Genomic DNA, 144179 nt, shown 5'->3' on the forward strand with positions numbered 1-144179 from the left:
TGGATGCTGCATCCCTACTAAAACACTGCAAAAATCAGGGGGATAAAAGGTTTCGTAAAGGTTTTTCTCTCCCTACCTTTGTTACTGCTTCTCCTTCTCTTTCCTAACACCTACACACACTTTCACACATACAAAGATGTTAAAGTTTTATCAAGCACGCACATAAAATGAGATCCATTTCTGCAGGTGCAGTGAAATACAGTATTGAGGGTCATGGCAAAAGACAGAAGCAAAGCAAACTGAAGCTCTTTTCAATAACATGCAAGGTTATGTGGAACATACTGGCATTTACAACTTACAGAAATAGCAAAATAACACTCAACTTCATAAACTGACTACAAAGCATTTGATTGTATTTACATCTTTTACAAGAGAGATCTATTTTGTCTTTTGACATTTACCACCAAAATATTTGCATTTCCTCCCATGACAGTGAATTCAAATCCCTGTGTAAATACATTTGGATTTTCTCCAGTAATATTCATTGCAATCAAATGTAAGAAATTATTGTCATAATAGTACAGGAAAAGAGATGGAAATTCAAGAGAGGTAAAAAGGAGAATTCACACAATATGTGCTCTGGTGCGCACACCAAACAACTGTTCAGGTGTTCCTGGTCTTTCACACTTCAGGTCAGAAAACCTTTGCAGTATAGCTGAAATAACATATTCACCTTGGCCTGGGTAGGGGTAGAATAGGTCTTATATTTCTCAACAGTGAGCTCTCTGCTTGAAGAAGACATTGACTGTCTGCAGAGGGAGGCCTTTCCACTCCTGCTTGCCTGAACACTGAAAGAGACAGTGGGCTGGTGGTTACCAATGGATCAATGACGTGCCCTGTCAGGAAATTATGCTTCAATTGGTGCAGGATACTCTGTCTTGCTGTTCTGCTCTCACTGCAGAGGCTACCTAGCCACAGGTCAGTCTCCAGAGTGACCTTTGGATAGGGCGAATCGGGGCGACCACCCTGGGCCCCATGCTTTGGGAGGCCCTGCGCTTCGATAAAATCGGGACTGTCCTGTTATTTAGCCCTTTGTCCTGACCAACGTACGATGGAGATGCCACCTGTCCCAATATTCAGGTGAGGAGGCGGGTGGGGAGAGGAGGCGAACGAGGATGCGAGTGGCAGGTGGGAGTGGGTGAGGAGGCAGGCAGGTGCCCCGGACAGCCGGTGAGGAAACTAGCAGGAAGGCAAGTGGCGAGCAGGCGGGTGAGGAGGCGAGTGGCCGGCGGGCAGACACCAAGGAGGCGAGAGGCAGTTGGGTGGGTGCGCGCATCAGGCGAGGAGACTAGTAAGAAGGCTGATTTGTCCTGGGCTCCGCGCCTGCTAGGGACAGTCCCGTCCAGAGTCACTGCTGCCTATACACATTGTCAAACTTAGCTGACGGGACCCAAACAGCCTCCCTGTCAGCCAGGGTCTGAGGTGGCCTTCAATTCCTGGAGGCCCAGATGATGCCCACGCCATATGGACACCCTTTATTTTTCAATACATAAAAGCTACTCAGAAACTGACAATCTAACTGCAAACAGTAATACCCCCCAAAAGGCAGAAGAAAAGAGAAAATGATAGGGGAAGCATCAAGGACCCTGTGTGTAATCAGTCCAAACTTGCTGCACTTTTGGTGGTTAGAAGGAACTGATAGAGAGTTGGGGCTGTCCCCCCATTAATGCCCTCAGAAACCTGCACAAGGGAGGGGAGTGAGTAGGAGCGAGTGAGCTGCTCCGCTTTCTAGAAGAATCCAGGTGCAGATGCCTTTATCCCACATGTGGGACTACGCAGAGTTGACACTCTTCAAGTAACCCACTTTTTCTTCCCTTTAGAAGGAGGCTGTGCAGCCCATCTGAGTGCAGTGCACTTGAGGATGAATGTAAAACAGTCCAGGGACTCCCAGCCTGTGCCGCATACAGCCACCTAACACCTCAAAGGGACAGGCCACTGTGATCTTATTGCCCCATCCTCTGTTCCTTCCACTGGCTCACAGTCTGCTTCTGGGGTCAGTACAAGGCTTTAGTCCTGATCGTTAGCTAATTTAAAGCAAGATTTATCGTTCTTAGATCTTTTTGTGTGAATTTAGTGCTTGTAAAAGGTGGTCAATTAACGGATCTGAAGAAAGAAGCCCTCAGATTACCCACAGAACAGGTCCACTGTGAGCAGCAACAGTGTAAATTTCCCAGCACTGTGCTTCAGCCCTGACCTGACCTAAAGAAACCAGCTGTAGAACTGAGAAGCTAGATCAGTCTCCATACGTGTTGGTGTGATTCAGTCATTACCAGCCTGAGACATTATCAAGTGGCATTAGATCCTATTAGATGAAAGGTGCTAGAGAAGTGCAAAGAATTATTATTATTGGTGAAAGGTTCTGTATTTCACTGTGATTCACCAGAGTCATTCACTCCCTCTTGTTGTTCTTAGTTTGAAGTACAGTTTTTGGAAAGTCTATCATACAAACGCATCTAGTATACAAAATGCTCTATACCCCCTCTCATGGAAGGGCTCATACAAAATATAAGGCATTATATATATGTTGATCTTCCATAGACTTTCAGATGTCTTCTGAGCTTAATCTAGATTCAGCATAGGGAACATCAGCTGTATAGGGTCAACGAGCATTCTCAATTTCCTTGCATCTATAGCAGCCTGTAACACTGACCTTATAAGAAAGTGAAACCAGCATTATGAAGTATTTGTGTTCCAAATTATTGGAAGCCTTTAATCTACCAGAGACTTATATCCTCCGCTTGCAGGTATATGAATCTAGGGTTACTTTCCCAGTTCTAATTTGCATGGTTGTTAGCCCCTTGCCAGAAGCTCCAGAGGGAAAAGAGCTCTTTACTCCTTCTATTGATGAAAAGGGAAAAGTGTTGCTCTAAGAGATTCATTTACATAGTCTATTTACTCATGATTCCTCTAGTAACACTTTGGGACTCACATAGCTATCAATGAGCTTGGATTTTGGGGAGTAGTGGGCTCTCAGAGAGAGGAAAGAGCTCATTTTCAAGCAGCTAGAACTCTGCTCAAGGATCCTTTCCAGTGACAGAGATGATGCAGAAGATATCAGCAGAGCAAAGTGGGCTTTGGTGAGTCCTTGCCTAACTGCAACTTTAATAACGCTGAATCACTAATTGGGCCCAGCCTGTGGCACCTCCCAGGGAGCAGGCATGTTGTTCTCTTGGGACTAGAGACAGTTCTGCAAAGAGACACTCGGACTATTGCTGCTTGCTGATCCATACTGTGAGTAGAGTTTGGTGGATGGGTGAGGCATGTAGCCAAGAGGCCATTACCTGTGGGATATCTCACTAGTGGGTGGAAAGGGAGTTAGATGGGCTGTTGCCAAAGCTATTGAAAGGAGATGGGGTGGGTACTTTACTCTTTATTTGCTTCTATATTCTGTTGCTGTGCTTCCCCAAGCTTATGACTGCATTCCCTTTCTCCTAATACAGATTGCCTTGTTTTTACACTATTTCGGAGTGCTTGAGAGTAGGGTGGTTCTGCCTAGTGCCAGCTGCCCACAGAGGGTATGTTTAATTTTCCAAGGTTTCTGGGTGGGAGCTCAAGCTGGTTAAGGGACCCTAGAAATATTAAATCTGGCCCTTTTTGTTGCTGCTAACACCTGACAGAAGGGTTACGTGATCATAGGTTCAAGACAGTATTGGAGTACATAATGATCAGGCTTATTGATAAATATGTGGCCCTGGCATAGGTAGTCAATAACCTACTAAGACTAGTGCCCTATCCCACCAATCACTGGGGTTTATGGAAAATCTAAGATGGAGTGTTTACAGGCTTTATGTGCTTCATTTGTTCCATAGGTCTGGTGAGGACCGTGAAGAAGATTTTTACACAGATCCCTGCATTAGCTGCACAACAAGAATTGCAAGGAAAAACATTTGTAAAAGTCATAAAATCAAGTAAATCTGGGAGGTGCCTCCCTGTGACTCTCTGGCCTTGAGCTCCTGGCTACCAGTTTAATTTACACTACTGGTGGGCACTCACATATTTGTCCCTTGCTACGAGTTATAGCTTCTCTGGCTGTTTCTGCTTGTTCTTTCTTCCCACTCGTTTCATCCGCCAGCATGAACAGCTAGTTAAGTGGGGAGGAGGGAAATGGACAGGAGGGAAAGATAAAGAGGAGCTGTGTCTACACTGCAGTCAGAGGTGTGAGGTGTGACTGCAGCATGGATAGGCATACCTGCCCTAGCTTTCATCTAAACAGCAGTAAAGATGTGGCAGCACCACCTTCAGCAGAGACTCGCACTGCATGGACGTACCCAGGGTCTCCAGAGTGCCTGTACAGTCTACACTGAAGCCCGTGTTGCCATCGCTTCAGAGCTTTCGTTAGCCATGCTGGAGAGATCAAAGCTAGTGTGGTTACGCCAACATATGCTGCCGAAACATCTCTGTTTGCAGGTGGTGTTAGTGGACTCTCAGGTACCACTGCTAAAAGTTCAGGTGGGTGGGAACAAGACAGTTTGGGGGACCCTCCTTATTCCTTGCTTGTCCTTATGTTCAGATAGAGGCACTAGTTGCCGGCCAATGCAAAGTATTGCTTTGGAGCTCTATTTTGCCACCATTCCTGGCACTAAGTAATACTTACATAAGTAGTCCCATTAACTGCAGCGAGAAGCCTTACCTGAGTAAGTACCATTCAAAGGAAGAAGTGAAGCAGGCCCATAGGATTTAGTCAGTGCTTCAGACTAGCCACACTTTAGCCCATTAGCTGCCAGCCCCTTTTAGGTCAACACATTTCTTCAGAGGTTTCTTCCCATGCTAACAGCTCTGGGCTAGGTTCCCATTATTTAGCAAGGGGACTCCCATGTGAATGCTGCTGCTGCTTTTCTCTCACAACCTTGCTCAAGAGGAATATCTAGTAGAGTCCTCTTTGCAGTGGAGTAACATTTAACAAAGCATCACCCCCAACCTCCACATGGGTGCAGTGGCTAGCTTCTCACTAGCATAAGAGGGAGCACTAGGCTCACCAGGTAGTTTAAGCATTGTACTGATAAGCAAAGATGCAGCAAGCAGAGAAGAAATATGTTAATCACAATGAGATTGCGGCTTTAACAGCAGCTGCTGATGACATGCAGCAGCTGCATTGGGTCTGTAATCAGTTCAAGCTATACTTTAGATGTTTAAGTGCCTTTTGGGTTGTTTTTTTTTAGCAGTCAGAGAATTATGCACATAGCCCCAGTTACTGTGCATTATAGCTGTGCACCATCCTGAAGAAGTTTCCTTTTGCAAATCCCCTACTGCCTGCTAAAGCCCTAAAACAAGCAGTGTGGCTTAATCCCTAACAAGATAAGATTCTTCTAAATCCTAAAAGATAATTTGTTTGAAGCTTAATTTTAGTTTGCCATTACACACAGGGCCTTATCTTAACACAAAGTTGTCAGCAAAATTAAATGAGCCGATTCAGACAGGAAACGAATGAGTAGCAAGTGCCCAGTGAAATGCAGTGCTTAACAGTACCCCTTAGAAAACCTCAGGGCAGATTCACCTGGTGCTGACCAACCTGCAACCACAGGGAGCACTATGTTCATGGAGATCCTGACCACCAGTGATGGGTAGATGGTTATTGCTCATGCTGTCTTGCCGTGTGGTGCAGAGTACAAGCTGCTTCTGAGAGTTCAGTGAGAATATTCACCAGCCCCCTGGGAATCGAGACATCTTTCCTTGATTAGGGCCCTGGCTGGAGCACACTGCAAGTTCCTTATGTCCTTCCGTTCAACAGGAAACCTCCCTCCGCAGTTCCCCAACTCCCTTCCAGAAACACTTGCAGCAGTTCTGGGCATGTTTCCTGCTCTCCTTCAGACCCATGGGAGTGAACCCTTCACCCCTAACTGGCATGACCTAGGCCTCTTGGGCAGGCACGGTAGAGGAGGTGATACATTTGAAGTACTGAGTCTCATTTAAACTGAGGGCCCTTTACACCAGTCTGGAAGAGTGGTGAAAAGGGTCTTACTGTAAATGAGAATCAGGCCCTGACTCTTGTGTCATGCAGGGGCTCAATCACGTATCTTCATCCGAAGGGCCTATTTTGGTTGGTCTGGTCCTGGGAAATGCTTGTTAAATGAGGATCAGTACATTGTGTGATTGTTTTGGGCCAAATGGAATGAAAATGCCAATATAAATTGACCAGGCCCACAGGCTTCATAACAAACTGCTTCATACACTCAGTTTGTCTTCAGTCTTGCAGAGTCTTGAATTTGTGAAATTTAAGATATTCCTAAGATAAACGGCTGCAAAAGTCACACTTACTAACTGCAAAAACTATAGAATAGACTCCCAAATGTAGAAAGGGACAGAAATAAGTAATAGTGACTAACATTAGGGGTGGCCTTAGGTAAGTTGCAAAAAGTACAATTCTGTTAATTACTGTCTTTAAATCTGGTTCTTTCTGCCAGTGTCTCTTTTACACTCATAGGACCCTCTGAGCTCCCTCTGGTGGTTACATGAATAATTGAATATTCTTCTGCACCAAAACTGTGAAACCCAGGTAAATAGCTAGTTAACTTTGGCATAGAAAACAGGATTTCAATGGTGGTGTGGATGTGAGCTCAGTAAAAGTGCCCACAGAGTCCAGTAGTTAAGGTACTCGATGGGGATGCCAGAGACCTGATTTCAATTCCCTAATCTGTCCCATACTTCTTGTGTGACCTTGGGCAAGTCCCTTGGGCAGGAGCAAGGATATCCACAAAGTTCCTTAGGTGCCTAAACTCAGCTTTAAGTGTCTAAGTCCCCGACTGTGATCTACAAAACTCCCACCAAGCACTGTAGACACCTAAACTCCCTTGGCACCTAAGTTTTTCAAAGTAAAAATTCCCTAGATGCCTAAGCTTTTGCCTCATAGAGCCAAACATAATGAGAAATCCAGGTTGTCCACATCGTAAAAAAATATTTATGATGCCTTTTCACACCCCAGTTTACATGAAGGGCACAAAGCAAACAGGAACAGTGGCCGCTTGCAGATCTGAAAGCCAATGCACAATATCAGTGAAAAAACATTAAGTTCTGTATGCCATGAAGAGCAGAACAAGTAAGCTGAGGGTCTGTCTACACTTGGCACTGGAGTTGTGATTGGCTCACAGAGACATACTTGCACTAGCTCTAATCGAGCTACCATGCTAAAAATAGATGGTAGCTGCGGCAGTGAGAATGGTGAGATGGGCTAGCTGCCCCGGGTACGTGCCTGTGGTTTTGGATGGGTATTCTCAGGGTGGCTACAATACCTGCTGCTCATGCTGCTGCAACTACACTCTATTATTAGTACACTTGCTCCATGACAGCTGGCATGAGTCTGTTTCCTAGAGCTGGGAAACACACCGCAGCTCCAAGTGCAGGCATAACCTCCTTGTTTGTTTTTAGAGTGAACTAAACAATGCTAATGGTATGAAGAAAGAAGTGCATGTTCTGAAATGTATGTTTCCTCAGGGCACCTTCATCAGTGTTAATCAGACTGTAGAAACAGTAGAATACATTATTATTGTGTGTAAGTGCTGACAATGCATTTGGTGCTGCCCAAGCTGCAGGATGAAGACAGTTCCTGCACCAAAGAAATTAGGCCCAGATCCTCAAATACCTCTGAGGCTCGGGGTTTTACAATCTAAGTTCCTAACCCTAGCTTCAAGCCAATGTAAATTTTGCCACGGAGTTGAATGGAAGCAAACTCAAGCCCTAAAAGCCTACAGTTTTGATTGGCAAGCAATTTGATTGGCAGTTGGCAACGGGCTTTGTTGCAAGGACAGGTTCCTGGGTTAGTGGTTCTGTTGCCTTGCAACAAAGCCCGTTGCCAACTATGCCCACATATCTATTCAGGGGACACCATCACAGGACCTAATAACATCAGCCACACTATCAGAGGCTCGTTCACCTGCACATCTACCAATGTGATATATGCCATCATGTGCCAGCAATGCCCCTCTGCCATGTACATTGGGCAAACTGGACAGTCTCTACATAAAAGAATAAATGGACACAAATCAGATGTCAAGAATTGTAACATTCATAAACCAGTCGGAGAACACTTCAATCTCTCTGGTCACTCGATTTCTGATCTCAAAGTGACTATCCTTCAACAAAAAAACTTCGAAAACAGAATCCAACGAGAGACTGCTGAATTGGAATTAATTTGCAAATTGGATACAATTAACTTAGGCTTGAATAGAGACTGGGAATGGTTGATTCATTATAAAAAGTAACCTATTTCCCCTTGTTTATTCCCCCCCCCCCCCCCCCCCCCGTTCCTCAGACGTTCTTGTTAAACCCTGGATTTGTGCTGGAAATGGCCCACCTTGATTATCATACACATTGCAAGGAGAGTGATCACTTTAGATAAGCTATTACCAACAGGAGAGTGGGTTTGGGCGGGGGGGGGGGGAGAAAACCTGGATTTGTGCTGGAAATGGCCCACCTTGATTATCATACACATTGTAAGGAGAGTGATCATTTTAGATAAGCTATTACCAGCAGGAGAGTGGGGTGAGGGAAGAGAAAACCTTTTGTAGTGATAAACATCCATTTTTTCATGGTCTGTGTGTATAAAAACATTTTCTGTATTTTCCACAGTATGCATCCGATGAAGTGAGCTGTAGCTCACGAAAGCTTATGCTCAAATAAATTGGTTAGTCTCTAAGGTGCCACAAGTACTCCTTTTCTTTTTGCGAATACAGACTAACACGGCTGTTACTCTGAAACCTCTCTTGTAACTGTGAATCATGTGGTTATCTAGACTAGTACGTGCACTCCTAGATGGAGCCAAGTCAATATTTTCAACTATAAGTTTCAAAATATTTTAAAAACAGATATCAAAACTGCTATTGGCATCCATTTGTTATCAGTTGGAAGCTTCCCATAGGCCTCATGGTAAAAATAACCTTGAGGGGAGATTTGAAAGAGGCCAGGGCAGTAGCTTTACAGACTGGTTTGGGGACGGTGTCCCATGCATGATGGGTGGCATCAAAGTAAGAATGAAGGTGTTTTTGGGATAAATGGGGGAAGAGAAGCTGACAACATTAGCAGAGTGAAAGAGGCAGAGGTGACATGACAAAGTATGAGCATGGAGAGGTAGGGAGGGGTTAAGTTGAGAAGGACCTTGAAGGTGAGGTTAGGAGACTTGTAAATGATGTGATGGAGGGACTTATAATGGGGACTGACACAGATTGACAGGTCAGAACGATAAAGTGTGGACCTGAGTGAGGCACAGTGGATCAACACAACATACGTGAGGCAGTGGATATATTTGGGTTTCTTTGACTTGTGAAAATCCTTGCAGTTTGCACAACAGGATCATTGTAGTCCTTGTCCATCTGAGATCCAGTGGTGCTTGTTATTGAAAGATGTCCAGTTATTAACTGCAGAACATTTCATTTGGAGTCCCATCCTGTGCCCATGAAAACCAATGGCAAATTTCCAATTAACCTGTATGGGAGAAGGATTGGGCTCTATGGAGTATATGGTGTCCATATAGTTAACAACAAATATGTTGTACAAATTTGAGGTTCCTTATTGTAAATAGTTTCTCCAATTAAAAATTACGTTTTATTCCAAATCTCAGTATTCCATATACAGAAGCCAAGTATCATAACACTTAGTTGTTTACGTACATTTATTGATGTATCATCTACTTTCAAGTAGCTAAAAAACCTTTGCTTCCAATTTTACAATACCTGTTTTACATTTAGTATTCACAAATTCAATATTGCATCTTGGCAATTAATAAAGAGACAGTAATTGTTTCTAAACCTTTCCTATTGTTAATCATCCACGTTTTCAAAAATGGAATTGCTGGTCATATCCAAATGAAATTTCTGCATTTGGTCCCAGATATTGTGAATCAATCTGATTCCCCAGTACTGTGAATCAAAATCAGTATCACAATCCATTTTGGGAATCAGTTTGTGGGAGGGTAGTCCCACAACAGTGATAAAAGGTGAGCCTAGGTGTGAGACAATTAGGGGATTTTGATAAATTGGCCATGCATTTTTGGATATTAATTGGCTGTAATACACTCTGTAGGTAATTAAATACTGCAGTTGGGCATATCTATAACCAGCTGAGAAGTCATGTAGTATATACAGAACTGTTCTCCAGTGGTCTTCTGAAATTTCTGGGACTCTCTATTTCATGCCTGTGCAGGGTCACTAGTTTATTATCATATAATGGGTTTCAAAAAAACAAATAAGAGGACAGATTCTACCACACTTCTGCTCATTTAATATTATGTTACTCTAAAAGTGATCCCAACTTACTTCTTAACCGGGACTACCTGCAGAGTTAGGCACCAGTCAGTGTTAATAAGGGTGTGGGCTCAAATTATTGTATACATGTTGAGCGGGGTGAGTAACAGGATAAATTTTAAATCAGTTATGTGTGCTGTATGCCCTTCTCAACCTTGTTGTTTGGGCCATTCTGGGGAAAGTCCTACAATTCCAAATATACTTCGTAAAATGAAGTAAGTTGCTTTAAGAAGGCACTGTTAAAATTGTGGCGCATAAAAACTGATTTAATTTAAACAGTTGGTCCCATATTGAAGTTTTTTCCTTCAGCATTCTTTCCACATATTTGTTTTGGTTTTTTTTGCCAAATGATCTATTTTGACTTTAAAATATGTAAAAAAATAGCACATGTTCAACTTGCTGTGAAAGAATCACAGTAAACAAATCAGCGCATGCACGCTATCTCTTAGCATGAGTTATCTTGCTGTAAAGTATAACAGCATGTTGTGTATCTCCTTAGAAAACAAATATTTTCAGTGACAGTCTGGGTAGGTTTGCAAACCATTTACAATCTACAAACAAATAAAATACCTTTCGTTCTAGCAAACAGATGCCTTTGTAGACAGCAAGCAGAGTGAGGTGTCTGGGTAACGCAGATGTGGGTGGGTTGTATCTGTAGGGAACCCATGTCACAAAGAGTGCCCTTGTACGCTTGTCCTGAACTAGAACTTCTTTTACAGTGTTGCTAAGTCTCATGATTTCTATCATGAGTCTTAGGATAGGTGGTATTTTTTCTTAAAGCCCCAGCTCCTGGAGTCAAGCAATTTTATTAGAATCTCAGCTTTAAAAGAAAAAAATAATAATTTCTAGCCTTCATGGCAGCAGACAAACCTTTGCCATGAGTGAAAGCTAAATTCTCAGAAACCAGAAGGCAAATCAAAAGAGCCCAAGCTATTCTTTAAAATCTCATGATTTTAGAACGTTTGTGGTTGGTAATACTGCTTTCATATAGAGTAGTTTTATTATCCTTATTTCTGATATTCCTGACACTTTGACATATCACTGTACAGTATTTTTTATGTTTTCAGTGTTTGAGTATTTTTCTCTGTACAGTGTTGTAATTTATTTTTGTGCATTTTCTCTACCAGTTCACTTAGAAATGTTTTTCAGGTTCATAATTAAATAATATAAAATTTATCTGGGAATGATTCCAGCATTTTATTAGAAGTGCTAATCACTGGACTTCTGCCCCCTCACAAAAGAGCCTGATTGGCAGGACGATATACCAATGAATGGCCTAGAATCAGTCATGTTGTTTCTTCCCTGTAAGAATTGTACTTGGGGAAGTTTATATTTTAAATGGAGATGCACCTGAATCAAAAACCTTGATCCAAACATCCCCAGACTTTGAGGGCCAGGATTGTATGAAATTTTCACCCAAATCCAGATCCAGATCCCCATTTTGCAAATGGACTCTATCTTTAAAATGGTCTTACTCAAAACCCTAGTCTGAACACCCCACATATCACTGAGTATGACATCTACATCTGAGTCCAAATTTTGTTGCTTGAGCCCATTTCTGGTTTTAAGGGAGTCTATTTTTATTCCCTATTTATTTACTATTATTTGACACAGTATGTATTGGATTCATTTATGAGTAAGCCCTGAGGGTTGAAATCCATGGTTTATTATAGAGGTGGAACCACTTTAATTTTTATTTATGGTTAGTTTCTATTTAGTGCCTCCTTCTCCCTGGAGAATTCATCCTTGGTGAAACTCCACTGTCTTAAAAGAAGTTACTCTAAAGATGAATTTAGCTCCTTCTCTAAAAGCTTGTCCTGACAGGAGAGAAACGCTTCAGTTGTAATAGGAATGTAAAAAGGTTATTGTCTATGAGAGGGAATTGTTTACCGTTGGTCAAATGCTTTCCTATGGATTGCTATATCTTCTGGTTTTTCTTATATGTGTTACCAATCACTTGTCCTACATCGTTTGCCGATATTGAATCATAAAAATACAGGGCTGGACAGGACCTTGAGAAGTCACCAAATCCAACCCCCTGTGCTGAGGCAGGACAAAGTAAACCTAGACCGTCCCTGTCAGGTATTTGCCTAATTTGTTCTTAAAAACCTCCAGTGAGAGGGATTCCACAACTTGTCTTATAAGCTTATTCCAGTACTTAATTATCCTTATAGTTAGAAAGCTTTTCCTAATATCTAACCTAAATCTCTCTTGCTGAAGATTAAGCCAATTACTTCTTGCTCTACTGTCAGTGGACATGGAGAATAACTGATAAACAACCTCTTTATAACATCCCTTAATATATTTGCAGACCGATCAGGTCCTCAGTCACTCTTCGTTTCTCAAGACTAAACATGTCCAGTTTTTTTAACCTTTCCTCATAAGTCATGTTTTCTAAACCTTTTATAGTTTTAAAAGCGCTCTTCTGGATTCTATTTGTCCACATCTTTATTACTATATTTAGAACTGGACACAACACTCCATCTGAGGCTTTACCGGTGCTGAGCTGTATAACAATTACCTCCCGAGTCTTAGATATGATATTCCTGTTAATATATCCCAGAATATTAGCCTTTTTCGCAACTGTGTCACGTTGTTGGCTCATATTCAATTTATGATCCGCTATAACCCCCAGATCTTTTTCTGCAATACTGCTGCTTACCCAGTTATTCCCCATTTTGTGTTTGTGCGTTTGATTTTTCCTTCATATATGTTGTACTTCGTATGTGTCTTTACTGAATTTCATCTTGTTGATTTAAGATCAATTCTCCAGTTTATCAGTCCATTTGAATTCTAATCCTGTCCTCCAAAGTGCTGGCAACTCCTTCCAGCTTGATGTCATCTGCATATTTTATAAGCATAGCCCCCACTCCATTATCCAAGTCTTCAATGAAAATATTAAATAGTACCAGATCCGGGAGAGACTACAGGACTTGTTAGATGAACTGCCTTGAATAATTATTGTAAAGTTCAATAAAAAATACAGTGTATAAAAGTTGACTTTTAAGATAAGAATTTCAATATGGAATCTATATATTATCACCAACCCTGGGATCTCTCAAAAATCATATTTGTTTAAAACTCCTGCCATTTTATATAGACATAAGATTACGTGTGGTTTTTGTTTGTTTGTCTGTTTGTTTATTTTTGTTGCTTGTTGCTGTTGGGTTTTTTGTTTTTTCCCTGCCTTCTGATTTTTAAAACTTTAAAAGATGGGTGGAGCCTTGGACCTCCATTTTGTGTGTGCGCATAATTTCAGGTTGAAAATTCAACCTTAAAATGCACCCACAGAAAAGGAGGCTTCTCCTCAGTTGGTCAGAATGGGACTCCACTTACCATCTCCTAACCTATTGCCAAGAGGATCACTTTTGCTATCCCTAGTTGTTCCCCTCCCCTGCTAATGTCCAGCTTTGAACTTGCAGTAGAGGAAAGCAAAGTTGATTAACTGGCTGAACGTAAATTGGCATTATCCATCACAGATATTGGTCCCCACACTGGCGTAGTACGAGGTTGTAATGAAGGCTACAGACGTGCCATTGACAAATCTGAAAATACAAAAGAGGGAAGTCTGTCTGGTCTAGAGATCTTTAATTGTGAATTAGTCCCACTGGGGAGCCCAGAGCTGGAAAGCAGCTCAAAGACAGACAAACAAAATAAAGTCAAATAGTAAAAGAGTCAGTGTGAAGCCAAAGGGAAGACAGAAGCCAAGAATAAATCTTCAAAAAAAAACATAGAGGCAGAGAGAGAGAGTAAAGGAAATGGGCCAGTTCAGAGTCAAAGAAAAAAAGGGTAAACCAAAAGTTAAGAGAGTTAAGCACAACAGATTAATGCAGAGCCAGTTGAATATAAGGCAGAATAGTCCTTCCAGCAGGCTCAGATGTTCAAGTCAACCACTGTACCTTGTCCTCAATTCAGGTTTACGTTTTGACTTTGTTTGGCCTTTTCAATATTAACAATGCTCATGAAGTTAAAAGAGGGAGATGTGCTGAAAGGCACTAAAAGGATGCTTATTGTAGGTCTCACAAATGACACCTGGGTAATGTTTCTTGAGTCTCCTCTGGGTTATCACTAAAAAACTCTAACCTCTGTAGTAACCACGCGTATTCCTGCCTACACCACAACATGACAGTACCCTCATAAAAGCTGTATAATAGAGCGTGGAATCCTAGCTCCATTGAAATCAATAGCAAAGTTCCCATCAACTTCAACAGAGCCAGGATTTCACCTTAAGCATATATTAAAAAACAGAACTTAAATATTGAACTTATTCAATATGAACAACTTTACGATTTGAAAACCATGAGTCATATCTAAAAAGTTGGCAGCCAGTTTATCTTCCACATTCACTAATGTAAGTAGGTGTGGGAGTGACTCACCCAGAGTTACTGGGAAGACTGCCCATGATTTGTGTAAAATTTGTTTAATTCTGTGAAAAAGCAGTGTTCTGTATTATGCATGGGAATGAAGGTTTCACAGAGATTACCACAAAACAGGAATCTTCAAACAAGACTTCCAGTCAGGAGGTTCTCTCCTCCAGCCAGAGCATTGTCTCCTCCTCCTCTGTTGGTGTGTACAGCACTTCACAGACAAGTACAAAGACAAACCAGATCTCTGCTCTGAATGTCTTACACCCTAAGTAGATTGATAACATAATGGAAGCTGAATACAGCTATATTCAGAAACAGTTGAAGGAGATCATCCTCAAGTCATGGACAAACACAAACTCTGCTACTCACTCCACATGTCTCTTGGTCTGCTTCTTCTTTTTACAGTTGCTTTCTCGCCTAGTACTCTTCAAAAATAGCCTTTAAGAAATCAAATGTCTTTTTATTCTTCTCACAAATATCCTCCTAACTTTTTAGAGGGACTCTTATCACACTACAATTTATGTTTTAGAGTTGGCATACTCAAATCCTCACTGATTTTGAGAATAGTCTTAAATCACACATTATAAAGTCTTATCCTCCGGCATTCTGATTGCTTTGGATTTACAGTCTCAGTTAAAGTCACATCTATGAAGGAAGATGACATGAGCAAGCACCTTGCTTCTCCCTATGCTTTTAAGCCCCCAAATTGATTTGGTATCTTAAGTTATTGCTATAGTTTATACTGAGTCCGCTAAATCAGTTCATTGAATTTTAGCGGCAGCTATATAAAATCCCATATAGTGAAATTATTTGACCATACTGAGGATGGCTAAGCCCTGATCCATCAATGCCACTAACTGCCAGCAATAAAGGAATCCTCCATCCCACTCATCACAGTGAATTTTTTCAACTATTATTGAACATCTGGAATCCACTCTCCTAGGTTTCTAATTTTTTTTTCTTTGGGTAGCACATCAATAATATTCATATGAATCACGCTTGACTGGTGAGTGACTTCAATAGCTGTCAGAAAGAGACATTGGGAGGATCCAAGGAAATACAGACTTGTAAGTCTGACTTTAATAGTCAGATAGATAATGGAAACATTTATAAAAGACAAGATTACAATTCAGTTAGAGATGTGATTTAGTAAGGGGCAGCCTGCATGGATCTGCAGGAAAGGAAAATCGTGTATGACAAAACATACTAGGGTTATTTCAGTGCATTACTGAATTGAGAATGATGAAATTGTTGACATAATTCATCCAGATTTCAGGAAAGTATTTGTTACTGACTGCACAGGCGATTGGTTTGCAAGGTCAGGAAGTAGAGTACAGTGGACAACTTTTGAAATGGAATACAAATTGGTTTGGGCACAAGAAACAGATGGTGTCCAGTAAAATGAAACAATTCAGGGTGCAGAAAGGTTGAGACATGCATGAATACGAATGCTGAATACCACAATTCAGGTCCAAAAGTATTTGTTCCACGAGGAATGTGGAAATGGGTAGAACTTCATGACTTTGGAATGAAATGATTTGCAAAGCTCTTTAGGGTGACTGATTGAGAACTACCATTGAAATGCAAATCATTGTAGAGAAATCCATGCAGTAAAAGTATGATTAAATTTCTCCATGGCATAGAAAAAAGCCTAAAATTCACAGGTGATTAACCACTTCTATCTGCCTTTTAACACCATCTGTGCACCCTGTTAAATAACAAATTGAAATAAATACATTTTAATTGTGTGTCGGAATCATCCCATCCATTGAAGTTGGAGAAACTTACACTTTATCATTACTGGATCCATTAGCTGTGAGGAATCTGGGGGTCAGAGGGCGTAGGAGAGCCATCCCATGGTTACACGAGGAAGCACCTCAACCAGCTCTTTTGGCTTTTCTCCTCTCCGTGTTTCTTTTCTTTCCACTTGGAAGCTGAGAGCAACAGGATAATGGAAGGATTCTCGAAGGTGGAATTTCTTCACCCAACGTCACAGCCTTTGGGTATTCTGCACACACGGCTACATGCCATGGGCTATCTTGCCCAACCTTGAGAACATTATGGGCCTTGTTAGGAAGATTATTAAGACCACTAACTGAATCGTATGTGTATTAAGTTTGCCATAGGTCAAAGGATAAATGCTAAGAGTTAGATTACTAAAGGTATTAGAAATTCCAATGGCAGTTAGGGACCTATGTTAGGGGCTTTTGAAAATCCCACTAGGCACCTATCTGAATCTTCAGGCATGCAAAGACCTTTGAAAGGTTGACCTTAAGGGCCACATCCTCCAGTGGTGTAAACCAAATAGCTCCATTGATTTAATACTATCTAGTAGCACTGTCAAGTGATTAAAAAAATCGACCGTGATTAATTGCGCGATTAATCGCACTGTTAAACAATAATACTGTAGTGCAGTCTCTTTATCATGAAAGTTGACATGCATCCATGCTGATAACGGGTTCTGCTCGATAACAATCCAAAGCAGTGCAGATCAACACATGTTCATTCTTATCATCTGAATCAGATGCCAGCAGCAGAAGATTGATTTTCTTTGTTTTTGGTTTGGGTTCTGTTGTTCCACTTTGGAGTGTTGCTCTTTTAAGACTTCTGAAAGCATGCTCCACACCCAGTCCTGATCAGATTTTGGAAGGCACTTAAGTTTCTTAAACCTTGGGTCGAGTGCTGTAGCTATCTTTGGAAATCTCACATTGGTATCTTCTCTGTGTTTTATAAAATCTGCAGTGAAAATGAACACATGCTGGGTTATCATACAATCTGCTATCACATGAAATATATGGCAGAATGTGGGTAAAACAGAGCAGGTGACATAGTATTCTCCCCCAAGGAGTTCAGTCACAAATTTAATTAATGCATTATTTTTTTAACGAGCATCATCAGCATGGAAGCATGTCCTCTGGAATGAAGGGCATGAAGCATGAAGGGGCATACGAATGTTTAGCTTTTCTGGCAAGTATATACCTTGCAATGCCAGCTACAAACGTGCCATGCAAATGCCTGTTCTTACTTTCTGCTCACATTGTAAATAAGAAGAGGGCAGCACTACCTCCTGTAAATGTAAACAAACTTGTTTGTCTTAGTGATTGGCTGAACAAGAAGTAGGACTGAGTGGACTTGCAGGCTCTGAAGTTTTACACTGTTTTGTTTTTGAGAGCAGTTATGTAACAAAAAAAATCTACATTTGTAAGTTACACTTTCACTACAAAGAAATTGCACTATAAGGTGTTTGTGTATGTAGTGCTTGTATGAGGTGAATTCAAAAATACTATTTCTTCTATAATGACAGGTTTCAGAGTAGCAGCCGTGTTAGTCTGTCTTCGCAAAAAGAAAAGGAGTCATAGTGGCACCTTAGAGACTAACCAATTTATTTGATCATAAGCTTTTGTGAGCTAGCTGTAGCTCACGAAAGCTTATGCTCAAATAAATTGGTTAGTCTCTAAGGTGCCACTAGTACTCCTTTTCTTTTTACTATTTCTTCTGTTTATCATTTTTACAGTGTAAATAATATACATTTTGATTTCAATTACAACATAGAATACAATATATATGAAAATGTAGAAAAACATCCAAAATATTTAATTAATTTCAATTGGTATTGTATTGTTTAACAGAGCGATTAAAACTGTGATTAATCACTATTCGTTTTTTTAATCACAATTAATTTTTTTAGTTAATTGCATGAGTTAACTGCGATTAATTGACAGCCCTATTATCTAGCCTCTCTCCAGCCATGAATTTGTATAGCTCTGTAAAGCAAAGTTACTTGAAATTAACCGGTGCTGAAAAAGCTTGGAACAAAACTCACAAGCAGATTAATAACATATCCGTTTGTATTACCCAATGGGTACAGCTACACAGCGAGTCTCAGAGCCTGGGTTCACTAGCGTGGGCTTCCATTATGGGGTGCTAAAAATAGTTGTGCAGATCTTGTGGCTTGGAATGGAGCTTGGGCTCTGAAGCCTCGGGAGAGAGGTAAGCTGGCCAGGTTGGCTCTTCTCTCTCTCTCTCCTGTGGCTGGTGGTTGTGTGAAGAGACTAGCTTCTCCCCCTTCCCAACGTAGTTTTGGAGAGAGCTAGCTGTGGGATGAAAGCTCCTGTGAAGCTGGGAGCTTCTGGTCCACTGGGTTCCTCTTGTTGAGAAACAAAATGAAGTTCTTTCTCCTACTCTGCAGAGAATAATTATGGGGCTTCATCTCCATCTGCTGCTAGAACCCCGCTCCCTTACCTCCCCACAAACAATGCGTGTGTGGGGGGTGGGGAGGAGGGGAAAGATGCATGTATTGGTCTGTCCTGACCATGTGCAGGCGATCCTGAGTGTGGGTTGGGGGTCCAACCATGTCAAACTCATAGCCAAGTAACACCTCCTCTTCTCTGCCCCAGCCTCCATTGCTGTGTGGGCCTCATATATAGAGGTCACATAGTAAGTTTCTCGTTCCCAGCTGCTGACTCTATGCTGTCTGTGAGAGCTGCTTCTCTCAACCCCTATAAATTAACTTATTCTACTAGGAACTGACCCCTAGACTGCTGTCCATTGTGTTCTCTAGCTTGTTCTTCTCCTGTTCTTCTTTATATTCTATTAAAGCTTACAAGGTGCTAGGCATTGTTTCCACATACAAGATGTCACGGTCCCCACCCCAAAGAGCTTAGTCCCTAGTATAGTCATAGCAGCTGAATGGAAAACCTAATATGTCTCAGAGATGATCAAACAGCTTTCAGAATCCGGAGTACCCCATCAATGAAAAATGAATGTAGCCTCAGAAAAGATATTCATACATCGTATCTGCTGACAATACCTAGTTAACCTTGACAAATTACATTGTATCATAAAGTAGACTGAATGCCCCAATTTTTCTCCTGACAAAACTATTTCCTGTGTATTTAGGGTTTTTATAGTACTGATTAGAGTCTAAATGCAGTACACCTTTCCTTAGTACCCCTTTCAATTGTGCCTGTCTGAGCCGCTAGACAAAATACTTTCTCTAATAAGTAATTGCATTTTTTAACTGCATCAATAAAAATATTATTGGGGGAAAATAATGCAGCGGGAGGACACTGAGAAACTGGCAAACTGTCTTGACAAGAGGAGTCTGATGCTTCTGGGAAAACAGCATTCATTTTTTCAGAACTCTAAATTAAATTATAATGGCATTTTCTTAAAACAAGCACAGGCAAACTATTGAGCCTGTGCTCTATTCTGTACTGAAATGTTCTGATTCTTATTACATCATCTTTATTCGTAGGGTCACAAGAGAAAGAGTCGGTGGGGTCAGCTGTACATACAATAGCATTCCAATAATGTGTCCAATGGTTCAAATCCCACCCAATTTGGAAGTGAATGAAAGCTGCTTAATGGCCCATGTGAAATGGACTGATTGTCTCAGTCCAGGTTCTAGTGGAAAGGTATCACCATCACATTTGGCACTGCCTTCCTTGCTAGCAGTCTCAGTGAAGAGGCCTAGAAACTGCCTCGATATAATGGATGAACTATCCTCTCCACGTAGCTGATACTGCTGCTGCTTGTCGTACTATACCTTTTTTTTTACAGCTAAAAGGGGAATTTCACTTTCCCAACCTGTTAATCTGGCACCTTTCACAAACACAAAAACCCACTTTAAAAAAAATCATCTTAACTTTTGTCACTAGATTCTAAAGAGGATCCAGTTTATGCAGAAAAATATAATGAAAAGCCATTCAAGGTCATGCCTGCTGACAGCAAACCTGGATTCTAACATTTTCTGATTCCTACACGAGAGGTAGTCTTTCTAGGTGGTCAAAAAATAGAAAAGTGTTTTCAAAAGGTGCTAAGATCCTAACTGGTTTTTAGGTGTGAGCTTGATTCACAAAGCAAAATAAAGGGATTTTAAAAGATTTCATATACACTGAGAAAATGCATACATTTGGGGAGATAAAGTAGTGGCAAATGTACTTTGGAAGAAAAGCTCCCAGGGGTAAGACTCTCATGGACTTGACTCAGGACCTTCCATAATCAGAACTGTTGGGACTTTGAAATTGGGACCATTATGTCTAATAGAACTTGAGTTCAAATCCACTGCTCTGGAAGAACTCTTGAATCACCTTGTCTCTTGTATTTTGGAATCTGTTTATGTTGCTGTGTTTAGATAAATGCAGCTATTTGAACTGTCAGAGTACTTGTCAGAGAATACGGGTAAAAGTTTCAAAGGCACCAGTCACTCAGGAGCCCAAATCCCATTTTCAAATGGGACTTAGGGTACTAAGTGTCTAAGTCTCTTTTGAAAATGGGACTTGGGCTCCTAAGTCACTTCGGTGCTTTTGAAAAATTTATTCTAAGTGTTCTTATATATAAAATATTACACACAAAAAGACTACATTAAAATAACTTTCCTAAGGCTGCAAACTCAAACATTCATAAGTGAGGAAATGCCAGAAGCAAGGCTGCCTGTACATATTTAATTTTGGGCCCCTTGGCACTATGTTATGATACAGTTTTTAATTACATGACCACATTCTTTTTTTTCCCACATACAATCTCTCCCTTTTCCCACACCCAGTCTCTGTCTCCTTGCCTAGCCAGTCTCAGTTTCCCCCTCTCAGCTCCTCATCCAATATGTCTCTACCTCCTCACTACCCCGATCCTGCTGGTCCCCAGTCTCCCTCCTTGGGCTCCTTATCCAATCTGGCTCACCCTTCACCTTACCTCCCACCCTTGTTCTTGTCTTGTCTTTTCCCATCCCATCCCAGTTCTCCAGCCACGTCCCAGCTCCTTGTCAGAGCTGCCTCCCTTCCCTCTGGCCCTGTTCCCCCACACTGGTTCATAGTCCAGGCCTTTTTGCACCCTTTCCAGCCATGCCTGACACATTAACCCAACTCCCATCCTACCTTTCCCCATGCCTCCCAGTCACAGTGTTTCTATCCACCTCCAATCCCAGTCTTATCTGACTCCTTGCCCCAGTCTACTCCTTTCCCTCTCTCCCAATAGCCATTTTGGGCTATTGTCCCCTCTGTATTCGAATCAGATGGCTTCCTCCTCCATTTTGCATGGGCTCAACAGAAGGGACATAGAGTCACTAGAGTGACTAGAGTGACAGGCTCCCTGCTATCAGTTTTGGTGTATCTGATTCTAAGGGTACAGCCAGTATCCAAATGAGTATAATATATTAAAAGTCCAAAATCACAGAGGAGTAAAAAGGAAACACCATCACTTCAAAACTCTCCAGTGTTTGTCTAAGAAGTGTCTTTCATGGACATGACTGATTGGGCATGAAAGGATTCAAAATAAATGAATAGCAGCTAAACTGCTTCTGATCTCAGTTCATATTGTCTTGCTGACAGACCATGCATGTGAACTAGAGGAGTTGACAGATAATAGTGGAACCAGCATTGAACCTGAGAAAATTGAAGAGGCACAGCAGGAATATAAATGGACAAAAAACAGCCTCAAACTAGATACCAGAGACAAGAAGGCACAACAGAAGTAGAGTGGATACTAGGGGAGAGGGCAAATGTTAAAATTAATAATATTGCCACAAATGTGGAGTGCCTCCAACAGAATGGGTGCACAAGGTTGCAGGATGTATTTATGTATGAGCAGTCTAACAGAAGTATAAAATGAGACTATTGCTGATATAAATTACCACAGGTCCTAAATGCCTGTGCTATCCATAATAGGTGATATCTTCATTCAGAGGTACTTAAACCTTGATTAAATAGTTGGAACATCTGTAGAGAGCAGGATCAAATTATTCTTCTGGGGACAACCATTACATACTTTCATTAAGCTTCAATGACTTATCCTGCCAGAATGTATCCTGTGTTTGTCTTTTTACCATATATGTCTTCAAAGCAGAAGATTGAAGTGATGATCATGTTAGTGCAGTAGATAAACAATGAACACAACAAAAATAAATAACAAAGTTGTAGACGATCCCATTTACTGGCCTAGCTATAAATAAAACAAACAGGCAAGCTTTCTAGAATGACGCTGACTGACTGACAGGAGACTGATTTCTGAAAGCTAAGTTCTAAAACTGTGGGCTAAATCATCAGCTGGTGTAAATTGGTGTAGTTTCACTGAAGTCAATGGAGCTATGCCTATTTACACTAGCTGTGGATCTGGCCCTGTGTTTTTAGTTAGTCCAGTAAAAAGGATTACCTAGGGAACTAAGAGGCTCAGGGATTGGTAATGGTATTGCACTGGTGATCAACACATACATGGAGGATAAATTGATAAAGAGATCATGTGAAAAGCAAGATACCCCAGGAGAAGATTTGAGAAACAGAGTCAGAAATGTGAGACTAGACAGAGTGGTAAACAGGGGTGGAAAAGGGGTAGACAGTGAGGTGGCAAAGTTTGCAGATGATACTAAACTGCTCAAGATAGTAAAGACCAAAGCAGACTGTGAAGAACTTCAAAAAGATCTCACAAAACTAAGTGACTGGGCAACAAAATGGCAAATGAAATTTAATGTGGATAAATGTAAAGTAATGCACATTGGAAAAAATAACCCCAACTATACATACAATATAATGGGGGCTAATTTAGCTACAACTGATCAGGAAAGAGATCTCGGAGTCATCGTGGCAAGTTCTCTGAAGACGTCCACGCAGCGTGCAGCGGCAGTCAATAAAGCAAACACGATGTTAGGAATCATTTAAAAAGGGATAGAGAATAAGACAGAGAATATCTTGTTGCCCTTATATAAATCCATGGTACACCCAAATCTTGAATACTGCGTACAGATGTGGTTTCCTCATCTCAAAAAAGATATACTGGTATTAGAAAAAGTTCAGAGAAGGGAAACTAAAATGATTAGGGGTTTGGAACGGGTCCCATATGAGGAGAGATTAAAGAGGCTAGGACTTTTCAGCTTGGAAAAGAGGAGACTAAGAGGGGATATGATAGAGGTATATAAAATCATGAGTGATGTGGAGAAACTGAATAAGGAAAAGTTATTTACTTGTTCCCATGATATAAGAACTAGGGGCCACCAAATGAAATTAATGGGCAGCAGGTTTAAAACAAATAAAAGGAAGTACTTCTTCACACAGCTCACAGTCAACCTGTGGAACTCCCTGCCTGAGGAGGTTGTGAAGGCTAGGACTGTAACAGGGTTTAAAAGAGAACTGGATAAATTCATGGAGGTTAAGTCCATTAATGGTTATTAGCCAAGATGGGTAAGGAATGGTGTCCCTAGCCTCTGTTTGTCAGAGGGTGGAGATGGATGGCAGGAGAGAAATCACTTGATCATTACCTATTAGGTTCACTCCCTCTGGGGCACCTGGCATTGGCCACTGTCTGTAAACAGGATACTGATACCAGTCAGGATACTGATACCAGTTTTTGGGGAACCAGGGTGCAGTATCTAGCCTGTCTGACTCATGAAAGACACCCCACCACCACCAGTCTCTTCTTGAACCAAAACCGATCAGAGAAAAGGCTTGCAGAAAGCAGTGAAGGGTGTTGGGAGACACACCTAGACCCCTCCTGACAAGGGTGACAAGATTAAGACATCTCCATTAGCATACAGAATGGAGAACAGAGAACCGCACTGAACTCTGGGATCAGAAAAGCAGGGATGCACTGCATCATGGGAATCTCTGCTCCAGATGGTAATGAACCTATGCCTGTACACACCCAGCTCAGCAATTATCAGACCAATTCTAGTAATAAATCCTTGATTGATATCCAAAATACTGAAGCAGCCTAGTTGCATTGTGAGCTCCCTGGAAGAAAACACTACCAATAGCCGAGAGCGATCAGCTCCTATTGTCTAGCCCAGGGGTCGGCAACCTCTTAGAAGTGGTGTGCCGAGTCTTCATTTATTCACTTTAATTTAAGGTTTTGCATGCAAGTAATACATGTTAACGTTTTTTAGAAGGTCTCTCTCTATAAGTCTATATATCATATAACTAAACTATTGTCGTATGTAAAGTAAACAAGGTTTTCAAAATGTTTAAGAAGCTTCATTTAAAATTAAATTAAAATGCTGATCTTACGCCGCTGGCCCGCTCAGCCCGCTGCCAGCCCGGGGATCCATTCACCTAGGCCAGCAGCAGGTTGAGCAGGGCCTGCGGCCGGGACCCCACGCTGACAGCCGGCTGAGAGAGGCCGGCAGCCGGGGCCCCAGACCAGCAGTGGGCTGAATGGCTCAGCCCGCTGCCACTCAGCCCGCTGCCAGTCTGGGGTTCCATCTGCCGACTCCTGCCAGCCAGGTTCCCGGCTGCCAGCCCCGCCCAGCCCACTGCCGGTCTGGGATCTCAGCCCTGGCCACATAGAGTAGGTACCTACCTTCTCCCTGGTTCTAGCCCATTCTCTTCCTCTCTCTCTGCACTGAGCTGAGGGTGGGAGTGCACTGAGCACAGGGCTGGGGGTGAAGGAGCAGGCTGGGGGTTGGGTTGTAGGGTCTGGCCAGGAGCTAGAATGAGGGAGGGGGCTCAGGGTTGGGGCAGGAGGTTTGGGTGTGGAACCCCAAAGATCGCTTACCTGGGCAGCTCCCATTTGGTGCGAGGGTGCAGGTGGGAATGTGTGGGGGGGGGGGTGCAGGAGCTCCCGTTTGGTGCTCAGGGTGGGGGTGGGAATGTGGGGGTGCAAGAGTCAGGCATGGGGCATGGGGGGCTGGGTATGTGTGGGGTTGCAGGGGTCACGGCAGGAGGCTGGGGTGTGTGGGGCGTGCAGGGGTCAGGGCAGAGGGCTGGGGGTGTGGGCTAGGGCTGTGGAGGTGCTCCCAGCCCCCTGCCCAGAGCAGCTCACGGCAGGAGGCTGCAGGGGATATGCCCTGATTCCACCCCACCTCCCCAAGGCCCCGTCCCCACCTCTTCTCTGCCTCCTCCCGGAGCAGCGAGTGCCCTGCAGCTCCGCTTCTCCCCCTCCCTCGCAAGGGCCATCAGCTGATCGGCGACAGGGAGGGAGAGGGGGAGGGGCAGGAACCCAGCACGCTGGGGGGAGAGGCGGGGGAGGGGGGAGCTTGCCTGCCCTGCAGCAGCAGCCGGCAGGACTAAGCTTCTTCACCCTGCCCCTGCGGGGGGAGGGGCGGGGCAGAGAAGAGCAGGCCGGGTCGGGCAGGATTTTTAATGGCATGCTGCTGCCTGCCGGGGTCCCTGACGCTGGCCCCGCTCAGCCCTCTGCCGGTGTGTGTTCAGCAGCAGGCTGAGCGGGGCCGGCGGCTGGGACCTGGCAGGCAGCAGCGTGCCATTAAAAATCAGCTCACGTGCCATCTTTGGCACACGTGCCATAAGTTGCCGACCCCTGGTCTAGCCTAAAGAAAACCCTTGAGTCATCAGTTTACCAATAAACAAATCTACTGTTCTCCCTTGAACCATTGTATTTTCTCTACAAAAATCCTTACTCACCCTCCAGTCAATGTTCTGATGCTTAGATCCAAACTATGCATCAGTTCCACTGGGCATCCATCTTCTCCTGATTGATCCTGCTGGGGACTCTGCCTGTCTCCAGCACTCAGCACCCTGAGCTACCACCATCACCTGGGAACCCCGACCCGTTCAAGCCTCATGGAGTGGGTGAGATCCCCCACTTTCTCTCTCTGTTTTCCTTTCTACCTTAGGTATTAACCTTTAATGTATGTTATGTTGGTTTAGCCTTCCTTGTGTAGTTATCACTATTATTCAATAAATAACTTTTATGGTTAAGCTGGTTGCTTCTCTCTCTCTCTTTCTGAACTTTACTCTTTTGTGTTTTTAGCTTCCCCCATTTACTCTGCAGCAACACTTCTTTTACCTAAGCTAAAGAGCCCTGTGGTGCCCAAAAATACTGTGGGGTTTGCTCATCAAGTGAGTTACTGCCAGTACAGTTGTGACGTGAAAGTGGGATAGGGATGTGTTAAACCTGGGGCACATAAGGGGAGGGGCAGCTGAAAGTGCTGCTCAGCCCAGCCTATTCAGACCAGGGGCACAAAAGGGTGACAACTTGAAGGTGCTGCTTAACCCAGCCCATTGAGTACAGGGATATATGAGGGGATCAGCTTGAGAGTGCTGACTGACCTGGTCCACTCAGACTTGCCCTGTTACTGTGCGTGTGTGCGTGTGCGTGTGTTCATCTAGTTCTAGGGCTGGAGAAACCCAGTCCTGGGGAACCTAGGTACTGCAGGATAGCTCCAATGGGAGGGGACTTGCAGAAGGAAGGAGTAGAGCTCCATATGAACACAGAAGTGACACAAGCAGTATATTAATAGAATTACAGAACCCCTCCTCCCCCAGAGGAGTAACCCTAATAAATGAGCATACCCCAAGGTAACAGGCACATCTGGTAACATGGACCTTTGGTCTGACCCCGTATGGCCATTCTTATGTAGAGTTTGGAGTTACACAGACAGTTGCAAGTTATCTGCAGAGAGGTGAGAAAAAACCCCAGAAACAGACAAGATTGTCTGGAAAGAGTATGAAAGAAGAGACTGAGGTCAGAACCCTGAAGGACATCAATAGAGAGGGGAGACAAGGAGTCTAGAGACAAGAAGACCGGATTGAAGTTGGAGAGGGAGGTAGGGCTATGAATTTTTTTTCCAGATTACGAGTTACAAGAGTAGGTTATTGGTGAAGTGATGGTGAAGGCACAGTAACTGAGGTAGGAGAACCAGGAGAGCTCACCTGTTAGAGAACAGGAAGGCTGGTTTTGTGGCTAAAGCAGTGGGCTGGGACTCAGGAGATCAGCATTTAATTCCCAGGATCCAGGGGAGAGTGGTTAAAGCTAAAGAGGAAAGGGATGAGAAAAAGTGAGAGAAGGCAAGAAGGAGAAGGAAGCAGGAGGAGATGAGGTTCAAGAGTTAGAAGAAGATTGCAGGAGGATATTAAAGAGTGAGAAGAGGTTGGAGAGGGGGTAGGAGGGATATCTTCATCTCTGTGACTGTCAAGATGACTCCTATCCCCATCGTTAAAAAGCGCTACAAAAAGGAAGTGAATATACACAGTGCTGGGCTATTTGTTTATTTCATTCTCTCTCAGGGAGCTTACACGGGTTCGTATTCGAGTAACTAAATATTTCATGGTTGCAAAACAACAACAACCCCCTTGCCCCAACTATTTTTCACGATACCTTTCAGATTGCCAAGGCCACAACTTTGGGCCACAGTGTGTAACAAAGACTTAAAATGAGTGACAAAAAAAAAAAATCATTCAGGAAACTTAAAATACTGTGGGATTCACTATTGCCAATCGCAAGCGATCAAAAATCATGAGTCAGGCCCTAAAAATAACAAGTGACTTTAAATCTTAGGTTTTAAAAAGTAAACTTTGTGGCCTTGTTATTTGCCTTTTTGTTTCTGAGCCTTTACAGTGCACTCATGTCACATTTCAGGCTCTCTCTCTGCAACCATGAGGACTAGAAACTCACTTATTTTTTCAAATGAAAGTTGAGATTCTGACATAATCACATATCTCCAGAAGATGGGTCTTTAAAAAACACACCATAGATACAAGATTTGTGATAAAATCACAAGAGCTGGCAATATAGTCCCCAAGGCTGATTCTGCGTCACCTTGCTTACCCGTCCCTGCCAGTTGCTCTCTGTGTGATTGAACTTCATGGCTTCAGTAGCCAGGATGCAGGATGCTGATGGTTACAACTTGAAACCTGCTGCTGGAGTAAAAGGAGGCAGAGAAGCAGAGTCCAGCAGGTTCATATCCAAGATCATTATTACTATGTATTCATCTGTATAACTTTAAACAGACAAATAACACGAGTCCATGCCCTACGGAGCTTACAATTTAAGAGCCAGATTCTGAGAGATTGGAGTCTGTTCTCTAGTCTTCCTGCCCCCGTATGTTGCTCCTCCAGCATACGTGGGAGGGGAACACTCACTGCACTATGGGTTCTGTGAGTGACATAAAGCAGCCAAAATTACCTAATGGCGCTGCCTCGTATACCCTGGTGTAGGAGATCGAGAGGCAGTGGCTGGACCACTCTGCACTGTGACTAGTCATAGCTGCGAGGAGTCTGTTGCTTTAATTTACAATGGCAGTTGAATTGGCCCGTCCAGTCTGAGGGGTCAGGCAAAGGTTGTACACCAGTTTAAGCTAAGGTGTGAATTTAAAATAGTATATTGTTATTACTTCCATGTGGACACATTTAAGCCAATATAAGAAAGTGCCTTTTCCCCACCTTATATGAGAAGAAGTATGGGCTGGTGGTTATGGCTTTTGCTTAAACTGCGGGAGACACAAGTATCAAGGGGTAGCTGTGTTAGTCTGTATCCACAAAAACAACAAGGAGTCTGGTGGCACCTTAAAGACTAACAGATTTATTTGGGTAAAACACCACTTCTTCAGATGCCTGGCATGCATCTGAAGAAGTGGGTGTTTTACCCACGAAAGCTTATGCCCAAATAAATCTGTTAAGTCTTTAAGGTGCCACCAGACTCCTTGCTGTTTTTGTGGGAGACACAGGTTCAATTCCCTGCTCTGCCACAAAATTCCTGCATAACCTTGGGCAAGTCACTTAGCCTCTGTGTACCTCAGCTCCCTGTCTGTAAAATGGGACTAATACTTCCTTACAGCAGGGCACTGCGAGGCTAAATACCTTAAAGATCTTGGAGAGGTGGAGAGCTACTGCTGAGAAGAAGTTGTTTGCTGCAGTTTAGCTTATGTCGCTCTGCTCCGGGTTTCAGCTAAACTGGAGCAGCCCAAGGCTCTTCTGGCGGGGCAAGAGCGTGCCGGTGCGGGGCAAGAGCGTGCCGGTGCGGGGCCAGCCGCAGGGCTGCGGCGGGTAACACTCGCCCCTGCTGGGGGCGCCGCCGTTGGAGTCCGCGCCCCCTGGTGCCTGCCGGCCTGGCTGGCGAGGGCGGGGCTCCTGGGCCGGGGGCAGAGAGCGGGGTCCCGCTGGCGGGTCACGTCCCTCGTTGCACCAGGCTCCAACGCCCGCTCGGGCCGGGCCGCAGCGGGGGCAGCGCCACCCACCCCGGCCTGGGCAGGAGGGGCGGGGCCGGGCGCTGGTAGGGGGCGGGGCAGGCCGGGCCGGAGGGGTGAGGCTAGTCAGGCGGCGCCCGGGGGCGGAGCGGGGCGGACCACGCCGGAGGGGGCGGGGCTGGGCAGGCTCGTACCGGGATGCAGGGGGCGGGGTAGCCTCGGACCAGGATGCCGGAGGCGACACCGCCCTGGCAGGTGGTGGGGGGCCTCCGCCCCCTGCGCAGGCGGCTCCGCTGAGCCCACGTAGCGCTGGCGCTGCCCGGCCCTGAGGCGGTGCCGGGGCGCTCCACTTGCCGCGCAGCCATGAGCTTCAATCGCACGGAGAGCGACTGGCAGGGGCTGGTGGGCGAGGTGAGGCGGCCTCGGCGGGGGGCCGGGCCGGGGGAGCGGCCGAGGCTCCAGCGGGGCGGCGTGGCGCGGGGGCCCAGAGGGGGCGGCTGCCGGCGCCTGGCCTCAGCGCTGTGCTCCGCGGGTGCGGGGTCCTGGCCAGCGCTGGGGCAGGCCGGGGAGCCCGCCCGGGAGCGCTACAGGGGGCAGAGCCCGGAGCTCGGAGTAGGCCTGGACGTGGGCCGGCGATGCTGGCTCCCGCCCCCGGTGAGCCGAATGGTTCCGGCTGCCCCCTCTGCTGGGCTGTTCCCGCGCCGAGCCGGTTGCTCGTGAACAGCCTGGAGCGCCGCAGGCGGAGGCAGCGCCGCAGGTGCTGCAGTAACAGCGGGTGGAGCGGAGCCTGGGTGTTCCTGCTCCTAATGGAGGGCTGTGACAGCCCGACAGCCCCTGGACCGCTGATCCTTGGCCCTTGGTCTGCACCTTCCTTCCCAAAGCACTTCAGAGCTAGAAACACAGTCCGGTGCGGACCCAAAACACTGCAGTGACCTTGTGTGAGCTGTCGGGCTTGGAGCCCCTCCTGGAGAATAAGGAATGTGTGCCTTTCAATGATACGTCTTTTAAAAGTTTGTGACGACTTGGTCTGTGATGACTTCTCAAGGTGGGCGCTCTACAGGCACGGGAAGGAAAGCTCCATAATGTTTAAGTCCTTTGGCTGGCTTGTGGATGTTCCTTGCCCCCTCACTCTTCATGTATAATTGTTAGGCATCCTTCAGAAATTTTATACAATGTGAAACTTCATGGTGCATTGCTATCTGGTGTGTATCACATCGGATGCTGTAGAAATTAAATATTGGCACCAGATAGCACAGTTGTAAATGACATTGTCACAAGTTGCTTTGGGCCCAAACTTTAAATTTGTTTTTGCTTGCATGAACCAACTTCCTGATTACCACCAGAAGGCAGTTCTTACTTAGGTACTGATCCTGCAGTTGCCAGTGCAAGAGTCACAGGGGGTTCACCTGTGCACAGATCGAATTGCAGCATTGCGGCCCTAGGCCTTAAATTGTTTTAAGCTTTTAGATAGTGTCAACAGAAAACAAAGGTTGAGAGCGGACTGCACTTGAACATAAGTATGCTGTGGTAGCCAATAGTATGTATACACAGCTTTGTTCATGTTTGAGACAAAATAGACTTCAGCTTTTGTTCTAATCTTATTGCAAATGCAAGGCTTTAGACATCTACTTTAGAAGAATTGGGCACTTAAGCTATGCAAAACAATATGGTAGACAAAGATTTGGGCCTGTAACCTCAATAGGTAGAAGTAACAATTCAATATTAAATTGGAAATATTATTTCTGTTTTACATGCCTTATACAAACCTCTGAACTATCTACACTTAAAAATATATATATAGTAACAGACTGTTAACAATTGGTAACACATGCACAAACCCAAAGTAGCAGGCAACCACGTAAAGAGACATCAACTTGAAATTTATTTAGTTTCCAGCAATTGAGTTAAAATCAGTATCTGGTAGTATACTGCCACTGTACCATGCCCACAACCTTTGCTGTTTTACAAGTACATTTTCCTGTTTACAAAAACGAAAAACTCTTGTCTCTCCTGCTGCTGTTTGAAAGTTCCCAAACTTACAATATGATTCATGTGGGTGAACCCACTGATTTCATTGGGGCTGTGCATGCATAACAATTGGTAACACATTGCAAGATTGTGGCATAGGGCCCTAATCTTGCAAACAATACTCCAGCACAGAGCCATGAAACTGTGACAACTTCCAGTGACATCAGTGGGAATTTGTGTGAGCATGGGGATCTCTGCTAATTCAGCTACTTCCAGGATTGGGGTCTAACTGTCAACACACACAATGCTGTATCAAATACACAATAAGCTGAAAGACTGAAATATGCATTTTCTCTATTCTTCTGGTTTTTACACAATATGAAATGTTAGGACAGAATTTTTCTCATCAGTCTTGAGGGAACATGGGGGATGGGGAAAGAAAAGGGTTTTTTAAATTATGGTGGAGGGAAATGTCCCCGGTCTTCTTAAAAACACTCATGACTTTATTTTGTTCATCAGACTTCCAAAATATTTTAGCCTACAGACTCCAAGTCTGGGCTCTGATCCTGAAATTAAACCCGTGTGGATGAGCCCTTGTGCCCCTGCAGAGCCTCATTGATCATACCAAGCTTAGGCTATGGTTAGGGCCCTACCAAATTCACTGCTGTGAAAAATGCATCATGGACCATGATATCTGGTCTTTTGTATATTTTTAACCTATACTATTCGGATTTCATAGGAGAAGCCAGCGTTTCTCAAACTCAGGGTTTGAGACTCCCAAAAGGGAGTCATGCTGGGGGGAGGCAGGCACAAGGTGATTGTAGAGGAGTCATGGTACTGCCACCCTTACTTCTGCACTGCCTTCAGAGCTGGGCACCTAGAGAGTGGCAGCTGCTGGCAAGGGCCCAGCTCTGCAGGCAGCAGCACAAAGTAAGGGTGGCACTGCCATGCCATGCCATCCTTACTTCTGCATTGCTGCTGGCAGTGGCGCTGCCTTCAGACTTGGAAGATCAAGATTCAGTTTGCATTTCTATCACAGATTTCCTGTGAACTTAGGCAAGTCGCCTTGTGTTCACAAAAGTTGCTCTGGTTTAACTAAAACGAGTTTTAAAAATCAGTTTAGTTAAATCAGTGCAAAACCATGTGCGTACTGTCGTAAATTGATGTAAACTTGGCTTATATTAGGTCAAATTGCAAAGGATGAATATAAACAAATAACCATTATGTAGGGACAAAATTAGAAAAGCCAAGGCACAAAATGAGAATAAAATAGCTAGAGACATAAAGGGTAACAAGGAAACCTACAAATACATTAGAAACAAGAGGAAGACCAAGCACAGGGTAGGGCCACTACTCAGTCGGGGGGAACAATAACAGAAAATGTGAAAACGGCAGAAATGTTAAATTGTTTTTTGTTTGTTTCAGTTTTCACCAAAAAGGTTAGTGGGTTAGTAGCAATAGGAAGGCTAACATAGTGAATGCCACTGAAAATGAGGTAGGATCAGAGGCTAAAATAGGGAAAGAACAAATTAAAAATTACTTAGACAAGTTAGATATCTTCAGGTCACCAGGTTCTGATGAAATACATCCTAGAATACTCAAGGAGCTGACTGACGAGATATCTGAGCCATTAGCAATTATCTTTGAAAAGTAATAGAAGAGATTCCAGAGGACTGGAAAAGGGCAAATATAGTTCCAATAAAAAGGGGAATAAGGACAACCCAGGGAATTATGGACGAGTCAGCTCGGAAAGATAATGGAGCAAATAATTAAGCAATCAGTTTGCGAACACCTAGAAGATAATAAAGTGATAAGTAACAGTCAGCTTTCTTTGACAGGGTAGCAAGTCTGGTGGATGGTGGGGAAGCAATATACAGTGTGTAGTATATCTTGACTTTAGTAAGGCTTTTGATACTGTCTTGCATGACCACTCATAAATAAACTACAGAAATACAATCTAGATGGAACTACTATAAGGAGGGTGCATAACTGGTTCAAAAACTGTTCCCAGAGAGTAGTTATCAGTGGTTCACAGTCAAGCTGCAAGGGCATAATGAGTGGGGTCCCACAAGGATCAGTTCTGGGTCCAGTTCTGTTCAATTTCTTCATGAATTATTTAAATAATGGCATAGAGAATAGACTTATAAAGTTTGCGGATGATACCAAGCTGGGCGGGGTTTCAAGTTCTTTGCAGGATAGGATTAAAATTCAAAATGATCTGGAGAAATGCTCTGAAGTAAATAGGATGAAATTCAATGAGGACAAATGCAAAGTACTCCACTTGGGAAGGAACAATCAGTTGCATACATACAAAATGGAAAATGACTGCCTAGGAAGGAGTACTGCAGAAAGGAGTCTGGGGGTCATTGTGGATCACAAGCTAAATATGAGTGAACTATGTAGCACAAAAAAAGCAAACATCATTCTCGGATGTATTAGCAGGAGTGTTGTAAGCAAAATACGAGAAGTAATTCTTCTGCTCTACTCTGCACTGATTAGACCTAACTGGAGTATTGTGTCCATTTCTAAGTGCCACATTTCAGGAAAGATGTGGACAAATTGGAGAAAGTCCAGAGAAGAGCAGCAAAAATGATTAAAGGTCTAGAAAACATGGCTTATAAGGGAAGATTGAAGAAATTGTGTTTCTTTAGTCTGGAGAAGAGAAGACTGAGAGGGGACATAAGTTTTCAAGTACATAAAATGTTACGAGGAGAAGGGAGAAAAATTATTTTCCTTAACCTCTGAGGATGGGACAAGAAGCAATGGGCTTAGATTGCACCAAGGGTGGTTTAGGTTGGACGTTAGGAAAAACTTCCTTACTGTCAGGTTGGTTATCGTACTGGCTCCCACGTTTCTTGGGCAGTACAGACAGATGGATACTGGGGAAGCAAGAGGGGTGAAAGAGGTGAATACTGTATCTCTGCCCACTGTGGTCAAGAACGGGAAAAAGGTATCCAGTGGGTACCACAAGAAATGTTGAAGGCTGAACACGGGTAATAAGATCTGACGCAAAGACGTAAATCCCTTAAGGGCTTGTCTACATTACAAAATATGGTCTTTGAACATGACTTTGAAAAATGAAATCAAATTACATGATGCTGACCTCTACTTAAGTCAGTGTAGACCAGGACAAATAGTTCAGCGATTCAAGTAACTGTGACTAAATTCTGATCCACGGTGAGCCTGTTGTCTATAGGATCTCTGCCTCATGTACTTTATCAGCTGGGAATTGTATAGGGAAGCAAGCAGGGACTGCAGGAAGAAGAAGGATTGTCTAATGGGTACAGCAATTGACTGAAACCCAGAAGAACTGTTTTTTATCTTTGGCTTTGTCACAGACTTCGGATGTGATGCTGGGAAAGTCATTTAAACCAGAATTGTAACAGGTGGCAACTAATTGTGTTCCTCATTTCCTCAGACCTAACTAGACACCTAAAGCCTAATTTTCAGGTGTGCTGAGCACTCAACATTGCAACTGAAGTCAGTGGGAGAAGCCAGTGCTGACCTGTGAAAAGTCAGCCCCATGGCAACTTGAAGGTTACTCCATTATTAAGACACCCAAAGTCAATGGATATTTTTGGAAATTTTGGCATTAATCTTTCAGTCCCTCAGTTTACCATTTCTGCAATACCTCATAGGGGCGAGGGCGTTGTCAAGATAAAGGCTTTAATATTTGAGGGCGTGAAACATTAGTGATTCGGACTTCTTGTCCAAAAGATTTGAGTGTATAGTTTCAGCTCTCAAGAACGGAAATAGCAATGGAAGAAGATAAGTTTCAACATCTTTGTATAGTACCATTGAGTTCCTACCAAAATTTAGGGGTTGCACTGATTCCAGAATGTTGAGAATACATAGAATGCAGTCCACAGTGATTCATAAGCAGAGGTTAGAGATGTTTTCATTACTCTTGCTCTCAGCCAGTTGGTGATTTGATGTGGAAATAATGGCAAGAAGGGAAATACGAAGCTATAAGCCAATCATTTATACAAGTGTAATATAGACAAATTTCTAAACTATTTTGTGATATGAACTTGTCATGCATTATTGTAAATTCTAAGACCTTGACAGTGTCCCAGCTTCATTGGATTATTAGACCATGTCTGCATAGTAGCTGATGAGATCTAACCAGATTTGTCACTAAAAATAGCTGTGGACAAATAGTAAGTGTTTGGGGTAGAGAGGGTCACCTTGGCACAATTCCACTCTCCTGTAATATCAGTCTCTTACTCGGCTTCACTAAAGAAGTTACCAGGTTGTAAAGCATTTCAGGCAATAAATAGTTTGTCATATATATATTCCTTTTAATTATTATGATCTGCCTGGTAGCAATTATCATTTGCTTTATTGCAGATAACAGTTAATTGGTAGATAAGAGTCACTAGGCAAATAAGGAAAGCTGTACATTTCAGCTTTTTAGATTGAAGGGACGCAAGCAGGTTCATGGGTAACTTCTTGTTTTGTTGTTTTTAAGCTGACATTGAAAAGGAAGCTTTCTTGGATTTTAAAATTTAATATAACCATGCAGAAAAGATTTTTATTTTTTTATTTTTTGGTGTGGTATAAATACTTCACTGTACCTAGAATACATTACAGAATTCATTTTGTTCATATCTCGCTGATTGTGTGGCCTACTGTACGTAACCTTTTTTCTTCCACTTGAGAAAAGGAAACCTCTGGCATTCATGTAAACAGAAGCAGCTATTGGATATTTTTTCTAAAGACCTACGCTTAAAAATCTCTTTGCTTTGCTTTTTCCATTTCTTGCTTTGTTCAAACCAGAATATTCAAGTCTGTGTTGTTTTCTGTTTTAATTGGCACCATACTGGTTCTGCTGGTCTCATTTGTTCAGATATGCAGTTTTCAACAGGGCCCCATTATTTCCTTAAATACCTTCCTCTCTTGTTATTCAGTTGGTCTCATTCACTTTATGGCCATTATTCCTTTTTTAATTGGTAAAAAGCATATGCATTGCATAGTGTCTCGCTTGCCTACTTTGAATTGTCTTGATATAATTTATTATTACGTGAAAAACAAATAGATTAGAATTGGGAACATAGTTCTGGAGAATCATAGTTTTGGAGAATCATCAAGCTTAGGAGAATAGGCTATTACTGTAGTTTTTTTTTTCTTTTGACGTAAGTCCACAGAAGCAAACTCCATATTATTTTTTTAAATCCATTTAGAAGGTAAAAATGCCTACATAGAAATATCAAGCCACCTTCTTATGTATGGCTCTTCATCAGTATATAATTCACTAAGTCAGAGCACAATTGACTCAATGTGCGGAGGACATTGTGATCCCTTTTCATTTGGACCCTGAACACAGTTGTCACCATCTGTTCATGGTTCAGTCACTGTCAGCCTAATTGATAAGGGAAAATTACCTTCTCCCCATAAAAGGTGACATGTTCTTTCATGCTCTGAATGTACTTCTAATGGAGGCCTGACATGGATGGCAGGATCTATTTTTGTTTAGCATTTGATCTATATTTACTGGTTGAAAGCCTGCATTTGTACTGCAGTATAGTTACAGGCTACCATGTAGCTCTTGTAACTAACAAATCTTCATTCGTAATTCCATTTTATGGTCTGAAGGCCTGAATCTTAAGACTGGCTCTACCCAGCCAGTAATAGTGGTGCTTGGAGGTAGTTGCTCATTGTGAACATCTTCTGATATGAGGTGCTCAATTGCTGCTCCCCTCTCATTATACACATTGCCTAATCAGTTCTATGATCCCCATCAGGCTGACTGCATGTGCCAGTCCCCTTGTTCCTGGTCAATAAATGAGTATGGGGACTTGTTTTTACAAGGAATTTTGTGTTTACTTTCACTTTTATATGTATTAATTAACCTGTCCAATTGCCATTTCTGGTAGCGAGTAATTATTTGGGGAAGGAATCTGTGGGGCTTACGTATATGAGAACGTCTGAATAAAGGAAAGGGAGCTCTTCAAAGAAGAATCCTTCATAAAGGAAAAAGTTTGAAATTCAAGTGATTTATCAGCAAAACTGTTGGAGGCAGACTTTTATAGATATCTATAAAGGGCCTGTCAAAGTTAATTCTCAGGTCTCATAGTTAGTATTGTTTTAATCCCTTCTATTTATCTTTTTCCTTTATTAGGAATAGGTTAGAAATGTTTTCATACATATGGTATATTAGGATGGTTTTCTGTTCCAACAGCTTTATTCACCTGAAGTCATAACGCTTGGCTTGTGATTTTACTTCCAAGTAGCAATTCATAATCTTGTACAGAAATCTCTTACTTTTGGTTGGTCTTAAAGTGGGGAGAGAAAGAAACTAGAAATGGATGAACAGAATTGTTCATTGAAGTTTAGAATTGTTTACGCTGTCAGTAGAGTAACTGACAGCATTACATTTTAGATTCTGGGTGGCTTTTTTGGTTTTTACCATGGATTTGCAACTTTCAAGGTGTCAGGACACAAGTACAGAGATATAGTTGCCTTCGTGAGGCATATGCCAAGGCATCATAATCCAGAACATTTATGTCAGTGTTTCAATTTCTTTGCTGCCAGGAATAAATTTAATCCAAGGTGGAAGTGTCCTCTCCAGGAGCTCAAATCCTTCTTGGAATTGCTTTTCATTTCCCTTTTGGTTTTGCAACTAAGCATTTGCCATTTTTGGAAGACATTAGCTGTACTACTGTATCAAACACTCCCCCAACCTTTTCCTTACTCATTTTAAATTGAAGTTAAGTAAGTCAATTCCAGGCAAGTAGTATATATGAGTAATGATTTTTGTCCTGAAGAACTACACTGACTTGAACAGTATGGAAGTGCTGATGCTGTTGCTTTGTATAAGAGCCCATAATGACAAAATATTCTTGTCAGAGTATATAATGAAACTATAAATTGTTTTCATGAATGCTATGATGTTTGGTCTCTTACAGGGCAAATTCAAAATGTATTTAGTACCACATCTCATATATGTGAATAACATCAAGTTGTACAGTATGTACAGTAGAAATATAGCACTTCTTCACAGACACTCTCTCGTGTGCGGTGAGAAAATCTGACTGCACGTTGTAAAAACTGAAGCAAGTTGTATAAACACTTTTTTGAGAATTAAAATTCAGATATGGCAGAAATATATGCATATATCATGCTTAATACATACATAATTTCTCCCACTTTCTCTCTCAAAATCAAGGGCTCAAGGGAAAGTGGCGGCGTGGGGTAGACTAGTAGATAACTTTAATGGCCTGTTCACCAGTGCTAGGAGCTTGGGTAGTAACAAACAAGAGGACTTGGAATTGCTCATTTATGAACATAAATTTGATCTAGCTAGTGTTACAGAAACCTGGTTTGATGAGTCCCATGATAGGAATATTAAAATCAATTGCTAAAATCTATTTAGGAAAGATCGAGTGGGGGATAGGGGAGGGGGAGTGGCACTCTGCCAAAAATGGCATTACCTGTTTCTAAGTCCCTGATAACTCAAAAGAAAATGATCCTGCATGCTTACAGATGCAAACAGATCAAGCATAAGATGGGGTATTACTTGGTGTCTGCTACAGATGTCCAAATCACATTAGGGAACAGAATGACCAGCTCCTTATGCATGTATCTATTGTGTGTAGGGGGGAAAAAAGCTGTGTGATTATGGAGGACTTCAATTTACATGATACATGCTTGAGGTCTCATAGTGCCGGTACTAAAACATGCTTGGAATTTCTAAATATTATGGATGACAATTTCCTAACTCAAAAAGTGTTGCAACCGATGCCGGGGAATTCTATATTAGACCTAGACTTGACAGATAGAGGAACTGATTACAGAACTAAAAATTAATGGTAATTTAGGTAATTATGATTGGGAATTGTTTAGGAACATTTTACTAGATGCTCAAAAAGCCACAATCAAGGTTAAGCTGTGGAATTCTCTGGCTGCTTCTATGGATGGTGTCTAGGGGGAAAATGGCCAGGAAACTCTGTGACTTGAAACTGTTGGAATAATTTGGCCCTAAGAGTTGATTTTAGGATTCTCTTGTACAGCAAATACTTTCCCAGTGATTCTAATATATTAAAGTCTTCAGTTTTAACCTAGAAAGATACAAACGTACACCTCTAAACCCTTACAGATAAATTGCTTTTAAAATATTTTCTTAATGCAAACTTAGTCTTCTCAGTTCAGCACAGTCTTGTGAATTAACGCTTTGTCCAATTACTTTCCCTTTTCTCTCTTGCAGTATCTGGTATGTAAAAGAAAGCTAGAAAGTAAAAAGGAAGCATTGCTGATACTTTCCAAGGAACTGGACACATGTCAACAGGAAAGAGACCAGTACAAGCTTATGGCCAATCAGCTGCGGGAACGTCACCAGTCACTGAAAAAGAAATACCGGGAGCTGATTGTATGTTACCTTATGAACATTGTAGTGATTTGGGCAAGAATGAACCTGAATTTAAAAAGTGTTTTCCTTTTATGAGTGCAGTGTGTGCTGTAAAAATTAATTGTTTGCTATACTACTTCCAGATGGTATGATCCCGATTCCACCATTATTTATTTGTTAAGCGCTGATGTAGTTGGCGCTATAAAAGTGTGCTTGGCAGGGTTCGATTTAAATCGACAGATGTTTGTAAATGTTTCAGCTGCTGCTCTGAATCCGATTAAGGTAACGGTCGCTGTAAGTTCAGCCTCCCCTCTGCACCTTGTGCCTGCAGAGATTGGTGTCGCTGGCCCTGTGGCAGCACAGAGCCCTCTGCAGCCCTGCTGTCAAAGGAGTGGGTGGAGCTGTGACAATGGGCCGGTAACACTGGACCTCTGCAGATGCAAGGTGTGAGGAAGACACTGGTCCTGGCCAGTGGAGCAGAGACCTCTGGCCAGACCTGTAAGGAGAAGGACAAGCCTCTGGCCATGGGAGAAGCCACCTCACTGCTGAATGGCTCTTGCCCAGGGACAGAGCCATTCAGCGTGGGGTGCTCTCCCTCCTCCTCCACACTGAGTGGTGAGTTGACCTCCTGGCAGCCTTGGCCGGGGATCTGTGCTCTGCCAAGCCAGGACTGCAGCCTCCTCCGCACCTTGCACCTGCTGTCTTGAGCCCCTCGACAGCATAGAGCGCATCCTGCAGCTCTGCAGTCAGTACATTAACCCCCCTGCAGCCTTGCTGTCAGTGCTGCCCTAACCTGCGCCCCTTAATTTTCTTCAATTAACTATTTTTATTTTTACAGTTGCAGGAAATTAATTAATGGAAAAAAATAAAAATTAAATTCTGCCAAGACTGTGTATAAGGCACAAACAAAGACCGTTCCAATCCCAAGGAGGTTAATCTAAAAGTCAGGCAACCATTTAAAAACTGACTGCAGTGTTATGCCATGGTAACGTCATGCACTGTTATGGAGAACAATGCAACACAAATGTATGATATGCTGTTTTTAGCAATGTAAATAAATCTTAACTCTCCAGTTCCAAGAATCTTCTGAAGTTAACATGAAGTGTCTTTAATCAAACTGCAACTTTTTGAAAACTATTGGTTCAGATACATTCTGGTGTTTTAAAGTCTTAGAGCTGCAAAGCTTATATGGTTACCAATTTTAGAAATAAGCTGCCAATAAAATGTATCTCTTTGTTTTTAGGATGGGGATCCCTGTCTTCCTCCTGAAAAAAGGAAACAGGTAGGCTTTTTCTGTTTTTAGTTGGCATCATACATAAACTATTTTGTGAGAATTCAAACTCTTAAAACTATATTGATGTCAATAAAAAAAATCTGATATTCAAGTGGACATTCCAGTTCACATTGGAAGACCATGAAGTCTTCAGTGACTCGTGCTTTCTTTTAAACATGCTAACTCCTGAAATATCTGAGCTATCATTAATAGAGCAAATGGTTATGCCTATCATTTTACCTAAACTGAAATCAACAAGGGTAATGAGAGTTGAGATTGACCTCTTCATTTGTATTTCTTGTATTGTATCCTAAAACAAGTGAACAATTAGGGGCATCATGGTGTCAAAGGGGGCTTAGAAATCTGTTGCATGTATACCAGTTACTTACACCGTGTTTAGGTGCTCTTTCCAGTTGCATGGTCTCCTGGTTTTGGGGGGGTTTCAGTGTGGAGCTATATTAATTACTTATACTTATTTTAGGCCAGAGGTTCAGCGACCGTGCTCAACAGAGTACTTGTTGCTCTGCAAAGAGCTGGCAGTTGCACGAGGATGGATCTTGGTTTCTACTGAGAAATATAAGAAATGAGAGGGTGTGATGAAATGAAGAACAGAAATAACCATTGTAACTTCTCAAAACGGGCAAAACATCTGTTGCACTAATGCCAGGCAAAAATATATGAATATTTTCCTGTTTTTGAATGGAGGGGCTAGCTTTTTTTTTTTTTTTTTTTGCCACTGGGGTAGTATTTGAGCACAGATAGGAGGGAAGGTGGTGGTCTGGGTGAGCCCAAAGGAAAGGTGTCCATGAAACAGTCTCTCTAAGATGTAGCCCACATTATTGAGAATTTGAGTCTCCTCATTTTAGTCAGTCGTCAGTCTCTCCTGGTGCCTAACATTCATATTAACAGCTTTTTCTTCTCAGTATCTAATTTAGCATTTAAAAACCTAAATTCATATTCCCTTTAAACTCCAGAGAGGTGAAATCCCAATCCATATCCCCAAATGTTCAAAAATTACCTCAGGCCTCAAAAAATCATGAGTTTTAAAAATAACAAATTATGGGTTCCTTTTTGTTTTGAGTCTCTGGGCTTCACTCAGGTCACATTTTCTATTTTTTTTCTGAAATCTAGAGAGCTTAAAACTTCCTTTTAAAAATTTAAATTTTAAAATGTTAACTCAGAAGTTCATAGAACCACTTGACTCCAGGAGCTGCCATTTTAGGAAAAAACACCAAATATGGTGAGACTTGTGATGAACTCATAAGTTTCGGCAACACTGCCTAATACTTTCCTTCAAAATATTCTACAGAAAAGTCAGAAGAATGCTGAAAATAGTGTAGGTAGAAAGGTTAGAAAACAGCGCTTAGAAGGAAGTACACTTGAAGGGCTGAAGATTTACATGTACTGTAAATACTGCCTGTGTGCACTGGAGTGAAATTAAAACCACATGTCAACTTTTATTCCGAGTTTACTGGCTCTATTGTGCTCGTGACACCTGTGGAGCTGCCATTCCACATATGCATGTCAGCGGTGTGGAAGGGCCATCCGTCCATGTTTACCTACTCCTTTAACTTCAGAGTAGAGGGCAGAGAGGGGAACTGGCTCCTCTGTCTCAAATCTGGTTGGCCAGAGGACTGGGTCAGAATCCCACTCCTGCCTTCCCATTATCAGGCTGCTTCCCACTGGAGGAGGAAAGTGCTACTCCGCAAATGGAGCTTAGCTCTCTCTCACTGGGGATGGGATTGGTTGGCTATAGGCTACTTGGGTGGCAGAGGGGCGTTGCTGGGATAAGGCTGGCTTTGGGCAGCAAACAGCTGCTGCTGTTGGGAATAGGTCTAAACACAGCCTGCACCCAGGGCTCGGATATTGGCCCACAGAGCAGGCTAAGGCACTCCCATAGCCAGGCTGGAGGAGTAGATGAAACCCAGCTGAGGAAGCCCTGACAAGCATGGAGACCACTGGGCTGGACATTACAATATAGCAGCATCCAAGATTCACAACTTGGAGCTCACACCACACCCAAACGTGAGTGATAAGTGCAGGGGACAGGAGATGCCCTCTTTTGGGACTAAGGGACACTGACTATTGAACCACTTGGAGGAGAGGAAGGTGATCAGGAAACAGCCAACATGGATTCACCAAGGGCAAGTCATGCCTGACCAACCTGATTCCCTTCTAAGTTGAGACAAGTAGGGGGAGAGATAGCTCAGTGGTTTGAGCATTGGCCTGCTAACCCCAGGGCTGTGAATTCAATCCTTGAGGGGGCCATTTAGGGATCTGGGGCAAAAATAAAGGACGGTACTTGGTCCTGCTGTAAAGGCAGGGGACTGGACTCAATGGCCTTTCAAGGTCCCTTCCAGTTCTGAGAGATAGGTATATCTTCATATTAAAGACTAAACTGGCTTTGTGGATATGGGGAAAGCGGTGGGTGTGATATACCTTGACTTTAGCAAAGTTTTTGATACAGTCTCCCACAGTATTTTTGCCAGCAAGTTAAAGTAGTATGGATTGGATGAGTGGACTATAAAGTGGATAGAAAGCCGGCTAGATCATTGGGCTCAACAGGTAGTGATCAATGGCTCAATGTCTAGTTGGCAGCCGGTATCAAGCGGATTTCCTCAGTGGTCGGTCCTGGGGCTGGTTTTGTTCAACATGTTCATTAATGATCTGGATGATGGGATGGATTGCACCCTCAATAATTTTGTGGATGACACTAAGCTGGGGGGAGAGATAGGGGCCAGAGTGACCTAGACAGATTGGAGGATTGGACCAAAAAATCTGATGAGGTTCAACAAGGACAAGTGCAGAGACCTTAGGATGGAAGAGTCCCATGCACTGCTACAGGCAGGGGACCGACTGGCTAAGTGGCAGTTCTGCAGAAAAGGACCTGGGGATTACAGTGGACGAGAAGCTGGGTATGGGTCAACAGTGTGCCCTTGTTGCCAAGAAGGCTAACAGCATACTGGGCCGCTTTAGTGGGAGCATTGCCAGCAGATCGAGGGAAGTGATTATTCCCCTCTATTTGCCACTGGTGAGGCCACATCTGTCCCCACTACAGAAAGGATGTGGACGAATTGGAGAGAGTTCAGCGGAGGGCAATGAAATAGGTTAGGGGGTGGGGCACATAACTTAAAAGGAGAGGCTGAGGAAACTGGGCTTATTTTGTGTGCAGAAGAGAATAGTAAGGGGGCATTTGATAGCAGCCTTCAACTACCTGAAGTAGGGTTCCAAAGAGGGATGGAACTGTTCTCAGTGGTGACAGATGGCAGAACAAGGAGTAATGGTCTCAAGTTGCAGTGGGGGAGGTCTAAGTTGGATATCAGAAAAAACTATTTTACTAGGAGGGTGGTGAAGCACTGGAATGGGTTCCCTAGGGAGGTGGTAGAATCTCCATTCTTAGAGATTTTTAAGGCCTGTCTTGACAAAGCCCTGGCTGGGATGATTTAGTTCGGGTTGGACCTGCTTTGAGCGGGGGGTTGGACTAGATGACCTCCTGAGGTCTCTTCCAACCTTAATCTGTGATTTAATGATTCTAAACTGCTTGCATGTCCCCTTCACCTGTCAGAATCCAGTTTAAAGGCTAACTCCATTCAGTTACCCTTGGTGGCTGTTTTTGTCTGTCAAAAATTAGTCAAAAAGCTGAGCAGTGTGACTACAGCCCCTTGTCATCAGATTTGTGCAGGGAGTACTGTTAACCTTTCGCTAAAGTGCTAAGAGCCATGAGTGAAAATCCTGAAAGATAACATCTTCAGAAAAGTTTGAGTAGCAGCCGTGTTAGTCTGTATTCGCAAAAAGAAAAGGAGTACTTGTGGCACCTTAGAGACTAACAAATTTATTTGAGCGTAAGCTTTCGTGAGCTACAGCTCACTTCATCGGTTGCATCCGATGAAGTGAGCTGTAGCTCACAAAAGCTTATGCTCAAATAAATTTGTTAGTCTCTAAGGTGCCACAAGTACTCTTATCTTCAGAAAAGCAGCATTTGGAGGTAAGCAATCATCACTTATCTACCACATGGATGTTGTAAAGATTGATTAATGTGATTTCCCTTTTGTTAAGGGGGGTCTGAAGATGAAAAGCACTACTCATGTGCCAAGTACTAGTAATAAAATGTGACCTGTCAGCTTTGTTGTGGTTTGTGGGTGAGTGACTCCCTGACTGCGAAGAGGCAGATGGAAAACTGCAAGATTTTGTCCTTGTAATGCTTCAGAGAACAGTATTCTTGTATATTTCAAACTGCATCTGCTCAGAAGAATCCTACCTGCAGAGTGGAGGTACCCTGGTTTCTACATATCTTTAGTCTTATAGAAACAGGGCATTCTGTGTGTTGTGAACATGTAGGTCGAAAACTAGGATTTTTAGCAATGTTGTAAGCCTTGTTCTATAGGGTGACAGTGTTTTTGTTTTCCTCATAATGTAGTTTAAAAAGAAAAGGTGCCCTTAAAAGTTGAATCTAACAGTCATTATGGTACCCATTTTCATAATGTTGGGATCTTTTCAGGCCCAACCCCTCATGCTCCCTGTGCTCCTCTCCTTTCTCAGTTTCTTACTTTTCTGGAATAGAGAATCCTTGCCAATGGATAAACTTTAATATCCTTGAAAAACACCCCAGTGTTCATTAATCATAACACTCTCAAAAGGCTACAAAGATTTTGTTTTTCTGTTTTACCTTCTGCTTGAGGCAAAGGTATTCATCTCAGATTCTGAAAGCAACTGAAATGACTCCCATAAAACATCACATGAGAAGATTTTCTTGTTGGGCAATATGGAGGCCTTTATTTAAGCAGAAAATATTCCTGTTTGGCTAGATCTGACAAATATTTGACGCACTAGCAGCATGTGTTCGGGATGTGAGGACAAAAACGCCCTTAATGAACACTCTCACTGAGCAGTGCTTCTAGAAACTTGGTTATAAAAGCTACTTGCAATCTTAAGGTCCTCTGTTATTGGTGAAGGAGTGGGAGTGAGCACTGGGAACAAGTGACATCTTAAAGGAGGCTACAGTTGTTACCTACTTGTGCTCTTGTTCTGCAGCCCTTCCCAACTGGGACAGATCTGGGTAACTGTTAATAGGTGTTCTGCTACAGAGGACCAGAGCTGACATGCAAAGGATTTCTTGGTTGACACACAAAAACCCACAATGGTTCTATATCTGTAGTTTCTAAATTGATAAACCTAAATACAGCTCCTTGATGGTGTATTTATTTCTATAAAGAGCTTTGCATGGGGGAAAAAATCCATGCTTCATATTTTTTTAATCAGCCCTGTATTTACAAAAACACATATCCCACATTTCTGAATTCCAGTCTTGAAAGTTATTAGGGGTAAGTAAAAGTGAGTAAGTCTTAACAAAACATTATCAGGCCCTGGGTGATGTATTTCTGTGCTAGCATCCCTGTGACTGATCTCAGAGAGCCTGGATCCTCCTCCAGGGGTTCTGTATTTATTTATTTTATTAGGTCATCACTGCGGAGGTCTTTTTTCTGTCCAAGGGAATGTGTGACTTGTAGACGGTGCATTTTGTTTGCTACATCCAGGTCACCATAGCTTCAAAACGATTTTGGGGGAAGACCGATGGTAGGAGGTTTAAGTTTAGTTTCTAATAAGATTGTAGTGCTAACAGAGGTCATCAAATTTTGTAGCTTGCAGTGAACAGGGGCCCTTGCTAAGCAAAAGCAAATTTCTGTGTTAACGCACCCATCAACATCATATGAAAGCCTGGGAGGACAAATTGCAGTTAAACTTGCTATCAGTCACAGCCCTAAAGTGTACCTGATGTTTCAAGAGACTTTTATCCTGTTCTCCCTTGTTGGAGGTGTGGGTGTGAGAAATGGGAATATTCTAAGACATTAAGATAAAGATGAACTATTTTTACACATTTGTATCTAAATATTTAAAGGAATATTTTTTCCAGATGTTTACCTTCCATTCCCCCACCACCTCTTTAAAAAAAAACACTCTTTTCCGGCAGTATCTCTGATACTGAGGAGGATTTTTTGAGTGCCATATAAGAGTTATGTGCCAGAAAATTGAGATATGTTAAAGGGGTGTTCCTATCCATTTTTAGACAGTAGTGTGAAGGAGCATAACACTTATTCATATGGCTAGACTTGAGAAACTGTTAAAGGAGTCTTATACAAGGACAGTGGATGGTTCCAGAATGTATTTGAATAAGGATTTTTTTTCTTATCTCTTGATTACTGGTTCAAATACTGTTCATGTCAGTAATAAATTTAAATGAATGAAAATCATTATTCCCTGGCAGCCATTCACTCGCCAGTATCTCATTAGCTGGAGGTTTTTTTAGCGGTGACTTCAGTTGGTTAAGTTAACTTAAAATAAAGCCCTTATTCACCCTCACGCTCCTCCTCCTGCCCCAAAAAAGTTTTGAGTACTTAACTAGAAATGAGCAGTGTTTCTCAACAACTGGGCCGTGGACTGGCCCCAGTCCCTGAGATCTCCTTGATGCAGTTTAGGAAGGCAGCATCAGGTTGACGAAACACTGTTATAGAGCATCTGAGGCTCCAAAATTCTTTCCCCTTGTATGTTTAACTGAGAGCCTTGATGATGTCTTGCCAAAACCTTCGGAATCTGGGACAATTCAAAATGCGTGTAGTGCAGAACCTCTAAGCTGGGGGAATGAATTCTCCAGCAATTACTCATTGGTGGTGTGGCTTATTTGTTTCAGTTTAACAGAAGTAAAATAGAAGCGTTGCAGTAAGGGGCAAGTCTGTGCTTAGCTTATTGAGATGCTCTTAGCATGTTAAAGAGTGCTGTTTTATTTTGGCGTCTAAATCCTTTGTTTAAAATTTCTCCCAAAATCTCAGTTGTGTATATAAAGATTTATTACATTGTCGTGAATCATTCATCTGACTAAGCAGTAAAATGCAGCAGAGATTGCAATCCTAGAAAAATGTTTTAGTAGGAAATAAATGGGTGTGATCATACACCCGTTAGTCAGTGGAGCTGGATTTGGCTCGGAGCTAGTACAACTCCAGTGTCATAGATGTCAACACTGATTAGTGACATTCAGTTCTTCTAAGGGGTTCAAATTACGTATGGTATTGGAGTGTGCAGATGTCTTCACGTTCATAACAGAAATGAATTTCACAAATGGAAATATTTCTAAGAGACTTATACAAATAGCATTCCTCTTAAGTAACTCAATCTCTCATTTATCTCGTCTTTATTGAAATTCAGTCACTTTTTGCAACATTTGCATCAGAGCATTGCAAGTCAATTGATTCTAGAAGAACTTCAGCCTCAGCTACTTTGGTTTAGACGAAAAAGTCCTGAAAACGACCTGAAATATTTTTAATGCCCCTTAGACAGTAATCTCTGAACCACTGACAGAATGCATCTTGAAGCTGCTTGATCCATTCAGTATATTGATGACTCATTTGTTAGCATGCAGAAAAAAATCATTCTACTGAAGAAGACCTTGAAAAAGAGTTGTTGGCTGAAAGGTTGCTGTCTGAAAACTAAGATCAGAAACTAGTTAATTCTTGCCCTAAAGTTGGATAGTTATGTTGTTTAGGAAATATGTAACCTCTGAAACAGACAGATCTGAGCCATTCCCAGTTTTCAGCCATATCAGCAGCTAAAAATAGGGCTGTAGATTAATCGCAGTTAACTTATGTGATTAACTCAAAAAAATTAATTGCGATTAATCGCAGTTTTCATCACACTTAATAGAATACCGATTGAAATGTATTAAATATTTTTGGATGTTTTTCTATATTTTCAAATATATTCATTTCAATTACAACACAGAATACGAAGTGTACACTCTTCACTTTATATTATTTTTTATTACAAATATTTGCACTGTAAAAATTATAAAAGAAATAGTATTTTTGAATTCACTTCATACAAGTACTGTAGTATAATCTCTTTATTGTGAAAGTGCAGTTTACAAATGTAGGGTTTTTTGTTACATAACTGCACTCAAAAACAAAACAATGTAAATAGAGCCAACAAGTCCTCTCAGTCTTACTTCTTGTTCAGCCAATTGCTAAGACAAGTTCGTTTACATTTACGAGAGATAATGCTGCCCTCTTCTTATTTACAATGTCATCTGAAAGCGAAAACAGGTGTTCACATAGCACTTTTGTAGCCAGCATTGCAAAGTATTTATTTGCCAGATATACTAAAAATTCGTATGTCCCTTCATGCTTCTGCTACCATTCCAGAGGACATGCTTCCATGTTGATGATACTTGTTAACAAAATAACGTGTGTGTTAAATTTATGACTGAACTCCTTGGGGGAGAATTGCATGTCTCCTGCTCTGTTTTACTTGCATTCTGCCATATATTTCATGTTTTAGCAATCTCGGATGATGACCCAGCACATGTTGTTCGTTTCAAGAACACTTTCATTGCAGATCTGACAAAACACAAAGAAGGTACCAATGTGACATTTTAAAGGTAGTTACAGCACTCGACCCAAGGTTTAAGAATCTGAAGTGCCTTCCAAAATGTGAGAGGGAGCATGCTTTCAGAAGTCTTAAAAAAGCAACACTCAAATGTGGAAACTTCAGAACCCAAACCAACAACAAAGAAAATCAGCCTTCTGCTGGTGGCATCTGACTCAAATGATGAAAATGAACATGTGTAGGTTTGTACTGCTTTGGATCGTGATCGAGCAGAACCTGTCATTAGCATGGACACGTCCTCTGGAATGGTGGTTGAAGCATGAAGGGACATATGAATTTTTAGCACAGTCTGGCACGTAAATATCTTGCGATGCCAGCTACAACAGTGCCATGCGAATGCCTGTTCTCATTTTCAGGTGACATTGTAAATAAGAAGCAGGCAACATTATCTCCCATAAATGTAAACAAACTCGTTTGAGCAATTGACTGAACAAGAAACAGGAGTGAGTAGACTTGTAGGCTCTAAAGTTTTACGTTTTATTTTTGAATGCAGGTTTTTTTTGTACATAATTCTACATTTGTAAATTCAATTTTCACGATAAAGAGATTGCCCTACAGTACTTGTATTAGGTGAATTGAAAAATACTATTCCTTTTTTTACAGTTCAAATATTTGTAATAAAAAATAAATATAAAATGAGCACTGTACACTTCGTATTTTGTGTTGTAATTGAAATATATTTGAAAATGTAGAAAACATCCAAAAGTATTTAAATAAATGGTATTCTATTATTGCTTAACAGTGCAGTTAATCACAATTAATTTTTTTAATTGACAGCCCTAGTTAAAAATGCTTTGATCTTTTCCAAAAACGCAAGGAACTTTACTGTGATCTTCTGAGCCTCTAACCTCAAAAGTAGAAACCACATGAATTGCCGTAGTAGATCTAACCAATGGTCTGTCTAGTACAGAGGACCAATGTATTTGGCTTCTTGTTTCTCCTTGAAAGTTTGAAGTTGGCCGTGATATAGGCCACCTGATCTAGCAAACTTGACTATTGTAACAACAATCACAAATGAGTTTTTCTTGTTCTATTTCTATTACATTGGGATTTTTGGACGCTAATCAGGTCAGGTCCATTGCACTGGATACTGCATATACGTAGGTCCTGATCTTGCAATCAGATCTATGTACGCAAACCATTATGCCTATATGGACCAGGTTTGCCAGACTAAGGCCAGATAGCATGAGACTACGACTAAAACTTCAAAAGTACCTAAGTGAAAATTGGATTTAGGTTCCAAAGTCACATAGGATAAAGTTTTCAAAAGCACCTGTGCCTTTCCAAATTGCTTGTAGTCTAATAGCCTAATCCTGTAAACACTGAAGTAACTTTATTTAGGTGAGTAGATCTGTTGAAATAGAGAAGACAAAGGGTGTGGGAAAGGGATGCAACATACAAGCAGAGTAGTCGCAGTGATAGTTGTCAAACATTGTGTTAGTTCCGTGGTGTGTGCGTGTGCGCACGTTGAGCTTTTGCATTTTTTATTTAAAAAGAAAAAAGTATTAAGTAGCTGAGGGGAGGATTAAGGGAAAGAGAAAGGAAGGATGAGGAATGCTGAGGAGGAAGGAAAAGGGGACATCCTGGAAAGCAGTGAGAGTGAGGGAGAGGGGTGGATGGAGGTCGGAGCAAATACCAATCAGCGGATAGCCTCAAATTCTAGACATTACTTTCTAAACTCTTTCCACACGGATTCAAACAGTGCTTCATTGGGTCATACTCAAGTTGTCTTCTGAGAAATAAATAGGATTGCCAGCTTTAATTGCTGAATACCAAACATCCTTGCCCCGCCCACTCACCGAGGCCCCACCCCTCACTCTCTCCTTCCCCCTCCATCTGGTCGCTCTCCACTCCCCTCACTCACTCTTCCCTCTCCTGGGACTCGCCTGCAGAGCCAGGCTGGGAGGAACTGATGTGGAGCCTGCTCAACTGCCCAGTCAGGGCACAGCAGGGCGTGGGGTGGATTGGTCCCTGGAATGAGGGGCTGGGGCAATTGAGACATGGTAGGGGTTGGTCCCTGTAGCAAGGGGTCAGGGCTGGGCCAATCAGGGCACAGTAGAGGTCTGTCCCTGGAGCAAGGGGCTGGGGAGGAGAGGGGCCAGTCCCCGTAGCGAGGGGCAGTTGGGGCACAGCAGGGGCCGGTCCCTGAAGAGAGGGGCTGGGGCAGAACAGAGAGGCAGACAGGAATGAGGGGGGGGAAAGAGTAGCTAACTCTACAAAACATTTAGGATGTCAGTAATGATAACTTCTGAGACACACACCATTTGTTTTTTTCAGGAGTGTACATCTTTAGGATGTTAGTGGAAGAATATTATTTTTCAGTTAATCTGATATTTTTCAGTAAACATGCAATAACAAATAATGTTAGATCATGCTCAACATCTTCTAAATGTTGCACCACTTTGACATACAAGATATTTCCAGAGTAGCTATGAATGGGGGTAGGGACTTGTTGGGGGAGATGTGGAGAAATTTTCTGAAGTTCATTTGTGTAATAGCACGTAGAATTTAAGCAGAGAGAACACCCCTCCCACTTCATAAGCTCTCTTTCTCAGTTATTCCTTTTGCCTAATTATACCCATGTTTAAAACAGTTAGTTTAGCTATCTCATATCAGATTTTGTCTATCAAGCTTTTTTTATTTTCAGAGGTATCTGAGATAGTGTGGGTATTCCCACCTTTTTTTTTTATTGTTATGTACTGTTCTGGAGCTTTGTAATACACATACTTTATTAATTATTTTGCAGTAATTTAGGTGCTAGAATCCTGATGCTGTTTCTAGTGAAACGTTGGGGCTAGATAACATTGACAAAACTAGACACAGTTGAAAGGTAGTGCATAAAGCCCTGGTTCCTTCTCAACCACCACCTACACTCATTACTCACAAAAGCACACTTTTGTCTAATATAACTTTGTAACTTTCCTAGGCTAATCTTGCCCAACTATTGAGTGATTCTCGGGATCGAAATAAGCATCTGGGAGAAGAAATTAAAGAACTGCAGCAAAGACTGGGAGAAGTACAAGGAGACAACAAGGTACTGCAAACTTTTTTCTTTACTAGGAAGACTACATGTAATGTGTAAACTGGACTAGAGACAAGCTCCTCAGAAAAACTGAATGAAGAAATATTTTGTTGTTTTATTCATAAGTTTCTAGAATATTGAGGTTACAAAAAATACTCAGAACAGGAAAACAAAAACAGCCTACACAGGATGCTAGTAACCTAGGTTCCTTGGATATGATATTTTTTGTGCATGCTACATTTGTTCTGTTTTCTTTGAATATTTATTGCGGATCCTGTTTTGGGTTAATCACCGTTAGCTTCTGCTCTTTTATATGCTGTTCCTGGTGTTTCCATTTGTAAATATATTTGGACAAGCTTTTAATCTTTTCTTGGTTATGTGATATTTTAAAGTATTTTGACAGGGTCAGGCCAGATGGCTACAGGAGAGTGTTAGAAGGCAGATATATTAGCCCCAGGTTAAGCAGGTCCCTTTTCCCTGGGTAAGGTAACAGGGGCAGTTCCAGAACAAGAAGGAACTTGCTGGAACAAATTCAGGCAGGCAGGCTAATTAGGACACCTGAGCCAATTAAGAAGCTGCTAGAATCAATTAGGGCAGGCTGGCTAATCAAGGCACCTGAGTTTAAAAAGAAACTCACTTCAGTTTGTGGCATGTGTGCAAGGAGCTGGGAGCAAGAGGTAGTAGGAGCTGAGAGTGAGAAGGCATACTGTTGGAGGACTGAGGAGTACAAGCTTTATCAGACACCAGGACAAGGAGCCTGCGGTGAGGATAAAGAAGGTGTTGGGAGGAGGCCATGGGGAAGTAGCCCAGGGAGTTGTAGCTGTCGCACAGCTGTTCCAGGAGGCACTCTAGACAGCTACAGTCCACAGTGCCCTGGGCTGGAACCCAGAGTAGAGAGGGCAGGCCTGGGTTCCCCCCAAGCCTCTCAACTCCTGATCAGACACAGGGAGAGTTTACCTGGACTGTGGGTTCCACCAGAGGGGAAGGTCTCTGGGCTGTTCCCCAACCCACATGGTGGATCAGCAGAGACTGCGGGGATTGTTCTTTCCTTTTTCTCAGGCTGGCCAGTGATGAGGTTAGCTGAGTGAACGGCAGGTTTGAGCCACTTGCAAAAGTGGCCAAACTGAGGGCTGCTGTGAATCTCTAAGGCAAGCAAATCCGCCAATAAGCGCAGGACCCACAAAGGCAGAGGAGGAATTTTGTCATGGTATCTAATGCAATAATGTAGAATTTCAGTATATGATTAAAAAAGGTGTTGTTTTATATTTTTCTCTCAAAAAAAACATAGACCCAAGTGGTCTTGAAGTACATATTTCTTTATGAATTTTAAGTAATCATTCTGCTAATTATCTTTACATAACCAATTTATTTTATTACCAAGTTTAGCAATGTATATGGAACATTGCTCGAAAACTGCTGTTCAGTATTAATCAAACTCCTGTTGTCTGTTAATTGAAATATATAAGCTCAAGCTAAATGTGTGTACCACTCGCAGATGGAGCTGTGTACAAAAGTGTGCACACAAATCAAACTAGTGAAAGGTAGGACTTGTAACAGGTGGTGGGGAGACTAGGTAAGGACTAAAAACTAGCAAGGCTTATAGGGAGCAGAATCAAAATTACACAAGGCCTCAATCCCGTACTGGCGTATCTCTATGATCAGTGGAGCACCACTCGAGTAGCTTGCAGGACTGGGGCCTAAGAGCTGGCTTAAACACACTTTTTATACAATTATAACTGTATCTGTTTAGAAACTGATAAAATGGTAAAACTCTTATTTGGACACAGTTATATTGATATAAGGTGCTTATAACAGCTGCTGTAGCTTATTCCAATAAATCTATGTAAATGTTTTTGCTTTGTTTCCTTTCACTCTTGTGCTCCATCCCTTGTCTCCATTTTCTTTGCTTCCTTTTGTGTTCTGTTTTCTTTCATGATTTCTCCCCATATATCGTTGAAAACTTACTTTTATTTTGTAAGAGCATCCTGTCTCCAGCTCTCGCCTTTGCAGAGGAAGGATGGTCCAGTGGTTAGGGCACAAGCCTAGGACATGGGAAACCCAGGTTCAATTCCTTCCTTCAACATAGATTTCCTTTGTGACTTCAGGCAAATCACTTAGCTGCTCTGTGCCTCAGTTCCTCTTCTGTAAAATGGGGATATTACTGCTGTACCTCACACTGGTGTTGGTTTATAGATAGAGCTACTCTGATACTACGGTGACAGTGTCTATATAAGTACCTTAGATTGTCAGACTTGCCTTTTATCTGTGTGTTCCTCTCTCCCCGCCTCTTTTTTTAATGTTCCCCTGCACCCCTTTCCCATCTTTGTCAAAGGTGCTGTTCAGAAAATGCCTACAGGGTGTACTAATGCAAATTCTGAGTCCAGTCGAGGAACAGTAAGATGTCAACTAAAAATACATATGTTGGCTCACATGGCTTTTCAAAGATCGTGCCTCAGGAAAAAAAGTTTAACAAAGTCTCTCCACTTTATTCCACTCCTTCTGTTCATAACATGAAGATACAAAAAATCAAAACCCAGAGTTCTTGCCAGAAATGGCTCATGATCTGACTGCCCCACCAAGGGCTACATTGTGGCATTCAAGGTGATCTGTAGAGGAGGAAAATAATTATGAATAATGCCTATTTCTTATATAGAGCTTTTTATCAGTAGATCTCAACGAACATCACAATCTTTGATATACACCTCTACCCCGATATAATGTGGTCCGCGGGAGCCAAAAAATCTTACCGCATTATATGTGAAACCGCATTATATCGAACTTGCTTTGGCCCCCCTGCTCTTTGGCCCCTGACCGCCCCCTCCAGAGACCCCCACCATCCCTAATCACCCCCAGGACCCCGTCCCCTACACAGCCCGCTGTCTCCTGACTGCCCCAACCCCTATCCACACCCCCTGACAGGCAGTCACTGGCAGCGGCGGGAAGCGGAGCCATGTGGCCACAGCCCGCTCCACTCCGCCAACTCCCAGCGGCGGCGCTCAGTTTCCCGACGCCGGTGAGTGCGGGGAGGTTGGGGAAGGGACGTTCCCCACATTCAACAGTGGTGGGAAGCGGAGCGCCATGGCTGGGAGCCGGCGGAGTGGAGCGGGCTAGCGCTGGGCAGCTCCGCTGCCACCAGTGAGTGCGGGGGAATCCCTTCCCCCAAGCCCCCTCCCCCAAGCAACATGGCTAGGGTTGAGGCAAGGGAAGCGAAGTGGGCTGCCCCCAGCCCCCTGCTAATCACCCGGACCATAGCTCCTGCCTCCCAGACCCAGGGGTGTGGGGGGGGGGGACTGCTTTACTGCTTTGGCAGCCCCCCTGAAATGTGCTCGCAGCCTCCAAGGGGGCCTCAGACCCCTGGTTGAGAACCACTGCTTGTTGCCATATTTTACTCTCTCCTAGCTTTGGTAGCAAAAGTTCTGGGATGGTGGTTCTGAGCTGGCAGAAGAGTTAACTCAGCATTGCAGTACTGATAAAATACAGTATATACAAAAACAATGAATTACAATAATTTCTTACGTTTTTATACTGCCATTTTTCTCTCTCCATTTTTTCCGAAGCAAAGGAGGGCCCTGAGTCGACGTCAACTTTATTTCTGGCAAGAGATGAGCAAGCAGCTGCTTTTGCAGCCAGTGAAGCTGCTGCTGGATGAACAATTCTGCCTGTGCTTGAACATGCATGACTCATAAAACCTGTCCCTCAATGACATGGGTTTTGTAGAATTAAAAAAAAACCCTTAACAGAGCCGTTGTGTGATATTTAAGGAAAAGTGTGTTGATGGCCTATTTTTTTTCCTTCAAATTGCATTAATGTTCACCAGTAGTGAGATACAACGGTTAATTGGGTTAGCAATGGGATTTTAACTGATGACCTTTGTACTTGTTATGGGAATTGTGGATTCTAGATATTAAGTACATAATCAGTTAGACAAGAGCAAATTGCTTGTATTTGACTTTTTTAACTGGACTAATTTTCCCATTTATTCAGCTAGAACTCAAATGGCACAAACAGTAAAACATTTCCAAAAAGTCTCTTGAAAGATTTGTTGCTGCAACTAAAGAAATACAGCTACAGTTACACTGTAGCACTCAAGCAACTGAGTTCTAAGAGTATTTACTCTTAGGGTTGTTCACAATCTCTTATCAACTCTGACACATGAAAACTACTGTGTTTACCGGGTACTTGATTTTTAAACCCCTTTTCTACCCAGCGTTGGGACAGTGATACTTGGAGAATAAACCCTTAAACTTAGAGGGCCTGAAGAGATCACGCTCGTGCCTTAAATGGAGACATAGAAGTTGATTGGGGGGGAGGCTAGACGCTTCTAGGAGGTGAGGTGACTCTCATCTCCACTTTAATTCCCACTCACACAAGTCACTGACAGAGAAATGATTTGCTGAGCTGCTAAGGGTATAGTTCAGTGATAGGACAACATGTTGTGTCCAAAATAATTGCTACAGTATTACTGCCCATACATGAGACACAGTCATTGTCAAACTAAGTCTGTCATGTGAAAACCCACTGTGTCAGAGGTCCCATCCCTGGGCCAAGCAGCCTGCTGTGGCTTGGAAGTCCTATACATGAGCTTACCAATTACCAGAATTCCCTTACCCAAACTACTTGCTCAGTATGAGACCATTACCACAATTCAAGCCTGTGCAGAATTGGTCCTCATTTCCAGCCTAGGTCACAGGCTATTTGGCAGTAGCAGTGTTATGAACTCTGGTGTAGAGTGCTGGTGGCTGCCTGCAGTGTTATCTAGAGTTGTTTTCATTAGGGTTAGGTGGTGGTACTGGAGAAAAATGGCAGCAGCAGCTTATCTGCACCAGCTGGTGCAGCTGCCCTAGTGCTGGCAATGGTGTGAAGTTTGAATTTAAAAAAAAGGTGAGACACATCTCGGATAATTAGGGGATTGAAGGGTCTGTTCATAAAGCAGCATAGATATTGTTTTGATGCCCTTTTCAGGGATGAGTCCTTCAACTTGCAATCAGTCATTGACTGTTTAGACTTGGTGGTGACTTGATATACCTCCGACCGTGACTGTGAGGCACAAGCTATTCAGTTACTGCTGTGGAGTATAGTGGTAAGCCAGTCGGTCTGGCAACTTTGCCTAACCAGCTGAACCAGAAGCATGACAGCTAAAGCCTGCTAGGTGGGGATGGACACCTGTAGCATGTATCAAATGTGTGAATCGAATTGCTGTAGAAACTAGCTATGTGATAAGTGTAATTATTACACTAAGAAATCGTGTTATTATTTGGCACTAACAGTGCATTTGGTCCTCTATAAGCAACATAGGCACTCACGGTTCCTGTCTCAAGTTTTTATGATTATGCAAAGTACACAAAAGTGCACTGGGATACCCAGAAGCGCCAGTGTAACATTTCATTAACATAATGGGCTGGAGACAGCATTTCACTGCTATGGCTTAAGGTTGGTGCTCTTCATGGAGAAAGTGAGTTGAAAAGAATTACTGTACCTTCATATTGTATATATGTGTGTGGCCACGAGTAATCTAGTTATATATTTAATCTTCTGGTTAGTATTTTGAGATAAATTCTGTATGATCAGATAAAACGATAGTGCAGTACAGTATCCCTGTATCCAGTTCACAACTTCAGCCTACCTTTGGAACCTAAGAGTGTTTAAGTTAACAGAATTTAATAAGTCACTAGTGTCTCCCATCCCTAATGAACCAAAAGAGGATCCAAAATAATGCTCCCAAAATACACATGTACATGCTGTGAAAGCAGTATCACTGTACTCTTCCTTTTCCATGGCAATTGCTCCCTGTGCACATTGTGCTCCTAGCAGGAACTATGAATCTGGGGGGGGAGGGAGAGGGCGAAGGGAATAGTTTTAGCCAGGGTGCAGTACATTTAGTAAATAAAATACCACAGAGGTAACAGATTCAAAGTTGAAACTTATTTAGCGTGATAATGGCATTGCTTTGGCTCCGACCCTGCAAATATTTACATAAAATGCTTAATATTACACTTTTTTATTTGTCCCATTGGTGGCTAATGAGTCTACTCCATGTGTCAGCCAGATTGATGGGATTACTCACAGTGCATAAAGTTAAGCACATGCATATGTCTCTTGCAATAGGTCCAAATCCCCTCTAAAGACTCACTTATGCCATGATTAAGGCTATGATTTAGTCACAGGTATTTTTAGTAAAAGGTACGGAGAGGTCACAGGCAATAACCAAAAAGTCATGGGCAGTGACCTCTCCTTGACTTTTACAAAATATACCCCTAACTAAATCTTAGGTACTGCAGGGATAGGGGGTGCTCCAGCAGCCGCTGCTGCTCCTGGGGTGGTGGGGTGGGCCGGCCCAGGGTCCTGCCACTCCTCCGCCCCAGGGGGCTGCTCTTGGCCCCACTGCTGCTCCTGGGGTGGGGGGGGCCTGTTCCGGGGCCCCGCCACCACTGCTCCGGGGCAGCGTCCAAGACCAGTGCCTGTGGCCTCCGAAGCAGGCCAGCCCCAGGGCCACCCCAGCTGCTCGGGCAGCCCTGGGGTCAGCTGCTGCAGCTGAAGAAGTCACGGAGGTCCTAGAAAGTCACGGAATCTGTGACCTCCGTGAAAGACTCACAGCCTTAACCACGATGTCTAGAAGGCTCTGCCAGATTAACATGCTTGTGTTAAATGCGACTACTGCCTGCTGTGCAGAACTCGCTTTTCCCCTCGTGTCTGTTCAGCACCTCGAACAGCGAGGTCTGATGGAGGTATCTCGCTCTGTTTATTTTAACCAAAATTGTTGGGTTAAAATAAATTTTGATTTTATCATTTTTGCCTGCGCCTAGCACAGTAGAGAGAGTGATGCTAAATAATGGCATGCTGCACCCTGCTTTGTTTGGTGAAAGCCTGTTTGTTTAGTGTATGCTGAGCCTCTCAGGAACTGCTGCCTCTGTTTAAAGTGCACTTCACTTCAAAATCTACTGTGCTGGAAATATTTTTGGAGTCCTGAGGGGTCCTCTATTTGTATTAACCTATTTTGAGGAATAGAGCAACAAAATGAAGCTGAGTGGTTCTATCCTGGATGAATTCTGAATGATAGTTCAATAAAAATACAGTGCCCAGAGGGACGGAGTACAAACTTTATAATAAAAGGCTAAAATATAGAATAAACCCTTCTTTCTCCCCCCCGCTCCTTCGCTTTCCCCCTAGCATAACATGAAAATGCTGACATTCCAAGAGTTACAAAGGGAAAAATCTTTACAGCAGGTGGTGCCACATCAGCAGATGTGCAGGGTGCAGACCTGGAGGGCTAGACCTGCTCAGCTGCACCTGCTGTCTGAGTCGCTGAATGTCTGAAGTGATCTGTCATTTAGGAATAAGATGTTGGATTTGTGTTTAGGATTCCCCCCCACCCCCACACACTTCATCAGTAAATAAAGAACTGTGATTTGACTGGAACAAACTTTGGGCCTTGCAACCCTTATTCCTGCAAGTAGTATTTACTCAAGGCTGTAATCAAGGGTGCTGGAACTAGGGGTGCTGGGGATGTGACAGTACCCCCTGGTTTGAAGTGGTTTCCATCATATACAGCGTTTACAGTTTGCTTCAATGGCTCTCAGAACCCCACTGTACAAATTGTCCCAGCACCACAGGCTGTTACATATTATACCCCAGCCCCTTCTTGGGGTGTGGAATGAGCATGGTTGAATGGCATTAACCAAGGTCTCCCTATCTAGTGCTGTGTGCGCTTTGGAGAGATCCTAAGCCGTTACTTGCATTGAGGGGAGAGAAGGTTCCCTGCTCCCATTTTCTGAGCCTTCTGATCCTTATTTCAATTTACTTTTCTAACCAGTCGCAAAGTGAGATGCTGTAATACAGTTTGGCTATTAGCACTATGTGTTTCTCCCCTTTCACGTCTGTATGATCAGACGAAAGCTCTGGCCCCATTCCTAAACCTGCTTGGTTTAAAAATATATTTTTTTTAAATTAGCCACTGGTATATTTTCCAGGAACAATTCAGTGTGTGCTCCTTACAATATAATCCACGCTCTTTCTGTGGGAAGGGGGAAATGCAGTTTGTCAAATATGGCAGCCTGTGGACCATTACTTCACTCAGGAGCTGTAAGTCACCCTTTAGAGCTTATCAGGAGAAGCTATAGTAGCAGCACTTGTGTGGACTAAACGGGCTGAAGTGAAGAAGAAGAACCTGTTTTTGATGGTCTGCTTTGCATCAGTAGGATTTTAACTAGCACATAGGAACTGTGGTGACTGGCATCCTCTAAATACCTAAAATAAATGGAATATACAGTCTTCTGTTTCAGAAGATTGATTTGCTAACTCTGAAATATAATGGTGCACATTAATTCCTTTGTGCCACTGAAAAATGGGAGGGAAGTCATGGGAATTCTCACTGCAGATTTCTCAAGCCTCTGTGGAAATCCCACAAATTGGGCTACTGGGATGTAGGACTTTTTCCGAACTGTGCAAAGTATAAACAATTCTAAATGATGCATGTTCTTTAGCCTATGCACTCTGTAGGCTGTTTATTTTACCCCTTTTAATCCTTGAAACCTAATCCTCGGAGTAGCCTCTGTTTAACAGTAGTACTGAAAATGGTTGGATGTTAATTCAGGTCAGGCTTTGTTTAAAAAATGTTTACTAGCCATGAAAGATGCTGAAGATTTTGTTTTGCATTTTAACTAAACATTTTTAACATCTTCCACTATCATTATATGTTAATAGATATTTCAGAAACATTTGTTTTCATGTTCATGTAAAAATAGCCCCGTTCTTTTAATCTTCATGCTAATTCTGCACAAAGGTTGCAACTGGATTTAGTTTAGGAGGTGCATGTGTGGTGCTGGGCAAGTCACTTGACTTCTCTGTGCCATGTTTCCTAATCTGTAAAATTAGGATAATAGTTATTGTCCTTTGCAAACAGCTTTCAGATATAGGGGTGAAAAGCCTGATATAAAAGCAAGATATTATTTCTGGTAGTAAATAATTTTTAAAATTCAAAACCTTGTCTTTTCTGGAGAATGAGGATGGATCATATGTCCATGCTCACTTTAAACATATGCCCATATGTAAAATTCTTAAGTTACTGCTAGAGGGCCTAATCTGGCTTTTTGAAGTCACTAGCCAAACACCCATCAATTTGAATGAGAATGGGATAGGGCTCATAGGCACAAAAGTGATCTCTCGTAAAATGTGTCTGGTTCAGATTTGTGAGAGTCTGGAAAGGCTCTCTGATAACATTCCATATCTAGTGATACAATATACTCTGCTAATATTCTCTCAAGTGTTCAATCTGTGTTCTGTGGTTTATGAAGTCTTGGCATTTCTTGCAGCTCCTTAGAATGACAATAGCAAAACAAAGACTTGGAGATGAAGAAGTTGGGGCACGCCACTTTGCAGCACACGAGCGTGAAGACCTTGTTCAGCAGCTGGAGAAAGCACGAGAACAAGTAATAACTAATGGGCATTCAGTGAGAGATTGTTTTCACTGCTGGCAAAAGAATAAGTAAATTACAGTGCCTCTGCTGTGCTGTAATTGTTACCTGGTTTGCAATGCAGATAGTGGTGTTGGTGGCAAGGAAGTTTATACTCTGGTAGTATTTATTGAACATGTGTGTAAAGGGCATGCAGAGCACTTTATGCATCTACAAGGTATGCACCAGTGGAGATGAAGTTGCTTCATCTCAGAAATTCATCCACCTCAAGAGGTGGAATGTGACAGCTGTTGAGTAGCACATAGAAGCAGTTTAGGATTGTCAGTGAAGAATCCCATATTTAACCAGAAATGTCAGAGGCGCATACGTTGACATGATACGAGATGCCCAAACTGAAATTGAGCCAGGGGACAGATTAACATGTTAAAGTGCGTTCTTTAATTTCCACAATTGGGTAAGACTTCTGATTGATGTCTTTTCCAAAATCCCTTGCGCCTTTCATCAGGAAAGTGCTCTTTAACACTGCACTTAGTACTCACTGTGTACTGAATCACCAAGCCTTCGTGGTGTCTTCACCTAGATGTCCACTGGCAGTTGGTATCTCTCTTCCCAGTACTCATCTGGTTTACTCCTGCTTCGTGTACTGAAGACAGAACTTCAAAGCCCTGAACACATTTCAGTTGAAACAACTGAATTTTAAGGACAGGTGTTAGAACAGTTTTTCTACCCTATGTAGACTGGTTGCTTTCTTATAATTAGAAATGGGTCAAAACTTGAACCTTGAATATGAAACCCTTTTAATTGTGAAGGCTGCTGGGTTTTAAATTCTAATCCCAGGAGCTAAACCTGTCATTACAATCTTGGATCCAGTCCAGTCCAAAACCGCCAAGCCCCGACACCCCCCCTTCAGATGGAGCTGTAATTTCTAAGAACAACTGATCTCACAAGAGAGCCTTATCTAGATTTTTGCCTCGCACCCTACGCTAGCCCAGACCTACTCTATACCCAAATGCTAGCTCTTTAGTCCCTTGATACCAAGTTATAACCGTGCTAGGAACTACTTGTTGCTGACCTCATTCCGACCTTAGTGTGAATAATGTCTTCCTTTGCTTTTGTATTCCAAATGGTTTCTAAATATTATGCAAGCTAGTTCAGTTTTAATTGCTGAACTTTGTTTTAATATTAGTTTTAATGAAATAGAGAAAAATAGAGTAAATGATACTTTTAAAACAAAATTGTGTATGCATGGTCAAAAGAGAACAACAAATGCAATCTTTATTTCCTTTTTTTGGCTCTCATTTTAAAAGGGAGGAAATAGCAGTGCAGAAAAAACTGTAGCTATATGAATTTTAGAGTCAGAAGCTAAAGAAATTTTGCAGAAAGGTTATGCATCTCAACTTTTCTTACAGTGGTGTCTTCAGTGATATTACTGACAACAATTATAGGGAGCATCATAAATTAAAATATTGCTTGGTCAGGGTTTAATCTAATTTCTTTCCCAATATATTCAGGTAGCTTGAGTAGAGATGTAGTGATCAACAAAGATTGAAACTAAACTTCTCCAAAGTTTTAAGGATGTTTGATTCTGGGGGTTTGATTCAGTCTTCATATGCTGCCATTTAGTATGCTTATGGCTACTTTTTGTTTTACTTTTATGGATTATCAAAAATCTACTAATTGGCCTTCTAAATCTGACCCTCTTCAGAAGCGAAGTACTTGCTACTGTTCTGTGTCTGGATATGATGTACTCTTCAGTAAATTCTGCAGAATAACAATAGCTTTGATTTCTTCTCAGATTGAGACTCTGGAACATGATCTTCAAGCCGCATTGGATGAGCTACAGGATGTAAAGGAAGAACGCTCTTCTTATCAAGATAAAGCAGACCGACTCAACCAAGAGCTTAATCACATTCTGGGAGGACATGAAAATCGCATCATTGATGTAGATGCCCTGTGTATGGAAAACAGGTGAGTGTATAGGAAGTCTGCAGTGCTTCTTCAGTATGTACAGTGTGATGGTTCACGTGGTTCAAGGACTGAGTCACCTTGTTACCCCTTGCCTCTAGCGTGAGGTAGCTTTGTCTGAGGTAGCTGGGTGTTAGTGCCTTAACACCCCCAGCCTGTCAGCCACTCAAGCACTCTCCTTGAGCTGTGCCAGTCGTGGCTTTGCCTTGCAGGTTAACAAGAGGGGCACCTCAGACCCCTTGAAGCATTCCCTTGTGATATCCAGCCCCGACACTGGCTACTCACAGAAATCAGAGATCATCCATTCCCCAGCGAGTAGTGTACTCAGTTTCAGTTTTTTCTTAAATTGCTGCTCATGTGTAACACACAGCACTTGTGAGCACTTATAGTAAAACAAAAGGTTTATTTAAGAAAGAACAGAGATTTCACTAGAAACAAGAGTGATGGAAGCAAATGGTCTCAATACAAAACAAAATCATAAAACTTGAGCTTGGGAGCCTATGCTTATTAGTAGTTACCTTTCCTATCTAATAAAGTAGGTTTCCCCCCTCCCCCCAGAGTTCTGTTGTAAAACTGGCTGGTTTCCTAAGAACCAGGATCCAATCTTACATGAAATACCCCTGCTCCACAGGCTGTCGGCTCAGTGAATGGATGCAGAGTGTCTTTCTCCACCATGTGATATATGGAATCACTGTATCACATGCTATACTTCATGAATAAATACCATGCAAGTGGTGTGTTAGGTGTAGTGAGTTTGTCAGGTTGGAGAAAGGAGTTGCTTGTAAAGAAAAATGAACCCTTTGCCCATTAGCACCAATTAGCCTCTGTGTCACAGGCAGCAAATTGCTGAAATTGGTGCTCGCATCAGGAGCTCAGTCACATTGCATTCTTTGAAATATTTTCTTTAAAGCTGTGAACTGATGGATTTGGACTCTTAAGTGTTGTGCTTTGTACTTGTTCAGTTTCACATTTGTTTTCATTCCATCTAAATCATGAACAAGCAGTCAGAATTCACAATGGCAGGCAGCTTATTTGGATTTTGCTCAGCTGAAATGGTGGGAATGATGCTTTGCAGTGTGTGGGGATGAGGAAGGAGGGAATGGTTCATATTCTTTCAATCGGTTTATGGCACAGAATCAAAGACAACTTCAGAAGTAGCCATATTTTTACACTTCAGACATCCTGCACTGAATACTGAGACCAAACAGAGTCTTGAGCTTGTAAATGAGGGGCCTGAGCAGATGGATACATGGTTCTGAATACAGCTTTGACCACCGAAAGGGCTTGTCTTTTTATGGGAAAATTTGCCAATATAGTTATGCTGGTAAATTTGCCCTTGTAGACAAGTCCATTAATTCTCTGTCACTGCTTTGGAAAGGGGAAGTGCAGTTACAATATGATTTGGGCTCTCTGCTAGGACACTAGAAGAGAGGGCTCTGAAGAGGCTTTGCAGTATGTCCATAACATTTAATTACCTAGAATTTCAGAGTTACAGACACTGTTGTTTGAGTTCTGAAATGTTCATAATTCTGAACAAAATGTTATGGTTGTTCTTTCAAAAGTTTACAACTGAACATTGACTTAATACAGCTTTGACACTTTACTATGCAGAACAAAAATGCTGCTTTCCCTTTATTTTTTAGTAGGTTACGTTTAACACAGTACTGCACTATATTTGATTTTTTTTCCTTTTTCTCTGCTGCTGCCTGATTGCATACTTCCACTTCAAATGAGGTGTGTGGTTGACTTGTCAGTTCATAACTCTGGTGTCCGTAACTCTGAGGTTTTACAGTATACACATCCAGACTTAAGGGGCCAAAGGTGGGGAAATGACTTCTGAAGTCAAGTATGTCTTCCCTGAAGAATTAACTCAGGCTTTAGCCCAGATGTTGCCCTGATCTCTAATCTGTGATTGAGGGTGCTTTAAACCCAGGCTAGTAGACACAGTTGAGGGTATAATCTTGAACTTTGGTGTTGCTTCAGCCTGGGCTGGCAACCTGTCTACTTTGCAGTGAGAATGCAGGGTAATCCAGCCTGGCTGCTGTTAGTCTTCTGATGCTGTTCCACGATTGCACCTAGGCTGTACTTTGTTTGATCTTTCCTTCTGCATTGGAAGTCACCTACACTGTCTCAGCATTTTAACCCCATATTTGCCTGCTCCATGTCTGCTTCACTTGCACAGCATTTCAACAGATGTCTCCACTTGGAAGTTCAGAACATAAAAGTATTGTTCTCATGGCACTGCCACAGATGACAACTTCATGCCAAGTGAGAGAGTGTGAGCATCCTGTGAATGAATTTGTAGAGCAGACCAGTATAATGTACCACAAAGAACCAGCACATGGGCTAATACTGCATCATATGTGAATGCATGGGTAGGGCTTTACATTGGGGATGCTCCACCAGCGCTAGGTGAAGTCTCCAGTGAAGACATAACTGTAGAAGCCCCCTCTTGTGAAACGTCCTGCCAGTGGCTCCGTTTGTGCATTGTGCTATGCAATGACTAATACATTGCCAGTGTTTAATACAAAACAAACACAATATACAGGAGTCTAATGATATATATTATGTATTTTCCAGATACCTTCAAGAGAGATTAAAGCAACTTCAAGAGGAGGTCAACCTTCTTAAATCTAATATTGCTAAGTACAAGGTAGAGTTCTCCCAGCATATCATTATGCTGCGCTCCTCTATTTATAGTTTACTTTTTTTCATTTGTTTATACACATTTTAAAAAGCGTAAAATTGTTTGGGTCTGTAGCACCTTAGGAGTTAAAATTCCAGGTGCAATTACCACTTCCTCTTACTTGTAGTTTAAGACAACTAGATAATTTTAGTACCTTTATGTATTTTGTTTACATCCCCAGTCTTCCCTATAGACTTCTCAGCTGTTTTATAGCATAAAGAAATACCTGCTAGAAATATCTAGAAAGTGAATGTATTCTCTCAAGATCTAGGAAAAATTGCTCCTAGTTGGGGTTAGAATGTGACGTTGTTCCAGCTTGTCACTAAATGGAAGATTGGTGGACGTAGAAAATTAATGCTCTTGTGTTTCTACGAAGTGTTCGGACATTTATTATCATGCAGCTGTTCTTTTATCTCCATGTTTCCCAACACCAGTACTGTTGATTGGCAAATTTTAATGATTGATATATCTTCCTTATACCTCCACTTTTGGGATAGGCTGTATGTGTTTTTTTTTGCAGAATATATTTTCTGGACTAAATCTAGTTATCTGAGTATTCTTCCTCTAACCCTCTGCTCCAACTTCAATCAAAAAACACATCCTCCATTTTTCTGCATGAGACTTTAAGCCTATAGGTGATGCTTCTTAATTCCTTAATCACTGTTAAGCAGTCACAGCATTCCCTGCCATTCTAGTGAAGAGCAAAATTCCTCCAAAGCACTGCCATCCCCATCCCAGGCACAGGTATGAGAAACTGAGGTCACAAAGCAGGTGTGTGTGTATCTGATTTCTGAAGGACAGTTCTTTGGGAATAACTAGGGCTCAACTTTAGTGAGAATCATGATTTTACTTTGAACTCTTCCTAAAAGCCAGAATTTTCTGAAAGGACCTTAAAGAGAGTTTTAGTGCTCTTTTCTTTTCCCTCTTTAAGCATGTTCAAGAGAAACTTTCTGGAAGGTCAGAATTTTATCCCAGGCTGCTATTCCCTATGGAGTGTTTCTGCATTTACAAATGTATTCAACTTTTTCCAGAAATAGGACAGTTTTAAAAACCCAAGTGGTGGTGTGGGGGGGGATAGAAAGAAGAGTAAAGGGGGATGGTGATGAGGTGCATAGATTCTTTAGGGTCCCAAATATACTTGGCTAGTATATCCAATACTTCAGAAGGAGCCCCACTCATCCAACCAACAGTGTAGGTATAGACTCATGCCCTAGAAGAGAAACTCCAGGATTAATATCCCCACCCTCAGATCCCTTACTCTAATGAAAATGCTTACTTAGGCTAATGTGTCTGAAAAATAAATGTTTTTGTTTCCTTAGAATGCTCTAGAGAGACGGAAAAATTCAAAGATTCACAGTAGATCGGGCAGCAGTGCACTGACTGGAGTCCTTTCTGCAAAGCAAGGTACTGCATAGATGGAACGTGGTAGTACAGTACCTCATTCTTTCTTCAGTATGAACTGAAGTTTTTCTCACATCACTTTCTTCCTAATCATCTCTCAACCTGCCAGCCAATCTAGAATAAAGCTGCTAAACCTATCTTCCTTTTCCTGTCAGTCTGACCACATAAATTCCCCTCCTTTGCTTCCACCTGTTCACTACGTCAAGCTTGAACTTCTTCGCCTTGCCTTCAAGGCCCAATATAACTCTGACCCAGATGAGTCTCTTCTTGTGTCACCTCTTTTCTCTGTTAACAGTGCCAACCTTGATGCTCTGTTTTAGCAGTAGTACAGAGAAGGCATGTTAAGGAAGGTGGGAGCAGGTTAAGTCCAAGTTCCACTCCTGCACTTGGGAGCTACTGTGGCTTGCTTCTCCCTTGTGGGAGGAGTTCTGAGGTTTCCTTCAGGAAGAGACCAACAGAGCAATCGCCTCATCCCACATGTTTTCCCCCACACAAACCCTGAACAAAGGCTAAGGATCAGAAAAGATGAGAATAGGATAAGAAAAAGTAACCTTTTTTTTTTTTTCCTGGCAAATCTTGTCTCCTGCACCGTGATCCTCACCCTCTCTCCATGCACACAGGCACATACCAAACCAGCAGTACTTGTCATGACAGGTTGAAACTCAAGAAGTTCGCCAGCACTGACTGCTCCGTTTATGTCCTCTTCTCCATACATTTTGTATAGTTTCTAGCCACAGCAGATGACCAAATGTGATGATGCAAATGGACTTGCTGAGCAAGGTTAATGAGTTCACAGGCTTCCTTACTGCAGAAGAAGGTTCTTCTAGGCTGATGTGTGACAGCTCCGTCACATCAATCTCGAACAACCTTAGGGAATCAATAGTTCTAAACATGAAGCCTTCTTTGTGGGCACGGTTTTTCAGTTGGACTGAAGAAAAATATTTCTGTTCTGCCAGTGGCAGGAGATCATAGGTTAGAAAAATGAGGCTCTTTCCAACTGAATGGAAATCTGTTCTTTCCAAAAGAAATATTAGCTAAGCAGAAAATGGGTCTACCTATGTTTGTGCTGGCAATTGCTGCAGAATAATGATCAGCTTAAACAGCCACCATTTTGTATGACTGAGTATTATATGTCTGGGTTTGTTTTGCTGATTGGTTGGAATGAATCTACATTCAGCTAAGTAATTAAACAAAGGTGGATTTGCTTTGTAAGTCTGACTACCTATTTGTGTCACGTTTCTGTCCACATAAAGATAAGATTCATTTTTGTTTTAACATTTTAGTCCAAGAGTTGTTATCGGAGGACCATGGTTGTAGCCTACCAGCCACGCCGCAGTCCATTTCAGATCTCAAATCCTTGGCTACTGCCTTGCTGGAGACTATCCATGAGAAAAACATGGTCATACAACACCAAAGGCAAACCAACAAGTAAGTAGTATGACTTGGAATTTGGGGGAAACCAACACAGGTGTTCAAAACACTTTTTAAACTAGCATTTGATGTTTGAGCTCTTGTATAGAAAATGGGAACTTAAAAACAGGAAAGGGAAGGAAGGTCAGGTATCTTGTACTCCTCTTCTGTGAAATCTCATTGTCATAGGTTTGGAATAGCAGTTGCTTAGCCACAGCCATGACAATTCCTAATATAGCAACTTGAACATTGGTTTTTTTGAGGCATAAACTGTTGGATTGTAACACTACTGTATGATTCCTATTCTGTTTTGTGATTTAATAAATTATTTATGTTGGACAGTAATCTTAACTATCCTACCTCGTCTAATCTAATCTTGCTATCTCACATACTTCAGGATTTTCTATAGCAGCCAGCTTGAGAATATATAACTGTCTTTTGACACAGTTTAAGACATTGGACTGTGTCCTTATGCAACACGAGAAAGTGGGAACTAGAAAGGAAGCATTTCTTGATTGTGTTTAGCCTTTTAGCAGCACTGACTCACTAGTGGTAATCAGAGGTAATTCAAGCTTCTCAAAGGCACATCAGGACCAGATGTCACAAACAGGCAGATATCTTTCATGAAAGGAAGACGAAATACTAAAGGAAACTGGATTGCACTAGGATAGATGATTCATTTTGAAAATTGATAACTCTAATACTTAAGCAGAATCCATAGTATAATTCTTGGAAGTGGCAACAAAAACGGAGGAACAGTCTGTAGGCATACTTAAAAGCTTTGGATGAAGTAAGGGTCTGTTGAGCTGAAGAGAGGCTAACATCACATCAGCACCAGGGAATCTGAGGAGAAATCCAGACACCTTCCAACCTAGCTGTCTCAATGACTTCCATCATTCCACCATGCTTCAGTCTAGACCTATTATGTCATGGTTCTTTGTCATTGTCCTGCATTATAGTTGACCTGTTCTTGTCTGTAAACTTTGCATTCTATCTAGGCATTAAGAGTGTGTCTCCCTAGAGCTCAGAGCATGCCTCCCAGTCTGGGTAGACAGACTCGTGCTAGGTCTGATCAAACTAATGCACTAAAAATAGCAGCATGGACATTGCAGCACCAGGTGTAGTTTTTCACTACCAGATAGTTGCCTTTGTTTAACTCTTAGTTAGACGTGATTGTCCCTCACTATTCATCTGTTTTCCCCAGATCCTAATTTAAATAACCCTCCCAAAGTTTGGTAAGTGGAAAGAGTTACAGATATTAATGAGGGCCAGAGAAGGGATCAATAGAAATTAGAAGTGTAGCCTGAAAAGTAACATGTGGAAACATAAGAATACTTTCGGTGGAAAATAATCTGGATGCACAGATACTGAATGAGGCACAAACCTGAAAAGCAGTAAAGTTGCAGGATATTTAGTGATGGCATTGGATGGTGGATTGCATGTGATTTTTGCACTGCAGTGTGACACAAAAAAGGCCATTGCAACTTTGGGCTACGTATATGCACACAGGCATATCCCCCTCTCTCTCTCCAGCTCTGTTGTGACCACACCTATACTTAAAATACTGCATTCAGTTCTGGGTGCCTCCATGAAAGACCAACTGATAAACTGGAGTGAGTTCATAGCAGAGCAGCAAGGACAGTTGGCCAGGCAAAGAAACTTTTACAACCAAACAAGATTTAAATATCTAGCATAGCTACGGTAAGCACAGTTAGTCAGAGCAACCTATGGATATTTGGAAGCCACAAACAGCAAGGAGGGATAGGAATTTATTTTGGATACTGCATGAAGCAACAGGATGAAACTGAAAGAGGAAAGCTTACCAGAAAAACAGCCTGACAGTGAGACGTATTAAGCTATGGACTAGACTCCCAGGGGAAGTGAAGGAAGCCTTGTTGCTTCAGACATCTAAGACAAAACTTTAAAAACCCATATAAAGTGTTGAGGGTGTGAACTACTAGCGGTAAAGGCAGAAGATATCCGAAAATAGGGAGGCAAACCAAACTAGCGATGAGATGTGGACTCACCATGGGGTTTTGATAGGGTGGGAAAGGATGCACAGGGAAGGGGAGGTTTTTGTTTTTTTTTAAGTTTGAGAGGGGCACTGCAGAGGTGAAATTGACAGGGGTTTCATGCAAAATTCCTCCCTACTCAAGGTTGGTGATGCAAGGAGGGTGACTTAGAGAGCAGGCTGAGAAGGGAAGCTGGAGAGAGAAGGGACTGTAATGGGAGGAAAGATGACCTGGCTCAAAAAGGTAGAAGGATCTCCTTTCTTCATGCTTTTGTTCCTTTCTTCTTCCCCTTGGCCTCCCTTGTGCAGAGACCTTGCTGCACAGAAGAATTTGTGAAATCACATTAGGTGTTTTTAACTGCCTGTTGTTTGCAGAACCCCCTTAGAAGTTCAGAGATGCAATTTATTTTCCTATCAGTTTACTCCTTTCTTCTTAACCAAACAGTGATGACTCTTTAACATATGGTGCTTGTTAACCCCTGAATTTATTTACTACTTTGTGTTCCATCTACTTGGACTACGTCCCTTGAGAATGGTTCCCAGAATGTGTTTCATTAACTTTCAGCAGACCAGCAGAGGGAGCACAATGCAGGGAGAACAATTTGAACCTACAGAAATGGTGGATATTATTATTACCACCAAATGGGAAATAAATGAAAATAGACTATTTAATATTGCCTTCACTAATCAGTCTTTGCAACTATACTGAGTGCTCATGAATAAGAGTTGTAGACATCAGTTGCTAACCTGTCTCGCTAGAAAGAGCCATTTTAATCCATAATATTTTAAAAGAACTCCATCTTTGTTAGGAAGGATAAGCGGAGGTGGATTAGTGATTATTAGTACAGAGATATGGATGTGGTAACAGACCCACTTCCCCACACTCCAGCCAGGTGGAGTCAGTGTTTAAGTGACTGGCCAAACACATGTTGGTACAATAGGGATTTAAAGTGTTTGCAGTGGGATATAAACACAAGAGTTGGAAGCAGCAGACAAAAGCATCATTTGGAACACAGAGTTGTCTTTTACTGCACTCTGAACAGGGCTGTGAGCTTTGCTGCTGTTTCTGCTTGTTTACCCTTCCCTTTATATTTATGACGTTTAAATCTCTCCTGGCCAGAGGAAAAACCCTTTCACCTGTAAAGGGTTAAGAAGCTAAGATAACCTCACTGGCACCTGACCAAAATGACCAATGAGGAGACAAGATACTTTCAAAGCTGGAGGGGGGGAAACAAAGGGTCTCTCTGTCTGTGTGATGCTTTTGCTGGGAACAGAGCAGGAATGCAGGTCAGAACTCCTGTAAAGAGTTAGTAAGCAATCTAGTCAGATATGCGTTAGATTCTGTTTTGTTTAAATGGCTGATAAAATAAGTTGTGCTGAATGGAATGTATATTCCTGTTTTTATGCCTTTTTGTAACTTAAGGTTTTGCCTAGAGGGATTCTCTGTGTTTTGAATCTGATTACCCTGTAAGGTTTTTACCATCCTGATTTTACAGAGGTGATTCTTACACTTTTTCTTTAATTAAAATTCTCTTTTAAGAACCTGATTGTTTTTTCATTGTTCTTAAGATCCAAGGGTTTGGGTCTGTGTTCACCTACGCAAATTGGTGAAGATTTTTATCAAGCCTTCCCCAGGAAAGGGAGTGTAGAGCTTGGGGGGATATTTTGGGGGGGAGACATTTCCAAGTGGGCACTTCCCCTGTGCTTTGTGTAACACTTTGGTGGCGGTGGCATTTAACCTAAGTTGGTAAGAATAAGCTTAGGGGGTCTTTCATGCAGGTCTCCCCCCCCCCCCACATCTGTACCCTAGAGTTCAGAGTGAGGAAGGAACCTTGACACTGTGGTTAATCCATTTTTTGTCAAAGGCAACAAGATCAACTCCTATGCGCATATTATAAATAAAAATAGAGTAGGAAAGACTATCCTGAATGGGTGTCAACTCATTTGTCTCCCATCAGTGAATTAACCCATTCCCAAAGTCCAAACCCATCTTCACTGTTTGACGGCTAGGACACAATTATTTTTCAATTGACCAGTGATGGTGTACTTTAGTTTAACAGCAGCAGCAACACGTGGGGTTAATAGCTTTCAATTAGATAAGGTACCAATGACATAGGGAAAGGTAGGAGAGAGATTCTGGAGGCCAAATTTAAGATGCTACGTAAGAGGTTAAAGTCCAAGACCTCCATGGTAGCATTCTTTGAAATGCACAAGACCAGTAAAGCAGAACTGCAGGATCTCAATGTGTGGATGAGACAATGGTGTAGAGAGAAGGGATTTAGGTTTATTAGGAATTAGGGAACCTTTTGGGAAAGGAGGAGCCTATACAGGAAGGATGGGCTCCACCTAAACCAAATGGAACCAGATTGCTGGCATGTAAAATTAAAAAGGTGGTAGAGGAGTTTTTAAACTAAGGGCTGGGGAAAGCCAGTAGGTGCGGAGGAACACACAGTTCAGACAGAGACATCCCTTAGCAGAGGCTCTATTAACAGGGATTCACTGTAGCTTAGTAAGGAGGAGAGGATAGAAGTGGATAAAGTACAGAGAGGAACTGAAGAGAAACAGTCAAATGAAAGAGTCCCATTCATGAAGGCAGACAACTAAATATTGACAAATGTTATAAGTGCTTGTGTACAAATGCTAGAAGTCTAAATGCTAAGATGAGTGAACTTGAGTACCTGGTATTAGTTGAGGTTATTGAGCTAAGAGGCATCAGAGAAACTTGGTGGAATGATAATCAGTGGGACGCTGTAATACCAGGGTACAAAATATATAGGAATGTCAGAGTAGGTTGTACTAGTGGCAAAACAGAGTCAAAAATAACAAAAATCTTAATTAAATCAAACTCTACCATAGAATCTCTGGGGATTGAAACTCCAGGTTTGAATAATAAGAATATAGCAGTAGGGATATACTACTGACCAAAGATGGTGATAGTGAAATGCTCAAGGAGGTTAGAAAGTCTATAGAAATAGAAAAATTAATAATAATTGGGGATTTCAACTATCCTCCTATTGACTGGGTACATGTCACCTCAGGACAGGATGCAGACAGACGCTTTTAGTGACTGCTTCTTGGAGTAACTGATCCTGGAACTGACAAAGGGAGCACAAGATGTGGTCCAAGAGATGGATGTAGCTGAACCGCTCAGTAATAGCAACCATAATGTAATTAAGTTTAACATCCTTTTTAGGGGGGAAAACCAAGCCCACCACAAAAGCGTTTAACTTCTAAAAGGGGAACGATACAAAAAATGAGGAAGCTAGTTAAACAAAAACTAAAAGGAATAGTCACAAGAGTGAAATGCCTGCAAGCTGTCGGGAAATGTTTTAAAAACACCATAGTAGAGGGTCAAATCAAATGTATACCCCAAATTAAAAAGAATTGAGACCCCAAAAAATGCCACGATGGCTAAACAGAGTAAAAGTGGTTAGCGACAAAAAGACATCCTTTAAAAATTGGAAGTCCAGTTCAACTGAGGAAAATGGAAAGGAGCATAAAATCTGGCAAGTCAAGTGTAAAAATATTATGAGGCAGGCCAAGAAAGAATATGAAGAGTAGCTAGCAAAAGAATAAAAAAAAGTGCGCAAAAAAAAAAAAAAAAAAAGTATATCAAATAGGAAGCCTGCTAAACTATATGGGTCCACTGGACAATCAAAGGAGCACTCAAGGAAGACAAGGCCATTGCGAAGAAGCTAAATGAATTCTTTGCATCAGTCTTCATTGCACAGGATGTGAGGGAGATTCCCACACCTGAGCCATTCTTTAAGTGACAAACCTGAGGAACTGTCCTAGACTGAGGTGTCAATACAGCATGTTTTGGAGCAAATTGATAAATTAAACAGTAATAAGTCACCAGGGCCAGATGATATGCACCCAAAAGTTCTAATGGAATTCAAATATAAAATTAGAGAGCTATTTACTATGGCATGTAACCTATCACTTAAATCCTCTTCTATGATAGATGACTGGAGGATAGCTAATGTGACACCAGTTTTTTAAAAAGTCTCCAGAGGCAATCCTGGCAATTACAGGCCAGTAAGCCTAACTTCAGTACCAGGCAAACTGGTTGAAAATATAGTAAACAACAGAATTATCAGACACATAGATGAACACAATTTGTTGGGGAAGAGTCAGCATGGCTTTATGTAAAGGGAAATCATGTCTCACCAATCTATTAGAATTATTTGAGAGAGTCAACAAGCATGTGGACAAGGGTGATCCAATGGATATACTTGGACTTTCAGAAAGCCTTTGAGAGGTCCCCCACCAGAGGCTCTTAAGCAAAGTAAGCAGCCATGGGATAAGAGGGAAGGTCCTCTCCGGGATCAGTAATTGATTAAAAGGAAGGAAACTAAGGTTAGGAATAAATGGTCAGTTTTCAGAGTAGAGAGAAGTAAATAGCAGTGTCCCCAGGGATCTGTATGGGACCTGTTAAACATGTGCATAAATGATCTGGAAAAAGGAATAAACAGTGAGATGGCAAAATTTGCAGCATGTACAAAATTAAGTCCAAGGCAGACAGTGAAGAGTTACAAAGGAGCCTCATGAAACTGGGCAACAAAATGGCAGATGAAATTAAATGTTGAGAAATGCAAAGTAGCGCACACTGGAAAACAATCCCAAGTATACATACAAAATGATGGGGTCTAAATTAGATGTTCCCACTCAAGAAAAAGATCTTGGAATCACCGTGGACGGTTCTGTGAAAACATCTGCTCAGCGTGCATTGGCAGTCAAAAAACCTAACAATATTAGCAACCGTTAGGAAAGGGATAGATAATAAGATGGTAAATATCATAATGCCACTATATAAATCCATGGTACACCCACATCTTGTATACAGCAGTTTTGGTAGCCCCATCTCAAAAAAGATATATTAGGAAATCAAAAGGTACAGAGAAGAGCAACAAAAATTATGAGGCGAAATTAAAAAGGTTGGTCGTGTTCATCTTAGAAAAGAGACAATTAGGGGGGGATATGTTAGAAATCATGAATGGTGTGGAGAAAGTGAAAAAGGAAGTGTTACGTATATCTTCACTTAACACAAGGAATAGGGGTCTCCAATGAAATTAATAGGCAGCTGGTTTAAAACAAAAGCGAGTACTTCACACAATGCACAATCAACCTGTGAAACTCATTGCCATGGGATGCTGTGAAGGCCAAAACTATAACTGGGCTCAAAAAAGAATTAAGAGAAATTAATGGAGGATAGATCCATCATAATGGTCAGGGATGCAACCCCATGCTTTGGGTGTCCTTAAGCCTCTGACTCCAGATGCTGGGACTGGACAACAGAATGGATCACTCGATAATTGCCCTGTTCTGGTCATTCTCTCTGAAGCATTTGACACTGGCTACTGTCAGAAGACAGGATACTGGGCTGGATGGACCATTGATCTGACCTTGTAGGCCCATTCTTCTGTTCAAGCATTTTTATTCTTCTTGTTTCTTTAAAGAAATGTATGTAAGCAGAATCACATGCTAAACAGAATCAAGGAAGTAGCCTAAGGCATGATTGAGCTAAATCCAGCCTCTGATTTTCTTTGGCCCAGTAGGTAAGAAAAATAAAGGTTGGTTCCTGTACATGATACGTACTTCTCACCCTTGGGTTGTAGGCAGTTCATCTACATTTCTTCTCACAAGCATATCAACTTAAAATTTATAAAGCTGACTGTGTGTGATTTTGAAATGCACCACAGAATGGAATTATGTAAATTAGAGAAACTAAGGCCCTGTCTAGAGATGGTCTAAAATCGTCTTGGCTTGAAACAGTTAGTTTATATCTTGTTCATGGTAACTTGTTCACTCATGAATTAGGTGGCCATTCTGGATAGGGGTCAAGTGAGATTAGGAACTGCTGTAGACCATGTCATTAGCTTGTGCTGGGTTTAAAAACGCTTAGAAGCCTGGACCTTTGCTGGTTTAACTCCAATATAAGATGGACTGAGAGAGAAAATGTGTCAGTCTGAGGATAAATAAAGGATTCTAGGTGATACACAGTGGATGTGACAGTGGACTTATTTATAGACAGCAGAGAGATCTTATAAGGGTAGGACAGATCCTCAGCTACTGTAAATTGGTGTAGCTCTGTTGAGGTTATGTCTATGCATCACTGGGGAGCGTGAGCAAGCCAGCATGTGAGCTGCTAAACACAGGACGGGGCTGAGGAGCGAGCTGGCATTGCCACAGCAGTTTGAACAAGGACAGTGGAAGTGCAGGAAAACCTGATCCTAAACAAAGAGAGTTGGGTTAACTCTCATGAGGTGCCAGGCACATTACTAGTAGGGAGTGGAGATTGTGCTTCTCTCTACTACCAGGCGCACTTTTGTCAATGAGGCCATGGTAGTTTAAATCATCTGAGCACCTGGCCTGGTATGTCTAGATCTAGGCAAGAGATTGCAGCTGTGCACGCAAAGGGGGGTCTCCACAGACTCTTCAAAAATACTCATCATTCTGGGGGCAAGGACAGTGGATTGATACAAGAGTAGGATTACATTTTCTATAGCACTGCAGAGACAATGCATTTTATTTAAAAAACAAAAATCAAACTAAGTAGTAGTCAAAATTGACTCAGTGATTGTTCAAGTAAAGTATTCTGACAAGTGTTCACTGGCTCAATATATTATTCAGCGAACTTAACTTATGTTTGAAAAGGGGTATGGAAAAATGACCATGGTTGAGGACAAAGTAAAATAGCAATATGCTTTGTCTCCTGGGAGCAGCCACATAACAGTCCTTTGAGAGCTTGGGAACCTGTCATAGAGGTGAGAGAATTCCCCAGCTCCTGATTACAGGATCTATCAATGGGGTTGGGGGTAGACACCATGTCCCAATAGCTTGGGAGAGTGCAGCATGTGAATGACAAAGTTCAAGAGTGGTTAAAGGAAGTTGGCCTTGCTACTCCTGCACTAATGGGCAGTGGCGCAAACCTGGGTCACAGTGGCTCTTTTGATATGTTGGTGATATCTCTAGCAGCCCCCATCCCTGCTATGAGGAGCACCTCCCTCCCCTTCCCTGCCCAAACTGCCAGGATAGGAGGGGAGACAATCATGCCAAGGAGTCTCTTCTGCTGTTAACAATGGCACAGAGATCAAACTGTGATTCCTTGCCTTCATCAGTACACCCCACTTTGCATACCACCTCTGCAGCACTTGCTCCTCTGCTGAACTTGCACATACTGTATATGAAGGCTCTTCCCTCCCTCCTGAGCAGTCCTCCTCATTTGGGTCCTTGAATCCTGGTATACCAGTCTCCTTGTGTGGAAACTGAGAGCTTGTTGGAAGGCTATCTGCCTTGCAGATGTCATCACTGGGCACCCAGGGAGAAGTAAAGCCAAGGACATTAAGAGTGAGTCTCAAAGTTAACTAGAAAGGAAATGTATAAAATAAAAATGCAGATTGGCTCAGATTTCATTGAAGTTAGAGATGAGAAAACAGCTGTTTGGTCACTGAGTGTGTGCCTATGCCAGAGCATGATTGCTCCCACTGGCACATGACCTAATGTTTTGTCACTCTTGCACTACACTGCAATAAAATACATGTGGCTGGCCCCTGTCCGCTGACTCAGGCTGCAGGCATATAAAATTGCAGTATAGACAGCCCAAGCCCAGATGTTTACACTGCGATTCTATAGCATTTCAGCCAGAGCCCAATAAGCCCAAGTCAGCTGACCAAGGCCAGCTGTGAGTGTTTTATTCTAGTATAGACACCCTTTGGGGCTAAGTATTCCAGCTGATGGGCTTGTATTACTACCCATAGGCTATTCCCCGTCCCCATTCACTTCATTCCTTGATATTTATCATAAATTTTCCTTTTTTTCCTCTTCATTTCATCCCCTTTCTCTTGTATTACCCTCCTCTCCCACCTTATGGCTAAATTATGGCTAAAAGGTATTTTACACTACTGAAATACTGGTAGACTTTTATCCTGTGCCTTGTACACACCTCATGGTAGATGCTTTGCTAGGCTACAGATATTTAGCCCCTTTTAATCTTTCTTTCATCAGTCTCTCCTGCCCCTTAATTTGTGTTGCTGTGTTTCATATTCTTTCTAGTTTCTTTCTGGTAACCAGGTGCGCTCAAATGGGAGAGGCATAAAAACCTGGTGAGGTGGACTGAACACAGTATTCCATCCCCACCAGAGCTGTGTACAGAGACTGTTGCTTCACTGGTTTGTAATTTGCTGTCTGAATATTCAGACTTCATTGTCTTTTCCTGTTGCTATATCTTTATGTAAAGTCGTATATAATTTGCTGTCCATTATCACTGCTAGGTCACTTTTAGCATTGCTGTGTCTTCTGGGGTGTATCTTCACTTGGAGCTGGGGTGTGATTTCCAGCTTGAGGAAACATACATGTGCTAGCTCTAATTAACTAGTGTGCTAAAAGTAGTGTGTGGCACGAGCAGTGGGAGGGGCTAGCTGCTCTGACAACCTGCCTAGGGTATCTGACTGGCATGTATGCAGGGCGGCTAGCCCCTCCCGCAGCTTGCACCGCCATAGTTGCGCTCTATATTTAGCTTGCTAGCTCAATTAGAGCTAATGTAAGAGTGTCTCCTTGAGCTGGGAATTACTCCCCCCACCTCCAATTGTAGACTTACCTTAGGTATCTCCCTTCCATTGAATATTGTTTGCGATTTAGTTAAGGCCTTCTGTTTTTTAGAGACTTGTTCTAGAAGTGAAACACATTCAAAACTTACAACAAAATGGAACCTTTCTTGTTAGATACATATCATCTGATTTTTTGGGGAAAAAAATTATGGCTAAAAGGTAAATCTTGCTGGAGAGCTGAGGATTGTATTTACATAGGGATCAGAAACAAAAGCTTTGGTGACCCAGGAAATGCAGTCAAAACTGAGAGCAGATGATAAGGTCTATAAAGAACTTGAGACTGCTCAGTACTGAAGTGAGACCCTGTTCAGTGGAATCAAACAGCATTAGATATGCTACGAAGGAATATTAAAGTTTGATGGGCAAACCAGATTGGATAAAGTAACTGGCCCAAAGCTAAGGCTAATACCTTGCAAAATTCAAATCTTATTTTGAGGCTCAAAGATGTTGTTTGCCTACCGCTTTGCCTCCTGGTTTCAGCCAAGGAAGGGAATAGAAATACCATAGGGGCTATTCTCACAGTATTTCTTTCATAGTAAATCTAAGATATACTGGAAATTTATTTGGGACTTCTGTTTTGGGAGAGGCTCAGGTAAGCATCCAAATATTATTTAATCTGAACTTTTGGGGGTTTGCCCATCACTGTAATTGAAACAAAAGATAAACAAGTTAATATGTATGTGCTGTGACTGTGGAGAATGTATCCACAACCATGCAGACATCTGTGGGTGGAATAAATCCCTGTGACAATGAGTCTTCTCTTTCTCAGCTGATATATCATGTTCTTTTTTCAGAATTCTAGGTAATCGGGTGGCAGAATTGGAGAAGAAGTTGAGAACTTTGGAAATTTCTGGTTTGTGGAGTCTTCCAGGTTAGTAGAAATTTAGAAAAACATAACATAAGAATGGCCATTCTGGGTCAGACCAATGGTCGGTCTAGCCCAGTATCCTGTCTTCCTTCAGCGGCCAATGCCAGATTCTTCAGAGGGAATGAACAGAAATCGGCAATTATTGAGTGATCCATCCCCGGTTGTCCAGTCCCAGCTTCTGGCAGTCAGAGGGCTAGGGATACCCAGAGCATGGGGTTGCATCTCTGACAATCTTGGCTAATAGCCATTGATGGACCTAACCTCCATGAACTTATCTAGTTCTTTTTTTGAACCATCCCCTGTCAATGAGTTCTGCAAGTTGACTATATGTTGTGTGAAGAAGTACTTCCTTTTGTTGGTTTTAAACCTGCCACCTATTGCTTTCATTGAGTTACCCTTGCTTCTTGTGTTATGTGAAGGGGTAAATAACTTTCTTTCTTACTTTCTCTATGCCTTTTGTGATTTTATAAACGTCATTGTAGTTTTTCTAAGCTGAACAATCCCAGTCTTTTTAATAAAAAGAAAAGGAGTACTTGTGGCACCTTAGAGACTAACCAGTTTATTTGAGCATGAGCTTTCGTGAGCTACAGCTCACTTCATCGGATGAAGTGAGCTGTAGCTCACGAAAGCTCATGCTCAAATAAACTGGTTAGTCTCTAAGGTGCCACAAGTACTCCTTTTCTTTTTACGAATACAGACTAACACGGCTGTTACTCTGAAACCAGTCTTTTTAATCTTTCATATGGAAAGCTGTTCCATCCCCCTAGTCATATTTATTGCCTTTCTCTGTACTTTTTTCAGTTCTAATCTCTCTCTTTAGAGCTGGGTCAACCAGAACTATATGCAGTATTCAAGGTGTGTGTGTACCATGGATTTATATAGATGCATCAATATTTTCTGTCTTATGTATCCCTTTTCTAATGGTTCCAAACATTTGGTGACCCTTTTCTTTTTTTGACTGCCACTGAACATTGAACAGGTGTTTTCAGAGAACTGTGCACGATGACTCCAAGATCTTCTTTTTTTTTTTTTTTGAGTGATATCAGCCAATTTAGACCCCATCATTTTGTATGTATAGTTGGGATTGTGTTTTCCAATGTGCATTACTTTGCATTTATCAGCGTTGAATTTTATCTGCCATTTTATTGGTCCGTCTCCCAGTTTTGTGAGATCCCTTGCATTATTAAGTGTTTGGGTGTCTGTTTCCATATGAGGATTTGAATGTACACTTTGTGAGAAACTTGTTAAAAATACAGCCAAGTTTCAGTGGCTAGTGGTTTTGAAAAGATGGATGTTTACCAGTTTTTGGGAAAATCCAGCTTAAGGTGTGTCAAGTTGGAAACCCAAAATCACTAGTCACTTGTGAAAATGCTGGCTAGCTGAAAAATATTAACGATCTGATTATAATGTTAGTATAAAATCATGCAACTTAAGATATTAGAGCCAGGTTTTTTTTTAATGTTTTATTTATTAATTTTAGTTAAATGTGCATTGTTCAGGTTACATTCATTTTTGGTTATTTTTCTCTCATTACACCTAATTGTTTCTCCTTTAAACATCTTTCTCCTTGATGTTCACACCACTAGGTTATGTTTGTGGTAACGAGTTCGCACTGCTGCCACCATTAGAGGTATCTACACTAGTGTAGACAAGGTTCCAGGTCTTCTAACCTATATCATTAAGGTCTAACCTCACCAAAAAAAGCTAATATTCAGCAATGTGTCTGAAGAGTCTTTGTGACAAACCTCTCCAGTTCCACTCCTGATGTTAGTTTTAACTCTCATCTTCTTGATGCAAGATGCAGATAAAATAATTATCTTGAGTCACACTAATATAGGTTTACATTCTAATTGAAATTTAATGTTGCCTGGGTATTTAACAGATTGGCATTCTACTTTGTTTAAAAATGTTGTTCAGTGAAATTCATAGTTAATAAATGCAATGTTTGGTCTTTGCAGAAATGTATAAAAAAATACATAAAAAATAGAATAAATGGAATGCTGAGAGCTTGCTCCATTGTTAGTCTATTTAGGTAAGACATCCAATTAATATTAATACAATAACTGTCTCTTTTCTTCCTTTCTTTTGCTGCCTGAAGGCCTGAGCTACAATGTCTCAGTGGGATTTGGGAGTAGGTTCTACTTGACATGTATATTTTTAGTAACTAATTTTAGCAGTATGTTAAATATTGTCACAGCATGTAAATAAATGAAAATGTTATCTGAACATTTTTATATTTGTCAGATTAAGATGTTCAAGTGAGTGAGTTAGATGTCCGCAAGGGAAATAGAGACTGCTGCACAAGACTATTCTTTTAAATTGGGGGAAAATGATGATAAAGGCTGATAATCAATAGCTGTAACTGAATTTTGCAGTAGATTGCGACTTGCATCAAACAGTGAGGTTTATTTCTTTGTTTAACCAGAGAAGCAGTAAATTAAGAATGCACTTTTGTTTCCAAGTGTGATTGAGCTCAGAGATACTCAGTATGAGTCTTGAGACACCCAGTGGGGTCACAAACACTTTTTCGGATGGTTACCAACTGGCTTCTGCTCTGTAAAATACCATCTCATATCAATACTGTGAGAACTATCACAAGAATGTTGGCTTGAGTGAAGGGTGAGAGCACCTGCTCTGATTGATGCTAGAAGAAAGATTTTCAGAAGAAAACATCACTTGATTTACAGCGAGTTGAACTTTTTGTCATTGGAAAGACTTGCCAGTTAGAGCTTACTTTCAATCATACTTGTGAAACAGACACATCAGCCTAGTTTAATAAATTTCAGGTTCCTAAAAGCAGAATAAGTATTGCTACCTAAACATTGCCATCAATAGACTATCTATTTACTTAGCCCAGCACCATGCCACCTATTTACAAATAGAAATAGCCTTAACATTCACTCTCTTTGCCAGTCTGTAGAAGAAATGGTTTGATAGTTTATAGGTTCTTTAGTTAGTTGGTTTTTGTTTGTTGGCATGCATGTAGGGGGGAAACAACTGGGTAAGCGAAATCAAATAAATGAATTTTGTGTTTGAAAGTGGTGAAAGGTCCGCAGTTGTCATCTTTTGTCAGGGGTGAGTTCCATAGAGCGGGTCTCTATCCTGCAAAATTTCTTTCACATTTAGGATTCTCCCTTATTGGCTGATGGTTTCATTGTTCAGTGAAACTCAACCTGTCATGAGAGAGCATGGTTGTGTTGGGAGAGGTCGTGGGCATGGATTTGCTCTGATCTCGTTTACATAAGCTTGTCGCTGCTGAGGGTGGAGCAACAGTGGGGTTTCAGTATCCTGATAACATTTCAGTCTTTTATTGGTTGCCTAGATACCAATAGGTGATTGATGCATCATCAATATCATCAATAGGTGATTGATGCATTAGAAATGTGTATGTACAGTGAGTGTCACCCCGCTTCTTAGACTTTGGTGTAATTGGTCACTTTACATCAGCAATTGGTTTATAAGCTATTCTGCTCTCAAAAACCAATTCCCAGCGCAAAAGGATTAGGTTGAGTCCAAGAACAGTTCTCTTGCTTTTCTTTGTATGATCACAGGAAATGCTGCAGATGGCTTTTGTTACTCAGCAACCTCCCACTTAAAACATGCAGCTCCTCAACTAGCCTATCTCCAGAGGGAGTGATGTATTTAACTCTGAGGCAGTTATGTTTTACCTTCTATGAGCAGATATTTAAAGAGAGGTGAAAACTTGACGGAATTTACAAGACTCCGCGTATTCCTCTAAAGAAAGGAGAAAACAAACTTACCTTTCCATGAATAGCTCTCTTGTTTACCTGCTTATTTTCAGCCCTGTACATTTTTAACCAGAAATCCCCCCCTGAAAGCTCCCTAAATTGAGGATGTGCCTTCCAGCAGCTATAGGTGGAGAAGAATAATGTACAGAAGTGAGCTAGCTCCAAGCACTCAATCAAAATTACATTTGATAGCCCCACTCGTACCATCTTCACAGAATATGGTGCAGCAGTAGTCAAACCTCCCACTTACAAGGACGTGAATCACTGTTCTGATGTATGAATAAGGCTTGAGAGTCTGTCACGGATTCCTTGACTTCTGTGACCTCCGTGACTCCTGCGGTGGCTGGGCAGCCCTGGGCCAGCAGCAGCAGTTAGGATAGGAGGGAGGGGGCTCAGGGCTAGGGGCAGGGGTTTGGAGGGTGCGGGGGAGGGGGGGATTACCTGTTGTGGGGGGGCCCCCCTGCAGCTCCTAGGCGGTAGAGGGGCGAGGGGTCTGCATGCTGCACACTGCTGGTGCCTGCAGGCCATGCCCCTGCAACTCCCATTGGCTGTGGTTTCCGGCCAATGGGAGCTGCAGCAGCCAGTGCTTGTGGCGGGAGCAGCAGAGGAGCTCCTGCCCTGGCCCCTGTCTCTGCTGCCTAGGAGCTGCAGGGACACAGAGCTGGGTAGGAAGCCTCCACCAGCCCCACCTTCCCAAGTACAAGTGGGGGATCCAGGTCACCTCCCCCAGCATCCGTGGCACCCCCTAAGCACCCCTCCCCTCCCCCCCACCCCCCCCCAGCAACCCCACCCAAGTTTTACTTAGGGCAGGTATTTTTAGTAAAAGTCATGGATAGATCACGGGCCTGTGAATTTTTGTTTACGGCCCATGACCAGTCCGTGACTTTTACTAAAAATACCCGTGACTAAAAGGTAGCCTTATGTATGAATAAGACTCTTTAGGCAGGTGAAACAGTATTGCTTAGATGGCTAGATGATGATCTGATTATTTTGTGGAACCAGTTGGCTTCAAAGGGGATGGTGAAAGTTATAGACGTGAGTGTGTTTACTGGGTAACAGCTGGTTGGAAGTCAAAACTAGTTTGGTGTTTGTACTGGAAGCCACAAGTGTCCCAGCTCAGGCTTTACTTTTCTGAATCTGACATGCTGTGCAAGGTGCTCAGAATAAACAACTCCGTTGGCTCCCATTCTGTCTGGGAAGAGCCAGTTCTGTTTTTTTTTTTTTTTAAATATCTCCACAGACTTGCTCCGTCTTGTGTCATAAACCTTTCATGTCACTACCCCCCTTCCAACCACCTCTGTTCATCTAGCCCTGCCCATCTCTCCATGCAGTCTTACCACTGTCATAGAGAAAAGCCTTTCCCACTTCAGCTTGTGCCATTTGGAACAGCCCTCAGGTTTGTTCTGCCTCATCAGCTGCCCACCTTCAATTTTCAGCTGAAAACTTGTCCCTTTTCCCTTATATCATAGTTTCTCTCACTTAGCTGTCTAACTCCATAATTTTATTATTTGCTGTAGAGGATGCAGAGTTCAAATGCAAATTATGTTTACGTTGGAATTCTGATCTTGATCCAGTCAAAACTTCTCCAGCGTTATTATTTTATTTGTATTACTGTAACATGTAGACCCCAGCAAGGTCAGCTCTCTGTTGTGTTAGACACTGAACAGACATGTGGAAGCACGGTTACAGCCAAGTTTTTCAAAAATGACTAGAGATTTTGGGAGCCCAACTTGACATCTGAAGTAAGGGACCTGAGGTAAAGGGAGGGAGCTCAGAACTTCCGGAACAGCAGGCTCCTTAAGGTGTTTACAGACTGGACACCCAAAAATTGAGGACCCCAAAATCACTGGTCCCTCTTTAAAATCATAGCTTTTGACACTGATGTAAGATAACATGCAGAGTATGCCCAAACAAATTTGGAGGAACAGAGTAATGGTAATACAAATGTGTCATCTTATTTGTTTAGTGAAGATAAGCAGAGCAATAGTCTGAGCAGAACATCTGTCCAGACCTTATCTATTAGCTGGCAGTGTTCTATAGGCCTCACAGAAACTTGCAAAATTATATCCACAGTGGAATCCCCCTTCCGGTCTGACATGGAATCAAACCCCTTAAAAATGGATTTGGGTCTATGGATTAAAATCCCCAAGCCCTCCTTTTTCTTGCAATATTACTGTTTGTGTTTACTGCTTATCTCATAATTCATACTAATACTATAAGCCTTTGGGGGATGCAATTTATATTAAAAATGGGGTACAAAATTGCATTTGTAATATTGAGGGTACAGCAATGAAAGCAGGATGTAGAGGGTGAAAGGACAGAGGGAAATGTTTGGCGTGGTGTGCTCCTAGAGTCTAGATGTAAATGATCTCCGCATTAGTGTAACGCTTTAATCTAAAAATAATACTTTCTGCATCACTTCTAATATGATCTGATTACAGCAGAATACAGCAGCAGCTGGTCGTCTTTCAGCAAATTCGAGAACTGCCCTTTAACCAGTAGTGTTGGTAGAAATTAGTGTGTGCTTTTTGTATTTGGCTAGTGCACTTCAGCTGCGGTACATTGGTACTTTGTTCTGCAGAAAAAATCATTTTAAGCTACTTTACGTATCACTCTACTTTTTTTTTGTAATGGCAGAAAAAACTAATTAAACTGCAAGATGTTTTTAAACAAAACCAAACTCTTTGGTGATCATTCATTACAATCTGTTACTGAATCTTTCCAATGCTTTCTTCATTTTAGGTGGAAAAGATACCATAACATTCAGTGACCCAACCCTGCCTGTTCTACAGAGGTCAAGATCGCCATTGCTAACATTTGCTGACAAGCCACAACAGAATCAAGCACACAGGCATGAAGGTGAGCATCTAGGACAGAGATGGGTCGACACTACACGTCTTATCAAATACAGTAAAAGTAAAAGTCAAGGTTTCATGCCAGTATAGCAGAAGGTAAAGATTCTGTGATCACAGAGATTAACTAAATCAATCACGACCAAAGTGGGGAATCATCCCAGTTTGAACAGGCCTGGAGGGACTGATAAATGACTGTATAGTGACTTGGACCATGCTAGAGGTCAGGTTTTAGCAGCTCAAAGGAATTTTGCAACATAGCTGTATGCCATAGGAAAGCAACACATTGTACCTGTGTAAAGCTGGTTCCCTCCTGTTCTCCTCTCCTCCCCCCCTTTACAGTGCATGATAGGAAAGCAGACTATGGAACTAGCTTAGCACTCTCCTGCATTAGACCTGATCTACAGATGAAAGGCTTCCTGATTGTGCCTGGCAAATTGAAATAAACCCCTGCTGTTGAGCAATTGATTCTTCTTTTATAGTCATGCATGCATTTTGTTAAAATCCTTTCCCAATCACAAGCACTAAGATCTTCCCTTAAAAGTCCAGCTCAGCTCTATTTGATAGTAAACAGCAGGCTAATATTTTAATGAAAACACTACTTTTCTTTAGTTTTTCTTGGTGGACAGGGAATAGATTTTGAGACTTGCCTATCAACATTTGGATAAGCTATTTAATGGCTATAAAATTTTTGACATGCCCAGATCTTATTCAGTCAACCATGAAGCATTGTAAATGCTTTGATATTAATTCCTCAAATTAAATAGATCATGGCTTCATTTTGACTTTATTATCCATGTTATCAGATGATTGACAGGTTTCAGAGTAGCAGCTGTGTTAGTCTGTATCCGCAAAAAGAACAGGAGTACTTGTGGCACCTTAGAGACTAACAGATTTATTTGAGCATAAGCTTTCGTGAGCTACAGCCCACTTCATCGGATGCATGCAGTGGATTGATCACTTTTAATCTTGATCAGCTAATTTTTTCTGTGCTAAAAATAGAAAACCTATTTAACCACTCCTTCATTGAATAACTTACAAATATTAATTTTCATTTTAAATAATCATTGGGTTCTAATTAAATCTTCACGCACTGAAAGTGTTTGGTTGATATCGTTATATTGATTTTGCCTTATTTGTCATCGTGTGCCGGGCTGGTAGCTCTACCTACTATTAAGGTTGCGCAACACTTCCCATTATAAGACCCTGCATTCACTTGCATGTAATTTTGCTGAACTCCAGCCATTTGAGTTGAAATTTTCCATGCTGGGTGACTGTTTCAGCCTGAATTGTTTTTTTGTTTCGTTTTGGTTTTTTTTGTTTTGGTTTTTTGGTTTTGTTTTTTAAATTTAAGCCAAAACAGTTGAGCTGTTTCTGAGAACAAAGATTACCACTCCTCTGCTGTGGGCAAACACTTGCAAAACACATCCCCCTCTAGTAGTCCACAGTGAGGATGGCAATCTACTACTGCTGTCAGTTACTCTGGTAGCTCAAGTAACAGAGGCCTATGTGGTACAACCTAGTTTGGCCCCCTTGTGCAGATGCACTGTGATGCTGTCTTTAATTGCATAATCCCTTCTTTCTGAATTGTTTTTTGTATAGTTATATCCAGTGCTTGGATTTTGTTGTAATGATACACTTAAAATGTTTAATATATGGAGAGAGAAAAGGAAAAAAGCTGTTTTTTTTCTGTCCCTGCCTTATCTTATGCTGCTATCAAAGCATGTTATTCAGATGAAATGTTGAAGGGTTAATTATATAACTTCATTATTGGATGGGTTTCAGAGTAACAGCCGTGTTAGTCTGTATTCGCAAAAAGAAAAGGAGTACTTGTGGCACCTTAGAGACTAACCAATTTATTTGAGCATAAGCTTTCGTGAGCTACAGCTCACTTCATCTGATGAACTTCCCAATGTTCTGATTGGTTCTGTTCTTTGAAGTGAGTCCAGAATGGGGTAAAGAGCCAGGGTAGAATTCAACATACTGTAGTTAAGTTGTGCTCTGATCAATCTTTTACCATGATGGTGGGCCACTGGTATTTCACTAGCTAGATCATCTTCTGCATGGCTTTCTTGGTCAATGCCCCATGCATATAAATTCATATAACGTACACTAGTGTGACACTGTCCCATTTCTCTCTTAGCAAAACAGAAGGGAAAACCAGATGAAATTTATGCCGTTTCAACAGAGTTGACAGTTCCAGAGGAAGCTGCTAAGGTCTACAACAATTCCCAAGCAAACATAAATAACAGTAACCAAAATAAGCCTTTTCATCCCTCATTAGCCCAGTTTCCTTCTGAGGAGGAAGAAATAAACAGTCTTGGAAGTGAAATAATTAAATTGACAGAAGAACAGGCAGCTGCAGAACTGGAAGGGAGCAGAAGAGAAAGTCTACTGGAGGGCCAGAGTACAATGGACCAATCAGACCTTAGCAGCTCATCCAAGGAAGAGTGCCTCTTGTCCAGCCCTGACCTATTTGACCCTGCGGAGACATCAAACTCCAAGAATGAGCATGCAGCTGAAAATTGGGTCCTGAAAGACCATGAGGAAACCTCAGAGAATGACTATGAAAATGTAAATAAGAGAGAGGGTGGAAATGGCAACACACTGGACACTAAAGACACAGAAGGATGTGGAGAACTAACTGTTTCAACATCTGATTTAAACAACATTTCCAGTAATCCCCCTGAATCTGAGTGTGACAAATCATCTGATCCTGCTGAATGCTCTGAATATTTGGATAACAGCATGGCTTGTGGTATGAAATCCAAGATCTCAAGCTTCTCCCTGTCATCCTCTTGCAGTGGAAGCTGTGCTGCTGTGAATACGGATAGTCACTGAATTAATCTGCCATAGAATTGTTTTTTTACATTGGTCTGTCAGCATTTGTCGGTTAAAAAGATGTTTTTCTATTAACATTGACTGTGCTTAACCAAAATAATGTAAATATATAAAATGGATAGAACTTGAAAATGATGAGAGGCAGGTTTAATGATGGCTCTGGTGTTTACAGTGATTGAAGTTTCTAGAGAGACTGACATAATTGAGAAAAATGGGGCCAGGAGACTCACCATTATCCTTTATCATGTCAAGTCCTAGCTGGGTCTTCATAGCATGTATGTTCTTGTCCAATGCACAATGCCTACTGGTATGTATTTTAAGGGTTTCAAATGGCTATTTTCAGCAGATGAAAAACTTGAAATGATAAACTAAAAAGGATCTAAAGGTAACAGGCTTTTGTTTATTTTTCTAAACTTGCATTCTCTCTGTGTATATTTGCTGAGAATGCATATTTAGAATAGCAGCATTTGGTCCCTACTGAAAAGCAAAATGGTTTTGAAAAGTAGCCCCTGAGCATGAAGTTTCCATCTCTTAAACCTCCATATCTCCTCTACATTCCTCTGAAGTTTTCCTTCCTTGCCCCAAGAAAACAGGAGGGACTTATGTCTCAAAGTATTAAAGCCCCATTCCAACTGAAGCTCTTAAAGCTGCTCTAGTAGAGGGAAAGTTCCCCAGGGAAGTAAAAAATCATCCTAGGGGACATAGCAGAGCTGCCTAGGGGAAAAAAGAGAGAGAGAGTGTGTGTGTGTGTGTATTTATAGGCCAGCTTCCTATTGTGTGCTGCTAGTGCCAATTCATGGGACTATGTTCCTCCACCTTGGCCTGGAGTCACCTGTGTGGCCCCTGGTGGAGATTGAGTGGATCTAAGCCTATCTCCACTTTTATTAGGTATAAAACAAAAATGTGAATGTGGAAACTCTTCCTTTCCTCCCCCAGCTCACCAGTCTTTTGGATAGTGGCGGGGTTATTCTTTGGGCCCCAGTTGCCCCTTTAAAATTCTTCCTAACCTGACACGTAGTCTGCAAGAAAAATCTTCTGGTGTTAGAGTGGGGGGCGTGCAGAGAAAGTCCCCATCTCTCGAGTGATGGAGTTGTGCTATGCTGCTCCTGGGAAGGCAGCAGCAAGGGAATACTTAATGTTGGAGTTGACAGCTGTTAGAGCTGGGGAGGCACTTCCGCTCCTCTTTCTAGAATAGGGAACAATCTCTGCAGCTGTGGAGCTCCTATGCGCCAGCAGCCGTGGAGGCAATTTTTCTGCTGGCTTGGGACCTAATTGTCTGTAAATGTTCATTTTTCACTCCTAGAACTTGAAACCAATCAGAGAGAATTAAACCAAATTTAATAAACTACTACTAATAAAAAGGAGAATCCCTCCCAGATTGAGCCTTTGTTTGACAAATATGTGCCAGCTGCAGATTTTTACAGCCCACTTGTCAGCTACTGAAAAACAAGGTTTGTATTAGCAGCACTGACAAACTCGTCTCTATATGGATACTGAACTAGCAGGTGCTGCCATAATCAAAGGTGTTTTGATTCCATGAACAGTTTGGGCTTGGCAGAAGAAAGAATATATGTAATGGTTACATCTGAATATAATGAATGATGGGAGGCTGAAAAATGTGACCTGACTCTTGTTTTTGTGCATGCCCCTAAGAGGGGCATGCATGTAACCCTTTCTCTGCTGTCTGTCTGCTCTTTTCTTGCTGTGTGCAGGCAATAAAGGAATACTTTTATCACTCCTCTAAAATGCTTCCTTTCTATTTAAAGGACTGTGGCATTGCATCACACTGGTATCAGCAGCCCCCTTTGAACCAGTTTGTTCCAAATTCAGATGCCTTAGGAGCATGCTACCCTGAAAAGTTTAAGCTTTCTTCCCTGGCCCCAGTTATATTTATGTTCCTCAAAACCAAAAGACCAAGAGGGGCTGTTGCTATTAAAGGTAAAATAACTGATTACATTATTGACTCAGTTATTTATATGACACCACTGGCAAGCATGAAGAAAAATAGACATGCATTGAAATAATTGAAGAGATTTTTACAGGGTTTTGTAATGTTTAAAATATAACTCTCCCTGTAATGTTTGTTCCAAGGAGTGTATTCCTTTCCACCTTTCATCACAGCCTGAGGCGTTCTGAAGCTAAATGCTAGAGAAGTTTTGAATAAAAATGCAGCCAGAATTGAGGCTGGCTTTGATTTTTCTTTTTTTAATCCCTAAATGTCAGTGTTTGTTTATACAGCTTAACTCTGAAATGTTGAAGGTATGTGCCTGCTTGATTCTCCTCTCCCGTAGGCTGGCGTAGAGGCCTGAGGCAAAGCTCATTGAAGTCAATGGGAGTCTTTCCCTTGACTACTGTAGGCTTTGGATCAGTCATTAAAATAGGAGTAATCCCACTGAAATCATTATGGTAATGGTGTAAACGTGGCGCAAGTCAGAGCAGACTCAGGCTGACAGGTATCTTTAACACACACAACTGTTGTTTCTGTTCTGATATGGCTGGCAGGCTGCTCTTTGAAAAACCTCCGGTAAATTAGATCGTTCTATGGATTAATCTCTCCCCATTCCTCCCCACCTAAATTCCTCTTCTGTACCCTTGCAACCACTTGCTGGCACAGACTCTGGCTAGGAGGCTCCCTGCAGACCTCACTTCAGTACCACATCATTTCCCTGTCTACAGGGAGTCCGGTGCAATGCATTTTGTGCCCTTTTCCACACAGGGGACTGTGCATCCTCCTAGCTGTGCTTTCAGCCTTCATCCTTGGGACTTGAGCCTTTACAGACTGAGACATGAAGCTTCAATACAGCACCAAATCACTCTTAAAGTAAGATTTGTTTGCTGCAATAAAATTACAGTTGACGCCGAATGTTGGGGGGGAGAGGGGGTTATTTTCCTTTCACTGGTGCTGTTGTTACACTAGTATAACTGTTGTCTTTACTGGAATTACTTCTGATTTACACCAGCCGGGAGAAGAATCAGGCCTTCTCTGTTGAGACCTACATGCTGTCTCTGTAGGACTTTAAACCATGCTCTGACAGGCACACCCAACCATAAACCACCCTCCCTCACTGATGGGGGAGGGCGGGAGACAGAGTGGCAGCTTCAAATCCAACATTTCAAAAACTGATTTTTAAGAATGCTGTTTCATAATCAGACCAGATGACTTCCCTTATTCTATACCCTTTTGAAAGACAGTGAACTTGTGCTGGAGCCCAGCAGCAAATACATGTTTTAACTGGGAGAAAAGAGGGGGGAAAAAAAGACCCAGCCCCTTTAAATTAAACCTATTACAGAAAAGGTGTTCACTGAATCTTTAAAACGTAGATTTGTGAAAATGACAGATTAAGAATCATCTTTTAAAGCACTGCTTCCTTTCTAAGTGAGACTATTTTTATGCATAGGGCAACTTGTATAATAAAGAAATTAGAATTTCTTTAATCCACATGAGCCCAAGAATGTATTTTAGAATCTTAACTGAGATTAATTTTTAAAAGATTGGTATTTTTTTTTACTGGTTGCTGTTTTATTTAAAGAAAGATACAGCTTTTATTTATTTGCAAGCCTTTCCTTTGTTACAATCTACAGTCACCATGTAACATGACAACTATATATAAGTATATATATTTTGGCTCCTGGAATAAAGACAAATTTCCAGATTTGTTTTGTCTTTTATCTTCTCCCTTATTAATATGGGAGGGACGTTAATTATGCCTGTGTTTTATCAGTGGGTCATGTATTAAATTGTGGTCATACTTTCTTTTTATAAAACAAGGAATGTAAAGATTTTATTCAATAACTTTCTTCAGTTTGTATAAAAAAAATCTAAATTGAAAGTCTCTTCTACTGTCACTTATTCCTTGCAATCTGAACAGACTAATTTGCTATATTCGTGTGAGTATGGAAGATCACACAATGTACCCTTGCCTTCAAAATAGTATATATTTTTTAAATTAATGTATCTACATTGTGTTAACAGCATTACACAATTTTACCAGCTGTGTTATCTAGTAGTAAGCTCTCCAAACATTTCCAAGCTACTTATTTTAAAAAAAAAAAAAAGCCAGAACAGTTCTTTTAAGTATACTTTCAAATGTAAACAGTGTGCCTCGGGTACAGGCGAATGGATAACTCAAACCAGTTAAGATTACACATGTTGGAGAATAAAACCAGCAAATATAAGTAGAATAGTATAATGGATCAGAAGTTAAAAATAGAAATAATGTCTATACTCTTCCTGAATCTGAGGAGAAGGCTATTATCTAGCTCTACTAGGCTACCACACAAAGCTGTTGAAGTTATAGAAATCTTTATACTTTTCAGATATGTAGAAAAACACTGCAGAGCATCTTAGCCAAAAGCAGTTTTTCATTAATTTGTCTTTTTCTTTGTACCTCAGCTTGTGATCGCTCAAGAGATCTGTTAGAATGGACAAGCTCTTTCCAGATTTCATAAACTAAATATTTTGCTAGTCTTACCATGTTGCACTAAACTTTTGAGCTGAATAAATGGGAGTTTAAAGTTTAAAAAAAAAATTACATTGCAAAGTTGAGTTGATGCTGTTTTTTATTAATCTGCTTACAGAAGGGAAAAACCTCTAAAGAGTAATATGCATTTCTCAGAGAGCAGTAGGACCGAGATCCAATGGAAACAGGAAACCTTTCGCATGTCTCTCATTGATCAACTACATGGACTATATCTATTCTGTGCTGCCTAGGCAATGGATGGTATGTTGATCTTTAGTTAGGCCTGGTTGTTTTGTGCTCATTTGTGATCCTCTTCTTCCTCCTGTCTGTAATGTCAGGAAGCTTTTTCTCCCATAAGTTCTTGTTGCATATCCCAATGACACAGCAAGCTAGACGTCTGCCAGCATTCCCATTCTCCAAACTGGCTTTATTGTTACCCTTGCCCATGTCATCTTCCTGTTCATGGATCACAATGGATCTCCCCATGACGGAGTAGGGGCCAAACAGAGTGGCGAGCAGATTTGGCTTGTATTTTCTAATTTTGCCTTCTTTAGAGTAGAAGTTGCCAAAATCCCCTGGATGGCGAGGGTGGTTCACATTGAAAGGGTTATAGTGCCCCCCAGTAGAGTCACAGCTGTTGCTGAGGTCTCCGAGCTTATGGATGTGAATAGCTCTGCCAGACAGATTGCTGCCTGACGGAAACCCATTCAAGTCAAAGAGAGCCTCTAGTTTTCCATTTGGGTAGGACTGTCTGAACAAGACTTGGCCTGTCACCTGTGGCTTGTCAGCATCTAGGTTGGAGCTGGGCTTCACTTCACAGGTGGCATAACCTGCCCGGTCAGTCTCCTCATTGATGAACTGTGGGTAGAGTAAATTCTGCCACAGGTCATTCACTTTTTTCTGTATGTCTTGAAGTGGGCTGTCTCCATTGGAATCAACCTCACCTTCTCCCCTCACAACACCAGATGCAGAGAGGCCCAGACTGATGACCAGGTAAAGGAACAGAAACATGTTTGCAATTCCCAACCTGCAAAATACAAAAGGCTACAAAGAGGCAAGGGAAAAAGTGCCATGATTTTTTATTCTGTGTGGAAGGAAGAGTAACCCATTATGGCGAAAGGGACAGGCACATCGTTAGCTTTTAATATTACCAAGCAAAACAGCTGAACTGTGTGGTCACGACACACTCTGCTTATTTCTAAATCTCTCTACAATGATTAATCACCTGACTAACCTAGAACTCTCTCTTCACATGCAGTTTTTAAACATACATAAACTACCAACTATGACTGTAAAAATATCAGCAATCTAGAGCGCAGAGCAGGTCTGCAATATCTTCCTTCTTGCAGAAATCAAATCTAAAACTTTATTCAATTTTTGAATTAGTATTAAGAATTTTTTCCCTAAATCAAACCCCACTAGGAAAATCTGCCAGGAGACTTTATTGTGGGCTACACGTTTGCAGCCAACTGATTATGAAAAACAATCCTGATGTTGCCTACCTTTTCAAAGATTTTTCCAAAAGCTCTTCACAGTGGGTTGCAGTCTCTGCTTTTGTGAACTTGGAGCAGTGATCAGCCCAAATTTCAGACCTCTCTGCAGCTAAGGCTTATGAGAGCTGCCTGTTTATGTAAAAGTTGGGTAACACTAGCTCATGGGAGTGGCCAATAGAACTCTGGGAAGAGAGGAGGAAAAAGTTTAATTAGGAACTTTTTAGAAAGGATAAACAGTTTGTCTCCTTTTCCTGAGTCCATACAGCAAACTGGCTCTGAGACCTCCCTGACTCCCCCTCCACCCCCCCCAAAATGGTTACCAAGCTTTTAAATTCATCTTCCCTTTCTTGATTTCATGTGTGTGTTTAAGGCATATGAGTGGCGGGGGGAAGGAGAATTTTATCAGGGTACAGTCATCTTTGTTTAGACAGTTCTTCCACTTAAATCTGTCGTTTCACAGATTTTGCTAGGTGCTGCAGTTTATATCATTAGAAATAATGATAGCAGCTGCTTTAATATCAGGACATGATTTACATGGACACATACGGAGCTGCTGGGATTACAGAATCTGAAAGGCACAATAAGAGCTCTAAAGCAGCGGTTCTCAACCAGGGGTCCGGCGGGCTGGGGGTGGGAGGGCGAGAGCAGGTTGCCGGGGGGTCTGCCAAAACAAACCAGAGAGCAGGGCCGGTGTTAGACTTGCTGGGGCCCAGGGCAGAAAGCTGAAGCCCGAGCCCCACTGCCTGGGGCTGAAAGCTGAAGCCTGAGCAACTTAGCTTCATGGGGACCTCCTGTCGTGTGCGGCCCTGAGCAATTGCCCTGCTTGCTACCCCCTGATGCCGGCCCTGGCTTTTAATCTACTGAGTATGCATAAAAACAGTTGTTGTGGCACAGTTGGGCCATGGAATTGTTATAGCATGGGGGGGTGGGGGGCTCAGAAAGAAAAGTTGAGAACCCCTGCTCCAAAGCTTTATGAAAACTTTTAAGAACAACTTTGCGTCTCTATAAAAATTATCAAAGAGGATCCCCTCCCTGCAAACCCATTCTTGCCAGGCTGTTTGTTCTGTTGCAGTGGGTTATTGTGGAAGTGGTTAATTCTTTCCACAGTGTGTGTTTTGGGTAAGTATTTCTGCAGCCGTGGGGTGTCAGACGTGGGCACGGAGTGCGATTGTTGCCCAGGAGCTGACTGAAGAGCCTAGATCAATCTCTAATGCACACACATTTAGTTGGCTTTTGAATTAAGAAATGTGCCGCTGTTGTCAGGACTGCTGCGTTACTGGTAGCATTTTGAAGTGCCGTACAGGAGAGTTGGTTTGGATTAGGAATCCCAGTCTCTGAGCCTAACTAGCTGGAATTGCTGCAGAGATAGAGTGGCTCCTGATACACAAGGAAAACTCTTCAGCCTTCTCTACGCTAGAAAATTGTTGAGGAAAAAGCTCCTACCAGTTCAGTAGTGGTGGTAATTGGGGTGCGCATGGCACTGCCAGCTTCTGGAATTGTTAGCACTGTTAGTTAATTCTCATGGAACATACTCTAAATGCAGTTTACAGTCAGACCTGCTTACTGGAGAGCTGATTTTTGTCTGGGGAAGGAGATCAGAGAGGAGGGATGGTCCATCAGTCAGGGCTAGGAGGTCTGGGTTCAATTCTTTGCTCTGCCAGTCTCCATGCACGACTGTGGGCAAGTCATTTCATTTCCCTGTGCCTTCGTTTCCCATCTGTGAACTGGGGGAAAATAAAACTTGTCTGCCTCACAGGAGTGATGAGAGGATAAATACATTAAAGGTTGTGAGGTACGTGGGTAATACAGGGATGGGAGCTACACAGTGGCCTTAGGTAGAAGTTATGATTGGTTCATAATCTTAGGTAGGCACAGTCCAAGCTCAGGACTGAGACAGGAATACCTGAGTTGTGATCCTAGTTCTGACACGTCCTCCTTCAGTAGCCTTGTCCAAGTCACTTAATCCAACAGTTTCCTATCTGTAACAAGGAATTAATATATAATTACAGCACAGTGATGGAGTGAAACTAACTGAAGATAGTTTCTAAGATGTTTTGAAGAGATGAAATGCTCCACTGAAAAGTCAAGTTGTTTAAGACAAAAAGTCCAAAAGGTTGAGGGAGGTCAGTTGTAATGTTGTAAAATGGGCAATTTCAACTTTAGATATATATAAAAGCGGCAAAGAGTTTTGTGGCACCTTATAGACTAACAGATATATTGGAGGATAAGCTTTCGTGGGTGAATACCCACTTCATCGGATGCATGTACATGCAGAAAACTTATGCTCCAATATGTCTGTTAGTCTATAAGGTGCCACAGGACTCTTAGTCTGGATCTGTAAAAGCAGCAAACACAGCTACCCCTCTGATACTTAGATATATAAAGTTACTGAGCATCCCATTGTGATGGGGTGCGCCACTCACTGCTTGTCTGGCACCTCCTCCAGGTCACTCTGGGGTGTCGACCTCAAGAGCTAATCCCCATTCTGTGGTCGCATGCCATCACACTGTCTCTCAGGTCTGCAGCTCCTCTCTTGTCCCAGAGGCCAGTGTCCTCTTCGTGACTCAGCCCTCTGGCTAGGTCACTCAGCATTTCTCCTCTTCTGGGGTATAGTCCTCCAAATTCTCTCACTCCAGCAGTGACACAGGCAGTCTTCCCATTCACTGCCCCTCTGGTGTAGGTCATGCCCTTGGTGGCTGGTGGTAGGGAACCTGGGCCCGCCCTCAACTTCAGGGACCCTACACCCAGCAGTTCTGGGCTTTCCTCTCCCAGCCCTCATTGCTCCTTCCCTGGACTGCTTCCTACATCTCCTGGTTCCCCTCCTCTAGCTGGGTGTACCAGCTCCAAACGTTCCTCCTCCTCCTCCCCAGGGAGGGTTTGTCTACACTAGAAACATAAGTCGACCTGTTTTAGGTCAACTTACAGCCACTACACTAATTACTGCAGTAGTGCATGTCCACACTACCCTCTTTCCGGTGGTGCGCATCCTCACCAGGAGTGTTTCCACTGATCTCAAAGAGGCAGTGTGGGGAGCAAACATCTGTGTCTCAGCTTCACTGGCAGCTCCCTGCCGGGAGCCTGGGTGCCCCAGAGGCTCCAGGGCTCCCAGCACACTGTTCCCCGTTCTCTCCCTGGCTCCCAGCTGGGAGTGGGGTCCGGCAACCTGGGTTTCCACTTTGGGTATGGGGGGCAGCTGGGCTCTAGTTGCCCGACTTTCATGAAATTGATAAGTCAGCCAACAGCCGTGTAAGAAACAGTGTCTACACAGACATAAGTCTTTCTTACACCTCTCGTGAAGGTGGGGTTATTATGTTGGTGTAGAAGGGCACTTAATCACCAGGAGGAAGGCTGTAGTGTAGACACTGACATAACTGGGTCGACTTTTAAGCTGCCTTACTAATGGTGTAGTGTAGACCAGCCCAGAGTGACTGCCCTTTCCCAGCAGCAGCCACTGCCTCTGTCTGTTGCCAGCTTTCTGACTTTATAAGCCCTGCCTGTTCCTGCACTATTAAACCTGCTTGCAGTTAATTCCCTGTTTCCCTGGCCCTTCCTCCAGGTGCAGCCTGTGGCATTAATAGACCTAACTAGCCATCCAGTCCTGTGTGCGGTGGACGTCTCATCGCACTCATCGAGATAGGGTTTGAAGAAAGTATTTCTCCACATCAGAAATAATTTTCTTTTGGGGGAAGCTTGCTCTAGAACACACAGGAGGCCGAGGCTGTTTTTTGGCATGCGTGCTCAGGAATGCACATGAGTTGGTTGAGCTGCTAAGTAACCGTGGTGATAATTAAGTTTGATGTCCTTGCAGAGGGAGTCCTAGTCCAAGACTTCGTGTTCTGACACTTTACTTGAGATGGGTAAGTTATAAACCATTTTAAGGTGAATGTTAAGAAATTAGGGTCAGATCCTCAGCCGCTGTAAATCAGGATGGCTCCTTTGACTTCACTGTTGCTACATGGATTTCTACCAGCTAAGGGTCTGGCCGTAAAAGGACACTCAAAGAGCTAATAGTAAGAGGAAGAAGTTTTCTTGATGTACCTTACAAATGGGAAGCATGCAGGAGGCCAGCAGGGCATAAGGGGGGAAATCAAAGAGACTGTTTCACTGCACTCTAAATGATGTATTTCCAGTGTTCTTCACTTCAGAGAATATAGTAGAAATACCTACCCCGGGCTACCATCAGATATATTTTTAAAGAGAGACACTGAAGAACACAATAATTAAATTGTCATAAGTTACTCAGATGAGCTGGCTCACCTGGTGACTGATATATTCTTCATTAAATAGAGGGGCTGAGGTAATATAACTTGTTAATGACCTTTAGTTAAGTTAGTCAACAAGGCACGGGAGGGAATACTAGAAGGACCTAACCTTGCACTGCTCTGCCATGATCCTTGCCATTTAAAAAAACAAACAAACAAACAAAAACCAGGACCTAACTCTTACTTGGGCAAAGCCTGATTCAGTGAAGAGACCCTTGAAGTCAGTGTAGGATTTAGCCTGAGTAAGAAATGCTGAGTGGTGCCCTGAGAGTAAACGCCACTGGTTGTGATGCAGTGTGTAAATGGCATTGGATGATTTATTTATTTTGCTTTTTATAATATGTCTCTAGATGTGGCCACAGTGCTACTGAGCTCGCATTAGCAGATAGCACCAGGTCTACTTCTGTCTTCTCTGCCCCGGATACAGCAGCTGACTGCTTTACTCTGTTTCTGGCTGAGAATGGAGCAGTTATGAGAGCAAGTGGTTGAGCTTTGATCCAGCTACAATAGAGACAATAGTAGTTGTGTGAGGAAAGCAAACTGAAGATCTTTTGAAGCTTAATCTGGTCCTTTGGTCTGAGGGCATGTATCTGCCTTTTGTTACTTATGTTCCCACTTTGGGAATCTGGTTAGATCCAAAGTTACTGTTGGATAGTAGCATTGAATCAACTAGTTGTATACAGTGTTATATGTAAATATGTCAAGTCAGGTCTTTTATGAAAGCGTGGAATGTTCTAAACCTGATGATTCTTAGGCGATCTGTATACAGCTATGGGTATGAATGGATGCATGTAGAACATTGTCCTTGTAACCAAGGGTGCAACTACAGCATCACCTCTCAGCAGTGCAGGAAGCAATCAGGCAGGCCAGGAAGGACACCTCCAGTAGTGGATCATTACAGTTAATGGAAAGACATTGAAACTGAAACCAAAAACCCAGTCTTGGAAAACTAAGGAAGGAGGGAGTTTCCCCTGCTCTGTCTGGTAATTAAGAACTTGCGGGGGAGGAGGGAGGATGGATTTAGGGAGACTTGAGACCAGAAGGGCTGTTGGAGTCACCCTGCACAGGGTAACTAGGCAGGTGGAAGCCAGGGTGAGACCTTTATGCTTGTGGGCTAGCTCCTGGTGGCAGAGCTCTGAGCCATAGCAGCATAGTATTGTTGCCGGCACCCAGTGCCAGAGGTGAACAACAGCAAGGTTCGTTGCCCGGTGTGCGTCACCCAATAATCACAACGGGGTGGAGAAGCAGAAAAGTTTATTTGCAGCTGCAAACAAGGTACAGGGAGAATAGAATCTCAAATCCTGCACACAGAGCAGGAAGTTACACAGGCTATTATACATCCTTTCTTCAGCATACTTATCCAATAGCAAGCTGCCCTAAGTATCCATATAGCCAGCCAATCCAGTTCCCAGCTAGTTCCCTTGCTCTCTGTACCATCTGTTAAACCATACATAAAGCTGCTTTATTCAGCATTGTTCTTCCATATCTGCCCTGTTTAGCCTTGTTTAGTTTCAGGCAGTCTGACTCTGCAACATATTGTTGCAGATCCTCAGCATAACTGCTGTGAGTGCCTCCAGGCGGGGGTGGGGGCCAAGGACACTTGGGCCTAGTACGCATAACTGCTGCGAGTGCCTCTAGGCGGGGGAGGGGAGCCAAGGACACTTGGGCCTAGTGCGAGGGGGCTTCGACACTCGTGGTCTTCCATCCCCTCGAGTTACCTAGTGGCCATGCCCTAGTGTCCCCAACAACTCCCTCCTTTGAGAACACTCAACAGCCTTGGCTCTGAGTTTTCTCACTTGGGCTACTTATTTCTTTGCAATAGGACTTTGCATAAGCACTTTGTGATAGCCCTGAAGAGAATGACTTATTAACTTTTGCAAAAGGGTCCTGACACATGAGACTGCACAGCATAATACCATTAATACAAGCAATACAGGAAAGAGAAGTTTCAATAACGGGCTAAATAAACCACCAAGCCAAAACGACAAACCCAAGCCTGAAAACAAGGTTTGCAACCAATCGCTCTCGGGGGCAGTATGGGCAACCTGTGCTCTGGCTCGGGCATGGGCCTCAGCCTGTACCACCTTTTCATAGATCTCATAACTGCTATCATTTACATATACACAACTTCGGAGCCCGACGAGGGCACAAACCCTTCCTTGGGATGCCAAGAGATAATCCAAAGCCAGCCTGTTTTGGAGGGAAAAGGTCCTGAGCTGCTGTACCTCTTTATTTAATGTTTTTACTGCTGACCCTAAATCACTAACCGAGTCCTCTAACTCTAAGGCAACTTTCTCAAGTACCATTTCCAGCCTTACAGCATAGCGGCCTATGCATGCCATGCTGGCCCAGTAAACAGTGGCACTATTCCCAGTACAGATCACCCTACAAGCTTCTCGGTTGTGAGGGGATTTTTTATATTGCCCTCTAATGCTGTAGTCAGTTGCCGCAGAGTCTTTTCTCGTGACTCAACAGAGGTATCTTTCCTTTGGGCAGTGTGGCAGTTATTGACAGATGAGGAACTCCATGAGCTATATAACAGCTACCTGTCCATTTGGCTGGCAGCACCTTGTAAGCCTTTTGGCCACATACAAAATAGTGACCCTGTAGGGCCCAGTAAGGACTGTTTCTTAAGGGGATTCCTGGGATATTTAAGGCTGCTTTGGCTGCTTTTCCAAACAGTTCATATGCCCCTAAGGGGGGGATCCCATCCTCCTGATTGGGTACAAGTGGGAGTGTTTCTAATTGTGCTGTTCAAATTACACTCGCCATAGGGACCAGTACAAACCCTCCATTGGCTTGCTACATTGGAGATATTAACAGGACGGCAAGTTATATTTCCAAACCCTTCTTTTGTGGTAAGATTATTTGTAAGAGTTTTCCTAAAAGGGGAGGAACCATTACACCCACACTGCTGGCCTCCCCTCTTGGTCTTTATCCAATACCCATCAGCTCACTGTGTAATAACAGGAGCTCTTTCCCACAGGACGCCCATAGTGATAGATTGGTTTCGGGTGAAACATAATACTCCCTCAGTGAGTACTGCAACTGAATACTCCTGGTCCTGATAGGTGGCTTGCTGTAAAGACGTCTTGTTCCAGAATGGCGAGTCCATTCTTTCCTGCTCTTTGGTGGCGGCTAATTCTGCTAGGGTCAGGGGCAGTATGTCAAGGGGCATTCCCGTTTTGGGGGACAGTGGAGTTGGAGCACATACCCAGCAATCAGTCTGGTTTGTTAAAGTAGCAACATGGTGCGCAAGAGAAACAAAGGAGTTATGCTCCCGATATGCACAGTTTGGAAATAATACAGAGAATAACAATGTTACCCAATTAATTATTACCAGAGTCTTCCCAACTCAGGGTCTCCAGTACCTGGGTGGGCCCATTTTGGCGTTAAGGTGCCCACTATTTGTGTCTCTTAAACAGTAGCTTTAGCCCGAGATCATCACTAGATGAGGAGTCAGAAGGTTGGACGGTCCACTGTTCTGCTGACGAGGGGGCGGGTACTGCCTTCAGACGAGAGTGATGGATCCAGTTCTTGTGTCCCTCGATCTTTGCCGCTGTATGGGAGACCAGCAGGACAGTATAGGGTCCTTTCCACTTTTCCTGGCGAGGCTCGTCTTTCCAGGTACGAACAAGCACAGAGTCACTGGGCTGTAAGGACTGGACAGGAGAGTCCAAGGGGAGAGGCTGGGAATCCTTGGTATACCTGTGAGGAGACAAGAGAGCAGCAGACAGGGAACACATATACTGAGACAAAAAAACATTACCCAACTCCCATTCCCCTGACAGAAGCGGGGTGCCATTCATAGGCCATGCCCTTCCAAACATAATTTCAAAGGGACTGAGCCCTAATCTACCCTTTGGGAGAACGCGAATACGGAGTAGGACGAGGGGCAAAGCATCAGGCCATCGCAGTGAGGCTTCTTGGCACACTTTTGAGAGATGTTGTTTAAGGGTCTGATTGGTACATTCCACTACACCACTGGCTTGCGGTCTCCAGGGCGTATGGAGTTTCCAGGGGATCTGTAAGGCAAGTGAGATGCTTTGAATGATTTTTGACATGACGTGTGTCCCGTTGTCAGATTCCATCCACTGGGGGCGTCCAAAGCGAGGAATGATCTCCTTAATAAACTTAAGGGCCACTGTTCTGGCAGTGCAATTACGGCATGGGAAGGCTTCTGGCCATCCGCTGAACCGATCCACTAAGACGAGGAGATATTTGAACCCTTGGGTCCGGGGAAACTCAGTAAAGTCTATTTGCCACACTTGTCCGGGGCCCGGAGTGGGTTCCAGGGCAGCTGGTGGCACAGGATGTCCCGGTCGGGGGTTATTCTTTTGGCAGACTAAGCAGTCCGCTTGTACCTGGGCAGCCAGGTGTCGGAGTCCGGATGTGATAAAGTATTTTCCCATTAGTTGGAGGAGTGGTTTGATGTAGTTTCTGCAGCACCGGCTGGATCAGGCCCTTTGGTAGGAGGACCTTCCCTTCCGGGGAATGGAGCCATCCCTCCTTTTCCCGTAGACCGAGTTTGTCAGTTAGCTGTCTCTCCTCCCCAGAGTACTGAGGGGTTGGAAGCTGCCCTACTGATGGGATAAGGGCATGCATATGGGCGTTCTCAGTCTGAGGGGATGGCAGGGTGGCAGCATGCTTAGCCTCTCTATCTACCCGGGCGTTACCTCTGGCCACATCTTAATCTCCCCTTTGATGGGCTTTACCGTGTATCACCGCCACTTCTGAGGGAAGTTGTACTGCTTCTAGAAGCCGGAGGATTTGGGGCCTGTACTTGACTGGGGAGCCTTGGGCTGTCAGCATTCCCCTTTGCTTCCAGAGGCCAGCATGAGCATGCAGCACCCCAAAAGCATACTTTGAATCAGTAAAAATGTTGACCTGCTTTCCTTTTGACAGTTCAAGTGCATGGGTCAGGGCTACTAGTTCGGCAAGCTGGGCAGAGGTCCCAGAAGGCAAACCTTCAGCTTCCACAGTGTCATGGAGGGTCACAACAGCATAACCTGCCCTCCTTTGCCCATCTATTACAGTACTGCTACCATCAGTGTACCACTCATAATCTGCATTTGGGAGGGGTACATCCTTTAAATCCGGACGGCTGGAGTACTGGGCATCTATGATCTCTAAACAGTCATGTTCCTGTTTGTTAGAGAGCTTATTCCTTCACTCTCCCACTTCCCTGGTCCTTCTCGCATGAACAGAGAGCAACAATACCCGAAGTCCGAAGGTGCAAACAATTCGATGTTTATTGGGGTGAACTTCCAGCAAGCTTAAATACAAGTTCCTTTTCCTTATTTTCGAATCCCAACTTACTTCCTGTTTGCCCCTAATTTATATAGTAATATTCTTAGCTATACCTTAACCAATCATTCTACTGAAATTTAACTAACCAATCCTAACATATTGTAACATGATTAGCTAACCAATTATATCCCACCACCTTAATTAGATTACACCCAGCAAAATTAATTATACAGCAGACAGGAACAATCACAGAACCAGACAGAGATTATACAGACAAACAATAGCAAAGTGGGAACTCTAATGACAAAACAATACAGAAGTGAGGATTTCACATCCCAGCTATTGATAAGTGAGTTCTTGCCAGACAGGATGCTATCAAACTAAGTTTCCTTTTACATTTTCTAGGCACTTCCCTTTCTTTGGAGGTGATAGGAATTATCAGGACAGGATTGTATTCAGGACAGGATTGTATTCCTAACAGCCCAATAGCACCTTCTTTCAATGTGGCTAGTTTGGAATGTGAGGATGTGACTGTTCGCTTCCTGGCTTATGGCTGCCTCTGCTGCTTAGCCAAAGGCCTTAGCCTAAGAACAGGGCCTCAAACTGTCACAGTAAGAGAAGGCCCTTACACCAGCAGACAGTGATTTTGATTCTTTCTTTTATACCTCTAGAACTAGCCAAGTAATAAGAATACCCCTAAATTCTTAAAGTACAGGCCTTTACAGACAGGCCTGAATATCTATATCCTAACACTGTTCCTCTGTTTCTGGCAAGAGGGTGGCTGGGTTAAGGGAGGGGCAAGGCTGTAAGGTGACTTCAGAGTTCTCTAACAGCTTAGCCTGATACCGAGCAATCTGAGCCTGAGTGAGCCAGAGCCCACCCTTGGTGTCTAGCAGGGCTCGGACCATATGGGGAGTATAGATTTGCATATCCCCTCCCAATGTTAGCTTCTCGGCTTTCTCAAGCACTAGGGCAGTAGCTGCAGCCGCCCGTAAACATGCCGGCCAACCCTTTGCAACCTGATCCAGTTGCTTAGAAAAATAAGCCACGGGACGTCTCCATGCTCCTAACAGCTGTGTGAGCACTCCTAGGGCCACCCCCTTTCGTTCATGTACATACAACTGAAACAGCTTAGAGAGACCGGCAGGCCCAGAGCTGGGACTTCCATTGACTTCTTTTTCAAGATTTTAAATGCCCTGTCAGCCTCTGGGGTCCCATAGAAGGGGTCGTGATCCGTTCCCTTGACACAGTCGTACAGGGGTTTAGCCCATAGTCCAAACTCTGAGATCCAGATCTTGCAAAAGCCTGCCATACCCAGAAATGCCCTGAGCTGCTTACAATTACTTGGGGTAGGAACTTGACAGATAGCTTCCTTTCTTTCGCTTGAAAGCTGATGCTTCCCTTGCTTTAGCTGTAACCTGATTCCGCTCCACCTCAGACAACAGTTCTCAGGAGGATATTACAGTCATCCCAGTCTGGCTTGTGACTACTGAGGCACCCCTCAAAGACTGAAATAAACCAGCTTGGGTTCATGGAGAATTCCCCAGCCTGGGTTTTACAAGCTGCTAGGTCTAGGGGATTGAATGGCACATGGGTGTAAACTTGCATAGTGGTAGCCTGACGTCCGTCTGCCCATGGGCGAGCCACAACAGTCTCAGTAATCAAAGGATAGAGTCCCACCGAGAGGGCAATCTCTGTAACCCGAGGCATTCTACCCTTAAAAGGTGGGGGTGTGGGGGCCGAAGGGGACACTGAATCTGACATTACAACAGTGAGGGGAGGGTGTTCTGGGGACTAACATTAGCTGCTACTGAGCCAGTCGGAGTCAAATTACAGCTCTGTTCTATCTCTTAAAGCCATAAACACTTGTGCATACAGATGTTCATTCCATTTACCCATTCACTGACAAAACAAAACTAATTGGAGGATCATATTATAATTAATTGACCATTCCTGGTCCTCTAGCCGATATTGAGGCCAGTCTATTGTACAAAACTTTTTCAATTTGCTTTTTGTCATTGGGTCTGATCCAAACACTTTCCAGTTTGCTAGAATGCATTCTAGGGGCGTACACCGTGCCCTAACCCCCGAGCTCTGTCCCTGTCCCATACCTACAGGGTAACTCTGGGCATCCCCAGGTTCCAACAGAGTATACAATCCGGATTTCAAAAGGTTCCTACCTTACCCCAGGGACCGGTTCCCCACCGTCGCCCGCAGCTGCTCCTCCCCCATGTCCAAGGGACCGGTTCCTCACCATCGGCCACAGCAGCTTCACTATATGAGTGCGTTGCACCGTTGTGCCCTCCGGGGTCGATCAAATCGCATCTGCTCTGAGGCCCCCGATGAACTCACCGGTGCGTGCTGGGCGTCAGTTCTCGCCGCAATCCTCGACCTCCAGGAGGGGTCCAGGCAAGGCTAAATAGCAGCCTCGTTGCCCACCCAGGGACGCTGAAAGCTGTTGCCGGCACCCAGTGCCAGAGGTGAACAACAGCAAGGTTCGTTGCCCGGTGTGCGTCACCCAATAATCACAACGGGGTGGAGAAGCAGAAAAGTTTATTTGCAGCTGCAAACAAGGTACAGGGAGAATAGAATCTCAAATCCTGCACACAGAGCAGGAAGTTACACAGGCTATTATACATCCTTTCTTCAGCATACTTATCCAATAGCAAGCTGCCCTAAGTATCCATATAGCCAGCCAATCCAGTTCCTAGCTAGTTCCCTTGTTCTCTGTACCATCTGTTAAACCATACATAAAGCTGCTTTATTCAGCATTGTTCTTCCATATCTGCCCTGTTTGGCCTTGTTTAGTTTCAGGCAGTCTGACTCTGCAACATATTGTTGCAGATCCTCAGCATAACTGCTGCGAGTGCCTCCAGGCGGGGGTGGGGGCCAAGGACACTTGGGCCTAGTACGCATAACTGCTGCGAGTGCCTCTAGGCGGGGGGGCGCGGAGGGCAAGGACACTTGGGCCTAGTGCGAGGAGGCTTCATCGACACTCGTGGTCTTCCATCCCCTCGAGTTACCTAGTGGCCATGCCCCAGTGTCCCCAACAGTATTAAGGCACCCAAAGTTACAAGAAGGCAGCGACAGATCTGGTCTGAGGCATCCTCAAAAGGTCACAGTGGGGTATTCTGCAATCTTTTTGCAACAAGCAGGTTAGTTGGCCGTTGCTGATGTATAGTGGAGTTTGCTGTTGATTTTGTCTTTGTTACAATTTGTGCTTATACAAGAAATATTAAGGGGCACTGAGAGCCTGGAATAGCCTTCTTTTAAAACTTTTAAATAAATACATACAACTGGAAGGAAGCTGTGCACATTTCCAGCTTCCCAGGGAATGCAGCACAGTGAGAGTTGAAGTTAAATAAAAATACTGCTCTGAAAGGAAACTAATTTCTGCTAAAACAGGGGAGAGGCTCACATGCCTTCCAAGCTGGTCTTACTGATCAGCATCTGACTTGGCTGGCAGGCCAGCCAGCCAGTTCAAAAAAAAATTCTTGAAATTCCTGCACTTTAAGAGCTTGGGATAAAATCACTTTGTGAGTGGGAAGAGGGAGAGAGAGGTCTTCAATAAGCTAGTCTGGAAACAATCCATCTAAAAATTAGAACCAAATCTGTCAGTAGAATTTAATTTTGTGTGTGTGTACAAGATAGGGAATTAACCCAATTACGAGGACAGTTATTGTATATAATTACATAGTGTTTGGGTCCGTTCACTATTAGATAATATATTGATGGCCTCTTGTAAATCATGCGTGCATCAAATTAAACTGGAGGGTGTAGACACTGATTATTTTTTTTTCTAATGGTGAGGGAAAGCAAAGAAATATATCAGCCTTGACGGTCACCTCGTAGTCGACCGCTGAAGTGGAAGGACCTCAGCACTATTGTCAATGGGTCCAAACCCAAGAGTCGCTGGAGATTTGGGCCAGTAGTTCAGTAATATGAGGCGTAACCAGGCAACAAATATTTAAAAGATAAATCAGTCAGAATTGATTCAGTATCCCAACAAACATTGAGTGCATTGCAAAACCCAAATGCCTTTTCCCATGAGTTATGTCACACGGCTAAGAGAATAGGACTTTTGACCTCTGTTACAGGCATTTACCATTCAAACAGGCACAGTTAGACAAAGAAGATACTTGGAATTTAATATCGATTTCACCTCACCAACCCGGTATTCACTTCATGTTTGATCTAGAGTTATTTCTCTCCCCTCTGTAATAGCGTACAGAGTAGATGGGATCTTAGTTTCAGCTTCTCTCAGTGAATTGCATTACCCTTCTTTGTTCTTAGCTGGCATTAAGTTCATTTGCCCATCGCTTTACCCTGCTTAAATGAGGTGAGTGTGTGTTCCAATATGTTCTGTCTCAAAAGCTGGTCACTTGGTAGTTGTGGTCACCAGACACTGAGGGATCCGGTTGAGCTGTGGGATCATTCTCTCTTTCTTCTTGGCTGTGGTCTTGGCTTCAAGTCTGGTTACCGGTGTTGTCAGAACCCAGGTGTATTCCGAAGGAATTCAGGGGGAGCGCTCACCATACTACTTAACAGTCAGGTCTCTGGCATAGCTATCCTCTGCCAGGAGTCGCCCCTGCACTTGTGTATAGGTCTAACCATACACATAGTCACTGCACAAGCATGTTGATTCATTGGTGGCTGTGAACAGATTGTGATGCTCCTGAGCGCTTCTCTAACTAATTCACTCTGTTATCTTACTCTCATCACATACCTAGTCATTCTGCTTCTTTTGAAGTTTGCTACACTTCTTCAATACTTAGTGTGCTTATTAGAGGCTCTCTGAGTCCGTGCACAAAAATTAATATGGAAACCAGCTCCCTGAGGCATGCAGTACATGCACGCACTGCAAAAGCACGATTTTATTGCTGTTTGCCTCATCTTCCCTTCTTTCTCTCCCCCGCTGGATGGTTGGTTGTTACACTCATATAAATGGTACATCAGTTGTGCCCAAACGTCCCAATCAGATTTGACATAACATAACAATCCCAATCCGACCCCAAAGAGCTCATCTTAAAAGTGCTTATGATCATTTAAGCCTTGATCATTTCTCTCCCTTGGTCTAGAAGGCATTATGCAAATTGACAGACAGTGTATATGTTGTCATCTTGATTTAAGCTTTATCTCCATACATTTCAAAAAAAAAAAAAAAAAAACCAGAAGGGACCATTGTGATTATTTTGTCTGATCTGCTGTGTAACTCAGGCCATAGAAACTTCCCTGTATTCATTTCTTCTTCAAGTCCAATAGGTGTGGTTAAACAAGAGCATCTCTCTTAGAAAAGCATCCAATTCTGATTTTAAAATGTCTAGTGATGGAGAATCCACCATAACCCTTGGTAAACTGTTCAAATCGTTAATTACCCTAAAAAAAAAGATTGCCTTATTTCTCAAAGTAATGTGTCTTGCTTCAGCTTCCAGCCTTTGGAGCATGTTATAGCTTTGTTTGCTAGATTAAAAATCCCTCTATTGCAAATTTCTGTTCCCCAGGTAGATACTTATAGACTGATAATCAAAGAGAAGGTTAAAGTGTGACAAACTAAACAGATTGAGCTCCTTGAGTCCACCATTACTAGATGTGTTTTCTAATCCTTTACTCATTTGCGTGGCTCTTCTCTGAACCCTTTCTACAAAGTTTAAGATCATACAAACTTTTGTATACAGAAGTATCCTTTGGTTTTCTTTTTCTCTTTTTCGGTTTTCCTTCTTCCCTCCTCCCGCCACAAATCAGCTGAGATTTATCATTTTGTTTTTTAAATATTTGGTAAAGCAAAGTGGGTTGTTACATTTTACTGCCTTCGGAATGAGATTTATGATCACTCTATAATCTAGTGCAGGGATTCCCAAATTGTGGTACGTGTACCCTTGGGGGTACGTGAGACATCTCTGAGGGGTATGTGGGAGAAATTGTGTAATGGTGGATTTTATTTATTTATAGCATTTTCATAATAGGCTACTCAGATGAAGCTTTAAAACTCTGTGGGAATCTGTTATATAAAATACTGTAGTTAGTTTACTTCAAGATGTACCAGTGAGAACACAGATACGCAGAGACGCTAACATACGGAGCCCTCACTTCCAATTGCTGTACAGTGTGGGTTCAGTTGCCCAGCAACTGTCCAGTCTGAGCTCAGAACTTAGGGAAAAAAATTTCGGTTGTCTACGTCGCATTATATCTGTACATAACAGTGAAAGGTGGAGAGATGGCTAAAGACAGGTAGTGTTAAGAACATACAAAGTCTCAGTGATGAGATGGGTAGAAACGCATGGCAGCTGGTAGAACTGGAAGGGGGCACACAATAAGAAAAGCTTGGGAACCTCTGGTCTAGTGGTATTCATGGTAATCCCAATGATAACCGATGGAACATTATAATATGAAAGAGTAGCCAATTTCATTTGGGGACTGAATAAAATGTCCATAGTAAACAGTACTCATAGTGAAGATGCTGGAATTCTTTCTGTTTTAGTTTGTGTTTTATATAGATAGACATTTGTTTTTAACAAAACATTCTAACCTGACCATCTTTTTTTTAAAGCTTATTTATAAATGTTAAGAACTGTCACTGCTCTTTCATTCAGTACAAGACTCCCCGAGAAGTACACATTGTCTCAAGGAAAGGCACAAATTGAATTGTCCTGCCCACCTGTGGCAGTTTGTTCTGTGCTTGTGATAGGTCTCGGAAATGAAAGTGTGGAGCACAGGTAGCCTGTTGGATCTTCCCTATTCTTGTAAGAGAGGGTGTTTTTTGTTGGTTGGGTTTTTTTGTTTTGTTTTGTTTTACACTTAATGCCGATGTCCTTCAGAGAAGAGCTGACTGTTTAGGACAGAACTGAAGTTCAGTTAATCCTTTTCTCTCATGTGCATTGTTCTCTCATGGGTGAAGATTAAGTTTAGTTAATTCACTTTGGATTTTCAAATCCCAAAGCTGTAGACTAGAGGCCTGCTCAGCCCTACTTTTAAAGCCCAGTCTAAGAGCATTGAATTGTCCACAGACCAGACTGTGATGGAGCATCCACCCCACAGTGGCAGAGAAGGGGTTAAAAGCAGCCTAGGGTGGCTGAGCAGGGAGCAGCCTATCAGGACCCTGCAGGCCCATATAAAAAGAGCTGCAGGGCCAGAGGCAGTCAGTTGCTGCAGGGAGTCCAAGGGAGAGGACTGGACTCCTAGAAGGCTGCAGGAGGGCAGCACCCCAGACAGGGAAGCTGCTAGCAGGGTCTGTGGGAACTAGAGAGAGCTTTTGGGTTACTGCTCGGACTTGCAAGCTGGAGGCTCTGGGAAGAGGGCGAAGAAGGTGCTGGTGCTGCGGAGAAGTGGACCAGGGAATTTGAAGCAGCACTGGTGAGAAGTTAAGGAGAGGCAGCAGGAGGCTGCTAGCTACAGGGTCCCTGGGCTGGACCCTGAGTAGTGGGTGAGTCAGGCCCCCCACCACCACCACCACTGAGGAAGAGGCTGGACTCTAGAACTGAGATATCCCTGTCACCAGAAAGGGGAAAACACAAACAGTGACACAGCCAGAGGGCCAAGTCAGGAGGCGGACGCTGCAGTACTTGGACTGAGGCAGGGCTGCAGGTGGTGACGACAATGGGTGAGGCACCACCAGGAGAGAGCACATCGGCTAGCAGAGCTAATCCCTGTGACTGCCAGCAGCAGGGGCTGCAGTGCTGAGTGGATCCTGTTACACAGAAACAACCTGAACCCGACACTTCCTCATGAACCTGCATTGGCACTGCTACCACCCTTGCCTTGTGCTTAGGGCTCAGTTTGGGGGGGGCTTCCCATTCCCCATGTGCCACCTCCTGCCTGTCAGTTGGCGCCGCAGTGGCTGTCTCTCCCACTCCTGCCAGCCAGCACTGCCTTGCTCTGGAGTGAGAGGCACTGCAACTCGTCAGCACCCTCACTCCTCAGCGCACACGTTGCAGCAAGGTGGACATGGCCAGCGGGAGCAAGGCATGCAGCCATCCCCAGGCTGACCCCACAGGCAGGAGGAGGTGATCAGAGATAACCTGAGCCCAAGGGGGTCAGGTTGTTTTCAGACCTGACCTGATGCTAACTCAGCACTTGTCGTTGGATGCCATTGGGTTGCAAGACTGTACTGCAAACTTCTGTTCAGTAGATTCAGGTCAGCAGGATTCCCTCTGCTCACAAAGGGTGTGGCATAGGTACCATTGCTGCAGGGTAATTCAGCTGGGTTTGGAGCCAATGGAGGATGCTCCCTTGATTAGTATCAATCATGTAGGAACTCTCAGGGCACAGGTACATCTCTATTACTTGTATAGCTTTGTCACTGGTATTACCTAGCACCTAGGAGCCCTGGTGATGGACGAGGACTCCATTGTGCTAGGTGCTGCACAAACAGAACAAAAAGATTGTCCCTGCCTCCAAAGAGCTTACAAGTCAAGTATAAGGCAAGAGATAACAGATGGATGCAGACACGTTGATGGGGTAGTATAAGGGAACAATGAGACTATTGATCAGCATGATAGGCTAGATCCTAGGCTGTGTTACGATAGCTTTGTACTATTACTAGTCAAAACCAGCTTACCCAGCCACTGAAAGATTCTCCCCATGTTAAGGGAGCCTCAAGTATAGAGAGCCCCCATAGCTGTGCCTACACCACCACTCTTCTAGTGGGTGTGGCTGGGGCATTCATGCACCCTGGTGATCCACAGTTGCTGTAATGGCCCCTGATACCATAGGCATCTAGAGCTCCATAAAAGGCTATTCTAATTTGAACTGGAGAGCCAGACCCTGTGCACAGAACAGGGGAATGTAAAAAGCCTTTAAGACAGTGTTACACACTCCCACAGATATGCTGAGCACTCCTCTGCTACAGCTGATAATCTGGCCCACTGTTTTTTTATTCTTTTGGGCAGTTACTGAAACAAAGGCCGGAATTATTAATGCCAAGTAAAGTAAGCCTATTTCCCAAGGGTCAGATTCTGATCCCTTTACTTGCACTGAGCAGTAAATAGCCTCATTGACTTCAGTGGGATCACACAGACAGACACAGACTCAGTAAGAGTAAAGATGTGTCTGGCCCTACATTTGTCTGTAGAAGCTTTGGAGAGCTTAAATAATGGTATGTTCTGGAGAAAGATGTAAAGAAACAGACCTATTTCTCAGCAGAAGAAAAATAGTTTTCATTACAGAATGGGTCCCCACCTCTTAACAGTATTCAGTCTAATGTGTTGATTTTGTAAGCATAATTTAAACCCTGGGAGACTGACGTTTAACAATGTGTTAATGATCATTGTTGTTTTCTCAGTTAAAATACAATATCCTAGATCCTAGTTATGATCTGAAATTCCAGAGGTTCCAAGCCTCTTACTTGACCGTAACATCATCTCCTGGTTACATGCAGCTTTCGTAAGCATATACACTTATTTAAATTCCCCTATGGAGAATGTTTTTTTAAAGATCAGATGAACAGGGGTTATAAAGAAAAGAATTTTCTTACCCCAATTTACACTTCAATGTCAAAAACTAGTTAAATAGTTAAGGCCTTTTTTTCTTGTACCATCAAAGGGGCCAAGACTTCGATGGGGAAATTGATAGAAATCAGTAAATAAAAATATTTTCATTTCTAAGCAAATCCTTAAAGGATTTTAACTTTTTAAATGTTGTATGCCAACTCTTAAGCCCCTGTGAACAACAGTAATCTCCTAGAGGCGTGTATTTTCCTGTGAAATCACATCATGGATAACGTTTCCATCTAAGGAAATTATACTATATGACCAAAAATGGAATAGGAAAACTCCAGTCTGAAGAATTTTTCTGCATTGCATATATTCTGATATTTTTTCTGAAAAAAGATTCATTTTGGATTTATGAAGGTGCATAACAAAATGTCAAGTTTTAGGACACTGCATAGAGATGCAGAGTTCTTTTACTGACTCACTCTGATGTCAGATCAGGTGAGTCCCACTAGCTCTAACTTTGGAGTAAGAAGAGTTTGAGTATCTCTGAGGAAGGAGGAATTAGGGACAGAAAAAGAGGGGTCCTGCTGGGAAAGATAGACCATTAAGAACAGTCAAGCTGAGGAGAAAACTTCCTCCGAGGTTTGTTTTGTTTATGTTAACAATAAGGGCAACCCCAAGAAGGGGTTAAATTGGATCTGATCAGTCTATACTTTTAACAGCGGGAGTGGGAATGCCACCTGCTTACAGAAAAGCCTTAAACCCTCAGTATGTGGAGACTTGATTAGTATCCCGTTAAATATAGTAATGTTTCTAGGAGCAACATTTCTCAGAGGGTGGTACACATTTATACAAAATTGGGCTCCTACTGGGGTGTTCTATGAAGCGAGGCTTTGCATTCTAGTTAAATAAGATAAAACAACTGTTCTTACAGGTATGTGGGGAAAGCCTTGCACCACCTGTGGCTCAAAGCTTGGTATTTGGATGCCAGCAATGAGAATGTCAGGGGGAATAGAGGAGTAGAAATACAAGAATATACAATAGTGGTTTTTCAGAAGGGAAGGCCTCACATTAGAATGTATCAAAAATAATAAAACAGTTTTGGAAAAAATAATGAAAAATCTGTCATCTTTGAAATTGTTACAAAATGAGGGAAGGACAAATTGACATTCCATCTTCAAGTTCCAGAATTCCCTCCCATGCGTTGTCATCTATTTGTCACTTGCAAGACTTATTCCCAAAGCCTGCAGATTTTATTAAAACTGAGGATTATAAGGTTATAAAGTGCTTTGAAAAAGCCAGATACAGATTGAATGTTTTTATTAGAGGATTACCAAATTTTTGTCAACAGAAGCGAGTCTGAATTAATTCCACTGGAAGCTTTACTGTAGAAGTTATGAAATGTTTGATCTTGAGGATATAAAACTGCACCTTAGGAAGGTACAATTCTCTCACTGTGCTATTGAAAGGACATGTTTGATGTGTAAAGTTGGATCTCTGCCAACCCCTATAGTCTCTTACTATTTAAATGGGAAAAGTTTGTTGGTTATGCCAGGAAGAAATTGTCACCTAGTACAAAAAGACTGAGGATCCTTCCTAGTCTTCCTGTTCACTTCAGAATCCCTACCCTGTTTCACAGAAGAAACCAAATTAGTAGATTGGGAGCACTGACTGTGTGATTCAATGTTCAGTGCCAGAATCATGATTTTCTACTTTTTAAGCTGTGTCCACCATTTGTATTGACAGGAACAGGAAAGTAGTAGGACCTATATACACACTCACAAGCAATGGACACATTCATTTAGCCCACATGTTAATACTCATGTTGGCCAGAGCCAATTCCAATAAACTAGAACAACTTGCAGGGTTAACAATCTTATTCAGGCTTAGGAACAGGTGCAGGAAGAGGCAGGGCCTTTAAAGCAGGAGGGTGCCAACAGACAGGAGCAGTTGCTGGGAAAGGGCAGTCACTCCTTGGGAAAGGGGGTGAGGGTTGGAGCTGGTACACCCAGAAAGAGTAGGGGAACCAGGAGTTGTAGGAAGCAGTCCAGGGAAGGAGCAATGAGGGCAGAGAGAGGAAAGCCCGGAGAACTGCTGGGTTGAGAGTCCTTGAATGGGAAACTGGAGTAGAGGGCAGGCCCAGGTTCCCCTACCAGCCGTTGAAGGAGTGGCACCTGAGGCAGTGAATGGGAAGACTGTCTGGGACTGGTGAAGGAAAGACTTTGACATACCCCAGAAGGGAGGAATGCTGAGTGACTGGGCCAGAGGGATGAATCACAAAGAGGACACTGTGGTTCCTGGGACAAGAGAGAAGCTGCAGACCAGAGAGAAAGTCGGAGCAACTGCATGCCAACCGCCAAGGGGGAGTCAACCTTGAGAGCTAAATCCCCTGAGTGACCAGGAGGAGGCACCAGACAAGCTGTGAGTGGAGCACCCCATGACACAGACTGACCCATACTTCACGTAGAATGACACAACCCACTTTAAATATACACAACAGAAATATCCCTGTCACGTAACGCAAGAACCAGGGGTCACCCAATGAAATTAATAGGCAGCACATTTAAAACAAACATAAGGAAATACTTCTTCACACAATGCACTGTCATCATTTGGAACTCATTGCCACTGGATGATGTGATGGAACATCCAGCAGTTCCGGGTTTTACTCTCCCAGCTACTTCCCTTGACTGCTTCCTACAACTCCTGGTTCCCCCTTTTTCTCTGGCTGTACCAGCTCCAAACCTTCTTTCTTCCTAGGGACTGACTGCAGCCTGCATGCCTCTGCAGCTTCCAAACACTTCTCCACTTCCCAGGGAGTGACTGCCCCTTCCCAGCAGCAGCTCCTGTCTGTTGCCAGCTTCCTGACTTTATAGGCACTGCCTACTCTTGGACAGCTGAACCTCCTTGCAATCAATTCTCTGCTCCCTGGCTTTTCCTCCAGGTGCAGCTTGTGGAGTTAATAGGCCCACCTGAGCATCTTAACCCCTTCCAGTCCTGTCCTATTGGGTTCCGGGAAGTGGGCGGACGCAAGCCCACCCATTGCTAAAGGACCCTCCCCCAGCCTTAGGGGAGGATCCACAAGGTCCAGGAACTCAAATAATTACAACCAAAAATGGAACAGGGGCAGGTGGGAAGGTCAAAGGGTCAAACAAAGAGAACGTGAAGAGGACACCGAGCAGAGACCCCTGGACACTGCTCCTCGAAGGTGTCAAGGGAGCCTGGGGTTGCCGCCCAGACGAACTCTGCCGGATGCATGAGCAAAGGCAGGATCAGAAATAGGGCCCACAATCGCAGGAAACCCCCTCATCCAACCTCCTCTCCCTGGTCTTATAGATGGCTACTTTGGCCAGCACTAGGAGGTCCCGCGACTTTGTGAGGCCATGGATAGGGTGTGAGTACATGAAAAGGTGAGGGGAAAAGTGCAGCCAGAAACGTAAAAGGATGGTCAGGAGGAGCCGAAACAGGGGCTGCAACCTGGCGCACTTCAGGTATATGTGCACCAGGGTCTCCCTCGCTCTGCAAAAGGGGCAGGCATCAAGGACTGGAGTCAGGGACAGGGGTGACCCGTGCCAAGTACACACCTATGCTCACAGCTCCATGGAGGAGCTGCCAACTAATATTCCCAGCAGATCTTGGGACTAGGATAGACTATAGGCTGGCCCACCGGGGTTTCTCTCAGTCAACAGGTGGCAATAGGTCCCACCACTTCGTATCGGGGCGGGACATGAGGGTGAGGAAATGAAGGATGTGAAGCATGAGCATGTACAGATGTTTCCTTGGTGTGGTCCGGAAGTGAACTGGCTGCAAATCGTACAGCCGGCTCACAGTGTATGGGTGGGATGGTTGCGGCGCTCATGGGGCAGGGGCCTGATGAAAAGGTCTAAAGGGTCCCGGGTGCAGGGTGGGCGAGGATTACCCTCCCGCAGGACCTGTTCGAGGTAAACCCAAACAGTGGGCAGTAAGGCTGCCCTCATCTTCTGAAGTTCGCGCCAGGGAGTACGAAGGGTGGAGAGCCCATTGCACTGAGCCAGCGTCAGGGAATCCACCCAGTCTCTCCAGTCGTAGTCCAGGAGGTCTCCGACTCTGGTGACGTCTGCAGGACCAATCTTTGATGTACCTACGGGGACTCTGCCACCTGCACACGAAGTTGGGGATTGTGTAGCAGGGGCTCCGCGAGGAGATCTACCCCCTCAGTAGCCACCATGGACCTGGTCACCGAAACCAGCTTCCAGGTCCAGAGGAGGTTCTTGTAGAAGACCAGCAGCCCAGAGAGGTCTCGCGGAAAACGTCTTGGATGAAGATAAAGGAGCTGCCGGTCGTATCAGAGCCCTCAGAAGTGGCGCAGGAAGGCGTGTGCCAGTGCACTCCACGCCGGACTACCTGCACCATAGAGGAATCTCTGCAGGGCCCGGAGACGGAAGACCTGGTCCTGAGTGCGCAAGCATGTCAGGCCCTGTCCTCCCTCCTCCAGGGGGAGATGGAGAACCCCTGCAGAGACCCAGGGCAGTCCTGGCCAGAAGAATTCCAGAACCAGGTTCTGGATATCAGCCAGGAAACCCGGGGCTGGGACCAGGGTGCTGAGTCAGTGCCAGAGCATGGACAGGACTAGTTGGTTGAGCACCAGTGCCCTCCCCAGCAGGGAGAGGCACCGGAGTAGTCCTGTCCACCTCCGCTCAGACACCCTGCCTTCCAACCCCAGCCAGTTCTACAGCACAGAGGGATGCATGGCAGAAAGGTAAATGCCAAGATAGAGCAGCAGACCTGCGCTCCACTGGATGGCTTGAAGCGCAGGTGGGAGGGAGCTCGCTTGTCCCCGGCCACCAGGCCAGAGCTCTTGACCCAGTTGACCCGGGCAGAGGAGGCCGCCGAGTAGATGGCCTGGCAAGCCTCCACCCATAGCAGGTCACCCAGGTTCTGGACCACGAGGAGCACGTCGTCAGCGTACGCCAGCAGGACCAGCCACAACTCTGGCTCACGGAGCGCCAACCCTGTCAACCTCTGACGGAGGAGACAGAGGAAGGGCTTGATCACCAGAGCATACAGCTGGCCTGACACCGGACACCCCTGACACACCCCATGCCTAAAGCTGACCAGTTCGGTCAGGGTCCAGTTGAGCATGACCAGACGGATGGATACCCCATCGAAGTCTGGTTTGGTTGTGGCTGGTTATTCATGCTTCCAGTTGGATAGCAACTGAGGCAGTATGCTTCTTAGCTTTGTTTTGACTCAGCAGATAATTTTTGGATTGAAGGGTTGCTCTATCTTAAGCAATTTTTGAAGTACTTTGGGGGACATTTGACAGGGGCTTTCTAGTCTGTTATATGTCCCACAATTTTCTATTAGATAGCTATTCTATGCTTCCGACAAGTTATTGCACTTTTTATAGGAGTATATTATCTTTCAGACAAACAAAACATGTCTGTTTTGAATGATCATTGTTTGGTATGTTGCTGTAGTTTAATAGCTGCCTTTTGTGGTTTCAGTAAAGAATATTAGCATGAAATGGGATGAAGGATGGTCTTGTGATTAAACACAAGACTGAAGATCTGGGTTCTGGTCACAGCTTAGTCAATCTCCTTGTGACCTTGAGCAAGTCACACAAACTACATGGACTTCCAGTTTCTCCCTTCTGTAGAACGGTGTGTTATGGGGATGTTATGATGCTTCCTTAATGTTTGTGAAGTTCTTTGTGACTTGGAAACGGGAGTTGTTGAATGCAGAGAATCTTTGTGAGATCTCAGGACTGAGCTTTCCTGGCTTGGAATTAAAAAAAAAAAAAAAATCCACACACTAAATGTTGTTCTCTTCTTGTCCCCTTGATAACAGTCCTTGAAATATCAGAGCCCAACATTAATACAGAAAACAGAGGACACAGTGGACTGGATAGCCCTGACTTGTGGCTTTCTTAAACAAACAAGGTAAAGCATAAGTTATTAGTAAATACCAAGGCTTCATTTAGATTGAATAAAGCTGCAATCCCACAAATAAATGAGCCATCAAGTTTGAATTTATGTAGTATACAAAACACATTAAAGGCATCTGACCATGACAAAGGCCTTCTCTGCTGTGAATAATGAGGCCTGCACATTCTAATATCCTTTGGATGAGACATTAAAGCCAAGGTCCTTTCTGTTTGTCTCTGGTGGTGGTCCAGGTAGAAGTTAATGACTTCAGGGTATTTTACAGAGTATGGAAAATCTCCAGTGTCCTGGCCATGTTTCCTTTCTTGATAAAACAGACAGGAACAGCCAAAGCTGTGCATGGACTAAATACCATTTGGTAAGTGCCAAATAGCTGCTACTTAGCCTATACAAAAGAATGATGGGCCTAGTCCTGCTACCATAGAAATCAATAGCAAAACTCCTGTTGACTTCAGTGGGAACATGATAGGGCCCTATACTACCAGTTTCTGTCTTGGAAAGTGCTTTGGGATCCCAGGAATGTAATAGGTACAGTGTACAATGTACAGTATGCAATGTAGTTCCATTCAGTTTCTCTGTTTCCCATCAAACTATACTAAACTGCATGTAGAAGTTGCTTTATGTTATGAGGGCTCTTCATTGAATGAAAAATGGAATGTATATGTGTGTACATGAATGTAAATGGGAATATTATGGAATACTCCTGGTTTACATACAGATCTGTATTTTTTCAAAGAGAGAAAAATCACTTTCTCAGTAAGTGAAGTGTTGTGTAAATTAGAATTTCTTATATTAATTTACATTCAGATGATTACATTAAATGCACTGGAAGCTGACTCTTGGTTTTGAGTGAAAGCCCAGTTGTGCAACCCTCATGCCTGCAGGTAGACTCATTGACTACTTCAGTAAGAGAGGATTGCACAATCAGGCCCTATCCAATGAGGCACTCAGTACTGATCTGCACACGATTTGCATGCTGTGCACACCAGCTTTGTACACTGGTTGACCTGTATCAACTCAGTGTAGCCTAATTTTCAGAGAAGCCCCAGCTGTTCCCATTGATTTCATTTGGAGTTGAGTGCTCAGCAGATCGAAAATCAAGCTTGTAAACTTAATTTTTCATGCAGTGCTTGGTCACGGTTTCATGTGTGCGCATGCATGCATAAAAAGAGTTTTACAGCAGAAGCTGTTTTATCCGGCACTTCACCAACCAGAAAGCTCTATCTATAAACTGGCATTTCTGATCTTAATTGAAATTCTGGTTTCTAGTCCAGTTGGCACGAGGCTGGCAGGGGATTGGGGGGGAGGTACAGGAGGGGGTGTGGAGCATGGGATTTGGGAGAGAATTTGGGTGTGGGAGGGGGCGCGGGATGGGTGTGGGGTGCTGGATCCAGGGGCAAGTGATGTCCCGGCTGCTCTCATTGGCTGGGAACTGCAGCCAATGGGAGCTGCGGGAGCAGCGCCTGCAGGTGGAGGCAGCGCACAGAGCCTCCTGCCACGCTTCTGCTTAGGAGCAGCAGGGACAGGTCACCATTTGTGGGGAGCTGCTCGAGGTGAGCAGTCCCCAGATCCGGCACCCCGCACTCCAAGCTGCTGCCCTGAGTTCCCTCTGGCACTCAAACTCTCTCCCAGAGGGCTCACCCTCCCCCCCACCACACCCAAACTCCCTCCCTCTTAAATGTTAAACAGCATTTTTCATTTACCAGCACCCCTCATTCCCCCAACAGGCCGGGTAAAACAACTTTTACTGTATTTAGTTCTTTTCAGAAATAACAAAGTAAGTATTAGAATACAACATGGGAGAGAAGAGCAAATCTATATATATTTGCAACAGGTGCTGAAAGCAGCAGAAGAGTTCAGAGTTAAATGGAAAATATATTTTTAATATGAAGCGAAGGATGTACAGTCATGGTATAAAGAGGTTTGATTTGTTTAACAAAAAGGACTAAACACATACCTACCTAAGTTCAATTTATCTAGTGTAACCCTGACAATAAATTCAGTATCATGTAAGAGATTTCAACAACGAGAGAGATTCCAGTTAGTCTTCATTTTGAGTCAAACCCATATGCATTTACTTAGCATGAGACACTGATGCAAGACCCTTGCAATACTGCGGCACAACGGGTTGTGTGAAACGTAAACTTTTGACTCCTCTTGCAGTTGTAAGTCTATTATCTTGTGGCTATTCGACTGAAGTTGCTTGTTTCTTAAGTTTAAAATAACAAAAAGAGAGAAAACAAATCCTTTAACATGTATGAGGGTGAGCAGTGGAAGAATCATGCCAGAATTGAGCCACCTTGGGACAAGAAGCAACATAGGGCCTTTCATGATGATTTTGAACTAATTGAAACTGGGCATCATTCAGTTTTTGAATAGGGGATCAATTGCTCCCTCCTGCAGAGAAACACACAGGATGAGAAGAAGTCAGCTGGAAACTCTGCAGTGTCTGTTTTCTTCTGCATCTTCTCCACTAGAGTGGTGTTTTGTATCTTAAAGAAGGGGCCGGGGTGAGCCCTGTGAGATAGCCACAGGAGAATACCCGTTGTGCTGGTTGCTACACAGACTTCAGCGCAAGCTAGCAACCAGCGTACACACCCAGTGTTCCCACGGGTATGAGGTGGCTACTTCACTACTGTGGTTACCTGTGCTTGTTAGATTAAAGCTAGCACCAGTATGTTTACCTGAGCTACAATCACACCTTCATTAGCTATGTGGATGTACCCTTGGACAGAATGGAGAATCTGGGCCACGATTTTTAGCCTGCTACTTTCCTTTTAAAAGCTTTGTCTATGTAGGATTAGTGACCTGCAGCTCATGTACATCTTTCATATGATGTGGTTTATTCTCATAATATAGCCTTTCACTGATCATTTTAGTGTCTTTGGCGGAAGATGAGAATATTTTTAATATGTTAAAGGCTTTTTGATTCCACTGAAAATATTTAACAAATCTGTGGTCACCTAAATATTCACAGTCGTTTCTGACATCACAGAAGACAGAAGGGGAAAAAAAAAAAAAAGGATGCAGAACTTGGCTATTCCTTCTCCAAAACGTAGGGCCCTGCTACTTCAAGGCGCTATGATATACTATTAGTATATTACTAATTAATTTGTGTGGTTAGTAGTATAGGGTCTATGATACAGAACTGAACTGTTCTGATTCTAGCCAGAAGAGGGCAGAGCAATTTGTTACAGGAATTTACAAAAGCAAAGTAATCTAAAGGGTTGGCTGTTATGCCACGATAGTATTCTCCTGAACTCTGACCTGCAGCAAGTTCTTGTCTCCCAGAGTCCAGGGATGTTTATTTTTTCAGCTGAGTACCGCGAGGCAGCCTGTAAGGCTTAAAAAAGAAAAGGAAAAAAAAATCAATAAAGTTGCAAAGATACTTCACAATGTAACACAGATGACAACATATAGAAGAAATTAATAAGGACATTTGAAGGGAAGACAGGGTTGCGCCATTAGCCCCTACTGAAATATACTGGATTTGATGGATTATTTTAATGGGCCAGAATGACAAAAAAGGGACTGTTCCACCTAAACAGGGACAGCTGGCACCTATGACAAGGATGCATTGCTGTCTGGTTGAGCCTGTCAGCCAGCATGACTGAAATAATAGCATTGAGAGGTGTGAACATTCCCTATTCACCTTAATTGGAAGTTAATATGAAGCCTCATTATGAACACTTATACGTTAACCACTTCATGGCTGACTAGAGACATCCAGCCAACATACTTGCAGCATGTCCAGGGCAAGAACCATTTTAATTTTCTGCATGACATTTCATGTTCCAGCTGACCCGTGGACTGTGCCTAACTGCATGTAATGAATGACTTTTGCAAGTGATGGCATTTCGTTCTATGTCTGACACCAGAGAAGTCCTCTTTGGACAGAATTTAAGTCTAGAAAACAAACTGCATTTTTCTCAAAGGCTCGCACAACTTCTGTGTAGAAGTTGGGGGTGGGAAAGAACCTTACCAGTATTTGCAAAGCCAGCTGGCAGCTTTCCAGTATATTCTGTGCCTCTATGGAAACCTGCCTTGCGATGAACTGTACCGTAGCAGCGGCCAAGGAATTGGATTCAGCCTGGTTCCTGAAGTTCTGAAGGCCTGTTTCAGAATTCTGCTACCCAGAACCAGCATCAATTGGAAGGACATGAGATGATAGAGATATGTGCCCATACTGTATGTCTTGAGCCATCTGCCAGGATTCAAAGCACGACAGGTGGGATTAGAGGATTTAGGCAACTAATTACAGTATTTACTTTCATACAAAGTGTTTCTGTGTGAGAGAGAGAGGAGGATTAAGTTAATTGAAGAAATCTCTGGCAGTTATTTGAAAGGTGGTTGTACAATGATTATTTAATCTTGCATCTCACCTGCTTCTGAGATCAGAATTGATTAAATTTAAAAACACCAACTAGAAGGGGACTGGTGGTGGGGTTACTGCACCTTTCCCTTTAGGTCACCAGTTCAAATTTTGCCTGGGTTGCTAATGATGCAAAGTTTTTACCATCATACAGGTTTGTGGGCTATATAATATAAGATTGGGAGTGATAGTGCAGCTCCAAAAAAAACAAGGGTCTGAGTCTGCTCCCATTGCAGTGAATAACTAAGGATCAGGGCTAAAGTAGCGACATCACAAAGTCCATCACTGGAATTAAGAACTTCATTGGTCATATCAGCAAAAAGACGGAATAGACTTTGAAAACGCAACTCCTGGTGGTTTTTCCAGTTTTGGGGAAGTATTTGGAAGATTGTTCAGTCCATATTTGGTGGATAATGAGAGGATGTCAAGGCTCTGCAGGATTATCAATCTGGGACCTTTCGTCAGCCCTAAAGAAAAGTGGGGGAGGGGAAGCAAGCAAAACACAAACCAAAACACAAACCAAACCAAAAAACCCTCAGCCTCAGAATCAAAACAGCTTTGATCAATGGATCTGTTCTCAGAAGCACTTTATTTTGTTAACTGCTTTCTAACAAATGAAGAATTGCTCTGTGATTTCTTTCCAAAGCTGGAATTCAGCTTCCCAGAGCAAGATGAAAAGCTAATTTTCCTCTAGTTTAACATATTTGTGTACTCATGTCAGGTGAAATAAATGACATTGATATTCAGTCTGTAGATAGAGTTTGGGAGCTGGTGCAACCTATATCTTTCTCATCTGACTAGAACATTAACTTATGCTCCTGAGGGCTGTGCAGCGTGCAGAGAGAGAGCACAGACCTAAGGATAATTTATCATCGCTCTCTCCTGTGTATCACTCTCTTGCCCCAAACTTTCCCATATCAGACAAGGAATAGAAATAATTTACTTTTGCCTTAACTGCTTCAAACTGAACTAATTTAAGGTCTTATTCCAAACAGTTGTTTGCATCCTGAAAACTGAATATACAGTGTGGTCTTTTTGTAACTAACTTTTTGTTTCTTTGCTAAATGGCTGATTGGGCATCTTTACCATGCATTTGCTCCAGGCCTAGCATAATGGAGACCCATTTTTTTGTTGGTCCCCAGGTACCACCATAATAAATTATGAATAATAATTAAATCTGAGTATAAGAATAATATAGGCTATGGCACATTATCAGCTGACCTTTTCAAATAATTATATTGACAAGAATACTTTGTTCCTGTGACCTTTCATCTAAGCATTGCAAAAATCAGTCTGCAAGAATTATTTACAGCTATGTCTACACTACACCAGCCCAGCTGCAGCTAACGCCACCATAATGCAGTAGTGTAGACACTTCCTGTGTCGACAGAAGGGGTTTTTCCATTGCTGTAGTTAATCCACCTCTCTGCTCAGTCAGGGCTAACTTTTAAGTGTTGATCAGGCCTAAATCTCATTATGTTCCTTTGAAGTAGGAGTGATTGTTATCCAGGCTGTACCATGAGGCACCAAAAGGTTATAGGACTTCTGCAAAGTCACAGAGCAAAGCTGCAGATTCTAAGGCCAGAAGGGACCACTATGATCATCTGGTCTGACCACCAGGATAGCACAGCCCATAGGACTTCCCCCCCAAGTAATTCCAGTTTGACCTAGAGCATATCTTTTAGGACAGAGGTGGGAAAACTACAGCCTGCGGGACCATCCTGCCTGGCCCTTGAGCTCCCAGCCGGGGAAGCTAGCCCCTGGCTCCTCCCCTGCTGTTCCCCCTCCCCGCAGTCACGCCACCATGCGGGCAGTGCGTCTGGCTCCAGCCAGACGGTGGAGCTGCAAGCTCCTGCTGCTCTCAGCTGCATGCTAAGGGGGTGGGGGGTGTTGGATAAGGGGCAGAGGGTCCCGGGAGCAGTCAGGGAACAGGGAGAGGTTGGATGGGGTGGAGGTTCTGGGGGGACAGTCAGGGGACAGGGAGCAGGGATGGTTGGATTGGATGTGGGAGTCCTGAGGGGCCTGTCAGGGGGCCGGGGTGTGGATAGGGGTTGAGAAAGTCAGAGGATGGGGAAGAGGGGGGGTTGGATAGGGGGTGTGGATAGGGGTCGGGAGGCAGTCAGGGGCAGGGAGTGGGAGAGTTGGATGGGTCAGAAGTTCTGAGGGGAGTAGTCAGGGGGCGGACGCAGGAGGGGACAGATAGGGGGCAGGGGCCAGGCTGTTTGGGGAGGCAGAGCCTTCCCTACCCAGCCCTCCATACAGTTTCGCAACCCTGATGTGACCCTCTGGCCAAAAAGTTTGCCCACCCCTGTTTTAGGAAAACACCTGATCTTGATTTCAAAATTTTAAAAGAGCTGGGAATAAAACAGAGAACTCTTGGGGGTTTGTCATAAACATACAGCTAAGGGTAGCATAAAATCCCTCCTGGGTAGCTGTACTGAATCTTTACCTGGAAGGGGTAAGAAGCTCAAATAACCTAGTTGGCACCTGATCAAAAGGGCCAATGAGAAAAGAAGATACTTTCAAATCTGGGGAGGGGAGGTTTTGTTTGTGCTCTCTTTGTTTGTTCCCTCTCTGCACAGAGAGAGAGACCAGGCTGGAAAAACATCTCCTGAAAACATACCTGAAATGAGAATCTAAGATTACAAAAAGTGTAAGTAATGGCAAGGAAATGCATTAGATTATCTTTTGTTTTAGCTTGTGAATTTTCCCTATGCTAAGAGTGAGTTTTATTCCTGGGTTTTTTGTTGGTTTGTAACTTTGAAGCTGAGCCTAGAGGGGAATCCTCTGTGTTTTAAATCTTTTTATTACCCTGTAAAAAGTACCTTCCATCCTGATTTTTGCAGGTGTGATTCTTTTACCTTTTTTTAAATAAAATTCTTCTTTTAAGAACCTGATTGATTTTCAGTGTCCTAAAAACCAAGGGGTTTGGTCTGTGCTCACATTGCAACTAATTGGTTAGGAAAGTATTCTCAAGCCTCCCCAGAAAAGGGGGTGAAGGGCTTTGGGGGAATATTTTGGGGAAATAGGGACTCCAAGTGGCCCTTTTCCTGAATTTTTGTCTAAATCACTCGGTGGTGGCAGCAATACTGTCCAAGGACAAGGAAAGGATTTGTGTCTTGGGGAAGTTTTTAACCTAAGCTGGTAGAAATAAGCTTAGGGGTCTTTCATGCGGGTCCCCCACATCTGTGCCCCAGAGTTCAGAGTGGGGAGGGAACCCTGACAGGGTTAGACTAGATGACCCTTGCAGTCCCTTCTAATGTTATGATTCTATGAACCACAGTGCCAGGCTTCTTTTTGATCATCCTGTAACCAGGCACGCATGGGCGACAGGTGGACCTCCACTTTGGGGAGGCTAGCCCACTGGCCCCGCCCCTTCTGCCCAAGGCCCTGCCCCTGCATGCTGGAGCCCCGAAACACGCCCCCCCCATGACAGGAGGAGCCCTGAGGCCCCCCCTTGCATTCAGAGGAGCCTCGACTCGCTCATCCCAGCCACCCCAGGCCAATCCCCGCCAGCACCGGGCCAAGCGCCGTGCCAGGCCACTCCCAGCACCAGGCCAGGCAACTACTCGTCTCTCCCCTCCTCCCAGCCCCCCGCAACCAGCAGACCAGGCCAGCCCCAGTGCTGGGCTGAGTCGAGCTGCCTAAGTGCCAAGCCAAGCTACTCCCCCCTGCTCGAGTGACGGGCAGAGCTGGTGCCCTCCCCTCATCTGAGCCGGTGGCCCCAGTGCCCAGCCAAGCCACCACACTTCCCTGCCAAACCCCCGTGCCCACTGCTTGCTTGCAGCGTCCCTCCTCACTTCCCCACCCCTGAGGAGAAATGATGCGGCGAGCAGCAGGGACCTGGGGGGCGGGAGGTGGAGTGCAGATAGGCAGGCGGCAGCAGCAGCAGACAGTGGCTGGAGGGGCCTCAGGGAGGAGGTGGGGCCACCATGGCCCAGGTGTCTCTCGTGGGTGGCTGCGCCAGGGAAGGCTTTGCCTTCCCTGACGTATTATACACGTCACCCATGCAGGCAAGGATACCAAACCCTTGGCAAACAAGATCCAAGGGTTTGTTACCTGGGGTTCTTTCAACCCAAAGCTCTTGGTAACTTTTACTCTGTGCAAGGTGGTGTCAGGAAATAAATCAGGGGAGACATGGCCGTCCAACCGATAGATGGCTGGCACAAACAGGACAACACAAGAGTGCTTTCACTTGAAGCTAAACTTGACTTAGTCTCAAGCACTTATACACACGTCTGCAAGAGGTTAGTAAAACACCTCAACCCTTGATAATTACCAAAGCTGTGTGTGGCTCTCGAGTGGCACAGCAGTCTGCCGCTGGGAAACACAAGATGCATCCAGAGGGAGAGAGTCCAGAACTGAAGAGTCCCCCTACCTCGAACTTTTCCCCCTTATTTATACATTAGTAATAGAATGACATGTCCCTTAAAGAAACCTTGTTAAGCAAGCAGTTCCAATGGGCAAGCAAGAGGCTCCTTCTGATTATCAGTTAACCAGGTGTGGGTTTTTTCAGAGTTTGCAGCCTAGAGGCCCCAATAGACATTCCTGGGGCACATTCTGCTCTTCTAAGATGCAATTATCAGCAACTTCAACACAATTCATATCAGGAAGGATGCGGGGTCAAGCTGCCCTCTCTGTGGCACCCAAAAAAACCCCTCCCCTCCAGCCTCGGTTAAGCTAAGCCTGCTGACTTGGCTGCCTTTAGCAATAAGCCATAGTGGTTTCAGGCACTTTATTGGTTTGCCAAAGTCTCCCCGTACAGGTTTAGCACTGTAAATATTTGGAGGTGGCAGACTTCACAGGTTAAAAAAGAAAAAGGCAATTTTTATTCTTCTGCATAATACACAAGGAACAGTCACTGGCTCCCTGTACAATAGTGCAGCAGGCTTCAAGTCTTAGCCCATGTCTACACTGGGGTTTCTTGTATCATAGAATCATAGAATAGCAGGGTTGGAAGGGACCTCAGGAGGTCATCTAGTCCAACCCCCTGCTCAAAGCAGGACCAACACCAACTAAATCATCCCAGCCAGGGCTTTGTCAAGCCTGACCTTAAAAACTTCCAAGGAAGGAGATTCTACCACCTCCCTAGGTAACGCATTCCGGTGTTTCACCACCCTCCTAGTGAAAAATATTTTCCTAATATCCAACCTAAACCTCCCCCACTGCAACTTGAGACCATTACTCCTTGTCCTGTCCTCTTCTACCACTGAGAATAGTCGAAAACCATCCTCTCTGGAACCACCTCTCAGGTAGTTGAAAGCAGCTATCAAATCCCCCCTCATTCGTCTCTTCTGCAGACTAAACAATCCCAGTTCCCTCAGCCTCTCCTCATAAGTCACGTGTTCCAGACCCCTAATCATTTTTGTTGCCCTTCGCTGGACTGTCTCCAATTTATCCACGTCCTTCTTGTAGTGTGGGGCCCAAAACTGGACACAGTACTCCAGATGAGGCCTCACCAATGTCGAATAGAGGGGAACGATCACGTCCCTCGATCTGCTCGGCTAATGCCCCTACTTATACAGCCCAAAATGCCATTGGCCTTCTTGGCAACAAGGGCACACTGCTGACTCATATCCAGCTTCTCGTCCACTGTAACCCCTAGGTCCTTTTCCGCAGAACTGCTGCCTAACCATTCGGTCCCTAGTCTGTAGCTGTGCATTGGGTTCTTCTGTCCTAAGTGCAGGACCCTGCACTTATCCTTATTGAACCTCATCAGGTTTCTTTTGGCCCAATCCTCCAATTTGTCTAGGTCCCTCTGTATCATATCCCTGCTCTCCAGCGTATCTACCACTCCTCCCAGTTTAGTATCATCCACAAATTTGCTGAGAGTGCAATCCACACCATCCTCCAGATCATTTATGAAGATATTGAACAAAACCGGCCCCAGGACCGACCCCTGGGGCACTCCACTTAATACCAGCTGCCAACTAGACATGGAGCCATTGATCACTACCCGTTAAGCCCAACATTCTAGCCGGCTTTCTATCCACCTTATAGTCCATTCATCCAGCCCATACTCCTTTAACTTGCTGGCAAGAATACTGTGGGAGACCATGTCAAAAGCTTTGCTAAAGACAAGGAACAACAGGTCCACTGCTTTCCCCTCATCCACAGAGCCAGTTATCTCATCAGAGAAGGCAATTAGATTAGTCAAGCATGACTTGCCCTTGGTGAATCCATGCTGACTGTTCCTGATCACTTTCCTCTCCTCTAAGTGCTTCAGAATGGATTCTTTGACGAACTGCTCCATGATATTTCCAGGGACTGAGGTGAGGCTGACTGGCCTGTAGTTCCCAGGATCCTCCTTCTTCCTTATTTAAAGATGGGCACTACATTAGCCTTTTTCCAGTCATCCGGGACTTCCCCCGATCGCCATGAGTTTTCAAAGATAATGGCCAATGGCTCTGCAATCACATCCGCCAACTCCTTTAGCACTCTTGGATGCAGCGCATCCAGCCCCATGGACTTGTGCTCGTCCAGCTTTTCTAAATAGTCCCGAATCACTTCTTTCTCCACAAAGGGCTGGTCACCTCCTCCCCATGCTGTGCTGCTCAGTGCAGTAGTCTGGGAGCTGACCTTGTTTGTGAAGACAGAGGCAAAAAAAGCATTGAGTACATTAGCTTTTTCCACATCCTCTGTCACTAGGTTGCATCCCTCATTCAGTAAGGGACCCACACTTTCCTTGACTTTCTTCTTGTTGCTAACATACCTGAAGAAATCCTTCTTGTTACTCTTAACATCTCTTGCTAGCTGCAACTCCAGGTGTGATTTGGCCTTCCTGATTTCACTCCTGCATGCCCGAGCAATATTTTTATACTCTTCCCTGGTCATTTGTCCAATCTTCCACTTCTTGTAAGCTTCTTTTTTGTATTTAAGATCAGCAAGGATTTCACTGTTAAGCCAAGCTGGTCATCTGCCATATTTACTATTCTTTCTACACATCGCGATGGTTTGTCCCTGTAACCTCAATAAGGATTCTTTAAAATACAGCCAGCTCTCCTGGACTCCTTTCCCCGTCATGTTATTCTCCCAGGGGATCCTGTCCATTAGTTCCCTGAGAGAGTCAAAGTCTGCTTTTCTGAAGACCAGGGTCTGTATTCTGCTGCTCTCCTTTCTTCCCTGTGTCAGGATCCTGAACTCGACCATCTCATGGTCACTGCCTCCCAGGTTCCCATCCACTTTTGCTTCCCCTACTAATTCTTCCCGGTTTGTGAGCAGCAGGTCAAGAAGAGCTCTGCCCCTAGTTGGTTCCTCCAGCACTTGCACCAGGAAATTGTCCCCTACACTTTCCAAAAACTTCCTGGATTGTCTGTGCACCGCTGTATTGCTCTCCCAGCAGATATCAGGGTGATTGAAGTCTCCCATGAGAACCAGGGCCTGTGATCTAGTAACTTCTGTGAGTTGCCGGAAGAAAGCCTCGTCCACCTCATCCCCCTGGTCTGGTGGTCTATAGCAGACTCCCACCACAACATCACCCTTGTTGCTCACACTTCTAAACTTAATCCAGAGACTCTCAGGTTTTTCTGCAGTTTCATACTTGAGCTCTGAGCAGTCATACTGCTCCCTTACATACAGTACAACTCCTTCCTGAACAGTTTATATCCATCCATGACAGTGCTCCAGTCATGTGAGTTATCCCACCAAGTCTCTGTTATTCCAGTCACATCACAATTCCTTGACTGTGCCAGGACTTCGAGTTCTCCCTGCTTGTTTCCCAGGCTTCTTGCATTTGTGTATAGGCACTTGAGATAACTCGCTGTTTGTCCTGCTTTCTTAGTATGAGGCAGGAGCCCTGCCCTCTCTCGCGCTCCTGCTCGTGCTTCCTCCCGGTATCCCACTTCCCACTTACCTCAGGGCTTTGGTCTCCTTCCCCCGGTGAACTTAATTTAAAGACCTCCTCACTAGGTTAGTCAGCCTGCTTGCGAAGATGCTCTTCCCTCTCTTCGTTAGGTGGAGCCTGTCTCTGCCTAGCACTCCTCCTTCTTGGAACACCATTCCATGGTCAAAGAATCCAAAGCCTTCTCTCCAACGCCACCTGTGTAGCCATTCGTTGACTTCCACGATTCGACGGTCTCTACCCAGGCCTTTTCCTTCTACGGGGAGGATGGACCGGAAGACCACTTGCGCCTCAAACTCCTTTATCCTTCTTCCCAGAGCCACGTAGTCTGCAGTGATCCACTCAAGGTCATTCTTGGCAGTATCATTGGTGCCCACGTGGAGAAGCAGGAAGGGGTAGAGATCCGAGGGCTTGATGAGTCTCGGCAGTCTCTCCGTCACATCATGAATCCTAGCTCCTGGCAAGCAGCAGACTTCTCGGTTTTCCCGGTCGGAGCGGCAGATAGATGACTCAGTCCCCCTGAGGAGAGAGTCCCCGACCACCACCACCCGCCTCCTTCTCTTGGGAGCGGTGGTCGTGGAACTCCCAACCCAGGACAGTGCATCTCATGCCTTCCAATCTGTGTGGCTACAGCTGCACCAATGTATACCCTCTAGTAAAGGTGTACTGCACTGCTGTAAAAAGTGAATTGCACTGTTGCACTTACACCTGGTGCAGCATATCCTACATTAGGAATATGTCTTCACTATGGAGACTATATGAGTGTAGCAAGGTCGCTGTAGCTATGCCAGCATAACCCTCCAGAGTATATGGAACATACACTGACAGCAAAAGTTTTTCTGTTGCTATAGGAACACTACCTCACCGAGTGAAGGTGGATATATTGATGGAAGCATTCTTCCATTGACAGCTGCAGTTACGCTGGGGGTTAGGTCAGCATAGCTGTGGTGCTCAGGAGTGTATTTTTTTCACACCCTGACTATTGTAGCTATGTCAGCCTAACTTTTGTAGACCAGGCCTAGGCCTTTGCATTCATGTGGCTACATTGATGTAGCTACATCAGGTGGCTATTAACCCAAGTGGACAAGACTTTGATCTGCATTTCCAAGAGTCCTCATAGTCTAGGCTCTGGGTACTGAAGGAACCACCTCAACCGCCTTTGCCCACCTTTCTCTTGTCAGGAGCAGTGGCACTGTCCATACCAAGGGTAAAACTTAAGTGGGCAAGAGACAGGAACTTGGAACAACAACAAACCTTCCAACTGTCTGGGCCAAATGTCAAACCCTCTTCTTCAGCCTCTCTTCCCTCCCTAAGTAGAAGATACTGTTAGCTTACATAATAAAAGAAACACACCAAGAAAAAACATGCTTGTAGCATTTCCTGGTGTGGGAGGAACAGAGAGGGACTCTCATACAACAGACATTAGTCTCCTTATTGATTCTTAACAGTGGAAGGTACAGTATTAGAATTTAAATGAATACAATAGAGTTCCTCGCTGAGGGCTTATTAGGTCATTCAGCTCTGCTCATGCCCTGTAATTCTGATATAGGCACAATCATCTATGCAGATTCTGGTCTCTCTGCTGGGTAATCAGAGCTCTGGGAACTTCCTGCAGTATTAATAGTTTCTTTTAATGAGATATCGGGTGTGGCACTTTGCATAGGGTAATATGTGAGGCCTTTAAAGACTACTCTCAGAAGACAGTAATATCCTAATGCCTCCACAATTTGCCAACACAAATAACTGAAAACCTAAAGCAAAACTGGTCAGTATGTTATCAGCATGTAGCATATGGGGGGTGTGTGTGTGTGTGTGTGTATGTATCTTTAAAGCTTTCTGGAAATAGACTCTTCTTTCTTATTAAGGCTGAACACAGAGGGACTGCTGACCTTAGTATCTTATGGTACTGTCTTTATCCAAGTGCACGCTGCATTTTAGAAGTCCATGAAGATCACTTAGATTAAGATGGGAGCATTAGATACTCAGACCTGTAGTCTCTTGAGGCCGCACTCTTGTCCGAAGGATGAGGTCAGGCGCAATCTTTTCCATTGAATGAAAATTAGGTTTGGTGCACAGCTCCTGACACCCGTGACAATCAACATAAAATTTAGAGCGTTTTACTCAGTTTGAAATCTAACAGATGCCAACAAAGTCATTAGCTGTCTGGATATGTTTAAATGTGACACTCCTCAGGGGTACACATGATTGTGAGGCACCACACCACTGAAACGGATCTTTAATGGCCCACAGCTGGGCCGGTTGTTACCTGCACGAATGAAAATTCAGAAACAATATGCTTAATGCATAGTAATTTATTTGAGACAGATTCACACAAGCAGTAAAGATTATATATTACACATCTCCCTAATAAGCCTCAATTCCCCAAGCATAAACCCTCAGTAACTATGTTGGTCTTACACAGTATCCTGATTGGCCAACAAAGCAGGTATATCTACCAGTTCAGGTGGAGACTTCTTTTCTTCTCTTCTTCTCCCCTCTCATGTACTTGGTCTGTCAAATGTCCCCAAAAGCAGGGTCTTGGTTAGCCTGAGACCTTCTGTCTTACAGCGTCATAGTCTTCTGCAGATGTTAATTGGGGAACTAACTAACTAATTTACTTTGCTTAGCATTTATACCTTTTGTTCTCAAAGGAGTCACATGTCCCAGAAATATGCCCTGTGGACATTGCATTACTGGTTTTCTCTAATTAATATTTTGGAAGGGGCTGCAAAACAGGCACAGACCAAAGCTCAATCAACTTTTACCCTCTAATCAATCATTCAGTTGAGCTCTTAGCATGATGCCATCCAGAGGGGTCATTTTGACCCGGGTCAGCTTGCACCAAGCCCACTGATCGCATGTTTTTATGTTTTCTTTATTTTGTGAGCTGGTATAGTCCAAAGTCTGATGTTGAAACATACATGCAAATTGAGCCATTATTAACCATTCAAGTGCAATTTCAGCACTTCCAGTATATTTCCACACTGTTTATTTAATGCTAAAAGAATCCTGCTCCCAGAATCCTCTAGCAAATTCAGACGTACCATGCCATACCAAACTCATGCTTGCCACATTAATTTATATCAGCCACAGTAATTCACAATAATTTGGCACCATCCCAACAACCACCGCCTGCCCTGAGCATGAAGGAGCCTTGTCTGTGGATCAGCTCCCTGAAACCATCAGCTTTTGGCAGCAAAGCCCTGCCTTCCAGGCCTCCACAGGCCATGCACTCCCTCTGTATGGGTAGCAACAGGCACACACCAGCCCCCAAATACTTGGAGCTTTCCCTGCAGTCTCCTGCCCCTTATCCGCTGAACACTCAGAATTACCAGGCCTGCTAGCCCCAATGGGACAGTACACACCAGCTTGTAAAATTTAACTCAGGACCAGCATGTTGATATAATTATAGTGAAAACCAGAGTAAATGTATTATCAAAGACTAGAGAATCAGGAGAAGACAGTGAGGATATTGGAAACAAATGGTTACATAGAAAACAAACTCATAACGTGTTCTAGAGCCTAGACTTAACTATCAGGTTAGCCTCCTGTCTGAAAAAGTTTATCGCATCCCATCCACAGTCTTCTTCAGCATTTTCAGCCAAGGATGGCTGATACCCCAATTTCATGAATGCAAATGTGCCATCCTTTTACTTCCTATGTGCAGGATAAAAGGGTGTCGTCTTTGCCTTTTAGAAAAAACCCGAAAGTTCATTGTCTTTACTCATAGACAGATAACCCCCTATGGCTTGTTTTTTTCCATTGTGCTCCTTTCACATAGATGTCACTTTTGTTAACATTTAACATCTCTTTGTTAACATTTAACTTCATATTTAAAGAGGCATCCATTGTGTCACCTTACAATGCTTAATTTCCACCCCCACAGAGAGAGAAGTTCCTTGCCTCCTGGCTGGAGGAAGCAGTCTAAGCCATGTCTCCTTTTGGTGACCTGCTTTTAACGTACATGCCCAGGAATGTAATTTTCTGTTCCAGACATGTAGCTCCTTATATTCATTTCACAATGATACTGATGGCCAGTGTGACACTGGCTTTCCTCTGAGACATCATGTGACATTTGTCAGTGAACAAGAATGTTCATACCAGAATCAGGAGATACCTGTACCTCTCTGCACTCCCTTGTCAGTTGGCATTAATTGGTTCGGGTCACAGTAAACTACATGAAAGTGAATTTGGAGACAGAAAAAAATTAAAGGGTGAGCTAACTAAAATGGAGATTACTGATTCATGGCTGAACCTAGGGCTGGATGTGCTTCTGGCTGATGGTATATACATCACATTCTGTCTGTGTAGAAAGTATCCACCATCATCTTGGCATCTGAGCACAACCAAAATTACAAAAGCAATCAATCTGCCTCAAAATATGCTGAGGAAGCGTGCACAGTCGGGGATGGGAGGGAGAGAGATGCCATCTTTAAGAAAGACATTGGGCTTGATTCATCCTGCACTGGGAGTTACAATTTGCATTCTTCTGCACTTCTGGTATCATCCATCCCTAGGAGAGGGCAGGACTGCAGCACGACTGCCATCTTCCACTAAAGGAGGCAACGTTAATTTCCATAGGAGCCCCACCAATGGAAGAGAGATTTGGCATTCTTCACACAGTAATGGTTTCTGAATGATTCACAAAGCTAGCTCTACCCCGCCCCCTCTAGACCTATCCACTTTTCGAGGCTGTACCAGCCAGCCCCCAGCCATGTGCAGCTTGGGTCCCTGCAGCTTCACACTGTGCGGACTTCCTGCTGCTGACCCCCGCTCTAGGTTACACCAGTAGAAAAACAGGAATGTGACTGTCAGGTCTATGCTCACCACAGAGGCACAGATTCCTAGCCAGCCAGGACAATACAGGGTAGTTCTGGTTACTGAAGTTATTTGGGTATACAGACACCAGTGAAGACAACTGAGACTGCACCACCTTGATAGACGGAGGGCAGATGTCCCATAACTGACAGTCAGATTATGGTTTTGGTTAGTTCTTCAAAACATCCAGGGGCTAATTTCCTTTGGATAATGGGAAAACTGGATGATGCCACTGATTTTCTTTGATGAGAAGGAAGTGTGGAGTTGGATGTCCTTTATGTAGTGCTGACATTAAGGTCTGTTGTGTCTCAATCTCTGTAGGAGCATACCATGTAAATTGAATAGGACGGGGGATCGGATTGAAGCAAAGCGTTATGGAGAAGCAATATTTAGAAATGCAGCTAAACTGTGTGAAATAAAACATTGCTGCAAAAGTGAGCAATGAGGACCTGACCTTGCTGTAAGGCCCAAATCTGTCTTGGCCCTTATTCGATAGGTGTCATCAAAATAGCCAATATCTCTGGATGGAATTACTTATTACTGAATGCCCCAACAGATGATCAATAGTCTTTATCAAAATCTTGGCTGCTGTGATGTCCATCTTAATTTGGGTTACCTTGCTGGGTTTGGGGAGGAGCAATTGGTCAATGGCAATGGCCATTGAACAGAAGGCAGCTGGCAATATTCAAATCAGAGAGAGATGATATCAAAAAGATGCCAAGAAATGGGTCTGAAGAGCAAATTTGGCTGTTTTCATCTGGCAAAGCTATTGGGATCTTTTGGGTGGGGCTGCTGTTGCTTCATAGCCAACTAATCAACACCCCCAGGTCAATGGAGCTCTTGTGGGCTGGGTCCATGTGAAATGTGCACAGAGGATGTGATGGAACTGATTTTAATTAAAGGATGTATACAGCTATGGAATCCTCAGAGCTTTTGAATAATGTGGAGTGTATGTGCAAAGTTAAAAGCTTACTGCTGCTCCAAGGGACGGGGCAAGTTGGGAGAAAAACTTGATCTCGGCCACTTAGAAGCCTCAGGTTTCAGGCTCCACAAATTATAAATAAGGCCTTTCTAAAATTATACATTGGGGTGGTCAATGGTTTGTATTTGGCTTCAGCCCAGAAGCGTTTTTTGTATGTTAATACATTTTTCCACACACAGAGCTAGAAGAGGTTGAAGTTTCCTCTGAAAGGCTAGCCCTTACCTTTGGAGAAACCAATTTCCCCTCAATAATTCAAATACATTTTAAATTCAGCACCCCCTTCTAAACAAAATTTTTTCTATCTTAATGAAAAAGGGTATTTGGCTCTGGTATAACTAAGAACAGAAGTTGGCCCAATGTCTTCAAGCTAGTCATCTTAAATGTTTTTTGACTTGTGTAACAACTTAAATATGATCAAACAGATTTTGCTTTTAACCTGTGAAAGAAAATATTTGTGCTTGACCTGTAAAGCATGCTGTGCCAAATTTGATCATGGAACAAATGTTGATGGTCAAGTTTTAATCCCCTGAAAATAGGAGTTGAAATGGGAAATGCTGACACAATAGCCTAACTATGGCTGTGGAAATGGCACTGATATAATATCTAAAATAAATGAATACAGCAAAAAAAAGTACTGAGGTTTGTATTTCCTTAAACCATGTGTTTCTGAGCCTACTGCGTATGGGGAGAAAAAGAAAGACGTCGTAGGAATCTACAGCATGTGGTGGAAAAGTCTTTGCTGACATTTGCAGAGTATTATGTTGTGCCAGCATTGTTGTAAGTGTCTGAGAGAGAGAACATTGCAAAGTAATGAATTCTGGAGCACTGTGAAAAAAGGATTACATATGTGTGTGTGCACATAAAAATATGTGTGCATGCCTAAATATAGCTATACTAAATATAGCTATATAACAGAAGATGAGATTTATATAATAATGCTGTTCGGGGGACTTGTCCTCTTCCCCCCCCTCCCACAATTAAATATATTTTTCAGAAGCAGATTGAAGTGATGTTTATGACAGACGATGACTGTGATGGAATGCTGACTGTGAATATCTTCCACAGTGGGAGTAATTGTACAGTGAAGTAACAGCTGATAAATGTAAAAAGAAGTGACTTCTAATGTGTGTGTTGTTTTTTAAAAATCCACTTTATTAAAATATAAAATCTTTTTATATTGCTAATGGATCTTTAAAACAATGAATAGATTTAAGGAGATGTCTTTAAAATACTGTTCAAATTATGTCTACAAAACATATGAATCATTGCTGTTCTGTAGCACAATTAATTTTCATTGCTATATTTGTGACCTACTTAGGCAACCCACAAACGCTAATCTTGCTGGATAATTAAAGGAGTGTAAGTATCATTTGTCCGGTCCCTGATAATTTATTTTAGATATCCAGCAAGCTCTCTTCAGTGAACTTGCAGATAAAAAATCCTCATTTATGTACAGACTTCAATTATCGTATACCACTAATGATTCTTAATATTTTATTCAATTTTTTTCCTTTGGAAAAGAACAAGTTGCATTTAATATGGCAATGAGATATTTCCACCCATAAATTATTTTATTTTCATAAATGTGGCATTCAGATTTCGACAAGACTTGGATGCATTGTACAAAAGTAACACATTTATTACAAGGAGTATTTATGGCACCTTAGAGACTAACAAATTTATTTGGGCATAAGCTTTCATGGGCTAAAACTCACTTCATCGGGTGCATGCAGTGGAAAATACAGTAGGAAGATATATATACACAGAGAACATGAAAAAATGGGTGTTGCCATACCAACTGTAACGAGACCAATTAATTAAGGTGGGCTATTATCAGCAGGAGAAAAAAAACCTTTTGTAGTGTTAATCAGGATGGCCCATTTCAAACGGTTGTTGTAATTGCTGTTTGGTTAGTGTAACCACTAGCTTACACTGTTCATAGTCACTGGAAAGAAAGCAAAGCACAGGTGCTGGACTTTAGTGAATTGCATGGGGGCTGCAGCCCTTGGTCAGATGGGAGAAGGATACAGCTCCCTGCAATCCAGACCAATGAGGGGTTGTGTCACCACCTGCCCTGTAACCATGGGTACCTCACAATGCTTTGCTGCTCTAGCTCCCAACCTGGGCTGCTTAATACCAGCTTACAAGCATGCAGGTCATACCCTGATTGTCTGTGTGCTAGACAGTCCTGGTTCAGCAATCCTGACCCCAGCAGCATGTCTACAGCCCCCCTCTGGCTTCTACTAGCCATAGTTACTACTTGCGTGGTGACTCCAACATGCTTCCAGTCCTGGATTTTCCCCAAACCAGCCTTCTCTTGGACAGCTCAGAGAAATAATACGGTTTGTTTACACCTTTAAAGAGATAAAACACACCAGTTTGCCACATTAACTAAAGCTGACATTCGCTTTAGTACAAATGCAGCACTGTGACCAGCCCTCTCCTGGATCAGGATCTCTTCCAGAGGCCCAAAGGTGCTGGCACCTTTGTCGTCTTAGGTGAAAGAGAGAACATGGGGTTTTCTGCCCTGTTCTTGTATAGTCCAGCAAACCTTTGACATGGATTCTTCTGAAGGTTACACACCTCAAAGTAAAGTTTATTCAATCAGTGGAATCTGGTGGTGAAGGAGGCTCCATGCTCTTTCTCCCAATTCTTGTGTTTACTGAAATGCAAAATTATTCTGTTTCCTGCCATCTCCTCCCCCAGCTGTGTTGAGCACCCTGTTTACTACTTATAAGTAAATTAAGATAAACACACATTTATAAGTAAATTAAGATAAACACACATTCCTTTGTTTAGGATAGACCGGTTTAACAACTTTTGCCTAGGCAGAGCTGTCTGTTTTTGAACATGTGCTAATAACATCATGCAGGAGGAATTCATAGTTTTACATGTAATATTGCCATATACTTATCACCATGATATTATTGACTACTGAGTTATTCGTTTTCAAGTGATACCTCAGAAAAAATATTTTGAACAAAAATAATTACAATAGTGTATAAGGTGTGAATACAGGAGTGTTTTGGGTTACAGTATTCAGGAATGGGCTACGAGGTTGGAGGAAGTCAGAGATGCAGCTATCCCCAAATTGAGGTATGATTAGGGCTTTCTTTACTTTTTTACTTTACAACCATGTGCATATATATTTTTATTTGTCTTTCAGCTCTTCGTTGCTGTTTAACAGGTACGTAGAACCTCAGAGTTATGAACACCTCAGGAACGGAGATTGTTCGTAACTTTGAAATGTTCATAACTCTGAACAAAACATTATGGTTCTTTCAAAAGTTTACAGCTGAACATTGACTTAATACAGCTTTGAAACTTTACTTATGCAGAAGAAAAATGCTGCTTTTAACCATCTTAATTTAAATGAAACAAGCACAGAAACAGTTTCCTTAACTTATCAAATCTTTTTTTTAAACTTTCCCTTTATTTATTTTTTGTAGTTTATGTTTAACACAGTACTGCACTGTATTTGCTTTGTATGTGTCTCTCTGCTACTGCCTGATTGCACACTTCCAGTTCCAAATGGGTGTGTGGTTGACCAGTTAGTTCATAACTCTGGTGTTCGTAACTGAGATTCTACTGTACTTAGTACTTGTCTGTCCTTTGGACATTGTTAAAAGTAAAAATGTAGCCACACAAATGGCAAGGAGAGATGTTTCACATATGGCCATGGAAAGTAGTTTCCTTTCTTTTACAGCAATGTGTAAAAAAGCCATATAGCTTTAGAGTGTGGAATCATACATGGACACTCCCACTGTGGCCATATCTCTCAAATATCCTTCATTTCAAGGGATGTCCCTTATTTTACTACAAAAGTTGCCTATATGCCACACAAATTTGGTGCCCTCTCACTTTTATTGTTGAATTTATTTACATTAGAAACAAAGAAGCATGAAAGTGAGATTGTAGCAAGCATCTAATGGAATGAATCCCACAACATTTTAAGTTACCGGCATGAATAAATGTTTGTGTCCCTCACTTTGGGTCTTTGTCACGCAGTGTGCTCCGCACTTGGATCTCTGCAGCTTGAGAGATGTGGCAATAGCGGTGACTGTGGCCTTCCACAATTGTGAAGTTCCACCAGAAAAATGAAATTGTGAACTAAGGGCTTGTCTACATGGGGAGCTATTCCAGAATAGCTATTCCTGACTAATGATTCTTAATTAACATCATGAGTGGAGGCTCTTATTCTGGAATAAGAATGCCTTGTATTAGATTAGCTGAATCCCCTTTTATTCCCTGGAAATTAATTAAACTAATTCAGAATAAAGCACTCTTATTCTGGAATCAGAGCCCACACATATGAAGTTAATCGGGAATATTTAATCTGCTTTAAATTCTCACCTTACTTTATTGTGGATTAACTATCGTGCACAGGCAAGCCCTAAGAGGAGGAGGCTTGTAAGCACGAGAGGCAGAACTGTCATAGCAGTTGGATCTATCTAGATTATGGAACTCACTCCCACAAGAAACAGGAATGATCAAATGCAAAACTCGTTTCTTTGACTCCGCTTTCCCTCAATTTCTTCACACCCACAAAGCAAACTTAGAAGCTAATAAAGCCATTTGTCCTATTTGTTTAAGAAGACAGCTATTAAATCTATTTTTAAATACTGAATGCCTTTTTTTCACCATGCCAGCTGTAATTTGAGAAGTGCGAAGAAGTTGCGTGTAGAGCTGACTGTACCTACGCAGAAATTAGAAGACTTATTATAACTGAGTCGCAGTCTCTTGCTATATCTTGCCCATTAAATTGTGCAAATACAAAATGATGTGCACATCCTTTATTTCATCTGCAAATATATTCACACATTAAAGCTGCATGGAAATAGTGCTGAAATTGTGTGTGTGGGGAACAATACAAACCAGGGAAAACAAGGTTAAGGGTGAAGCATGCCATGGCCTTCAATATCCAAACACAACAGGGGGCATTAGGACAGTTGTTAATGTAGTGCCTTGCTGTGCTTCGTTATAGAAAGACATATGGTGCATTTCACCCTTGATCTTGATTATTTCTTGATTATAATTAGAGAGTCTTGGCACCAGTGA

The 144179-nt window shown here is 43.1% G+C and overlaps 2 protein-coding genes and 1 long non-coding RNA gene across 8 annotated transcripts; 2 read left to right on the forward strand and 1 right to left on the reverse strand.

The window, feature by feature from the left end:
* Positions 1 to 3153: 3153 nt before the first annotated feature.
* On the forward strand, positions 3154 to 3944 carry LOC122465388. Its single transcript, XR_006290195.1, has 3 exons — positions 3154 to 3231; positions 3441 to 3515; positions 3810 to 3944. It is a non-coding gene; the product is annotated as an uncharacterized LOC122465388 (long non-coding RNA).
* Positions 3945 to 29600: 25656 nt separating this feature from the next.
* CCDC149 (coiled-coil domain containing 149) lies at positions 29601 to 93542 on the forward strand. Of its 5 annotated transcripts, none has more exons than XM_043544572.1 (13): positions 29647 to 29858; positions 39622 to 39783; positions 41006 to 41044; positions 52395 to 52502; positions 61799 to 61971; positions 63310 to 63379; positions 63696 to 63868; positions 66446 to 66518; positions 67871 to 67955; positions 69236 to 69380; positions 80777 to 80853; positions 87342 to 87458; positions 89736 to 93542. In XM_043544572.1, exons 1-13 carry the CDS (start codon positions 29811 to 29813, stop codon positions 90290 to 90292), a joined length of 1827 nt encoding a protein of 608 aa, XP_043400507.1. In that variant the 5' UTR covers positions 29647 to 29810; the 3' UTR covers positions 90293 to 93542. The 5 variants fall into 5 exon arrangements, with proteins under 5 accessions (XP_037753907.1, XP_043400507.1, XP_043400506.1 ...); XM_043544571.1 differs by having other exon boundaries at positions 29648 to 29858; positions 89595 to 93542; XM_043544573.1 differs by lacking the exon at positions 29647 to 29858 and adding an exon at positions 30274 to 30427 and having other exon boundaries at positions 89595 to 93542.
* Positions 93543 to 94834: 1292 nt separating this feature from the next.
* Positions 94835 to 96402, reverse strand: SOD3 (superoxide dismutase 3). 2 transcript variants are annotated; one of them, XM_007058104.4, is made up of 2 exons: positions 96255 to 96402; positions 94835 to 95779 (listed from the first exon to the last, which is right to left on the reverse strand). In XM_007058104.4, exon 2 carries the CDS (start codon positions 95761 to 95763, stop codon positions 95026 to 95028), a length of 738 nt encoding a protein of 245 aa, XP_007058166.1. In that variant the 5' UTR covers positions 95764 to 95779; positions 96255 to 96402; the 3' UTR covers positions 94835 to 95025. The 2 variants fall into 2 exon arrangements, with proteins under 2 accessions (XP_007058166.1, XP_043400509.1); XM_043544574.1 differs by having other exon boundaries at positions 94835 to 95796; positions 96255 to 96379.
* Positions 96403 to 144179: the final 47777 nt, after the last annotated feature.

The sequence above is a fragment of the Chelonia mydas genome, chromosome 4 (assembly GCF_015237465.2).
Source record: "Chelonia mydas isolate rCheMyd1 chromosome 4, rCheMyd1.pri.v2, whole genome shotgun sequence".
In the NCBI taxonomy this organism is placed as follows: domain Eukaryota; kingdom Metazoa; phylum Chordata; order Testudines; family Cheloniidae; genus Chelonia; species Chelonia mydas.

What these genes read in the sequence shown, in the direction of transcription:
- SOD3 (XM_007058104.4), bottom strand. Translation starts at nt 95,763, where the DNA reads ATGTTTCTGTTCCTTTACCTGGTCATCAGTCTGGGCCTCTCTGCATCT.
- CCDC149 (XM_043544571.1), top strand. Translation starts at nt 29,811, where the DNA reads ATGAGCTTCAATCGCACGGAGAGCGACTGGCAGGGGCTGGTGGGCGAG. An exon ending in AGTCCTTTCTGCAAAGCAAG is followed by an intron (nt 67,956 to 69,235) that starts GTACTGCATAGA and finishes TTAACATTTTAG; the next exon opens with TCCAAGAGTTGTTATCGGAG. An exon ending in CACCAAAGGCAAACCAACAA is followed by an intron (nt 69,381 to 80,776) that starts GTAAGTAGTATG and finishes TTCTTTTTTCAG; the next exon opens with AATTCTAGGTAATCGGGTGG.